Consider the following 121896-nt stretch of genomic DNA (forward strand, 5'->3'; position numbering starts at 1 on the left):
TAAACTTTCTGGATTATTTAAATATGGCGGTGTAATTAAATAAATCAAAAATGTTTGTTCACAACTTACGCGCCGCCAAGTAAACTCACCACACTCCTCTCGTCGGCTCTCGCGATACTACAGCATCACGTGCTCCCTACCCAGCGTCCAGAGCGTCAGAGGCAAATTTCTAATGAACTCCTGCCATTCTGCAGAAACTATGTCTTAGAAAACAACACAGGTTTTTCGACTTTGGCTAAAAACGACAATCATTATTAAAAGACCACTGGGAACACTTTGAAAATAGATCAAAAGAAGATCAGAGTGGAACTTTAAACAATAAAGACACCCTAACAAATTGCCCCAGTGATCTTGTTTATTATTTTGGACTTTCCCTATTGAGGTTGTGAAGTTTATCAACATTTTATTTTGTTGGAATGTGGGGTGTATACAGAGAGGTCTGGGTAGACGCAGGCGGACAGCAACCGTGTTGACCACTTTAGAGATGGGGAAGGGTCCAACAAACCGCAGTGCCAGTTTCCTGTTCTCCATACGAAGGGGCAGATTAGTCGTGGAGACTTTTGGCCCACCCAATAGGAAGGAGCAGGAACTCTTCGTCTGTTGGCAGTGGTGCGGTAGGTCTCCACTGTCTGTAGGACAGTCTGCTGGGCCCAGCGCCAGGCATGCTGACATCTCTGAATTGAAGCACGGGCTGAAGGTATGGACACCTCCCCCTCCTGGGAGGCAAACAGAGGAGGCCAGTACCCAAACAACAGCTGTAAAGAGGACAGCCCTCTGGCAGACGAAGGGAGGGCTTTATGGGCATACTCAGCCCAGACCAGGTTAGGACCATGAAGTCGGCTCACAGACACAGAGGAAGCGGAAACTGGTCTCTAACTGCTGGTCGAGCCATTCGGATTGGCTATGTAAGCCGAAGGACAGACTTACAGAGACCCGAAGCAAACGACAGTCCTCTGCCCAGAACCTGGATGTAAATTGGGGCCCCCAGTCTGAGATGGTATCTCTGGGAATGCCATGGATAGGATTGATGCTACTGAAAGCTGTGGGGAGTCTGGGGAGGGCCATTGAATGAAAAAACTGGTCCACCACATCAGGATTACCGTCTTCCCTTCAGATGGCTGAAGCTCCGTGACAAAATCCAGGGAGATGTGAGACCAGGGCCTTCTCGGAAACAAGGGTGAAGGCCCGGGTGTAGCAACCCAGCAGGAGGAGATGTTGATGCTATGACCTAAGCACATTCTGGGCAACCAGACACAGATTTGTTGATGTCCTCTCTCATGTTTGGCCACCAAAAGCATTGTCTGGTTTATAACCAGGATGGCAAAATATGCGAGAAGTATGGAACCAGAATCAGAATCAGAATCACTTTATTTGCCAAGTACAGCGCATGTACAGAGAATTTGTCTTCAGTTACTTGTGCTCTCGTGCAAACTAGCATGGTATAGAAAGTGTCAGGGGTAAGACAAACAAAAGGATAAATAATAAAAAGAAGGTAGATATGAGGTAGCTGTATGAATAAATAAACATAACTAAAAAAATATATCAAATAAAATAAAAAAGTCAAAAATGCAGCAGCAGTAGTTCCAGTTTGGCAGTTTCTGTGGTTGTTCAGTGTCCTTGAGTGGTCCGGAGTCAGGAGATCATAAGAGTGACAGCTCGGGGGAAGTAGCTGTCTTTGTGGCGAGTGGTTTTGGTGCGCATTGCCGCCCTGACGGGAGGAGGCTGAAAAGGCAGTGACCAGGATGCGAGGGGTCTTTTACGATCCTACCAGCCCGCGTCCTGGCTCTGGATCGGTACAGGTCCTGAATGGGGGGAAGGCTGGAACCAATAATCCTCTCAGCAGATCTAATGATTAAGCACTTAAATTATTTTTTTTTCCCAGACACTGGGTTTGTTTTGTGTAAAACCTACCGACATGTTTCGGCGGAATGCCTTCCGCCTTCGTCAGGGTCGTCATCAGATGGTGGCGTATGACGTCTTTAAAAACAGCTGATTTGTGACTGAGGCGGAGTCACCTGTCAAACTTTGACAAGTGACTCCGCCCCTTGATGTCCGTCTTTCTCTGGAGGATGTTGCTCCAGGTGTGAGAGAGCAGGAAAGCCCCTTCATCCCGGTTCATGGAAGTGTGGGCTCGTTTTCTGATCTCCACCGCCTCCATGATCCATCTGCGGTGTCTGTTGTCTTCGGTGCGGAGGACTTTGGCCTTTTCCCAGTCCATGATATGGTTTTCTTGTTTGCAGTGATCCGTTATGGCTGATTTCATGTTTTCTTGAACTGCCTGTTGTCGTCTGGCTCTTGTTAGTATTTTGTTTGTTTCCTTTTCGCATTCTTTTTGATGTTCTGTTTTTCTTGTGATGAAGGAGCGTCCTGTTTCTCCGATGTATGTTTTATTGCAGGTGTGACATGGGATTTCATAAATGACATTGCATTTTTTATTTTGTTCAATCTTATCTTTTGGGTGAACCAGTTGCCTGAGTTTTTTATACGGTTTCACTGGGGTGCTTATGTGATGCTTTTTCATGGCTCTTTGGATGCGTTCTGTGATTCCCCTGATGTATGGCAAGGCGGAAGGCGGAAGGCGGAAGGCGGAAGGCGGAAGGCATTCCGCCGAAACATGTCGGTAGGTTTTACACAAAACAAACCCAGTGTCTGGAAAAAAAAATAATTTAAGTGCTTAATAGAACTTATAGACACAATGAACTTCATTGAATCAGATCTAATGATTCTCTGAAGTCTGTTCCTGTCAGGTCTGGTAGCTGAACCAAACCAGACAGTGATGGATGTGGTCAGGACAGACTGGATTATTGCCGTGTAGAAGATGGTCAGCAGCTCCTGAGGCAGGTTGAACTTCTTGAGTTGACGCAGGAAGTACAACCTCTGCTGAGCCTTTTTCCGGACCAAGTCAATGTGAGCGGTCCCCTTAAGGTTCCGTGAGATGGTGGACCCCAGGAACCTGTGTGAGTCTGTTGAGGGGACAGTGCTGTTGAGAATTGTGAGTGGGGGTTGGGGGTGGTAGGGGGTGGTAGGGGGTGGTAGGGGGGTTCCTCCTGAAGTCCACTTTCATCTCGACTGTTTTACGTTGGTTCACCTCCAGGTGGTTCTGGCTGCTCCAGAGGACTAGCCGCTCCACTTCTCCTCTATATGCAGTCTCATCACCGTCCCGGATGAGCCCAATGACTGTGGTGTCGTCTGCAAACTTCAAGAGTTTCACAGAGGGGGTTCCTGATCTGCAGTCGTTTGTGCAGAGCAGGGGTCGGGAACCTTTTTGGCCGACAGAGCCATAAACGCCACATATTTTTAAATGTAATTCCAAAAGAGCCATACAAAAATGTAGTGTCCCTTTCCCAACTGAGGCACGGAGACTTAGCCTCTTTCAAGGTTCTTTATTCTGGTTACTGCAGACCACAACAAACGCCGAACAATTAGTTTAGCAACTCCTGAATCTCTCCCGCCGAGACAACAGCGCTTCTCCCAACTATATAATCCCCCCTCCCGCTCCAGCCCTCCCATTTCCCTTATTCGGCCCATAGCTGAACCCCATTGGTCCAAATTACCTAACAACAGGCTGAGCGACAGAACTGAGGGCCAATCAGATCTCTGCTTGATGCGTTTAGTGAACTCCAGAACTTATAACGCGGTCCAACAGCCAAGTTAAACTCAGTCCGCGACAATATGTTTAAAACTAAATATACAAATGAATGTGTGCATTTGATGTAATTTCAACATTTTTAAAGTACAATAAACATGTGGATTCTATTAAATAACATTGTTATGCTGTTGCTAATAAATGATGAGTATTTCTCGTGGTAGTTTTGCTGATTGTCTAGTCTGGTTGATAGGTGGTGAGTTTCTGCTTCACGCAGGCGTTGAGACTTTAAACGTGATCGTAGGTCTGAATGTTCTGTAGATGTGAGACAGACTGATCACATGCAGATACGGAGCCAAACACACTCACACGCTGCAGTGAGTGACGGGCAGCGGGTTTTTACAATCCCTGCGCGATTCACCTGCTGGCCGTGCCCACAACCCCCACCCCCACCCCACCCTCTGGTTTCTCCCTCACACATCCCGTCCCCGCTACTGCGCGCTCTTTCTCAGAGACGGGAACGCGCAGTTTTAGGCACGGCAATTCACAGGTTTCCGGCTGGTACAAACTCTGTGAAATAATAGATAATAGTAAACTGATAGTTTTCTTTCCAAGCACCGCTACTACTACGCGCCTCTGGCATCGCATCGCGTCCGAGAAGGACTGGTCTAATGAAAAAAAAAGTATAATTAAAGATTTGTCTGCGAGCCACATGTGACCATCAAAAGAGCCATATATGGCTCGCAAGCCATAGGTTCCCGACCCCTGGTGTAGAGGGAGAAGAGCAGAGGGGAGAGAACACACCCCTGGGGGGCGCCAGTGTTCAGGATCCGGGTGCTGGATGTGAAGCGTCCCAGTTTCACCTGCTGCCTCCTGTCGGTGAGGAAACTGGTGATCCACTGACAGGTGGGGAGAGGCACGGCAAGCTGGGACAGCTTGTGGTGGAGGAGCTCTGGGACGATGGTGTTAAATGCAGAGCTAAAGTCCACAAATAGAACCCGTGCGTACGTGTCTGCAGAGTCGAGGTGGTGCAGGATGTAGTGGATGTAGTGTCATCCCCTGACCTGTTTGCTCTGTAGGCAAACTGCAGGGGGTCTAGCAGAGGATCTGTAATGACCTTCAGGTGGTTCAGCACCAGTCGGATTGCAGTACTCTGTCTCTGAGATCTTGAACATACAGACGTTCTGTGGTGCAGGCTGCGGGGATTAAGAATCTTGATTTGCAGACTGTACCTCTTGTTCAATTTCAGTTTTGACCATAACTAGTCGAGCAGATATATATAAGATGAATTCTGGAGACGCCTCCCTCGATGGACAGTCCTCCTTTTGGGACAGCGCATCAGCCTTCGCGTTTTGTGAACCTGGTCGGTCTATAGGACCAAGTTAATCCAGTTGGAGCAGTTTAGGTATCTTGTGGGTCTTGTTCACGACTCATCCAGACAGAGCTTGGAGAATCGCCGGTCAGTCATCTGGTCCAGATTCCTCCTGGATGCCTCCCTGGGGAGGTGTTCCGGGTATGTCCCACTGGGTGGAGGACCCAGTACAAGCTGGAGATACTACGTCTTTCGGCTGTCCGAAAGAAGGGGTACCCCCAGAGGAGCTGGAGGGAGTGGCCAGGGAAAGAGAAGTCTGGGCAATTTTGCTTAGACTGCTGCCTCTGTGACCCCATCGGAAGAGCGGAAGAAGATGGATAGATGAATGGATGGATGGACGGATGCACAGACGGATTAATGAACTTAAATAAAATAAAAAAGACCTTTAGTACAGATTAAAACTCCTTCTTGGGATTTCAATCTATCGCCTTGCTAACTCCTCAGGCATCACTTGGAAGCTGCTTTGGAAAAAATGTCAGTTTAAAGTTTGTAGATTTTGGATGGTGTTAGCGTGGCGAGCTTGCAAAAGTGGCGTTCCTTTCTCACTTGCACTTTTTTTTCTCCAATAATTGTGAAAATTTGAAATAAGAATTCCTGGCTCAAGCTGCTCAACGAACAATATAACAAAAAACCTCTGTTGCCAAGGAAGTCCAAAAGTCTCCTTTTTCCGATTCTTCTAAAAACTTCATAGACCTGTTCACCACCCCAGGTGGCCAAAATGTAAAAAAGTTGCTAAGGAGATAAAAAAACCAAAAAAGCTGCCATTTTGAAAAAAGTTATTTTTTCATGAATTTGTCATGTGCAGCTTTGACAAGGCTGGCAGAAGCAGGAAGGAGATAGAAGGGGCGGATGCAGGCGCACAGCCTGTGAGGGGAGGTAAGATAGGGGTAATGGGGGAGCAGTGAGGGTGTGCAGCGCCTGCGCCTACAACGCCTAAAGCTGTAATTCTTTCTTTCTTTGCAGAGCATTGTCACCTGCATGATGGAGCCTAGTTCGACAAAGCAGGAACAACCAAATCATTTGAGGATTTTTTAAAATGTAGTCTGTCAGGTGAGACCCAGCTGGAGCTCACACACATCAGCTCAGCACAGCTGTGGTGCTTAAAGACAGTTAAGTCCTTCTGTGCTGAATGTTAACTGCAGCCGCTCAACAGGAGACATCACCTCGGCCTTCAGCCTTCAGCAGTTTTTTCATCGCAGTTACAGAGGCTTCATTCAGGATTATTCACCCACCCCTTTCTCTACAGCTTAAAGAGAGTATTCAGCACATTTTTATTCACTTACAAAACTATGTATTAAGAACTCCACCACAACCCCCCCCCCCCCCCCTCCACACACACACACACACAAAAGTGCTGTTGAATGCAGTTTTAAGTTGCAGTTTTAAGTTGCCATAACCAGTGATCAATTCAATAAAATGTTAAGCTTTTCTGTTTTTCGTCCTCTAGAACAGTGTTTCCCAACCCTGTCCTGGGGCACACTGTCCAACCCTGCTCAAACACACCTGCCTTTGATGACTGTCATTATCAGGCTTCTGCGGAGCCTGATGATGAGCCGAATCAGATGAGCAGCAGGACAACATGGAAAACATACAGGAGAGTGTGGCCCGAGGAGCAGGGTTGGGAAACACTGCTCTACAGCAGTGATGTTTTGGACTTTCAACTCCCTCCAAGATTTTCTGTGGGGTTGAGATCTGGACATAGATTAAGCCACTCCAGGGCCATAAGATGGTTCTTACGAAGTCACTCCTCAGTTGGCTGGGCCATGTGTTTGGGGTCATTCACTAGTTCTCCTCGTGTGGTTCTGGAATTTTTGCTCACCATTCTTGTGATCAATTTGGGACTTTAAGCAGCTGCTTAGACCGCAAAGTTGATGGCTAAACGCTTAAAAGCGAATATAAAACAAACAATAAAACGTATTTATAAAGTTTCTTCTAGGAGAAAAGAATAAGTGAGAAAACTGAAGAAGAGCCCTCGACTTCAAAGGAACATTAAGCTGCTGTTTACAGCCAAAACCACGAGTCTTCCTCCAAATATGGATTTATTGAGACTGCTGTTCTCACGTACCAAAAGCAAATAACGAAACAATAACTCACAAAACAATTAACTAACAATACGAAAAAATCAACTCACAGCACAACACTTTATCTCAAAACGGAAGTATACCTGCAACGGAAGTTGCTCTGCCTTTATTCTTACAGTTCCTCTGGGCTAAAACATTGTTAACCCTTGTGCTATCCAAGGCACTTTGACATTGGGAGTTGGGTCATCTAGACCCCACAAGACAATGCACTGAACCTTTTTTCATCAATGATTTGTGATCTTTACTGGTGTCCGTGGATTACATGAAATCCTCTTCACCTTTATCCACCTTTGTCATGGTAGGGAGAACATGTCACTGTAAGGGTGGGGCCATAGGATAGCTCTAGGGTTAATCATGTCTCCATTCAGGGTCCATAAGATCATTCAAAAAATCTCCCGGTGCCCGCAGCTTCTCCTGCTCTGTCTTAGTTGTCTTGTTGTGAATTATTGGTTTGTGTTGTGAGTTGTTGTTTTGTGAGTTATTGTTTTGTGAGTTATTGTTTTGTGAGTTATTGTTTCATGTTGAGTTGTTGTTTTGTGTTGTGACTTAATATTTTAGTGTTATGAATTATTTTTTTTAATGTTGTGACGGATTGTAGTGTGCTATTTTGTGCTGTGTTGCAAATCTAAATTGCTGTAGTATGTCCCTTCTGGGCCACCGTACATAACACCTTAAAAGTTGGATGCAGCTAAACTTGGCCTCCGGTGGTTAGTTTCCACTTTGACATCTACATCGCAAAGTCTACGTTTAAAACCGCCGCAAACATTTGACAGAGAATGAAGATTCAATCAAATACAGTTTCTGATTCATGGAAACTTGTTAAAAGGACAGTTATGACTTTTCCTACAGCAAGGGAGAATTAGGCAGGCATTTGTTAAGGAACATAAGCACATAAATGTTCCTCAGTGTCAAGAAAAATACACAATGAATCAGGATTTATGTAAAAACAAAATACGAACAATCTTTTTGCTCTGAAAGATGATCTGAGACTGGGTTGAGTTGTCAGTGGTTTTCTATGAAAACAAACGGCAATGTTGGGTTGAAAAATCTGAAACTGGTGTGACTTGGGGACATTTCAAAACAGAACATGACCAAAACCATAACATAACACAAGCGGCCGTGGTGCAGCAGTAGGGCCCAAGATTGCAGGCTCGATTCCCGCCTTGCCAGCCCTTTGCGGAAGTGTCTTTGGTTAAGACACTGGACCCCACCTTGCCTCTGGTGGAGGGTTGGTGCCAGTGTTCAGCAGTGGAGCTACCATCCGTGTGAATGTGCATGTAAATGGGTGTGAATGGGACTGTGACTGGTAAGCAATTTGGGCCTTCCAGGAAGGTAGAAAAATCAGTGCCATTTACAATTTAACATAACTGACGAAAAACCAAATCAAAGCTCACAATCCTCACATAACGAACACCTTATCAGGCTTTATTCCTTACATAATAGATAATAACTGTGGCATTGTGGGCTTGTTTGCATTAGTTCTGTAAAGAACTACAAAGTCGCACATTGATGATGTCACAGCAGCAACACGTTGCGTGCCATGTGTGTTGTCTTACTTATCTTCAAGTAAGCAAAAAGAGGCACAATAGCTGTGTTATTCAGACTTTTTATTGAACAGTCTCTTTCTATCTCTCCTCAGCTTCCTAGCTGCGCGCAGTGCACTAGAACGTGACCACTAGCCTGGCATGCTGGGTCATCCGACATTCTGGGTAATGCAGTTTCTATATATGTCAAGTTTTTCGGTCCCCTTCAGCTCTTGTCCGACTTGATGGACCTTGTTTTCCAAAGGACATGGAATCAACTCAATCACTCATCTACTTTGCCTTGCTTTTCTGTTTATTTTGGCAGGCAGTTGTCCAATAGATGATGAACATGATGGGTTGAAAACCTTTAACCCTTGTGCCATCTTAGATGACCCCACCCTTACATTGACGTGTTCTCCCTACCATGACAAAGGTGGATAAAGGTGGAAAGATTTCATGTAATCCATGGACACCAGTGAAGATCACAAATCATTGATGAAAAAAGGTTCAGCCCACTGTCTAGTGGGTCTAGATGACCCAACTCCCAATGGTAAAGTGCCTAGGACGGCACAAGGGTTACAGACATAAATCCGTATTTCAATTAAATATTTCAATAAACTTAACATGTCAAACACATATCAAAATGTTCTTACATTTAAATTGCAACCAATAACCAGCAATAAACATAAAATATGTACTTAATTTAGAATCCAGGATTCTTTATTGTCATTTCACCACAGGGGATAAAACGAAATTTGTGTCTCTGGTCCCGGGCCAGCCATTTACAGTGAGATTAAGACAGGAAGTATGAGACATATCAATGTGATATATTACGATTCCTCTTGAGTGTTCCACAGAAGATAATATTATTGTCTTTGATATTACAGTATTGGACAGTTCCCAAGTTCATTGCACAGTCCTATGATTGCTGCACCGAAATTTAGCACAGAAGATAATGTATCACATAGCACTGCTTTTTCAAGTTGTCTGTGAGAGGGGGGGGTGTTACAATGATCTTCCAGAGTTCCACAGTGTTACTGCTTCTGGTAAGAAACTGTTCCTCAGTCCTGTGGTCCTCTTTATGCTCTGCAGCCTCCTACCTGAGGGGGAGCAGGGAGAACAGTGGGTGTGAGTGGGCTCTTTCAGGATGTGGGAGTCTCGTTTCCTGCATCTGGTCTAGTAGATCTCAGTGGTGGTCTGCAGGCTTCAACCCACAGCCCTACAACCGGCATTAGTCCATCCCGGTTGTGTCTTTGGTGCAAGCTTTTCTCTGTGATGAATGAGAGGATAACCCTGTGGTATATCTGGCCCGGGTGGAGACATTCGCAATTGCTGAGATGGTGAACATGACAATATAAACTAACTTAAATACACAATATCTTTGTCCTTTTAAAGAAAAACAATTTTTTCTTTAGACAAAGTCAAGTTAGTAAAGCTTTCAACATAACCTGTAAACAGTTTCTTAAGAACCTTTTCAAACAAATAAAAAAGATTTTCATGAACTTCTAGCAAGTCTCAATCAGCCTCTTTGGTTGCTGACCATGTCTCTTAGGTATTGGTAGTCACAGTTCTTTGAAACGAAGGTAAGTGTCTTCACTCCAATATCACATTTGCCTTTATTTAGTTTAAGATTCACTTCTCTTATCTTGTCTAACACTTGTCTCAGTCTTTTGTCATGTTCTTCTCCAGTTGCTCTCCAGACTATAATGTCATCCATCATGGTCTCTACTCCTGGTTTATGTCCGAAGATCATGTGCATGGTCTTGTGATAGACTTCGGGTGCAGATCGGATTCCATATGGTAGGCGAAGAAACCTGTAATTGTCCTCTGGCATGATGACTGTACAGAGTTTTGAGCTCTCTTTGTCTAGTTTGCAGTCTCAAATGTGGCAAAAGGTTGAAAAGTTCAAAGGGGCCCAAATACCTTCGCAACACACTGTGATTTCCTAAAACACTTAACTCCAGCAAACTGTGCCATGATTTCTTCTTTCATTGTCAACTTGAAATGTTGTCTTTGTTTAAGCCTCTTGGGTCTAGGCACTTTCTGAGAGCACAATCATATCTTTGCCCTTAAATTAATAAATAGTGTCTCTCTACTTTATAGATAGTTCTGTGGCCCTCCTCCACCCTGTTCTCCAACTGGAGCGATGCTTTGGAATGGTCTGGTCTCTAACCACCATCAACATCTGGGCTCTGAGGTTTCTACATCTATGGGCTGCGTTCAGTCATTTCATGAAACATGTCAGCAGCCCAGAGCCTAACTGACAAAGACTATAGAGTTATTGCTTATTAAAATGCTTTGTCCAACTCTTTGTCATGTAAGCATGTCCTTGAGTGGAAAAGTATACTTTGTTCTCTCCAGGCGGGAGGAATGCTCCTCTCCGAAGTGTAGAAGTTTAAGTATTTGGGGTCTTGTTCATGAGTAAGGGAAGATCAGAGCGTTAGATCATAAGGCGAATTGGTGAAGTGTCCACTGTAAAGCAGCTGCTGTACCAGTCCGTTGGTAGAGGTCAATTTACCGGTCAATCTTTGTTTCAATACTAACCTATGGTCATGAGCTTTTGGCGATGACCCAACGAACGAAGTCCCGATACAAGCAATTAAAATTACTTTCTTCTGTAAAACTGCTGCTCCTCTACAGCACATAGAACTCACTGAAGAGAATACGTCTCTCGGCTGACCAGGAAACGCCTCAGGATCCCCTCAGAGGAGCTGGCGGAAGTGGCCGGGGAAAGGGAAGTCTCTGGACATTTATTGTTTAGAATGCTGTCCCCGTGACCCGATGGATGAATGGATGGATAGATGGTTGGATGGATGGTTGGATGGATGGATAAATTGATGGATGGTTGGATGGATGGATGGATGGATGGATGGATGGATGGATGGATGGATGGATGGATGGATGGATGGTTGGATGGATGGATGGATGAATGGTTGGAGGATGGATGGATGGATGGATGGTTGGATGGATGGATGGATGGTTGGATGGATGGATGGTTGGATGGATGGATGGATGGTTGGATGGATGGATGGTTGGATGGATGGATCGACATGTGATCACTGCCAGGTACATATGTAACCCTTGTGCTATCCTAGTCACTTTAACATTGGGAGTTGGGTCATCATGCGGCTGGGTAGCTCGGTTGGTAAAGTGAGAGGCTACAATCCAGGAATCCAGGGTTCAATTCCCAGAGGGGGATAAACAATGGTAGCAATGAACATCACCCAGTGAGGGTCCTTAGGCAAGACCCTTAACGCTGCTGCCTCCCAAGCGCAGTTAGGCTGAAGCTCACCGCTCCCCCAGGGGATGGGTCAAAATGCGGAGAAGAATTTCAATAAAGTATCAATTATTATTATTATCTAGACCCACTAGATAGTGCGCTGAATCTTATTTCTTCAATGATTTGCGATCTTCACTGGTGTCTATGGATTACATGAAATCTTTCCACCTTTATCCACCTTTGTCATGGTAGGGAGAACACGTCAACGTAAGGGTGGGGTCATCTAAGATAGCACAAGGGTTAAAGATAGATTTTAAAAGAGAGATGCAGACTAGATGAATATGTGATAGAGTAAGGAACCTCTGTGTGATTCTGGATGCAGATCTGAGCTTTGACCAACATGTGAACCAAGTAACTAAATCTGCATTTTACCATCTGAGGAATATTGCCAGAGTGAGACCATTTCTCTCAAGAGCCAGTGCTGAAATCTGAATTCATGCTTTTATTACATCAAGATTAGATTACTGTAATGCCCTCCTTTCTGGGGTAAAAAAAACCACTCTTATCACATGTAGCCAGAACTCTGCTGCTCACCTTTTAACGAGAACCAGGAAGAGGGAGCACATTACACCGATCTTAAAATCTCTGGACTGGCTCCCTGTCAGCTTCAGGATTGATTTTAAGATTCTTTTAATAGTTTACAAGAGAGTTCATGGTCTTAGTCCTTCTTTTGAATCAGATTTTCTTTTAACTTATGAACCTCCCAGAGCCCTTAGATCCTCAGGCGTGGGCCTGCTGAAGGTCCCCAGGGTCAGGACAAAAAACCACGGCGAGGCCTCATTTAGAAACTACGGGCCTCGTCTGTGGAACAGCCTACCTGAGGATGTCAGGGCCTCATCCACTGTCGAGGTTTTGAAAAGAAATTAAAGACTTATCTATTTAATTCAGCTTTTAATTAGATCTCCTATTGGGGATCTAAAAATTTTCACTGTTATATTTTATGATATTTTACTACATTTTTATTTGTTTAATGTGTGTTTTTTATTATTATTATTGTTATTATTACTATTTATTTATTTTTTGTCTTAACATTTTATCTTATTCTTTTTATATTTCAGGTGTTTTAGACTTTTATGCATTAACTTATTTTAATTTTTTACATTTTAGCTGTTTTTATATTTTCACTTTTCTATTTATCACTTTTTTTTTGTTCGTTTATGTCTATGCTGACACCCAGGCCAACATGAGGACAGAGCAGATGGCACCTTCTTGCTTCTGTCTTATTAATGTTTTTTTTTTCTTCTTAAGTAATTTCTCTTTTACTTGTGCTTGTTTTATGTATTTTATTATGAGGGGCTTATTTATTTATTTTTTGCATTGGTGTTTTTGCATCCTTGTTTGTTTTTATGAACAGCACCTTGAGCTGTTTTCTTTACATGAAAGGTGCTATAGAAATAAAATTAATTTGAAATTTGAATTTGAATAATAAAATTGCGCACAAAACTAGGATTTATAAAGATAAAAATTAAAAAGTCAAACAAAAGAAAATATTGAGTATATAAATATTATATAAACTTGCGCTATAAAAATTGAAACTGAAATAATAAAGTAGAACTTTTTTCTTAACATAATAACACAATAACAGGTGGTGAGAATGAGTCTTCCCTTCTCCAAACTAGATTTTAGGGGGTTTGGTGTTCACTAACAGTTGGAACCTTTCATATGATTTCCACAGTAAACACATTTGACAAAAATGGCAAAAAGTTTCCATGGTCAGAACAGCCATCAATACACAGAAATGTTGGTATTTTCTAAAACAGACCTTAACGTACAAAGTAAAACTTCATGAAAACTAGAAAGTTCTCTAAATGAAAATTTTCTTTTCTCCTCAGACAGCTTTGTTTTCAGCCGTCTTCCCCCTCCACCTTCTTCTGCGTCTCAGCTCCACAGCCTTGAGTTCAGGGTCGACTGATTTAATTAGTCATTATTCTATTTTTCCTCCGATGGCAAACCGTGCAGGTGCCCGACCTCGTCTAATTGAGCGCTCTTTTGTGTAATGACTGTCTTTGTGAGTGCAGGGGAGAGGAACAAGAGCTTCCCTCTCTGTCCTCTGGAACGAAGGTGAGCAAAGCTCAAAAACAAGCTGTTGTTCTTACAAACATTGAACGAGGAGCACTTTGCATTTGGGCGTCTGCTGTGGTTGCTTCCCTTGTTTACGTGACGAGCTGGAAAACAGGATGTATTTCTGTGTTCGTCTGCAATGGATGAAACTTTTCTACACACAAAGAGTACGTCGAGGCGGCTTTGTTCTTTTGACTAATTAAATCTCAAGTAATTACTGCGGTGATGAGGATGTCAGGAAAAACAGATGAAGAGGGATTCAGGAGCAACATTAGTCCAAATTGATCCAAGGAACATTTGTCACACACTTAGTGGCATTTGCTAATAGGTAGAAACTTGCTATGACCATAATTAAGGCTGATTTGATAAGCTTTCTTCTATTTTTCTCAGCTTTCTAAAAAAGGCACGCAACAGGCAACAGAAGGAGCAGGAGCTCAAAAGTAATGGGAGCAGTCACCATAGTTCTTGTTGCTATGCAACTCGCTAATTAGACCTAGATGGCTAAAGAAACAAAGGGGAATGGGTTGTTAAAAATACAAATGGATGACAGAGAGAGAAGAAGTTGTTGGTGTTAATGGACACGTTGATTAGCTGTGGTGAGGTTATCATCAGATTTAGCTGAATCTCTGCCATGTTTGACCAATGTTTTCTGTTTCTTTTAAAATACTCAGTTCTCCTCGGGATCTTTGCAGAACTTTCTAAGAAGAACCAAAATAACCAGAAAGAAATAAAGCACAGCTGAAGTCATATTGGATCATATTGGATCAAAGTCATATTGGAGGTGATATTGTCATGGTGGCCTGTCAGACTCCTCCCCCTCCAGCTCTGCTGCTCATTCATCTCAGCTGTGACTACTCAACTCATCAAGCCACCTGCTACAAAAGGAGACCCAGCTTCATCATTCTTCGCCAGTCCGTTAACCCTGATGGTTTTCACATCATGCCAAGCGTGTCACCTGAACCTTACCACCTCGAGCAGCAGAAGTCACAGCTCTCCTTTGCTGACGCCACCTGTGAATGTGAGCCACAGTCTCTGTGCTCATCTAGATCTCCAGCCACGCCACGCATCAAGCCACAACTCTCCTCAAGATCTCCAGCCACGCCACGCACCAACAACTCAAGCCACGAACTCTGTCTGGTCCCTCAATCTTGGAGTTCCACACGAACGGTACCAGAGTCTTCAATCAAGAGCCGCAGCCACGTTACCCACAGCCTCGCCAGGAACCAACAAGAACTCTAATAAACTTCTTACTTACCTCTCACCTATCTGTCTCAGCCTCTGGGTTTCAGCATCTGGGTCCGCCCCGTGTACTAGTCATGACTGATTTGACAGAATTGAGTTTTATAAAAGCTGAATAGGGACAAAGAAAAATATGTCAGACAAAAGTTTGTTTGGATGATGGGGTGTGTGTAGCTGGTTTACATTTTTAAAGATGATTAAAAAATCCTAATGCTGGCCTTACATGTTAAGAGGCCCTTGACAGTATCCCAAAGGTCAGCCAGTTGTGTAAAAGCTTAACCCCTAAGAACAGTTTCAGGATGGACTTCCTGATCCTGTTTCCATTTGGCTTGTCTGTTCTCCTGAACTTGGCTGTGGTCCTCATGCCTGACTCGTCTGTGCCGCTGTTCCTGACCTTCCAACAAGCTCACTCCTGATTGCCGACAGTAGTTTTAGCAGTTGCGATAGAAATGTTGACTCAGACCGACTTTGACCAATCACTGTTGCCTGGCTCCAAATGTCACTGTCCATTTTGAAGAAAGGTGGCGACTGAATTGGTTTCATTTTGCTGGAGACAGAGGTAAAGCATTTTCTAAAGGTGATGTCACACTTGGTTGTGTCCATATCTATATACGGTCTATGGTTTGAACCATTGACAGTATATAGAGAACTGGACTGAGTGACCCCTCCCCCTCACATTCTAAACAAGAAGTACCAAAAAGCCAAAATCTCATAGACTACAATAAATAAATAAGCAGCTATGACTCAATCATTCTACTTGTCAAAATTACCATTCATGCTCTAATAGCTGTTTAGCATGTTTTTGTTGATCCTCATTTTTTTTTAAAAAATTTGTAGCGCAAATAATTCAAATTGTAAACTGATGCCTTAAAGGTGAGTGGCGTCTCGTTGAACGTGGGAGGCGTTTGACATATTCTCCTGATCCTGCCGTCAGTGGAAGGGGTGTGACTTTTTAACATACAAACTCCTGATTGAAGAGAGTGGTTGCCATAGAAATGTAGACTCAAACTGGCATGAAGAATTCATTCATTTTCTAATCCATTTGTTCCCTTTCAGGGGTCACGGGGCTGCCGGAGCCTATACTGGCCACTTGCAGGCGAAGGCAGGGGACACCCTGGACAGGTCGCCAGTCTGTCGCAGGGCCCCAATCTCACACCCAAGGACAATTTAGAGTAGCCTACGAAGCATATTTTTGGACGGTGTGAGACAAGAGCGTTAACCACTGAGCCAGCGTGTAGCCCTTACATGAACCAATCATGGCTTATTTGCCGACATACATATAATGGAAAAATGGCAACTGAATTGACTTCATTAGGTTGAAACCAGAACCAAGTTTTTTTCATTGGGTCCAGTTCTCTGATACAGTCCATGGTTTGAACCCTCTTTAATGTAAATCCACACTGCATCACCTAGACCAGAGGTGGGCAAACTTCAGCCAGGGGGCCAGATCCGGCCCGCCTACATGTTTGGTTGGCCTGGTGAACAAAATCTGTCACGGTGCCTCCGGCTGCTACCTCCCCCCTCCCTGCTCCTTCATTGGAACCAGCTGGCCTTCATCATCTCATCACCTGGCAGACCTTCTTAAGGAGATCCATCCCAGCATACTACGCCAGTCCGTTAGTAAATCCAAGCCTTGTACTTACTCTTTGTCTCATGCCTTCAGGTCATCTCTCCACTCGCCTCGTTCCTGTCTCGCCGTCCTCGGCGTCTCCACTCACGCCAAGCAGTTCTCGCCGTCCTCGGCGCTCTCCACCTCGTCGCCGGCTGTCAACGCCGTCCTTGGCGCTCCACCTCGTCGCTGGCTGTCTACGCCGACCTCGGCGCTCCCCATTGTCCCAGGCTGCTCACACCGTCCTCAGTGCTCAACCTCGCTCCCAGCCGTTTCCTGCATCCATGACTTCCACCCCTTCTCTGATTAAACCTCCTGACTATACCTCGTCTCCTGAGCTTCTTCCGGGTTTCAGCATCTGGGTCTTCCTAGTAGTCCGATCATGACAATATCAGAGATGCATGATTGTTTTTTATTTTCAATCTGACCACGCGATTGAGAACCACATGCACTACTGTGCACTACAAATAATTTGACCTTTGTTTAGGTGCAGAAAATTATTGAGCATCCATGTGGTGTTCGATTGTGATGAAAGATTTGTTTTTCATTTTTCCGATCAAACACCACATGAATGCAGCATTTCTCTAAGCTTGCGTGTAAAAAGAGGTACATAAAATGGTGCAAATGGCTCTACAATGAGAACAAAAGCCCCAGTTTTAAAGTAAAAGACGCCAAAATGTTCTGCTTTAAAATATATAATTTCAATCAAAATTGAAGCATGTTTTCATCAACCTGAACTGTTGGGAGAACTGTAGAGTTCTACAAAAACCTTGGGCCCGTGGCAGAGCTACTAATCCTTTGCATTTGCAGCAAACTCTGAACACCCCCTGACCAATTTCCATTTACAAAACCCCCCATTCCTCTGATGGGTTCCACTGCATATTAACATGATAATAAAAGCCACGGGGGTAAATTACTTTACTCTGCGTGCATAAAGCCTTTGTCACTTGTCTGGAATCCACAGTTTTCTAAAATGATTTCAAAGCCCCAAATGATTTCAAAATCCTATAAGGAGAGAGTTTGTGATTACACATAATCCAAATCCAAAACGCTGCAGCTAGAATTCTGAACAGAGATGGTAGAAGACATTACATTTGACCAACTTTACATTATTTTTGTCCACTTGCTAGGATCACAATTAAATTCATATTTTGTAGAATGGTCCAGCTCCCTCATATCTCTTTCTGTTTTGCATATGAAACCCTTTGTTTTTTAGTTTGCAGTAGTGATGCATTTCTCTGCTACAGAGCCACCGTAGCTCATCAAGTTCATCAACTGTCTAAAGGCCCGTACACACCGGGACGAATATTCGCCAGGCGTTATTCGCCAGCGTTTTTCGCCACGTTTTTTGTGTTCACACCCAGGCGATTTTCGCTGACGATGAGTGGAGTGAACATGCAATTTCATTCCCTGACATTAGATGGCGCTTAATGTAAAACAGAAATACTCCTGTACACAAGGTGGCGCTGCGCAACTTTACGCTTCTTAAAGTCGCTTTTCACTCAGAAGAAGAGAGCAAGTTTTTACACGCTTGTCAGAATCAAACAAAGAAAACATGAATATTTCAAGCACCAGTAGCTCCAACTGGTGCTTGGTTCGGGGATGTTTTAGAATGTCCGTCATTATTGCTTCGCGGCTGTGTAGACGCTACTTGGCGTCTATCTTCTTCGCTGGTATGTGTGCTCAGCAAGGCAGTTTTGTGTTTGAGCGCCCCCAAGTTGTGTTTTACTGTAACTTCAGAAGCTCCAGACACGTGAGCAAAAGCGCCGTTCTCATTGGTCGAGTAGATTTCGACGCGACGCGTCGAAAAAAAAAAACGAACCCGAGGCGTTTTTTTTTTTTGACGCTTTAACGCCTGGCGTTTTTTCGCGTCGGTGTGCACACTCTCATTGGGGCCCTTTGTTTAGTCACGAGGCGTTAAACGTCGGCGAAAATCGCCGGCGAAATTCGTCCCGGTGTGAACAGGCCTTAAGGTTAAAATCCCAGCCAAAATATTTATCACGTCCTTCGGCAAGACACTTAACCCCACATACTTAACCTGGCTGTGGTGCAGAGGTAGAGCGGTCAACCTCTACCTTGCCTGCCCATGTGACAAAGTGTCCTTGGGCACGACACTGAACCACACATTGCTCCTGGTGGTTACAGGTTAGCGCCATCAGTGTGTAAATGTGTGTGCGCGGGTGAATGGGACTGTGACTGTAAAGCCCTTTGGGCCTTAATTAAGGTAGAAAAGCGCTATTTAAGAACACGCCATTTATCATTTTCCACATTGCTCTAAAGATAATCATGATAAATGCCAGCAAGTCCTCTTACTTAAAAGTATCTGCTAAATTACAACAGTGTTCTGCTTGTTCCAAAGTAGAATGGAAAACAGTTTGGTGGTTCAGTTGAAGTGGCGGACCCCGTGTCTGCAAGGAAATCCTTATCGATCAACCTTAACCCTTGTGCTATCTTAGATGAGCCCACCCTTACATTGACGTGTTATTCCCACCATGACAAAGGTGGATAAAGGTGGAAAGATTTCATGTAATCCATGGACACCAGTGAAGATCACAAATCATTGAAGAAAAAAGGTTCAGAGCACTGTCTAGCGGGTCTAGATGACCCAACTTCCAATGTTAAAGTGCCTAGGATAGCACAAGGGTTACAGGTAAAGTTGGCCTAAGTGCTCCTGAGATGTCTCTGTTTATGCTGTCATACACATCCAGTGGCCACCTTATTAGGTACACCTGTCGAACTGCTCTTTTACCCTAACCCCAATCAGCCTATCACAGGGCAGCAACTCAATGCATGAAGTCATGGAGACATGGTCAAGACCATTAGTTGCAGTTCAAAGCGAGCTTCAGAGTGGGGAAGAAAGGTGATTGAGAGGATTTTTAATGTAGCATGGTTGTTGGTGCCGGACAGACTGCTTTGAGTATTTCAGAAGGTGCTCATCTACTGGGATTTTCACCCACAACCATCTCTAGGGTGTACAGAGAAAGGTCCAAAAAAGGAAAAAATATCCAGTGAGCAGCAGTTTTGAGTGCAGAAATGCCTTGTTGAGGTCAGAGAACAGAATAGAATAGAATAGAATAGAATAGAATAGAATAGAATAGAATAGAATAGAATAGAATAGAAGAGGTCTTTAATAATCCCTAAAGAAATTTAAAAATGGCCATCTGCTGACACTCATACAACACACACACACACATCAATAACAATAGAAATAGTAAAAAAAATAGAAATAGATTAAAAAGGTTAATAGATTAATAATTTAAAGAAATTCATTTTGTAAAAAAAAAACAATAATAAAAGAAATTGCTTCTAAGATGCCCTGCCAGAGAGTTGTATTGCCTGATGGGACGAGGAACAAAAGATTGCTTTAGTCTTTCTGTGGAGCAGCGCTGGGACAGCTCAGTCTGTTGCTGAATGTTTTCCTCCTACTGGTGATGGCCTCATGTAGGGGATGTGAGGGATTTCTCATGCCTCTCCTGTCAGCTAAGAACAGGAAACTGAGACCACAATTCACACACAGAACTAGACAACAGAAGATTGTTGTCTGAGAAATGTTGTGTGGCCTGATGAGTCTCATTTCTGCTGCCACATTTGGATGTTAGGGTCAGAATTTGGCATCAACAACATGAGAGCATGGATCCATCCTGCCTTTTATCAACGGTTCAGACTGCTGGTGGTGGTGGTGTCATGGTGTGGGGGATATGTTCTTGGCAAATTTTGGGCCCCTTAGTACCAATTGAGCATGGTTCCAACACCACAGCCTGAGTATTGTTGCTGACCATGTCTATCCCTTTCTGACCACAGTGTACCATCTTCTGATGGCTACTTCCAGCAGGACAAGGCGCCGTGTCATAAAGCTGGAATCATGTCAGACTAGTTTCTTGATCATTACAATGAGTTCACTGGACTCACCTTCTCCAGGGGATTTTTGCTGAAGAAGCTCATTCATCAAGTCATTACGGGAGGTGGCTCCTGTGGTATTTCAGCCTGTCCATCAGTGGAGGAGGAGCACAGGGGAAGATTCCCAAAGGAGGGCCTGGGCTCCGTCGTCCTTCCTCACCCCTCCTTTCCTTCTTCCTCCACCTCGCCATCCCCCCATCTCCCTACTTGTGGATGCTCCTTCTTCTCTGACAGCTCTCCTTCTGACTGCTGTGGTCCAGTCACTAGATCTGAACCCAATGGATCCCCTTTAGGGTTGGGATGGAACGGGAGACTGGCATCATGGATATTCAGCCGACAAATCTGCAGCAACTGTGTGATGCTATCATGTCAATATGGACCAAACTCTGTAAAGGAATGTTTCCAGTATACCTTGGTAACCCTTGTGCTATCCAAGGCATTTTAACATAGGGAGTTGGGTCATCTAGACCCACTAGAAAGTGCTCTGAACCTTTTTTCTTCAATGATTTGTGATCTTCACTGGTGTCCATGGATTACATGAAATCTTTCCACCTTTATCCACCTTTGTCATGGTAGGGAGAACACGTCAATGTAAGGGTGGGGTTATCTAAGATAGCACACGGGTTAAATTAATGCCACAAAGGATTAAGGTAGTTCTGAAGGTAAAACGGGTCCAATGCGGTACTAGCGAGGTGTACCTAATAAAGTTGTTGGTGAGTGTAGATACTTTGACTGCTGGAGGTAGATTTAGCATGCACTGAGTCTTTTTCCTCATCTTCCTCAATGTGCACTTGTGACAAAGCCACATAAATGTATCATGTTTTCTGTATTTTACACCCTATGAAGTGAAGAGGTCCTATGTTTTCCTTTTATTTTAGTGAATGTGTGTATTTTGGGTATTTGTGTACCGGGGATGCCGCTGACGTCACTCCTCACAGCTGATGCGATCAGCTGGGGTGCGTTAACACACGGCATGGCTTCTGGGTTAATAAGGGACAGACAAGGTGGGCTAAAAGCCTAAGGAGAGTTCAAACTCTGACAAGACGGAAAGGGAGACTAAGAGGGCCCTTCCAACAGCAAGCACGCACGGAATACCCCGGAAACCGACCATCGGGAGTCACAGAGGAGGATCTGACGCGGACCTTTCCAACTTCTGCCGCGGGGATTATTATTAATTTCTTTTCTGTCTGCGTGGCACCGTTTCATCGGTAGCCCAGCTGGTGAAAATAGGTTCAATGGTGGAGAAGGACTGTTCAGGAGCTAAAGAGTACTGGCAGAAGGTGCATGCTGGTGCTGATAGACCACCCAAAAGACAAACTGACCGGAAAATGATGCCAAAGGGAGCAATAGGGGTCACAGTGGGAAAACAGAACCCACAGAAAGGTCGTGAGCCTAAACTTTTAATGATCCCAATCAAAGTGAAAGTTGAGGCTGTAGTGGACACTGGGAGCACGTTTACATTGATGAGGAATGGTTTATGGTGAGAATTAGCTCAGAACGAAGAAAGCATTCAACCTGCTGAAAGACAATGGTTTGTCATGGCGGATGGAACAGTGCATCAAGCCCTTGGTAAAAAGACCATTTGTTTGGAAGGACAAGTGGGACAGTGGCCATTGTCTGTCCATATAATGGAAGATGTACACCTTGCCTTTCCTTTAATCCTGGGTTTGGATTTTCTTTCAAGATCCGGAGCCATTCTCAACTTGGCTAAGAATTCATACGGCTTAAGATCTGACCAAGGTTATGTGTATCACGAGTTCGGTTCGCCAATGCAGGTGCAGTCCAGAGATCATTACTCAGCCAACCCCTCTTTGCCATCAGTTCAGCTTTATTATGCCGTTCAGCCCAGAAAACTTCCTCCGTGTTGGGCTGCCACCACCACGCTGGACCCTGTGACCTGTGACACAGATTTTCCTGAGTTGCTTGGAACCCTGATTGATGATTGGCCTACAGTCACATCAGGGGTTTTAGGGAAGACCAATGTGGAAAAACACACTATTTTCTTAAAGGATGATGTACCAGTCAGAAGTAGAGCTTACAGAATTTCTCCTTTGAAGAAGAAAGTGATCGAGGAACATGTAGAAAAAATGCTGCAAGAAAACATCATAGAGCCATCGCAGTCGGCCTGGTCATCTCCTGTAGTCCTAGTGAACAAGCCTGATGGATCCTACCGGTTTTGTGTGGATTACAGGAAGATCAATGCCAAGACCCTGCCTGACGCATATCCTATGCCACTTGTTCATGACATCTTGGAGTTACTGGAAGGCGCCTCCTGGTTTAGCTCCTAAAGGCCTGTTCACACCGGGACGAATTTTTAACGCCTCGTGACTAAACAAAGGGCACCAATGAGAGTGTGCACACCGACGCGAAAAAACGCCACACGACAAAGCGTCAAAAAAAAAAAACGCCTCGGGTTCGTTTTTTTTTTTCGACGCGTCGCGTCGAAATCTATTCGACCAATGAGAATGGCGCTTTTGCACACGTGTCTGGAGCTTCTGTAGTTACAGTAAAACACAACTTGGGGGCGCTCAAACACAAAACTGCCTTGCTGAGCACATATACCAGCGAAGAAGATAGACGCCAAGTAGCGTCAACACTGCCGCAAAGAAATAATGACGGACATTCTAAAATATCCCCTTACCAAGTACCAGTTGGAGCTACTGATGCTTGAAATATTCATGTTTTCTTTGTATTATTCTGACAAGCGCGTAAATACTTGCTCTCTTCTTCTGAGTGAAAAGCGACTTTAAGAATCGTAAAGTTGCGCAGCGCCACCTTGTGTACAGGAGTATTTCTGTTTACATTAAGCGCCATCTAATGTCAGGGAATGAAATTGCATGTTCGCTCGGCTCACCGTCAGCGAAAATCGCCTGGGTGTGAACACAAAAAACGTGGCGAAAAACACTGGCGAATAACGCCTGGCGAATATTCGTCCCGGTGTGTACGGGCCTTTAGACCTTCAGGCAGGTTATTGGCAGGTAGAGATGAACGAACGTAGTAAACCAGTCACTGCTTTTACAACACACCTGGGACTTTTCCAATTCAAATGCATGCCTTTCGGATTGGGAACGCAGCAGCAACATTTCAACGGTTGATGGAGAAAGTTTTAGGACAATTGAGAGGACGGATATGTTTTGTATACATTGACGACATCATTGTGTATTCAAAGACAAAAGCAGACCATCAGAAAGATTTGGCCACTGTATTTCAAAAGCTGCAGGCTGCCAATCTTAATTTGAATATGAAGAAGTGCCATTTTTTTAAAAGGCAGTTAAGGTTTCTGGGTCACCTTGTGTCAGAGAAAGGTGTGGAGATTGACCCAGACAAGACCCAAGCAGTAAGCAATTTCCCTGCTCCCAAAGACCTAAAATCCCTCCAACGATTCTTAGGTTTAGTTGGATGGTACCACAAGTTCATACCCCACTTTGCACATATAGCCGCTCCTTTGCATAATTTTAAAAAAAAAGGGGTTGAGTGGAGATGGACTGAGGAATGCCAGGTCAGGATGGATATGTTGAAAAAAGCTTTAAAAAGCCCTCCTGTATTAATTCAACCTAACCCAGTGCTTCCTTTCCAAGTTCACACAGATGCTAGTGAGGTGGGTCTCGGAGCAGTTCTGACCCAAGAAACTGGAAAAGGTGAGGGAGTCATCGCTTATTCTTCCAGACTGCTTAATGGGCCAGAAAAGAACTATTCCACCACCGAGAAGGAGGGCTTGGCTGTAGTTTGGGCAGTGGAGAAATGGCGACACTACCTAGAAGGTCAGGAGTTTCTCATTTATACAGACCATGCAGCATTATCATGGGCATTCAATTGTCCAAAGTCATCTTCCCGGTTGACGCGCTGGACCTTACGTTTACAGCAGTTCAACTTTAAAGTGCTCTACAGGAAGGGATGTCTCAATCAGGTTCCTGACGCATTATCAAGGGTTTGGGAACCAGAGGTGGGAACCATGGGTTCTAACAACCTACCACAGACCTGTGAACATTATGAAAACAGGTCTGCTCCATGTTTAAAGATCACTAGGAAGAGTTCCACCGACTTACCAACAACCTTAGCAGAGATAGCCGAGGCCCAGGCCAAGGACTCAACAGTGAACGAGCTATGTCAGTCTCAGTTAGGGAACCCTCCTGCCGATCGTATCAGTTTTATTAAACATCAAGGGGTCGTGTATCGTCGGGTTCCTCTGAGAGACCAAGGAACAAAATTCCAGTTAGTGGTTCCTAAGTTGCTAATCTCAGATTTCCTGAAATATTTCCACGATAACCCTCTAGGAGGACATCTGGGACAACTAAAAACATTGTTGCGGGTCTTGGAGGTAGCCTGGTGGCCTAATGTGCGTAAAGATATATGGGATCATACAAAAAACTCTGAGGTGTGTCAAAGAACCAAAGCAGATAACCGAAAACCATCAGGTTTATTACAAAACACCTCTGTGTCTCTGCCGGGAGAGATGTTGGGAATTGATATCATGGGACCTTTCCCAAGGAGCAAGAAATCGAACACTGTTCTTGTAGTGGTCGTTGACTATTATACAAAATGGGTGGAAATGTTTCCCCTCAAAGATGGCAAAACACCCCGAGTTGTAAAAGTCCTACGGGAAGAAATATTTACTCATTGGGGGGTACCAAAATACTTGGTGTCGGACAGGGGTCCTCAATTTACCAGTCATCTGTTGAACGAACTCTGTAACAACTGGGGAGTCGTACAGAAATTAACCACCAGCTACCATCCTCAAACAAATCTGACAGAACGTTTCAACCGAACCATAAAGACCATGATTTCCTCCTTTATCAGCCAGCAACACAACACCTGGGACCAATGGATCCCTGAGTTCCGCTTTGCCATAAACACCGCTCAACAGGAAACAACAGGGAAAACCCCTGCAGAGTTAGCCTTAGGACGAAACATACTTGGCCCACTGCAGCGGTTAATTCACAAACCTCCATCACCTGAACAGTTGGGGTCGTACAACCTGGTAGAGCGGCAACGTAAAATGGCAGAGGAGGTCAAACGGAGAGTGGGGTTGCATCAGGCTAGACAAGCTAGGTACTATAACCAACGGAGGAAAGATGCGCACTTTCTCCCGGGTAACCTAGTCTGGGTCCGAACACATCCACTTTCCAAAGCCACTGATAAGTTCACAGCAAAGCTTGCGCCTAGATGGGAAGGGCCAGCAAAAGTACTACAAAGATTAGGGCCTGTTAATTACAGGGTTGGTTGGGGTGACCCACAGAAGGAAGATACCGTCCATGTGGTTAATTTAAAGACCTATCATGGGTTAAGTCCTTAGAAGCCTCCGGCTGGAGGGGGGGACTATGTGACAAAGCCACATAAATGTATCATGTTTTCTGTATTTTACACCCTATGAGGTGAAGAGGTCCTATGTTTTCCTTTTATTTTAGTGAATGTGTGTATTTTGGGTATTTGTGTACCGGGGATGCCGCTGACGTCACTCCTCACAGCTGATGCGATCAGCTGGGGTGCGTTAACACACGGCATGGCTTCTGGGTTAATAAGGGACAGACAAGGTGGGCTAAAAGCCTAAGGAGAGTTCAAACTCTGACAAGAAGGAAAGGGAGACTAAGAGGGCCCTTCCAACAGCAAGCACGCACGGAATACCCCGGAAACCGACCATCGGGAGTCACAGAGGAGGATCTGACGCGGACCTTTCCAACTTCTGCCGCGGGGATTATTATTAATTTCTTTTGGGGAAGGACGTGGCTGGAAAGTGACCATGAGAAAAATGAGACTCCCTGACGTTAACCTGAAGGACGGGGTGAGATCATTTCAGTTTTTCTGTTTCTTTTGACTTTGGGAGGAATTGTTTACGTTGGAGCGCTTACGCGCACACAGGTGGGAGTCGCTAGACGGACAATAGGGAATCATCGTAAACGCGTGCACGGACCTATAATGTAATCGGGAGCGCGATTCATGGAGTGTGACTGGGTTCAATGAAATTATGATGGTTAAAGAACAAATCTTGATTTAATTGGTTGTTCATTTGTTCATTTGTGTTCCATAGTCAACCCACGACAATAATCTTAAGACTCTAAATGAACTGTAGAGTGTTACACACTGTTCCACTGTCATGCCTCTTTATTATTTAAACATTTACATGTCTTTGTTGTCTCACTTCTTTGTCAAACTGCCGAAGTTCCTGTGTTTTTACGTTTTTCTTTTTTGTTTTCTCTGACCCCAACCTGTAAGAGCAACCTTAGATAATCACCCTGACTGAATGTGGTTCTATTGTTTGAAACATGAAAGTCATTTAAAGGATCATCAATGTATTGATGATTTCTGGTCTCCTGGGTTTTGGATCCCTCACCACTGATTTTGTGTCTTCCCCTCGTCAGTCACACGGCGGTTTAGGTTGATGATCATCCACAGCTGTCTTCATTTCAGTTATTTACTTTCTGTGCATTTTAGTATCTGTTTTTCAGACCATCTGCTTTGTCACCTTTTTTGCTCTTCTTTACATCATATTTTATGAGTACATTTATTATAATACATACGTTTCTATCACAAGACTCGTCTTCTGCATTTTGGGTCTGCTAGTTCTAAACGGTCCATTTTCTTGTTAGTCTTTTGCTTTATGCCACAATGGCATTAAATATCTGGTTTTGGAGTCTTGGCTGGGATTAAGGCATGTTTTCTTTTGAGAGGCAGCTACCTATGGTGCAGTGCAGGTTCTTTATATTTGTGTCATTAGGAATGTGATACACATACACATTCAAACAAACCTGTGATCGGATGGTGTTCCTTGTTACCTGCAATGCTCCTCTCCAAGGGCACACAGGTCTGATTTGAAAGCGCGCATTGAAAGCAAAATCTCTCCGATGATGAAAGAAATGCAATGGGGAGAAGCTACAGCTTGCTCTCCGGTAAACAGAAAAGAGGAATCGGCTCCTTAGGGAGCGGTAGAATAAAAAATGTTTGTTGCTCCTCATGTCACCTGCGACTGGTTAACTTCTTCAGTGCTTCCTTCCTGAGTGCATTGATCTAAATTTTGTGCAAACAGAAATCAGCGAAGACACAACAGCTCCTCTCCCTGAACTTGACATGTATTTTTATTAAAGTAAGCAGCTGTTCGATAGTGCTAAGGAGAACAGGGGATTGACTCTGGCGTAATTATACAAACCTCTGCATGAATTTGGCCCTTATGGAGACTGAACACTTAACCCGGTCTAAATGCACAAGGGCAGCTCAATAATATTTATTTATTTCCCTGACTTGAATAGCAGCCAGCCTTCTCCCAAACAGGACAGGCACGTTCAGTCTATTTCCTTTGAAATAATCACAGGAGCGTTACACTTCAGAACCTTCAGAGGGTGGGATCTCACAGAGGAGATGCACATATGGAAAGCACTGGAGAAATTCACTCTGTTTCCCAGGTTTCAAGTGCAGAATGAACTGATGCCTAAAAAGCTGCACAAAGCATTTCCCTGCAAGTTTTAAAACTGAGGATAAAGAGTACATTACTAATCAAAATGTTAAAGTTAAATCATTCAGTAACTGTACTTCAATTCTTCCTCCTTGAAATCTATCACTGCTCACCCAAGAAGCTTCATCGGTCTAATATGTTATTTTTCAGTGGTTAAAGGCTGACATGAAGTAATGTTAAGCAGAGAAATTAACTCCAGAACAAAAACCAACAATAGGGCTTTTTTCAAGGAAAGATGTTTGACTTAGGAGACATATAAAGCACAGGGAACATCTTCTCCCAACAACTACAGCATTACAACAACAGACATCTCTACACATTCTGATTCAGTGTATGAATTCTGTCAGACCCTGCAGAGACATTGATGTGATTTTTCCGGTTCCAGGTTACAGCACGGACGCGTGTGGCTCACGGCAACTACACAACTGTCTTCAAGTGACTTAAAAGTTGATTTTCTCCAAAAAAAGAGTGCTGACCATGGCCCCATGATTTTTCCTAATGTAATTTTGCACATATTTTAACTTTGATACTTGAGCATTTATTGCTATGAAGATTTTTGAAACAGTGTTATGTCCATTTTACTGATATAGTATTATTTTTATCATATAAATGACTTTTATAAGTGACATAATCTGCATATATTTTGAATAACTGATCTGAAGTTGCCATGTTGATTTCTAAAATAATTACTTTTACATGATAATTAAGTAATTCATCTTTGTCATGTGCTATATTGATACTTCAGGATTCTTAATTCTGTCTGATAAAAGCCAGGAACTGAATAATGACAAATCATGTAATAAAATGGTTACAGTATAACGGGGTGGGATTATATAAATTTGCTTCCTTCCACTCCCTTTCAAGCAATATTTATTAATATGTCTAATTATCCTCAGTTTGATAGGTCATTGTATGAATGTATAACTGATGATAATTGTTTTTGTGTGTTATTCTTATTTGATTGCTTGAAATAAACCATTTCAAATAAAAAAAAATCAAAATGTGCTTTTGTTTTCTGTTCTTTTCCATTGTGCTGCTGGATTCACTCCTTTCCTCTCTTGTTTGAATTACTACCAGTGGTATTCAGTGAAAAAAACAGTATGAAGTTCATCTGAAGGGTTTTGGTGTCACAAAGGCATTCCACGTCTTCCTGGAGTGCATTTCCATGGTAACTGATGGTGCAAACCCTCCTTCATTGCAAGCTGCATGTGAAAATGCAGCCTAGAAATCAACCAGTTCTCCAAGTAAATCAAATGAAACACTGTGTGTGTGTGTGAGAGAGAGAGTGTGAGTGTGTGTGTATTGTGTCTTTGATTTTAAGTTTTTAACCTCGAGACAAATAAAATTGCTGTTCTGTAGCAATCATTAGCCCAAAATTCAAGAGCCTTTTATAGAATAAATTTGAAAATAAATCAAATTTAACATGTAATACTTCTATTTCTCTTTTTTATTGAGCTAAATAGTATAATCTGGTTAAGTAAATAATAATAAAACCAGGAAAAACAACTAAATATCATCATTTAACCCGTGTGCTATCTTAGATGACCCCACCTTTACATTGACGTGTTCTCCCTACCATGACAAAGGTGGATAAAGGTGGAAAGATTTCATGTAATCCATGGACACCAGTGAGGTTCACAAATCATTGAATAAAAAAGGTTCAGTGCACTGTCTAGTGGGTCTAGATGACCCAACTCCCAACGTTAAAGTGCCTAGGATAGCACAAGGGTTACTCCTTGTGCTATCTTAGATGACCCCACCCTTATATTGACGTGTTATGCCTGACATGACAAAGGTGGATAAAGGTGAAAAGATTTTATGTAATCCATGGACACCAGTGAGGTTCACAAATCATTGAATAAAAAAGGTTCAGTGCACTGTCTAGTGGGTCTAGATGACCCAACTCCCAATTTTAAAGTACCTAGGATAGCACAAGGGATGAGAGAGCAAAAGAAGTGACCGTTATGGCAGCATACCCATCCACACCCACAACAAAATGGCGGTTCATGTTTCTGTGCTTTGCTTCTGTTGGTTATTCATTTTGTTCTTATTTGGACTAACTTTTTTTGTTTTTTTTCTTTTCCACTCAGAGACTAAGTTTTGTGTTTATTCTTAAATGTTTTTTAGTTTCCCCTAATCTTTCTCGGGTGGTCTGATCAGACACTATATACAGTGACTTGCAAAAGTATTCACCCCCTTGACATTTATGTTTCATTTTATATTTTGTTTAATTTACATTACTTTGTGGAATTTTGTTTTCAAATTGACATAAAAGGTTTTATTTCTAGTTATTTATTTCTAGTGTCAGGAAAGACTAATTTTATTGACTATGAGGGATTTATTACAGCAACAAAAGGGACAAACATCCAAGGTGAATACTTTTGCAAGGCACCATAGGGTTCCCCCGTCGTGTCTCTTTAGTTAGTTTATTTCTGTTACTTGATTTGTTCAATTGGTTAGGTTAAAGTTAAGTTTGTTGCCGGAGTAAATTCTGGTTCTGTTTATCTCTTTTCGGGCCCAGTTTGTAAATGATCTACATTTTTGAGAAAAATGAAACTTTCATTTTTTGATTATTTTTCTGTTGTCCTATTTGGCTGCTCGAACTCTTACAGTGACCATCAACCTCCTTTGTAGAATTTAGCAATGAAATGATGAATCAAAGCTTATAGTTGTATCTGCATGAAGAACTAGGAGGGTGGTTCACTCAGCCGAGCAGATCATCAGAACCACCCTCCCAGGCCCAGAGGACATCTACTCGGAGCGGTGTGAAGCAAGAGCTCTCAAACGATCAGGGACAGAACTCACCCCAGCCACAGTCGGTTCAACCTGCTGACTCCAGGAAGACGTTACCGCTCCCTGAGGGGCCACATGGAGAGGAGGAGGAGCTTCTTTCCTCAGAACTGGTTATGTATATATTTGTGTATTTATTTGTTTATTTATTTACTAAGTTGGTCATTTCATTGTTTAAATTCATTAAATCTTGGAGTGTAACAAAAAAGCATTTCACTGCTGCATTGCAATGTAATTCAGGCATGTGACAAATAAAATTAGATTGAATAAATGATTATTTGTCATTTTTAGTCTAATTTACCATATTTTCCCAGCACAGATTGGTAAGTGCTGGGAAAATAAAAAGAATAGAACCATATTCCCTGAACCACAGACTTAATTAAATAAAAAAATATTATTATTTTAATTGACTAAATTATCTGTAAAACTCTGTTTTTTAAAGACCCACTCTGATAAAAATTGTGTTTTGCATGTTTTTTTTTTCATGTTCTTGTGGCATTTTCTTGTTGAAAATTAAGCTTTTGAATGCATTTCTGCATATTTCTTGATCGAAATTGTTGTGAATTAGGAGCAGACAAAAAGTCTTTGGAAGAAGTTCATAGTAGTGACGTAGAAGCTAAAATCGGCGGGGCACAAGCACCCTGCTCAGCTTTAACTCTTGTGCTATCCTATGGGGCCAAGATAACTATTGAAATGTTCTCCCTACCATGACAAAGGTGGATAAAGGTGGAAAGATTTTATGTAATCCATGGATACCAGTGAGGTTCACAAATCATTGAAGAAAAAAGGTTCAGAGCACTGTCTAGTGGGTCTAGATGACCCATATCCCAATGTTATAGTGCCTAGGATAGCACAAGGGTTAATCTGATGCATCCACCTGCAGACAAATAGATCAATGAACGTCTTTGTTTTCCTCGTCTGAGCTGGAATCTGGATCTAAAGTGCACAGATGGATAGCTCCAATAATGTTTGCCGTTTTAGTTGTGATGTTCGATTCGGGGTATGAGGGTGTGTAAGTCAGCGTGAGAGCGTGTGTAAACAGATGGATGATGGGAAAGGGATGTGGGCTTACTCCATATCAACGGTCCTGCCCACAACTCAGACGTGAATTTTTTATGAACTCTTGCCACTCTGTAGATACTATGTCCTAGAAAATGACACAGGTTTTTGGATTTTGGCTAAAAGAAGTCATGCTTTGACTCTCTGCCTGAATTTTACCTAAAGATTTTCAGCTCTCACTTAGATTTTATTTGTAAACCTTCATGAAAACCTAAACCCCTTCATCAGACAAATTTGGCTTTTTATTTTGATGATAACCGATTAACTGATGGGGAGATCCAGCTCTCAGGATCTTTGGCAGCACAAAAGCCACAATTCAGTGCCGTTACTGTCTTTGGGACACCGGAGCCGGCACACTTGGCTGCTCTTTTGACTGCCCCATTGACATGTAAATGTACTCCTGCTATAAGGCATCAGCACAGAGCAGAGAGAGGAGAAAAAAATGACTCAATTGAAATGTCAATAGTAATTTTTGGCATGCAGGGGACATCTAAGAGTCAAGGGCTGCCTCCCGGGAGAAATGTAAAAATGGAGGAGAGTGATGGGAGTAGGTAGAATGCTGAAGGAGGGTGGTGTGTGTGTGCAGGGGATGGAGATTGTAAAAAGGATGGAAGATGTAATAGAGGGGGCAGATAAAGTGGAAGTGAGAGTGATGGAGTGGGGGGGTAACAGTAGTCAGAAGGAGAGCTGTCAGAGAAGAAGGAGCATCCACAAGTAGGGAGATGGGGGGATGGTGAGGTGGAGGAAGAAGGAAAGGAGGGGTGAGGAAGGACAACGGAGCCCAGGCCCTCCTTTGGGAATCTTCCCCTGTGCTCCTCCTCCACTGATGGACAGGCTGAAATACCACAGGAGCCACCTCCCGTAATGACTTGATGAATGAGCTTCTCCAGCAAAAATCCCCTGCTGTACCCCACCACCCCCTCCACGGCAGCCTCTCTCCATGCTCTGACACACCAGGAAACGAGCAGCCTCTCGGTTTGAAACGAGCATATTTGATGGCCTGCACCTTTACGCCTGCTACCCCAGCAAACCCCACACCTGTATTTATGACTAATCTATATTGTTTTGCAACAATGTTATTGACAGGGAAAGTAACTGAGTGGTGCTTGCTCTTGTCCGATTTGATCTCTCCAACAGTTCAGCAGCAGCAACAACAACTTGTTCTTTGCAGAACAAAGTCATTAATTCTGGATTTTCTAATCAATATCTCTATAGCTCTGTCTTGTTTTCCAAATCAATGATGAAGCTTTTATTGTATCTGTCCTCTGTGTCCCCTCAAGTACGTTTCCACTCACACAACGTGGAAAAAAAGGAATAAAAGTCTTGAATAAGTGAAATGTGTTCCAGAAATCCACACGAGGCTCCCATCTGCAAGATTCAGAAATCACAGTTCAGCAACACTTTAGGTAGGAATGACAATAATATATGACTTCAGTTTTTGTCTGGGATGTTCAACTGCAGGCCTCAAGGGTTGCCGAGTTGTGTTATGTTGATAGAAAATTCAGAATCCAGGAAATAAGCACATCGATGGACAGAATGAACAGCAGAAACCAGCAGGACAGAGACTCACGACTTTAGGTTTAACACCCAACACAACAAGAAGACAAAAATACAATTTAAGCTTGAAGGGATCAAAATATTTTTTTTGTATTGCTGTCAGTGTTTCCAAGAGAGGGAATGTCTAAACTGCTGTTTACTAGAATACCCACTGAACATCTTCACAGAAAACGTTACTGAAACAAGAAAGTTCATGAACCTCTATCATCTACAGCAGATGATAGAGGTTGCTGGAGCCTATCCCAGCTACTGTAGTGAAGCCATTTATTAAAATACGGTACAGACCAACAGTTTGGACACACCTTCACATTCGAAGAGTTTTCTTTATTTTCATGATTTTGAAAATTGTAGATTCACACTGAAGGCATCAAAACTGTGAATTGACACTTGTGGAATTATATACATAACAAAAAAGTGTGATACAACTGAAAATATGTCATATTCTAGGATCTTTAAAGTAGCCACCTTTTGATTTGATTACTGCTTTGCACACTCTTGGCATTCTCTTGATGAGCTTCAAGAGGTAGTCACCTGAAATGTTTTTCACTTCACAGGTGTGCTCTGTCTGTTAGAATGAACGAGGCTGGACCCAGAAGCAGGACAGAGACAGGAGATGGATGAGTTAAGAGGGTTTTATTTAGTCCCAGTGGTGTTGGAGGGTTCTGGCATGGATGGTTCATAGCTTGGACGGATGACTGAAGAAGAGATGAGCTTGACTTGATGTTCGGATGAACTGCGATGGGTGAGGAAGGGTGAAGGTAGAGCTGGTGGTAATCCCTGAAGAGGCAGAAATAAAGGCGGATTTGATTTCTGAAAATACGAGGCACTTAGCATGAAAACTAGACTTAAGACTTGGCTTAAGGATTCAGTACTCAACCGCATAAAGCAGACGGACTGACGTCGCCTGAAGGGTGGTGGTTCCTTATGAAGGCTGCAGGCTGATTAGAAGATGGGTGGCAGGTGCGAGGATGAACCCAGGATCCTAACACTGTCAGGTTTAATAAGTGTGAGTTCTTCCATCCATCCATCCATCTTCCTCCGCTTATCCGGGACCGGGTCGCGGGGGCAGCAGACTGAGCAGAGATGCCCAGACTTCCCTCACCCCAGCCACTTCCTCCAGCTCCTCTGGGGGAACCCCGAGGCATTCCCAGGCCAGCCGAGAGACATAGTCTCTCCAACGTGTCCTGGGTCTTCCCCGGGGCCTCCGCCCAGTGGGACATGCCCGGAACACCTCTCCAGGGAGGCGTCCAGGGGGCATCCGGACTAGATGCCCGAGCCACCTCAGCTGGCTCCTTTCGATGTGGAGGAGAAACGGTTCTACTCCGAGCTCCCTGCGGGTGACCGAGCTTCTCACCCTATCCCTAAGGGAGCACCCAGCCACCCTACGGAGGAAGCTCATTTCAGCCGCTTGTATTCGGGACCTCGTTCTTTCGGTCATGACCCATAGCTCATGACCATAGGTGAGTATTGGAACGTAGATCGACCGGTAAATTGAGAGCTTTGCTTTTCGGCTCAGCTCTCTCTTCACCACGACGGACCGATAGAGCGACCGCATAACTACGGACGCCGCTCCGATCCGCCTGTCAATCTCACGCTCCGATCTTCCCTCACTCGTGAACAAGACCCCAAGGTATTTAAACTCCTCCACCTGGGGCAAGGACACTCCACCGACCGAGAGATGGCAAACTACCTTTCTCCGGTCAAGGACCATGGCCTCAGATTTAGCGGTGCTGACCCTCATCCCAGCCGCTTCACACTCGGCCGCAAACCGCCCCAATGCACGCTGGAGATCCCGGTTCGATGAAGCCAACAGGACAACATCATCTGCAAAAAGCAGAGAGGAAATCCTATGGTCCCCAAACCAGATCCCTTCTGGCCCCTGGCTGCGCCTAGAAATTCTGTCCATAAAAACTATGAACAGAACCGGTGATAAAGGGCAGCCCTGCCGGAGTCCAACGTGGACCGGGAACAGGTCTGACTTACTGGGTCTTAGAAGATGGGTGGCAGGTGCGAGGATGAACCCAGGATCCTAACACTGTCAGGTTTAATAAGTGTGAGTTCTTACCTTATAAATGGGGTTGGGACCATGAGTTGTGTTGTGCAGAAGTCAGGTGGATACACAGCTGATAGTCCTACTGAATAGACTATTAGAATTGGTATTATGGCAAGAAAAAAGCAGCTAAGTGCAGAAAAACAATTGGCCATCATTACTTTAAGAAATTAAGGTCAGTCAGTCCGAAAAATTGGGAAAACTTTGAAAGTGTCCCCAAGTGCAGTCACAAAAACCATCAAGCATTACAAAGAAACTGGCTCACATGCGGCCCCAGGAAAGGAACATCAAGAGTCCCCCTTGCTGCGGAGGATATGTTCATCCGAGTCACCAGCCTCAGAAATGTTGGGTTTACAGCAGCTCAGATTAGACAGCAGGTCAATGGCACACAGAGTTCTAACAGCAAACACATCTCCACAACAACTGTTAAAAAGAGACTGTGTGAATCAGGCTTTTTCAGGTTCATGGTAGAATATCTACTAGGAAACCACTGCTAAAGAAAGACAACAAGCAGAAGAAACTTGTTTGGGCTAAAGAACAAAAGGAATGGACATTAGACCAGTGGAAATCTGTGCTTTGGTCTGATGAGACTAAATTTTAGATTTTTGGTTCCAACCACCAGAAAAGGTGAACGATTGGACTCTACATGTCTGGTTCCCACCGTGAAGCATGGAGGAGGAGGTGTGATGGTGTGTGGGTGCTTTGTTGGTGTCACAGTTGGGGATTTATTCAAAATTGAAGGCATATTGAACCAGCTTGGCTACCACAGCACCTTGCAGCGGCATGCTATTCCATCCGGTTTGCATTTAGTTGATCCATCATTTATTTTTCAACAGGACAATGACCCAAACACACCTCCGGGCTGTGTCAGGGGCTACTTGACCAAGAAGGAGAGTGATGGGGTGCTGCACCAGATGACCTGGCCTCCACAGTCACCAGACCTGAACCCAATCAAGATGGTTTGGGGTGAGCTGGACCACAGAGTGAATGCAAAAGGGTCAACAGGTGCTAAGCATCTCTAGGAACTCCTTCAAGAGTGTTAAAAGACCATTTCAGGTGACTACCTCTTGAAGCTCATCAAGAGAATGCCAAGAGTGTGCAAAGCAGTAATCAAAGCAAAAGGTGGCTACTTTGAAGAAACTAGAATATGACACATTTTTTTGTTATGTATTTATTTCCACATGTGTTAATTCATAGTTTTGATGCCTCTAGCGTGAATCTACAATTTTCATAGTCGTGAAAATAAAGGAAACTCTTTGAATAAGAAGGTCTGCAGAAAACGGTTGATCTGCTTGGACACAGCACTCTGTGTATAGCCAGCAGCCTTAGCTAGGAACCTTTGTGGCTTACCCAAACTATGGAGGAGATCGATGAAGGTCTTTTGGCTAGTTGTCAAGTCTGAACTCTTCCCCGTACTGAACCCAACTGAGACAATTGAACCAGACCAATTCATGAGATCTGAGAAACCAGGTGCTATGAGTTTTGTAGGTGATCAGTTGGTGAAACCCTTTTTAGGACATTCATGTCATAAAAAAATTGGGGAGATTTCTCCACGGTTTTCTAATTTTCTAAAATCCTGTTGTTGTGGGTTTTATGGGCTGGAACACCAATGTGTGTAAGAAAGAAACAAAATAAAAAAAATACATGAAATTAATTACTGATGGGCCCCAAACCTACATTCTATGAAAGTTTAATTTTCTCAATTCACGTTTGCATGCCGAAAAGTTTTGGGCACCCCTGGTTTAGGTTCATAGCACACTTTCTCAAATTTTATGCTTACGTTTAGTTTTGATGACTTCTCTTCAACCTGCAAAGGTTCTCATTAATAATAATCCTGAAACAGAACACACACAACAACATTGATTCAAACCACCCTTTACAGCACAAACTAGGACTTTACAACTATCAGGACAAGATCAGGACTTTACAACACAGAGCCCAGGTGGTGCCCAACAGCTCTGACGGAAAGAAGAAGGAGGTGCAACATATCCATCAAGCCCTCCGAACCTGTGGATATCCCAACTGGGCTTTCACCAGATTCCAACATACAAGAAAACAAGACAGTAAGGAACAAGAGCCAAACGGGAACAGTATTTCAATTCCTTAGATCTCAGGCCTATCTGAAAAACTAAAAAGGATTTTCAGACAACATAACATCCCAGTTCATCTCAAACCAGTTAATACTCTCAGACAAAAACTGGTTCATCCAAAGGACAAAATTCCCAGCCACAAACAGAGTAATATTGTGTACTCTATCTACTGCAAAGAAAACTGCAATGGACAATATATAGGAGAAACCAAATAACCTCTACACAAACGGCTTTACCAACATTGCAGAGCCAACTCAAGTGGACCTGAGTTGCAGTGCACCTCCCCTGAAGGCCACAAACCACTCGTTTGAGGACAGTGAAGTCCGAATTCTAGCCAGAGAGAAAGGATGGTTTAAGCGAGGAGTGAAAGAAGCCATTTTTGTCAAGAAGGATAAACCTTCTCTTAATAAGAATGGTGGTCTCAAGTTTAGTCTTCCATCCATCTACAGCAGTGCTCTTAAACCAAAACAAACCCAACCAGTTCCACCTGGGTCGTCAGCAGCTGAAAGAGATGACCAGTTTGGGGAGGGAGTCACTGGCTCCCCAACCCCCAGCTGAGGACAAAGGACTCTTAAAGACCAGAAACCATGTAGGCTAAGTTGACAATACTATTCAGTTTCAGGTCGGACTCCTCCCCCATGAGTGGATATATACCAGCTCTTTTAGCAGATAATTCAGAATTGACAAAGCCTTTTGGATAAGAGGTGAAACGTCTTCAACTTTAAAAAACTACGTCCAGATGACAACCCCTAAACCTACTGCTAGATGGAATCAACCTGGATGAATGAGAGTCTTCATCGACAAACACAACAACACTTAACTTTCACACCTGGAAAAACAGATAAAAATCTAAATTTGCGCAGAAGTACATTAAAAATTAGTTTTTGATTCTAGAGTAAAGAGATGTGGAGTGCACAATTTCGAAACTACAGATTTAATTTTAGTCATCTAAAAATAATCAATTCTTCCAGGGGAGCAGCAGCTTCCTCTGAGGCTTTAATCCAAATACCTTCAGGCAAACACACAAGCCTTGGGGTCATCAATCTCTGACAGAGGGCAGGGCAATTTCCAGGGCAGGACATACTGGGTCAAATAACATGCTCATAATATTGAAGCTGATCGTCTGTGTGAAGCAGCTGGAACTGAGGCTGCTCAAGAAGACACGGGAAATAAAGAGAGGAATGAAAAAGAAAACCAGAGCAAGTCTGCAAGAGTGCAGCTATTATGGGGGAGTAAGAGAAAAATATCTCAATGAAGGGAAAAATGTAAAGGAAAAGGTGAACAGAAGAGCGTATGTATGAACGCAGGCATTGTGTTATCTCCTTGTGAAGCAGATGTACTTTATCTGCCTGGAAGCAGGAGGCTGCCTTCACAAAAGCCTCTTTTCACTCATGAAACTTCAGTCCTCACAGAGCTCTTCTTGCCAGTTTGGCCTTTTGGAGATTAACCTGAAACAGATCTTATGCTCACACAAGTGTTGGGGCATCTCAGTGAAAGGGATACCTTTCCGTCAGAAAAATGTTAGCTTCATTGTAGTTTCATTTGCAGCGCATTACTGTGGGTAGTTGTTGGGTACAGTTGCGGGTAAAAAACAACAAAATGACATTTTAAAGCATGGGTGACATGCTCTGTCAGGCCATCGATTGGCTTGTCCTCCTTCATTACTGCTGTATTAGGTATTGCACACTTTGCCAGAGTTGTGACAGCCTCAAACGCGTTCAGCTTGAGCGGCTTCGATCCTCTATAAAAGGCCACAGCATGCTGAGGAGTGCCGTGTTGGGTCAAGATGAGTTACCAATCAAGGACATGGTCGTAATGTTCCCAGGGCTCTGGAGTTACGATCCAGTTACAGAGTCGTGGTTGTGGATCTTCAACTCTCCTGACTCCTCATAGCTTCACCTCATCACTCAGGGTAACCTGCTTTTTTTGTGCAAAGACACAGTCAAATTTATCTACAAAGTATTACCTGCACCACTGGTCATAGTACAAACAAGTAAAATTATTTGCACACAAAAAACATTGAACCAAATCTATGGGATGTCACTTTGCCTATTTTTGTATGTTTATCTTTAAAAAAGAGCACATTATTTTGATCTTAACTGGCTTTTTAAAATAATAAGAATAAAACACATCAGTATGACACCTCTCAAAAACCCCAGGGACTGAGTTATGAACACAGGCCATTTTTTGCCCATGTCTGGCCAACAAATTCTGTTTAAGTTTGGGTAAACTTAACCCTATTAGCAACGTATAAAAAGTAGTTACAAAAATAGTTCCAATTTTTACTTTTGTGCATCTCCTTTACATACAGAGACATTCGAGGATAAACCACAAACCTTTGGAGGACATTACCTGTCAGCTGGTCTGGAACACCTCAAGGAGCAGCTGAGAAAAGAAGCTGAGCTGTTGGAAGTCTCCTCACTGGAAATAGTGAGGACACTGCAGCTTGGATAAGAACCATAGTGTTTGTGCTAAAAGAAACAGAGATGGACAGATTTTAGTAGATAATCTTTTTTTAATTGAGTTACTTTTACTTTTTAAATTTCACGGTAAGTCCATAAATATTTGAACATGTTTATGGATTTCTAATCTGATATGGACCATCAAAGGAACTGGTTTTAGAACTATAATGGAGACTGTTTACAATTAAAAGATCCACAAAAGAAGTCACAGCATATGGTTTCAACCCAAGTAAAGTGTCTATAACCACGTACATTTTATTCACAGATGCTGTCATGGTGAAAAGAGGAGGAAGTGCTTGGTAAATAAAAAAAGTTTATTTGTCCCGAAGGAAGGTGCTGAAATCTGGAACTAGTGAGGATGGTAGTCACTGCTGTTCAAAAAAATGAAAAAAATCCTTGAGGGTGGTCAGGCTAGAAGATTAGGGAGTCATGTGGTGAAAATGTAGTCAAGGCCAGAGTAAATCTTTTAAAATATGTGGAATCAACACTATTGGATGTTGGCTGACAAACTGGCTGGTAAGGACTAGTAAAAACCTGCCAGGGTGAGTGTAAATGCAGGTGTATCAGGAGTCAGTAATCCTGTGGACCTGTGGAGAAGAGACAGATACCAACAGGAAACAGCCAGAAGACAGCAATTGCACAGATAACCTGAAGGGATGATAGAGGAACCAATAACGTCCATACTCTCCTTCCAAAGACTACAACAATGGACCAAAACCAACCATGAAAGTACAGATGGTTTTAGACAAACGTAATTTATGGTCCTGAAAAAAGAGGTGAATGTTTTATTGACAGACAATTGGGATCTACAGTTTTTGAACGTGGAGCCGCATGCTGCTGAAGTGGTTAGTGGTTAGCTCTCGCCTCTCAGCGAGAAGGCCCTGATTTGAATGCCAGCTGGAACCTTTCTGTGTGGAGCTTGCATGGTCTCCCTGTGGACATGTGGGTATTCTCCGGCTTCCTCCCACAGTCCAAAAACATGCTTCATAGGTTAATTGGTGACTCTAAATTGCCCTTAGATGTGCATGTGTGAGTGTGCAGTCCTGCAACAGGTTGGTGACCCATTCATGATATTAATAATTATAATACATTACCTTTATAAGGCGCCTTTCTGAGCACTCCACCTTCACCCAACAGTAGCTGGGATAGGCTCCAGCGACCCTGTGACTCCAAAAGGGATTCAGTGGATTATAAAAGTGAATGGATGAATTGTTGGATTTGAGTCTGCCCTAAAACAAAAGGGGGTGAATGTGACTCTGGAAGAACAGAAATAGGAAGCCAGTCAGCTTAAAATGATCTAACAGTTAAACATCGTTTTAATCTTTAGGCCTAATATGTTGCAAACCTCTGTCAGTGTCTCTTACAATGAAGTCATAACAACAGAGACATGTTGTTCACTGAAACCAGACATTGCACTTTTAAGCACGCTGCAGAGTAAAAGGACTCTTGATTGCAGAACGCCAGAAAGCTCTGTGATAGAACATACTGGGGTGGAACTTTCACGGCCTCCCAGAATCAGTGTGGAGACTGAGAAACCGTTACAGAGGGGATCAATAGTCTCCTTTCATGCCATCATTTCTAGCGAAAGCATTGCCTCAACCGACTAGTGACACTGCCAAATTGGGCTACATGCTTACTTGTATGCACTGATCCCTGGCTGACCCCAATGTTGTGTCAGAGAGCATCCAAGGCTGCAAATGATTCCTGAGCAGACAGCACAGTGCCTGTTACATAATACATGATTACAGACAACATGGAAGGCTGCGCTGTGATTAATCAGCTGTAAGAAAAAAGCGTCTTCTGGCTGTGCTGACCAGCTTTCTCTTCCTCCTCTTCCTGCCCCTGAGAGTAGTACTTGATCAACCAAGTAACCTTTTGCGTGAGTGCACTCCAAAGGCCGTTCAGCAGAGAATGGCTGCAATAGAGGGCAGGCGGTGCATCAGTTTGAAAGCCCATTCCCTTCCATGACTCCCCCTTTGCTCTGCTGGAGCCTGCCACCAGAAAACCTCAAAAACCCAAGAAAGCAATGCTGAACATGCACTCTTACTGCACAATGCAGTGTCTTATCAAAGGTTCCAAAAATGGGGTGAATTCAAAAAGACTTTTTTTTTTCCTGAGCCGCTGAAAGAACTCTTCCACCTACAGTGTAGTTGAATGGGGAAGATCACTGGTGCTGACTACATCACAGAGGAGAACAATAGCCACCATACATGCACAATACTTCTATACTAATTTTTTTTGCAGATGATGCTGGCTTCTCAAAAAAAGTACACCCTGGTCACCTGTTGCTTGTTTGGTCATTTTTCAAATCTATGCTAACTGCCCTTCAAGTTCTCTCATTTTAGTGAGCCAGCGAAGGCTACTGTTGACCGCGCGAACCGAGAAATATTGAAGCGATTCTGTAGCATAATTAAAAATAAAAGTCAAAACCAGAAATGCTTTTTCATTTTCTTCTTCAACACTGCTTATTCTGTCACTTAATTAAAATGATAATAAAAAATGGTATTTGACATTTGGCCAATCGCACACCTGCACTTGGCTACACCATCCCCAGTAACAAGATGTCCGACATAGCTCACTTTACGACGGAAAAGATAGTGCTTGTTCTGCATAAGTTTAAGCATTGGCCTAGCCTCTCCAGCATCTCTGACACATCTTTTCCCAGGACAATGAAATTATCTCATCCAGGTAAATAAGGCAAGTTTCCCACTACAAGCCTGCCCGGATGCAGCTGACTGGCCGTCTACCGGCAAGCCAGCTGCGGAATGGGATATTGTAGTTTAAGGTTGAATAGGAATAATAATATTTAAGACTTGTCTTTTATTAACATACTCGTTAGCCAGCCAGAAGCGACACGACACGGGGAGGAGTGTGTGATGCTGAATACGCGCAGGGGCAGAGGGGAACTCTGCCTGCCCTGTGAGTATGGGAAAGCGTAGCCACACTCCTCGGGATGGCCCAAGGCAACCGTGGTCGCTTCTGGTGCTGGCAGATGTGTTTGTCTTCAGGTCCTGGTGCGTGTGACCGGAGGACTTCCCTGGTCATGGAGAGAGGACATCATGGGCCAAGTCTGGCGGGTGGAGGACGTCACCTGGGTTCCAGATCTGCTGTCTCCCAAAGCTGCTTTTGTTGGATGTCCCCCAGACTTTTAGTATTGCTCTTTAGTAGTTTTTACCCTGTTTCTGCATTTTATTGTATTTTATAGTTTTTAACCCTTGTGCTATCTTAGATGACCCCACCCTTACATTGATGTGTTATTCCTACCATGAAAAAGGTGGATAAAGGTGGAAAGATTTCATGTAATACATGGACACCATTGAGGTTCACAAATCATTGAAGAAAAAAGGTTCAGAGCACTGTCTAGTGGGTCTAGATGACCCAACTCCCAACATTAAAGTTCCTAGGATAGCACAAGGGTTAAACATCTCAATGGCCAGCCAGGTTTTAGGATTAATAAATTGTTGTTGTGGCCAAAAATACCCGGTTCTTTTTTTGGTGGCATGTGTGCTCTCACCCAGATCATCCCTCTATCCTGCAATAATTCAATTTCCTCTTTTCATTCCATCTCCAAACTTCTTACTGCACACCCCTTTAACATATTTCTCTGTCTGTTTTGTGCCTGCACAAACGTCCTTCTTTGGCACAGTTTGTTCACACCACTGGGGGCGTGGAAAATGACAGGAAACTGTTTTGGTGTGCAGATCCAAAGGGATTGGAATGAGGAGTTGCAACAGCCGGTGAAGTTGTAAACTGTGACTGAGGATAACATTCAGTGTGTTGCACTTCACAACATTCCCCGGTAGATGCGCAGTAATTTTGATTGATGTCTTCTGCAAATGGGTTAGTGCGTGAAAACTTAAGTTGAGAAGTTTCACGTAGTGGCGATTGAGTCACTCTCTGCCTGAATCCAAGGGAATCGAACGTGTTAACATGTTCTCTGCCCTTTTCATTAGCACCTGCATTCTCCATTCCAGAGTTATATTATCTCTCATCAATTAATGTCAATGCCATGAAGGGGTTTGAAAGGTTTGTTGCTCATCCCCTTGCGCATCCCTTTCTGCCAGGTATTCACCGGGGGCAGCCATTACACTTTTAAACTGTGCCACGGATTTAACTGCAGGGAGCCTCACCACTGCTGCTTGGATGCTCCCGCTGCCCGAAGCCCTGTTTCTTTGTGGTCGCCAGTATGAACCTTTCCTGCTTCAGCTTCTCGGGCGAGGCCGTCCTCTTGGTTAAACCCTTCGGTATCTTCGGTTCAGCAGCAGCAAAAGGAACAGACCCAGACACTACGTGTCTTTCGCAGAAGGTTGGTCTCCATCTTTTATTTTCCCCATCTTTTCTTAGTAAATGTCTTTTTTCTCCCTCACACACCTGCCGCCCGTTCTTACCCCAAGAACAAGAAATTTATGAAAAAATACAAAATTGTGCACAAATCAATACTTTGTGCACTATTTAAAATAAAACTTATGAATACAACATTGAGTTTTATGTTTGACATGTCTGTTTTGAATAATATTTTTCTTTGAACGCGACTCTTGCTTGTCTTGAATAAGAAATATTCCCCCTGTCAACAAACTGTGAAATATACGTCAAGGGGTCACAGGAATATAATGTATGTATACGAGTCATGAAACATCGATTCAGCTGAGTGAGCATGTGCATTATTATTAAACTAAAGCTGAATTAAACTTTTTAGAATGGTATCGATCACCTTGCAGGAAAATTAACTTGATACCATAGCTCTGCTAAATGAAAAAGAAGATATTAACAGCCATGTCCTGCAACATTTTTTTGTAGTGAGGCCACAACAGCTGATCGAATAAGCAATGCAACAGACCCGGAAGTGGTGGGAAAGAGAGCAGCAGACATCCCTCTTATTAGGTGCAAAAAAAGTCCATGTTTGTTAAAATAAATAGAAGAGAATAAGACAATGACGAAACAAAATAAGAAAACCCTGATCAGACAGCGGAGGGATCCCCGCTTCTCTGCTGTCACCGCTCTCCCATCTGCCTGCTGGCCAACGGTAGCTGGCGGCGGCGGCGGGCAGCGACAGGGAAGCTGGCTAGTTTATTTCTGGTACCGGGCATGCCCGCTCGCTCCAGTCCCTAGACAAGTCCAGGTTTACCCCACCTTCGCCCAACAGTAGCCGGGACAGGCTCTGACAGTATCGTGACCCCGAAAGGGATTTAGGTAGTTAAGAAAACGGATGGAAAAAAGACAAAATCAGAAAGTCGACTCAGAGCTAAAGTAGGTTAACTGGTGGCTGACCGTAGTGATAGTTACAAAGAAAGAAAATTTAAAAAAAATTCTGATCCTACTTACATTTTATTTGATCTTTTATTTGCTGCAGCAAAGGGCAGCTGCCAGTTATTAGCCTACCTTAGCTTTGAGTTAGATACGCTGTTTTGTTTCATTATCCAATTATTATCAACCAATTTTGACCGACATGCACCTTTTCTTTACACCTAATGAGTAGAGTGGCATGTCTGCTTCAGCTTTCTGGGCTGTTTTTCACCACTTCTGGGTCTGAAACGATCCTCTGGTGCATTGTTTACACGATGAGCTGTTGACTCCCGGCACCGAAAAAATGTGACTGTAGATCGTTGTTGTCATGGTGGCCTCTGTCAGTGCTCCTCCCCCTCCCCTCTCTCTGTGCACCTGAAGATTGGAACCAGCTGTGGACACTCTGCTCATCATCTCACCGCCTTCATAAGGAGATCCAGCCCAGCATTCATCGCCAGTCCGTTGCCTACCTTGGTGCATGTCTGAGTATCAAGTCTTGCTCTGATTCATGTTCTGGCCTTTCACTTACCTTGCTTATCGATCCGCCTCCAGGTTCCCAAATCCACGAGTGTCCACCTGGGAGATCTTCGTCACGCTCCGCTCCGGTCTCGCCTCAAGTCACGTCTCGCTCCGCGCTCGCCACGGGTCCCAAGACATCAGGCAGTGCACGGTGATCCTCTCCACACGTCTCGCTCCGCTCCAGCAAGGCCACGCTCTCAGCCGAGCTGTCAAGACGCTCCGAGCTGCTGCTACGCCGACTCACCCCCAGAGCTCTAAGCTAGCAAGGAGTAACAAACACCCTGAACTGTTTATTTCCTGCTTGGAAATTAAACACTCTTTGTTTATCGCTACTCGCCTGAGTTTCCTTCCGGGTTTTCAGCGTCTGGGTCTGCTTCATCAAAACTTACCATGACAGTTGTATTATTATCTGTTTATTTAATTTTCAATAGAGCCATCATAATTTAATTTCCCCGCTATGGAATCACTAACATTATAAGAAGTTCCATTTTATTTTAGTTGATTTAATTTGGTTTATTGATTTATTTCAAGCATTGTAGTCAAATGAATAAAAACTTTACACAGATTTATAAAACTCATTACTGAAATGAGGAAATGCATAGATTAAAAAAACAGAAAAAAGAACAAAAAAAGACACTTAAATCACATTTGCTTAATTAAATATAGTGGTCATTAACTAAAGTCAAGTAAAGTTTAATTTAATGCTTGGAAAGGAAAAAGCGAGCTTATATCGTTTATTTTATTGTTTTACATAATTTTTGCAATCTGGTACTGATCCGATAGATTCTTTTCAAGTAACAAATTCCAGTGCCTAGTAATGATTGTTTATCTTCAGAAAACATTCATTCAGGATTTCAGTAGACAGTAACGGTAATAATCATTGATTATCATTAGAACACATTATCACATTAAACCAGTAATAATTGCTACACATTGCAGATCAAGTAAAGAAAAACAATAGCTTATTGAGTGCAATTAAAACTTTCAGTAATCATCAGTTGCACATTACACAATGTTATATTCATTGGTTGTAATTATTTGATTATTTCACCACAATCAAGTTCACACATGTATTTGGAATTATTCAAACACTTGTTGATCCTTAATTCCTCTTATCTTCAATATCCTCAAATATCTTTATACATTTTCTTGAATATTTGGATATTTGAACATTTGTTTGAGCTCATTACTTATCCCGTTCCAAAGTTTAGTGCCACACACCGACACATAAAAACTTTTCTTTGTGGTTCTTATCAAATTGATCTTGAAGTTCCTGCATCCCCTAAGTCTGTAGCCTCCTTCATTATCTAAGAACTGTTTTTGAATATTGAGTGGTAACAATTTCCCACTGGCTCTGTATAGAAGTTGTGTGGTGTAAAAATCAACAAAGTCATATAGTTTTAAAAGTCTGGATTGATAAAATAAATTGTTTATATGATCAAGACAGCCGGCTTTATGTACAATTCTGATGGATCATTTCTGAATTAAAAAGAGAGGATGAAGTGAACTCTTGTAATTATTCCCCCAAATTTCTATACAGTAGGTGAAATGTGGTAGTATTAAGGAGCAGTACAATAAATGTCTACTGTTGTATCCTAATATATGTTTATTTATGATAGAAATTCTTTTTGAGACTTTAGTTTGTATGTGTCTGATGTGAGGCTTCCAACTTTGTTTGTCATCGATAACAACCCCTTAGAATTTGATTTCTGTAGCACTTTCAATTGAGACATTATTTATTTTTATTGAGAGCTTGGTGTTGGCGTAGTTACCAAAAAACATCACTTTGGTTTTATCTAGGTTTAAAGATAATTTGTTGTAATCCATCTAGTGTTTTTTTTGTTTAACTCTGTGTTTATCACATTGATAAGTTCCCAATGATTGTCTGTAAAATATATTTGTGTCATCAGCTAATAATATGAGTTTCATAAGCTTCTAAACATTGAATATATAATTTTAAATATTGAATAGCAGCGAGCCCAGAATGGATCCTTTTGGGACACCATAACTTATCTCAATGGTTTCTGATGTAAAATCTTGACAAATTTTTTTCTTCTAACCCAAGTTAGCGCTATTCCTCTTATCCCATCCACTTCCAGTTTGTCACGTAAGATGTCATGACTGAAAGTGTCAAATGATTTTTTTAAGTCAATGAAAATTCCAGCTGCATATTTCTTTTTGTCCAGAGCATTTGTGATTTCCAGCACAGCATCAATGATAGCCAATGATTCAATGTCAATGTTTTCTCTAAAACCATATTGGTTTTTATTTATGTTGTTATGTTTATCAATAAATGTGACTAATTTATCATTGAATGTTTTTTCTAAAATTCTTGAGAATTGTGGGATAAGAGAAACAGGTCCATAGTTTATAAATTGGTGTTTGTCTCCACTCTTATGGATAAGAATCACTTTTGCTAGTTTTGTTGGTTTGGGAATCTCCCTGTTCGTAATGATAAGTTACATATGTATGTTAGAGGCTTAGAGATACTATAAATTACCTTTTTCACCACTGTCACATCTGGATCCTCACAATCTTTTGAGTTTTTCTCTTGAATGTATTTATAATTGATATCAGCTCATTTTCATTTACATCAGAGAGAAGGATTGAGTGTTGGATCCTTTCGACGGGTGGATTAATGTCTTTGCTGGTTTTGCATTTTGGAATTTCTGCTGCCAACTCTGGACCCACGTTTACAAAATAGTTATTGAGGCTGTTTGCTACTTTATTGATATTATAGCTTTTTCCCTTTTCATCTGTAAAGTAATCTGGGTATGTTCGCTTTTTGTCCCTTTTTTAATGATGTTATGTAATATTTCCCAAACTCGCTTCATGTTGTTGTTATTTTCATTCAGTAGATTATTGAAGTACACTTTTACTGTGCCGTATTATTTCAGACATAACTTATATCTTTGTTCGCTTTTTCTTGTCCTCTGAATTTTTTATAAAGGTTATTTTTCTTTTTACAAGCATTTTGTAGACCTGTAATTAACTAAGGGTATTTGGCAAATTTGTTCTTGAATTTAGAAATTGGACAGTTCTTATTGTAAAGTGAGCTAAATATTTCTAAAAAAAAAACATGTATAAGCGATGTCCACATCTTTCTCTCTGTACAGTCTTAGTTTTGTCTGGATAAGTCATTATTAAGAGAATTACCGGTAATAGTTTTTTCGTTTCTCAACCTTTTGTAGACTGGTTCTTTTATAATTTTCTTTGTCTTCACATTGATGTCAAACAGTGCAAAAATTGGTAAATGATCAATTATGTCACATATCATTAGTCTACTCATATGAGTGTATTCTATATTATTTGTACTGGTAAATATGTTATCAATAAGAGTAGCACTTTGAGAAGTGATTCTGTTGAGTCTTGTTATGGTTGGATATAAACTCATTGCATACATTCTGCTGATAAAGTCGTCGGGGGCTTTATGTTTGCTGGGGTTTATCAGATCGTTATTGAAATCTCCACAGATGTATAATATTTTGTTATTTCGAGAGGTAAACATCTTTTCCATCCAGTCACTGAAGACTTCTAAGCTTGAACCTGGTGACCAATATACACAGCTTATAATGACATTTTTCCCTGAATCGTTACATTTGTCAATTGTAAGACATTCCAGGATTCCATCAACTGCAACTGACAATTTATCAATTACTGTAAACTTAGTATTTTTTTCACATATATTGCAACACCTCCACCTTTTTTGTTTACTCAGTTCACATAGTTGAGTTCATAGTTTTCCAATTCAAAGTCAGCGTCCTTGTTGCTGCTGAACCAAGTTTGAGATATGGTTATGATATCAAAGGAATGTTCCATATTCTGTAGATAGTTTCATAACTAAACTTCAAAATGCATTTGCAAATTTGAACAATCAATGTTTCGGGACTCGATGTATATGCCTGTGACCCTGTGGCGTATTTTGACAGAGTTTAACAGGGCAAATTTCCTTTTCAAGACAAAGAAAAGTCCTGTTCAAAACTAAGACAAATCATATTCAGAACAATCATTTTAAACGTAAAACGATTTGTTATTCATATTTTTCTGCAGATTTGTGCACAAGCTATTAATTGTACGAATTAGTCTTTATTAATACTTTCTTTTTGACAGATTCCACATCCCCACAACACTGTTCTGTGAGTTCTGTAGGCCTTTGGCAGATTTCATTGAAACTGACAACATTGGCCAGCTGAAATATGATTGGATGAAAACTACTATAATGTACAACACTGTCATTAGTTGAACCGAGTGAAATAAGACAAAAAGACAATAGACTATAAAGAATAACTTTTGTGGGTTTAAAAAAAAAATAAAGTACGGTTATTCAATTACTTATTAGTGAAAAAAAAGAACTTTTCAACGTAAATTTAGGCCACCATAGGAGGCCTTAAAGGCCCTGATGGCCTACCCTGCTCAGATGGTTGAACGTTTGGTCTTACCCTCTCAAGCTGCAGGCGTTATGCCTCTGACTGGACTCCACTAGAGGTGGAGCAAAGCAATCCCTCAAAGCAGAACAAGATCTTTTAAGTCACAGAATTAGGCATAGAAGATACCAAAAGTAGCGGGTATGCCACCAAGTGGAAATACATTAAATTTAAGTTGAGCCAGACGGATTATGGAAATGCTCCATAACCCATGAAGAAACGCTACAAAACTACAAAAACATAACACCAAGCTCAGATGGTTTTTCTGGTTGTGCTTTACTTGCCTTTCGTGTTGCTCTTGGATTTATTACATCTACAAGCTGTGAATGTTGCTCGTTTAGCTCCTCTGTGCCATGACTCAAAGCTGGTGCTTGACTTTGTCCCTGAACTCAGTGAAGCAAACATCTAAACAGAACAAATGTCCACCCTGAACTCTGCATGACACCTGAATCTCCTCAGGCCAGTGTCATTCTTTAATGGCGTGGTTTTCAATCTCCATTTAGGAAAGCTGCTATTTTAAATCATCTGCCCCTAAAAGACATAACCGTCTCTTGCTGATTTACTTCTGTCTGTCTTTTAAGAACCTCATTTTGAACCCCCTCCCCCTCTTTGGCCCACTCTCTGTCCGTACGCGACCATCCAGCAGGCTAACAAGGTCGGGCAGGGTTTTAGTTCGTGACCCTTGCTCTGATGGACAGCAGTGATGGGATCCACCTTTGACCCTGAATGCCACAAGACCTTGAGTTAAATGAAGATCCTGCAGACGAACTCACAAAAGGGAAGTGGGGATGCGGAAAAGTGGGACATGAACAGATGACAAAAGCTCTTTTCTCACTTCTCATCTGCAAACCTGATAAAGCAAACAAAGCTTTGGGAGGGAAAACAGTTTGCTGAGTGAAATGATCACAATCCTGCTGCACTTCCAAACAAACAAATGAATAGGATCAAAGTTCTTGAGCTTTTATTGGTTTCAAGAAACAGTTAAGAGCAGAAAATTCTACAAATAAATTAGGACATCATAAAAATGTCTGAAACCCTGTAAAAATGTCCTTAACGAAATGAGAGAATATTACTACTTTCACAAATTAACTTAAACCTAAGTTTCACATTTCTGGCTAGCTGCTCTTGACCAAACTTTGGCAGACGTTCCTTAAAGGAGCTTCAAATATTTAGGAGAAAAACAAACATCTGCTTAACTCAGTGCAGCATTGTCCCACTGGTCACTGCAAGCTTTATTACCATAACCCTGTATTCTACCTTTCAATCTGTCTCTGTTTCTGAGCATTTCCCACCAGGAACCAACAAATCTAACACTATCCATACTAGAATGAGAGTGTTGAATTCATTTGCTGATGTAAAAAAAAAATCACAGAAATTCTTAGTTACTGTCCAATGTGGGATAAATAATTTTACATTTTTCTGGGTCCTCCTGTTTTTTTTATGAATATAAGAGATAATTTGGTTTCTGATTCTGACTTTGCCTCTAAATTCCACCTATTTCAATCCAGACTGGATTCAGATCCAGACTGGATCCAGACTGTGAGATGTTCTGGACAGTTCCAGTCAACGGAGAACCTCCACCATAGAACGTGAAGTGTTTACTGCTACCATGGCGGTAACAGATCACAGTGATGAACAGGAGCAGTGAAGAATATGGAGACTGTTTATATCATGATAGAAGGTGGAGGAGGAAGCTTACTGATGAAGAAAAAAAACGGTTTATTTGTGATTGATTTGGTGTTCTGTTCAAACATCAGTTGTTTCCGAATTCCTGTGATGTCATATGGGTCAAAAACAATGGTAGTGAGCATGGAGTTCGAATTGCTTTTAAAATCCAGGGAACTACAGTCTTGCACTATATAGTGTTTTAGTAGTTAGGGATTATGGAGGGAATTCAGACATAGCCACTGTTCCAAGCTTTGATCAAAGCAGGGAGATCACATTACCATTACGTCACCAGCTGTTCTGACTTGTTGCAGTTGTCATGCACTGTAGATTTAAACTCAATGAAAGAGTAGACTTGAAAATGTTCAATGTTCCATTTTACAAAATTAAAATATTTGCAGCGGGGGATTCTTATTTAAAGGGTCTATGTCATGCTTTTCTTAAGCTTTTCAGACGAAACTATGTATAAACAGTACAGACCAAAAGTTTGGACACACCTTCTCATTAAAAGAGTTTTCTTTATTTTCATGACTATATGCCACATGACTTATATACATAACAAAAAAGTTTGAAACAACTGAAAATATGTCATATTGTAGGTTCTTCAGAGTAGCAACCTTTTGATTTGATGGCTGCTGTGCACACTCTTTTCATAGTCGTGAAAATAAAGAAAGCTCTTTGAATGAGAAGGTGTGTCCAAACCTTTGGTCTGTACTGTATATATATATTTGCTTTTCTGTGAAAACAGTTCCTCAGTTTTCCACATTCTTCTCTATTTTGTGTTTCATATTGTGATAGTGTGAAGTCTATCAAAATGAATCCAAGCTGTCAATAAAACACATATTAGGTTGGGATTGTAACGTTTTTTTGCACATTAGCATTAGAGTGTACCAGGGGTTGGGAGCAAAGCCCATTGTATTGTTGGGCTATCAAGAACGAGGAATGCATCCTGTACATGTTTGTCCTGGAAAGGCCCAGCTTCCTGAATCACTGTTCATTTGATGACCTTGGGAATACGAGTTCACAGGGTTAAAACCCATATTTTTGATCCTTTGTTACCACATTTACATTTTCTTCAGCTCCTATCACTTATAAAAACTGACTGTTGATTTTTGCTTCAGCATTATGACTTCCCCCTGATGTCTCAGGTACTTTTGTTCAATGACTCCACATTCAGAAATACAGATTAGACACATGCACATAGACTACCAGGCTCTGCTTTATATTTTGCTTCAAATGAGAGACTAAAGAGGGGTAGAAAAACATGCTACCCACAAAATATTGAACATGTATATATATTTTAAAAAAGATTCATCACGCAGTGCATCTGAAAGCTATGAAGGAATGCAAAAATTTAGGTTTTTGTTTGTTGAAAATACGACTTTTAAATGTTTAGGTTAGTTGATGCAGATATTGTTGCAGTGAACAGAAATGACCTGCAATTGTTTAGGGAAAGAAAACAATGGCCTCCACAAGCTTGCTTTTGTTGAGTGAACCACAGGGGCCCTCTGCTGGTCTCTTCTTGTAATTGCAAACAGAAAACGTCAATTTTCTGCGATGGTTTGTCTGTAACAAGCAACTGGGTGATTTAACATCAGTGGAATAATCTTCAAATGTTTTCATTAAAAATATTTCCAGTTGCCTGGGAATTTGTGTTTCCTTTAGTGTATTGTGTTGCACACAATACTAGGGTTCTTCATTGATGTGAAAGTAACGTCTTGGACTTATTGGAGATAAAATATTTAAATATGTTAAACTTGGAACATATTGTATTTTTTTATTATATAATTAAAAAGGAGGCCACAGCTGAAAACCTTTCAGTTAGGTCTTATATTGGTGACTTCATGATTCTGGTACACTTTCAGAAGTTTTGTTAAGCCTTAGTCACAACTACCAGGAACCCTTACAGGTGGATACGGGCTTCTGTGGGCAAAAAATGTGCAAACTTGTATGGGTCACACAGGTGGGCTTCATGAAGTACCAGGGTCATGCACAGCTTGGTGGACCTATAGAGTGAAAATGTTCATGCACATTTGCACATTGTGGCAAAAACCTCAACAACATGCAAGGATAAGTAAGGGTGGAGCAGGTGAGATGCAAGCCCAGCGTATGGGATTTTTATTTTTTAACACCACACGAAGCCCATTACTGTCGTTTGAACAAGTGCATGTTCATTGTGTGTAGCCTGTTTGTTCGAATTTTGAAATTAGCCAGAGCATCATTTGTGTGGTCATTCTACGGTCATCCTACGGGCAATTACATATCACCTGCACACTATGTGCGTGCAGTATTTGCCCATGGTCAGTAAGAAGCCAGTACGCACAGCTTACTAATTACTAGAATGCGTAACGATCACAGGATGTGCAAAAGACAACGGGAGCTCAGCAGAAAGAAAGAGTCAGGATGGCGGCAAAAACACAAATTCACAAATTCCGGGGATTCTGGGGCTCCAACAGTGTTTGGCGCTTTATTAATAATTATCATCCACTTTAAAAAGCCCAGTTGGATGGGTACTGTCTCAAAATATACACAAATAAAACAGAAGCGTCACAACCCGAGCACTACAATCATATAAAAAAAACGAGGTACAGCACGGTTTCAGGCCCAGTCCCGTGGCTGTGAGGCAAAAACTGATGACCTCATCAATAAAGGACACCTGAAAGTCCCAAAAGAGCTACTGCTACCCCCCTGACTGTTACAAGTGTCTCCATAATAACTTCATTCTGCCTGATTTTCTCGGTTTTTGTCCAACTCCAACATTCTTCATGATATAATTACAAAAGAGGCAACATAAAATAGATCTCTACCGTTTCTTGGACTGGGCTTTAAATGTCACTAAATGTGCAACCTACTGTCAGCTTACCAATTAAAGATAAACAGGGGAAGCTTCTCACAACAGAAGCAGAACAAGATGCCCGCTGGGCTGAACATTTTCAGGAAGTTTTGAACAGAGATCCACCAACAGAAGGAGCAGATATTCCAGAAGGAAAGACAGACCTAGACATCAACACAGACCCACCAACAAAGGAGGAAATTGTCTCAGTTATCAAGTCACTGAAAAGCAATAAAGCACCAGGTCACGACAATTTGAATGCTGAACTGTTCAAGACGGACACAGAAACAGCATCAAAAATATTGCAACCTTTTTTCAAAACCGTTTGGATATCAGCAAGCATACCAGAAGAATGGACTAAAGGTGTAATCATCAAAATTCCAAAGAAGGGCACACTCAGCGAATGTAACAACTGGCGTGGTATCACCCTTCTGTCCATCCCCAGCAAGATTATGGCCAAGATAATCATCAATAGGTTATCGGAAGCTGTGAATGCAATACTTAGGAAGGAACAAGCCGGTTTTAGAAAAGGGAGAAGATGCACGGAACAGATTTTTGCTCTGAGAAACATAATAGAACAAAGTGCTGAATGGCAGCAGCAGCTCTTCGTTAACTTTATAGACTTTGAAAAAGCATTTGACAGTGTGCACAGAGACAGCTTGTGGCGAATCTTGAGGGCTTATGGAGTACCGACCCACATGATAAAACTGATAAGAAGCTTCTATAACAACTATAGATGCTGTGTGGGAGGAAGTGACATCTGGTTTGAAGTGAAAACTGGAGTCCGTCAAGGATGTGTGATGTCAGCTCTCCTCTTCAACGTAGTGATAGACTGGGTGATGAGGCGCACGACTGAAGCAGGACCAACTGGCATCAGATGGACACTCTTCTCCACCCTCGAGGATCTCGACTTTGCTGACGATCTGGCACTGATCTCTCATATTCACCGACATATGCAAGACAAGACTGACCGGCTAAGCCGATTTGGATCCCAGGTTGGTCTTAAAATCAACCAAAGCAAGTCAGCGATTTTGACCTTGAATACTACGTCACAGCCCCCCATCAAGGTCAATGATCAGAATTTACCATTTACTGAAAGCTTTACTTACTTGGGTAGCATCATCACATCAGAAGGTGGAAGTAATAAGGACATACAGAACAGGATTAATAAAGCCAGGGTTGCATTCATAAGCATGAACAATATTTGGAAGACATCACAGTACAGCACTAAGACAAAACTGAAGCTCTACAGCAGCTGTGTTCTGTCAGTATTACTGTATGGAGCAGAGTGCTGGAGAATGACACAGCAGGACTTGACCAAACTTTCGACCTTCCACACCAAAAATTTAAGGAGGATATTAAGAATTTTCTGGCCCCAAAAGATCTCCAATGAAGATCTATTCCTCCGCAGCAATCAAGAAGACATGTCATCAATTATCCTCAAAAGACGCTGGACATGGATAGGACATGTACTCAGGAGTGAAAACCACACAATAATAAAGACAGCACTACATTGGACACCAGATGGAAAAAGAAAAAAAGGACGGCCGAAGATCACCTGGCGCCGAACAGTAGAAACCGAGCTGAAGGAATTTGGACACACCTTGGGAACCATCATCACCCTGGCCCGCGACCGTCAGAAGTGGAAAGATTTCGTTGCTGCCCTAAGCGTCTCAAGGCGTAAAAGGCAGTAAGAAGAGAAGAAATGTGCAACCATGAACAAATTCTGTTACTACACAATCAGCCAGGGCCCATTTGCCATGTGGGGTTGAAAGGTTTTGCGTGTTTGATGTGTGTTTTCTGAGTTGGAGAGTCATATTTCTGAGCACCACATAAACACAGCGTTTCTCTAAGTGCATTTTTCCTTGAGTAACATCAACCAATTGGAGCTGTTGGCACTAAAAATCAGGACAAAAGCCACAGTTTTGAAATAAAAATTCCATTATTGTACATTAAAAACTGACTGTTTTAAAATATAAATTTGAGTCAAAGTCAAAATGAAAGCATGTTTCTGTCCAGATTCTGTTATTTTATTTCTTTTATGAAGTGGATTCCCAAAACTCTGCATCATAATCCGGCCCTTCTGTCAAATTTTAGAATCCTTTGTGGCCCACAAGTGAAAAAGTTTGTCCACCTCTGTTTTAGACTAATAAGAAACAGGTGTGGGGTTCTCTACATCAGGGCACAGGGATACCCCAATATTTTTCCATCGTTGCTTCCAGCAACTGGAGCCCTGTCCTCTTGTTTGCTGTCCCTGGGCCCCGACTTGGCCCAGGGACCAGTCCCGGGAGGCCGGTCCTGGCCTCTTCCCCCTTTCGGTCTTGGTGGGGCTGATGGGCGGGCTGGTGGAGGTGCTGGGCTGGCATGGTCGCTTCTGGGGCTCAGGACCACCCGGGAGTGGCATTCCTTTCATTTGGGCGCTGGTGTACGTTTTCGTGTGATTGGGGCTTGGGTCTGGGCCTGGGACTCCTGGGGGGAGGGGGAGGTTCCTGCATGGCTGAGGCCATCCCCTGCACGCTCTCTGTTCCCAGGGTACGCTTGTGGGTGGTTGCTCCTGGGCATCTGTCTGTCGGGGGGGGGGGGTGTCCTGGGTGCCTGCCGGGCCAGACAGCTGCTCTGTCTGCTGTGGCTCTGGGGGGCTCTGATCATTGATACCTACTCTCACACCGAAGCATTCAATGTGATCAAGTAGATATCAGGAAACACAGTGATTCAGTTTACATGCTCATTTCTTCTGGTTAAACATGGGCATAGGGGATGTTTTATTTGTTTATTTGTTGGAGGTGGGTGTCAATGTTTGTGTGCACGAGGAGTGACGTGTGGCAGAAAGTCTTCCATAGGAACAAGATATGCTTCAGACCTGTAAACAGTTGTGTGGATGCCGTGTGATGGTACGTGTATGTGTGTGTATGAGCACCCATCCCATGACCTTGTATTATCATAACCCCCCACCCCTGTCCTGTCCGAGGGGCTAAAACTCAATAAAGTTACAAAAGGAGTTTATATGAACACATTTGAAGAGTAACAAATAATGCTGATTGTAAAAGCAAAACCTGTCCATCACAACTTCAAGGCACTTAGCTGCAATATGTGTGTTCATTTGCTGGACAGGTCAAACAAGAAGAAAAAGAATGGTTATTCTGACTAATATAGAGACAGAGTAGCTGCAAATTTCTCATTAGAAAACTATGGGGTCCTTCCTATTTGGAGCGCAAGGGGGGACAGACCAGTCCTGTTCCAAGGCATTCTAGCCGAATGTTTTACCAGTATGACAAATTCTCATACTGGAACCGGACTGACATTTTCACTTTTCTTTTATTTTGAAAAGTCTACGACGGAAGTAGTCCGTTGACTCCAGCTGTACCCGGAAGTTTGGCTACGTGCCTTCACTGAAGGATGGACTGGAATGAAGACGAAAACGTAACTGTTTATTTAATTGTTTTTTTTTTCGCGTGGAAAGAAACCCGGTTATTTGGAGTGATTCCGAATAAAAATGATCGTTTCGTTGCTGTGAACAGTGTTCGCATTAACAGCCTGGTGGTTTAGTAAGCTCGTGTGGTTAAGCGGAAAAACCTGTAGACGGCTGGTTAGGGTCTACTGGTCGCTACTGTCAGTCTTGCTGGAAAGAAAAATTTAAATTTCTGACATGAAATGGAAGTAACTCGTGAGCCGCGGCGCCTCACCTCCGCCACGTCGTAGAAAAATGGTTCGGCTCGTCGTCAGGTTTGGTTTTGATGCTTTGACAGCTGGGGCTGTTCAGCCGTTTCCGCCCGCGCTTCCGCCGCCTGTGATGGTGTCATTGCAGTCCTCTCCTGAGGAGGTTTACCTGCTTATTTTACCGTCATTGTTTGGCGTTTGCAGAACGCTGGCTAGCTCGTAGGCTGTTCGGATCCATCTTTATTATCATGTGGACAGAAACAGAACTCCAGCGAGTTAAGACGTCTTCCTGTGAGACCAACTCCAATGAGAATGGTGGTTTCTAACACGTTCTTGAGGCATTTTTCTGATGATGGAGAACATGTTAAGTTGGGGGTATGACTGAGGGGCTGTAATTAGTTAGTTGGTGTAAACAGAGAGCTCTTAGCAATGGGGAAGGGGGCGGGGTTTCTTTGCTCCAACAGTCCCACCAACAGCTCAGAGGTAAATTTCCAATTAACTACTTACCTCAGGGAAAAGTAGAAAATGACAGGTTTTTGGATAAAATGGCATAAACATGGTAGAGCACCGGTAATGTATTTAAAGGCTAAAAAATGTTTAGATTGGGACCTCAAACTTTCTTGCTACCGTTATCAATCAAGCAGGGTGTTGGTCCCGGAGCAGAGCTGGGCAGCCCAGACAAACCTGTTCTTTTATCTAAGATAGTGGCCTTTACTCCACTTTCCAGCCCAAAACCAGAGGCCCATCGCCATAAAAACCCAAGTACTTCTGCAGGAACTATTTCAGTTCAGAAAAAAGCAACTTCTCCTGACTCGGAGTCTCCTCAGTGAATCAGCAGTTTGCAATAACTGCATGCATTTGTTTCTGTCACAGGGGCACAGCCACATGCATGACAGCTGTCACCACGGCCACGATGGCCACACTCACAGCCACGGGCCGAGAGCAGCAGCGTTTGCCGGGATGGGTAACCTGTACACGCCAGCCTATGGGCACCCGGACAAAAGCATGGATCAGATGATGGATGTTGTTCAGCAGCCGAAAAAACGGTCACACATGGACGACAGCAGCAGCTGGGACATCGTGAAAGCAACACAGTGAGTGTTCAGACTGCAGCTCTAGCTAAGATGGCTAAGATCACACTCCTGCTTTATTCAGGATCAACGTAAAGTGAAGGAAAACCAGACTGTACATTTGAAAAATGCTCATTTTATATTTGAAAGTAAAAAATTGAAAATGTTAAAACAAAACAGAAAAAAAGGATATTTGAAAACAGTTTTAAACTCAAAAGTAGTCCTGTAAATTTTACATAAATATTGAAAATTACAAAAAAAATTTGAATAGGAAGTGTCTGTGAAAAACCAGCATATGTTGATTTTCACCAGATTGGCAAATATAGACCACAATACATTGCGTTTGAACAATTTTGCCAAAAAAAGTTATTAAAATGTATTTTTTAAAATAAACTCGTAATTTTCATATTTTTTTTAAATAAAATTTTCAAGTTTACAGCATGCTCTTTTGAGTTTAATGTGTTTTCAATTGTTTTCTTGAATTCATCTTAAGCTGGCCCTGATTTGACCCCTCACATTTATTTCCTCTGTGGTGATCTGGCTGCCCAGTAGACCTTTTCTTAGCTCCACTTAAATAATAGACATTATTGTAAAACTTTTTTGGGAATTCTGGGTTTTTTTTCCAGAAAGGATAGACTCATCAGAAATGTTCTAACTCAATAAAAGTGCCTTTGTTTTTTAGATTGAACTTGGGGGTCTGCCTCAGAAGACTGTTGAGTGGGGACACAGTCTCACATTTGTGAATAGTCTTGAACAAATTTCCTTTTGTTAGTGTAGTGTTTTTATTAGTGTATTCTGCTCGTTGTAAATGCTTGTTTTGTCCCTTTACTTACATTTATTCTAAGGTTTATATGTGAAACAGCGGAAAAGTAGTTGACACCATTTTTATTTTTCATATCACTCCCACAATAAAGCTCACAAAGTACCAGCTAATTTTCTTTTCTATCATAATGTTTGTTCTTATAAGGGCTTGATCTTTCCAGGTTTGGGATTCTTGAGCGCTGTAAGGAACTGGTGGAAGCAGGATATGACATCAGGCAGCCGGACAAGGAAAACGTCACCCTTCTGCACTGGGCAGCTATCAACAACCGCACCGAGTTGGTCAAGTAAGAGCTGCTGCTACTCTTTTTTTCTCTCTCTGTAAGCGCTCATTCCATTGTCTTTGCTATTTTATTGTTGGGATTTAAGGCTTTTATGCCAAATACATGCTTGTTTTTAAGCATCAGAACGTGCACAGGACTATTCTCCATCCTTTCTCAGGATTTTATGACTGTTTACTGAACACAATTCTTTATCCAGTGTGTTTTGGAAATCCATAAATGTCTAGAAATGTTGGATATGAATTGGGGATAAAAATCTTGTATCAAGGGCTGTCGATCATTAATTAGGTGGTGATCCGATTCGATTCACAAATTAGGATCAGCAATTCACAGAATAAACCACAATTCTTATTATTTACGGTATCTTCCACACTATAGATGAATAGTATTTTCAAAATTATGTCATATATGAAGCACACTGAACTATAAGGTGCATTAAAGGGCCTATATCTTAATTTTCTTTTATAGTAAACAGTATCCATGTATATGATAATATATTACCTTTGGCACAAAGGAACAAGTTTTTAATGAAAATTAGGTATTTTCCTGAGTTCTTTTCCTATCAGGAAGTAAAACGACTCGATCACTGAGGCTCCGCCTTTCGCTCATTGTGGGTGCCGGCCATTTCATGAAGAGTCGGCCTCGACAGCGTGTCTGCGTTTCTCCCACAAAAACAAACATCCAAACTTTTGCAAAGATGGACGTACATATTGTGCATTTCAAAGGAAAGCCTTTAGCCGATCACCGCTAGCTCCGTGGAGAAAGTAAGTGTCTGTGTTCACCTGGGGGCGGAGCTGCCAGCGCAGAGTTTTCCTGGAAGGGGCGGTTCCTCACTTATGACATCACAATGTGAGAACTCAGACGTTTTTGTGCAGTAGGAGCGGCTGTTGCTCAGAGAGCAGGTTTTTAGAGAATAACTCAGAAATACATGAATGGATCAAAATACCGCTTTGGGGTTGTTTATAGTGAGGAATGAAGATTATAAAACACTTAAAAAGCTCAAAAAAGTAGATGCATGATATAAGCCCTCTAAATGAGACAAAAGAGTCAGAGGTAAGTCTGTCAATCCGTCAGACTTTATCAACTGCGATCACATTAATTCTAGAACTCGTTTGTTACACTTTAGCCACATTAGCTTATTATATACATATAGTGTATTTAAATTGTTGACTACATTAAAGACAAAATAGTTTTTTCAGAACTTATTTCAATAAACTTCAGTCTATTTTTTCATCTACAATAAACACTTGATACTTTTACTTTGATAGTGAGACCCTTCACTGACACTTTACTTTGAAGGTTTGATTACTTCTGGTTACAATAGCACATTCGGTTTGTTTCATTTATAGACTTAGAATTCAACATTTTTCTGCTGTGCATTTTTTTTCCAGACAGAAATCAGAGAATTGCATCATAAATTCAACTGCTAACATTGTCTATTTAGAAAAAAGAAAAGTTCACAACCGTCTCCAGCATAATGCCTTTATTCAGAGTGTTGTGCACACTGACCTCTCTGTTTCTCCTAGATACTATATTTCCAAAGGGGCCATCATTGATCAGCTCGGTGGAGATCTCAACTCGACTCCCCTTCACTGGGCCATAAGGTGCGGCTCCCAGCATTTCAGATGGCCAGTCAGGGTTTTGTTGACTTAAACGAGCTGGCTCCTTTTATGACCCCTCCCCTCCCAGGCAGGGCCACCTCCCCATGGTGATCCAGCTGATGAGATATGGAGCAGATCCTTCAATCTCAGATGGAGAAGGTTACCGTGGTCTCCACCTGGCCATCCTCTTCCAGCACATGGCTGTAGCTGCTTACCTTATGGCTAAGGGACAGGTCAGCTTCCTGGTGGTTCTACAGAGATGTTGGAATGAACTGATTCTAATTCTATTGTGTTCTGTGGTGCTGATTCTGGATCAGGAGGTGGATGGGCCTGACTGTAATGGACAGACTCCGCTGATGTTGGCAGCCCAGAAGATTATTGGGTCAGTGCCTCACAGAGAGGCTTCTAACATTAAGAAGTGTTGGATTTAATCAGAACATTTCCTGTGTTGAGTTTCAGTTTTGCTAAAAAATAATGAACAAAAATGTTTAGGTGAAACTTTAAAATGTATTGAAAGAAGACTGTTTTTGTCCTCCCTAGGCCAGAACCCACAAACTTTCTCATCAAGAACAACGCCTCAGTGAGTGCTGTGGACAAGGTGAACAGGAACACGCCCCTGCATTGCGCAGTTCTGGCGGGAAATGTGGATGCTGCCCACGTGCTGCTGGAGGCTGGAGCAAGTGTGGAGGCAGAAAACATAAAAGTACGACGCCAACGACACATCTGTAAAGCTGGAACATTAGAGTGATGGGGGACTGCAGCTCTGTAGACAGAACTGAGAGTGTAGTTGTCATTTCTGCTGGATGTAAAACTGCAGCTTCTGGTCAGGTTGTGCTCGGGCGCTCAGTGTGCGTCCGTGTTTGATACCGTTGGGTTATTTGGATTCTTTTACATCTCAGTGCTTTTTCTCCTTCTGTGAACTGCATCAGAAGTAACGTCTGTTGTCTGTTGTTTAGGGTCACACGCCCATTGACCTGGCCCACCAAGTGCACAGCCCGCTGCTGATCCACATACTCAACCATGTCAAACAGGAGAGGATCCGCTCCAATTCCCGCTGTGCGCGGATCGTCAACAGATATAGGGTATGTCCGCCTTTGGGAGCTCAGAGCCCCACAAACCAAATTCTGAGCACATTTTTCAGCGGTTGTTTTCGTCCTCAGGCTTTTCTTCACCTCTTGTACTGCATCGCTGTGTTTGGAAGCGTTGGCGCCATCTTTGATTTGAACTCAGAGTCATGGTTACTCAAAGCAATCCTGTTGGCCTGTGTCATCGGCGTAAGCCAGCTGATCTCAAGGTGTGAAAACCGACTCCCTGCTTTCTCTGTATAGACTATTAACAGCTTATCTTCAAAGCACCTGGTTATCCATAACAAACTGTGTTTGTGCCAAACAGGACTTTCCAGAGTTCCAACTTTCAGTCTCTGCTACCAGCTTCAGCTCTGATGGCTTCAGTTTTCTGGATGCTCGTCACCTGGTGCCTCTGGTTTCTGCCAGATATCCTTTCGAGTTTGTAGGTGATGCTTTAATCCAAGATGTTGAATTTCAGTCCATGAGGGCTGCTGTCCTGCTGGTTCTTCAGGATCCCCATCTTATCTGTTGTGACATCACAACGGCTCATTATTCAAGCCAAGCGTCTAAAAGGAGAAATACTCAGACATGCAAAAATGAAAATTTTTATTACATTTGTTCCCTTTCATAAGCAAAATGCCACACATATACACACACACAACCTCAAAAGAACATGATTTACATTGGAGGGAGACTTTAACTTTTCAAAAGTGTCTGCTGGTAAGGTTAGTGATGAGTTCCAGTTCTTGGAGCATTTCAGAAGAAACTTTTTTAATCACCTGTCACAAAAGTCATCAAATCAGACATTACACTCTTCATAAATATGATGAACATAATCTATAGTGGATTATGCATTTATTGTGAATTATAACTTTTTGCTTCAGAATTATAAAACAATAAAAATGTTTATTCCCATCATGAATGTCAAAAACGACATCAGCTACATTCAATATAGGAAATATTTTAAATGAAATATTTTTTTTCTTAAATACTGCAGAAACATATTTTTTTAAGCCATTTTAGCTTGTTAGAAATATTTCATGCAAAACATTTCTTTTGACTATGAACTACAAAAACAACATGTTATGTGAAGCATTGTTAGCTAGTTTCAATGTAAAACATGGTATCTAAAATATTTATTTCTACAATGAACTACAGGAACTATGTTTTTATAAAATAATTTTAGTTGGTTTCAATAGAAGTAATATTTGTTAAAAATGTGAATTTATTTCTTCTCTGAACTGCAAGAACTACAAGTTTTTAAACCATATTTAGCTAGTCTCAGTCAAGTGGTTATACAGGTTTGAGTGAGTGCCATGCAAATTACCTATGCAAAGTTGGACGCCATATTGGAAGGGGAAGATGGCTTCTCACTGCTGTACTCCACAAAACAAAGATGAGACCTTTCACCAGTCAGTGATTACTGTCGGCTAATAAAGGAGAACTTGTAGAAAACATTTTAGGAAGATCTGAGTTGGTTTCCTCTCAGAATAGTGAACGTTTAGGCTGACCTTGCAGTGATGATGGTGATGTCTACACATTAACCAAGCTTATTCAATGGTAGTATTAGACCTGGAACTATTTCCATTTTCTGGCGGGACCACCAATCTTTTTTTGTTTTTTGGAGGATGACCTCAGTATTTGTATGTGTGTTCGCCCTCAGATCAGACCAGATGACCCGCTGAATTTATAGATATTACCCTGACGGGTGCGTTTCCACTGCGGCAGTGCGTCTAGATTGGCTCAGCAAGCCCTGGCCGGCGCTTGCTCTAGGCAAGGCAAGTTTATTTGTATAGCACAATTCGTACACAAAGTAATTCAAGGTGCTTCACAAAACAGAAAAATGCATTAAAATCACAATACATCATAGAAATAATCAACATAAAATTTACTTTAAAAGAAAAGGAAGAAAAAAAAAGATTTAAAAAGAAAGGAAGGAAAGAAAGGTGCAGATAGGACCTTTCAGTCATATACACGGCTAAACAGAAATGTTTTAAGTCTAGATTTGAACATGAACACAGAAGAGGCCTGTCTTACGCCTTCAGGGAGGCTGTTCCAGATTTTAGCTGCAGAATATTGAAACGCTGATTCCCCTTGTTTAGTTCTGACTCTGGGCATCAACAGGAGGCCGGCCCCTGAGGTCCTCAGAGTACGAGATGGTTCATATGGCACTAACATGTCAGAGATGTACTTTGGTGCTCGGCCATGGAGAGACTTGTACACAAGCAGAGCTGCTTTGAAGTCTATTCTTTGAGGTACAGGGAGCCAGTGCAAAGACCTGAGCACAGGACTAATGTGATCATACTTCCTGGTTTTGGTCAGGACTCTAGCAGCAGCATTCTGGATGTACTGAAGCTGTTTTACAGCTCGTTTGGAGAGGCCGGTGAGCAGGCCGTTACGGTAGTCTAACCTACTGGAGACAAATGCATGGATAAGTATCTCCAGGTCTCGCTTTGAGATTATGTTTTTGATTTTGGCAATGTTTTTCAGGTGGTAAAATGCCGCTGATGTTACTGACTTGATATGGCTGTTAAAGTTTAGGTCAGAGTCCATGATTACCCCTAGATTTCTGACTTGATTTGAGGGTTTGAGAGACAGAGAATGAAGGTAGCTGCTGACAATTTCTCTTTGTTTCTGTGGGCCAAAAACAATAACTTCGGTCTTGTCTGAGTTTAGCTGGAGAAAGTTGTTCTGCATCCACGCGCTGATCTGTTGGAGGCAGTGGTTGAGAGAATCCACCGGCCCATATTCACCTGTTGTCAGTGACACATAGATCTGAGTATCATCTGCATAGTTGTGATAAGATATGTTATTACTGCGTATTAACTGCCCTAGTGGCAGCATGTAGAGGTTGAACAGAAGGGGTCCCAGGATCGATCCCTGGGGCACACCACAATTCAAGCCCATGTAGTCTGAGACACAACTCCCAATTTCAACAAAATACTTCCTGTCTTCCAGATAAGACTTGAGCCAACTTAGGGCAGATCCAGAGATGCCAACCCAGTCTTGGAGTCTGTGCAAAAGGATCCCATGATCAACAGTATCAAAGGCAGCGCTCAGGTCTAGCAGGATTAAGACAGAGACTTTTCCATCATCAGTGTTCAGGCGGATGTCATTGGTTACCTTGATAAGAGCAGTTTCTGTGCTATGATGGGGTCTAAAACCTGACTGGAAAACATCAAACGAATTGTTTAATAAGAGAAAGTCAGTGAGCTGTTGGTAGACAACTTTTTCAAGGACTTTTCCTAAAAATGGCAGATTAGAGATAGGTCTGTAATTATTCAGTACAGTGGGATCAAGACCGTTTTTCTTCAGGAGAGGTTTAATGACTGAGGTTTTTAAGGCCTCTGGAAATATTCCAGATTGAAGAGACATGTTAACTATTTGAGTAATTGATGGCAACACACTGTTCAGGACAGACTTTAGAAATCTAGTGGGTAACACATCAAGGCAGCATGTAGACGAGCTCAGACGGGTGATGGTCTCTTGGACAGTTTGGTCAGTGACAGGTACAAAGTGAGTCAGCTTAGAGTGAGTAGGTGGCCGTTCGATAGTTATATGTGTTGTGGAGTTGATGGCTTTTTTAATGCCCTGAACCTTGTCATTGAAAAATACAGCAAACTCATTACATTTAGGTGTACAAACCAATTCTATTGGTAGCTGGGTTGGAGGGTTAGTTAATCTGTTAACTGTTGTGAACAGGATACGAGAGTTGCTGCTGCAACTTCCAATTATTTCAGAGAAGTACCTTTCCCTTGTTCTGCATAATATCTGGTTATAAGCGTACAACTCCGCCTTATATATTCCATAATGAACCTGGAGTTTTGACTTGCGCCACTTTCTACAGCGCCCCCACCTGATAACGTGGAGTGACGTGTTCACTGCGATCTCTCTCCCGTCACCGGGATGGATGGGGCCCGGCGCGACTGTCGCTCTGCCCTAGGAGGGGCTGGCCCACATACAACAGGCCTAGTTTGTGTAAATCGTAGTCTGTGTGTAGATTTGAATATAATCACGGGATTTTATTGTGTTTCCTATATAATGACATGTTCATTTATAGAAAAGTTTGAAATGTCAATCATCTGTTGAATTTTATGATTATTTTACTGTATCAGCTAAGATGTGTCTCTGTTTACTGCCTTTTTTAATATAGCATCAATCTTTGCATACGTTGGATAATGCTAACAGGCTGGCATAGTCTATGTAATTCATTGGCCTCAGTGAAAAAGGAATTAAAAATTAAAAAAAAAATTCTACCATGAGCTACAAAGACAGGTTTTAGCTAATTTTTAGCTTGGAAATATTCAAAATAAATGAAAATAATAATAATAATCAATTTTATTTATTTGGCGCTTTTCTCGGAACTCAAGGTCAACGTATGTAATAGTCACAGTAAAACAATAGCACAGCAGTAAAGTGTACAGTAAAATATGCACTTGTAAAAAAATAGGCCAAATTATTTCTATTTAGAAACTTTTTTACAACATTCAAATATGATAAATATTTTATATTAAAGTCCTTAAGTTCCTACCATGAAGTGCAGAAACTTGTATTTGTTTTTCCAGGGTTTTTAGCTAGTTTCAATGGATCCGTTCCTCTCTCCTTAACCTCACCCTGTCACATGGGCTGAGCAGCACAGTTCAGATTCTGTTCACTCTGAGTGCCACTGCACTGCTTTACTACTACATCCGGACCTGCAGGACAGACCCTGGTTTCATCAGAACAACAGAAGAGAAGAAGAAAATGGTGGGAAGCCAGTAAAGACCTGCAGGCCGGCGTAACCTCCGACCTCTTAACTGTGACGGCTGTGTGACCCAGTCGTGTTCTGTGTTCCAGAATGTGGTGGTGTTGGCCGAAGCTGGCTTTTTGGATCCAAGGGTATTCTGCACCTCTTGTATGGTGAGACTGACGGTGCAAAACTCATTTTTAATGAAAAAGAAAGCAGCCACTGGTTGTTGACGTGGTTGTGGTGTTTGCAGGTGAGAAAGCCACTGAGGGCTAACCACTGCTTCAGCTGTGACGCCTGTGTGGCAAAGCAGGACCACCACTCTGCCTGGCTTAACACCTGCATCGGTATGACACACAAGCACTTTCTATTTTTACAAGACCTGATCAAATGCAGCAAGTCCATTTTTACCCTTTAACTCTGAAGAGCTAAATGATTAATGTTATCACAAGGGTTTGTAGTTATGACGGGAAGCGTTTTGTGTTCTTGAAGGTGCAAGGAACCACCATTTCTTCATCCTGTTTCTGCTCTCGCTGGTGTTGACGGGGTGTTGGATGCTGTTCGGCTGCGTCTCCTGTGAGTGGCTGCACAGCAGCGTAACCCAATCAGAGGCTTTTATTTGTGTTTTTTTCTTGTTTTGTTTTTCTAACGTGCTCCATGTCTTTAGACTGGTCCACTCATTGTTCACTGCACTATGAGGATCAGGGCCTGTGGAGCGCGGCCTCAGCTCTGTTCGGCTGCTCTCCTTGGGTCCTCGCCATCTTCCTGCTCTCTCTTTATCACACCTGCTGGTCTACCTTGGTCTTGATGATCCAACTCTATCAGGTAATTCCCAAATATCATGTGATTGGGAAATAGCAGAAAAGTAGAGTCAGTGTTGCTTTATTGGATGGTTGGATCCAAACATGTCAAATGAGTCATTTGGTTCTTTTTTCTGCAACATTTGATGCTCTGTGATTGTTTGTTTTGGGTTTTTTGTGCAGATCGCCTTCCTGGGGATAACTTCAGCAGAAATTCCAACTTTAAGGTTCCAACAAAGGAAATTCAGACCCTCTGCCTCTTTGAAACAAAATCCTTTCAAGTAAGTCAATTGTTGTGAATTTTCTGTTCCCACCTGTTCCATTGGTGTGGGAGGGTTTTCCAACCTCGCTGCTCCGCCCCTTTCATAGTTACTAGAAACTGTTTTTTTTCCAAGAAAGCTGAGTTTAACAGGATAAAAGACACCAAAACAGAAGATAGCTGGTTCAAAGCTGGTCCATCTAAAAGCAGGACTTCATCTCGTTTAAAGTTCCAATCCTCCCTGGATCTATTTTCAAAGTGGTCTTTTTATCACAATTATTCCGTTCTTAGTAAAACATTTTAAATGTTTTGAAGGTTCTAGTTTCTGCAGAGCAGGAGGAGTTCATTATACATTGACCTCTGAGTTATGGGTGGGACTGTTTCCCATCATCCCTTTGTTTACACTCTCTCCTGTTAGCTTACAGCCACTCACATCCCCAAGGTAACATTAGCAGAGCAAAAAAAGGCAAGCAACATTGGAGCTATCAAGATGTACAGTTTAGATTCAGATTAGTCCAGATTCCAGCTCAGACCAGGACACAAAGACCTTCATGGATCTGTTCGTCTGACAGTGGATAAATCAGAATGGAGCAGGGCAGGGAGATTGTGGCCTGCTGACTATAGTTTGTTCATAACAACTACTAGCTTTTTTCATCAGCTCCTGATTTACAACAATTTTTATAAAGAAATACTCAAACATAAATTTAATCTCAAATTTCTTTATTTGTTCTCCATCATGAGAAACATGCTACAAAAACATGTTAAAACCACCAAAAACACATTGGAATGGGTCTTTAATTCATGTAGTGTAATGTTAGTGTAACTGCAGTGAAAGCTTTCTGTCAGTTGTTTGAATCCTGGTTCAAAGACGTCCTGTGTTCTCCTCTCTTCGTCCTCTTACAGCATGGGTGTGGTGCAGAACCTGGTGTCGTTCTTTCAGCTGCGCTGTTGTGGATTCTGCAAGCCAGTTGTTACGGACTGGACGCAGCAGCAGCACCCGCCGCAGTGTGACCAGTTTTTGTTCGATCAAGGCAACATGGTCTGACCTCCTCCCCCCTATCCCTCAGGGTCAGACTCTGGTTCTGGACCAAAAGCACAGAATGTATTTATTCTTGTACGTGTTGGTTCCTCTCAAAGGGAGGCTGTGGTACTGTGGGAACACAAACCAACATGTGGACTCTGTCATTCAGCTGATCTCTGTACAGACTGCTGCTGCTGCCTTATACTTGACCGAAGTGAGGAAAGGGAACATCAGATCCATGGCAACGTGGATGAATAACCATTAAAGTCCTAAGCTGTAATTGAAAGGATGTGCTGTTTATATATTACAGAAAATCTAAAGCCTATTTTTATCATCCGTTCTGACATTTAAAAACAATCTTTGTATGTGTACGATGGTTTTATCACTTTTGTAAGAGTTGCATGTGTTTATTAACAACCACTATGATGGTTCAATAAAGCAACTTTGTGCCTGTTTTTGGATCAGCCTCTGCCTGGAGTAACTCATCAGCAAATCGTTGCCTTCTAGCTCCTCCCTTTAGGGGGCGACACAGTAACTCATCTACTTACAGCATGTCTGTCGTCCTCGTCAACACTGACCACCCTCAAGTCCTTAAATGTATTTATTTATTTGAACTTGTCCTGTCCCACACCTGAGCAAACAGATCCGAGCTGAAGGCCTCTTGTGTTGGACAGATGTTTAACAGGAGGTTATGAATCTTCACACGTGAAGTTCATATTTGTATACAGTGATCCCTCGCTATAATGCGGTTTGTTTTTCACGGTTTCGCTACTTCACGGATTTGCATCGTGCATTGTGTTCTGTATTCTGATTGGCTAAAAAGTCACTCAGCTTCTTCTCTACCTGTGCATCAATAATGTTGCAGTTTAATATGTACACATAAGTAAATCAGCTTGCCAAATTTACAACATGATGTACGTGCAAATCATCTTGCAATTTCGAGTTTCTCTAAAACCCATAGAAAAAAGAGCAACAACTGCCTATCACTATGTTCTTCCCCCGAACAAACACACCTGCACCGCTGGCTTTAAAAGAAGAAAACACTGCAGAGCGGAGTCAGGATGCAGCGGCTCAGTCTGAATAGCAGTGAAATACACCTGAGTCACTATTTGTCCAACTGTACTTTGTATTTTTGTTTCATAATCATTTTAAATTTTCTCCCGTTTAATCCAATACTCGGGTCGCGGTGGGCGGGGCTAATCTTCGCGATTTGAAGCCTTCTGTTCACATTGATGATTAAAATTATCATTTGACAGTACAGTACAGAAGTTATTTGTTGAAAAAAAGTTTCTAAAGTACTTTTATTTGTGAAACAAATGCTTGAGCCTGTAAAATGGTTTGTTCTTTCTTTTCAATGTATAATAGAGTATTTAATTGTATAATAATTGTAAAAAAAAAAATACAGGTTTCTACTTCACGGATTTTACCTATCACGGGTCCTTTTTGGAACGTAATCCCCGCGAAAAACAAGGGTTTACTGTAAACCCTTTTTGCATTTGAGGCTAAGCTTTCTTTATAATTATATTTATATACATTCCTTGTTGGACAGAAAGAAGATAAAGGGAGAAAGTTGGATGTTACAGATAGAGGGGGGGTCGTTAATACAGAGTCACAACATAAGAGTGTCATAAGTATATGGGGGGTGCCCCCACCCCCAGATGCAGGCCGGGACCACTCCTCTGGCTGTGGCTTTATTTGTTTTTTTTTTTTCTGTTTTGTGTATCTTGTTTGTATCAGAGTGGGACCTCTGTGTTTTTGTGGATCGTTGTGTGTGTGTGTGTGTCTGTTTGATTATTTTCAGGTGTGGGGCTGAGAAGGTGTGGCTTCCATTGGACCCAAGCTGATGGAGGCAGCCTTTGAAAGCACTAGGTAGACCTCCAACCTGCGAAAAGGTGACTTTCTGCAACCTGCCGCCACTGCAGCTTGGTGCTCTACGCCACCTGCTTTGTAGTTTGTGTTGGACGATTGCACAGTTTTAGTCTTTTGTTCGTAGTTACGGTATGTTTAAGTGAGGCTTTAGGGGTGAACTGCCTTTTACTTTCACATCTGTTCTCTCCTGTTTGTTAGTAGGGACTTTAGTGTTTTGTCATTGATTTCCCTTTTCTTTCATTCACAGGTTCAGATTTATTTTTCTTGAATGTATTAGTAGACATGCTTTGTGAGTGTATGACACTTTTTTCCCAACACTGCTATGCTTTTAACAAATTTAGCTCTGACTTTCTTCATTTGTGGCTTCCAGCTTATGGTCCATAATTACTCCAAGGAACTTAGTTTCAGTCACTCTTTAACCACATGAATATTGATGGCAACTTTTACTTCCAGATTTGCAGGAACGTGGCAACTTTCAAAAATCATGAATTAGTTTTAACACTGAGTGAGAGTTTATTTATGTCAAACAATTGTTTTAGTTTCCCTAATTAAAACTATTTACTAGTTTTACAACTTTCCTGAGATTCTCCCCTGTACATACTATAATTGTGTCGTCGGCATATAAAAAGTAATTAAGTGTATTTGACACCATGTGTATGTCATTTAGATATAGGATGAACAGTTTTAGACCTAATATTGACCCTTGTGGTACTCCAGTTGTCCAGTTGTTTTCCAGTTGTACAAACTGTTGCCTGTTTTTAATCCTACTGTTGAACTAAATTAGTACCAGTTCTTGTTTTCCATATCTTTGCAATTTGTTTTAATAAAATGTTATGATCAATAGTGTCATATTACTGGGAATTTCTGATTTGAAGACCAGAAATAAAATAAAAAAAACTCTGGGGAAAAAAGTATTTTGTTAACATTGAGGAAGCCAGAAAAGCGCTATACAAGTTCACAGCATTTACCATTATTCATTCTGAAATGCTCAATGTATACTTTTAAATTTAAGTGTTATGGGGAAAAAAATAACACAGTTTTCTTATTTTAATCACAGAAGAGTAGCCCTTAAGTGGCCCTTAAGTCTCTGAAGGTCGAGTACCCACAGGTTCACAACGGCTTAGGAAGTGCTTGTAATTTAGCCAATTACAATCAAGAAATCATAGCTCTTAGAATTTACGTATCATTGAGTTTAGGACAGGAGCCTGCAGACAGGTAGAAATTTGAATGTGGGGCCACATTTGGCCAGACTTCAAGACGTGCCTTCTCTAGACGTATTTACTGGTAGCTCCAACCTCAGCATCCTTTTATCAACATAATCACTGTTCCTCCTCTGCATTTATCTCCAGAACATCTGCCGTGATCTGTTCCTTTTGATGGATTCATTCCTGATCCATCCAACATCTTCACCTCTGCTACATCCAGCATCTATCTCCTGTCTCTGCATTAGAGTCTCTAAACTAGGGCTGCTCATTCCTGGTCCTCGAGGTCTACCACCCTGACTGTTCTCCAGATCTCCAAGCCCTGCTAGCTGCTGATTAGCTCAATCAGATATCTCCAGATTCTGATTGAATGAACACACCTGGTCCAGGTAATCAGCAGCCCTGCTCTAGACCAACAACATGGTCGCTATCACCACAATCTTCTACACCTCTCCTTTTGTCCTTGGTGACACTCTTTTTGAGAAACCTTCCTCCACCTGTTTCATCCTCTTTATCTCTTCCCTACACCCTGTTGCTCTGGATTGTAGACCCTAAGTCCTTAAAGTCCTCCACCTTCTTCTCATCTGTTCCCTGTAACCTTCCTGTTCCGCTTGAGTTCCTCTCATTTACTTACAGACTGTTCTGCTGCCGCTGACCTTCATTCTTTTCTTTTCCAGAGCAAACCTCCACCTCTCTAGATGTTCCTCCACCCGTTTCCTTCTCTCACTACAGATCACAATGTCATCTGCAAACATCATGATCTGCATTAATTGTGGTTCTAATTGAAACCCCTCTGTCACACACTACACCTGTTCTACAGCTCTCATACATGTCCTGCACAAATACAGTTCCTTCTCTTCGAATGAAACATACATACGGATGCCCTCATCCTAGCTTCCACTACTCTTCCCCATAACTTCATGGTATTACCCATCAGCCTCACTCCTCGGCACGTCTGCCTTTTTCTTAAAATGGAACCAGAACTCTTCTCCTCCATTCCTTCTCATTGTCTCACTCTCCGAGATCTTGTTGAACATTCCAGCCAGAAGGTCAACTGCCACTCCCCCTAAACACCTCCATACCGTCACAGGTAAGTTGTCAACACAAACAGCCTTTCCACTCTTCATTCTCTTCAATCTCTTCCTCACTTTATCCTGGTTGATCTTTGGTGCTTCCTGTTCTATAATGTCCACCTCTTCTCCTTTTTTTATGGTATTCTTCTGATTCATCAACTATCTGATCGGAAGTTTGTAGGTTTGGCTCCTGCCTTGCCTGCCCATGTGTTGAAGTGTCCTTGAGCAGGACACTGAACCATACGTTTTCTCCGGCGGTTATAGGTTCGTGCCGGTGTTCAGCAATGGAGCAGCCATCAGTATGTTTATGTGTGTGTGAATGTGACTGTAAAGCCCTTTGGACCTTTGAAAAGTGCTATATACGTCTACGCCATTTAACATTTTACCATTTGTCCTTGATCCCCCTGACCTGCTGCACATCCTTCCATTTCTGTTACTCTGCCTCACCTGTACAGATTATTCCCTTCCTCCTTTGTGTCAGAACTGCAAGTTTTAACACGGCCTTTGTTAGTGTATTTTTTCACCTTCACCTTCAACTTGTGCTGCATCTTCTCTGCTACTGTCTTCGGTCCTCTCAGTGTCCCACTTTTTCTGAGCAAACCTTTTCCTCTTAACACCCAACCCCTGAACTTCTTCATTCCACCCCCACATCTCCTTATCTGCTTTCCGCATTCCAGATGACACACTGACCACCTTCCTCCCAGTCTCCCTGATGTTTTTAGCTACTTAGTTTCAGCTTAATGATTTATAGAGTTTGGCTTTGGATGGCTGTTACATTTTGTTGTTCACTTATTGCTATAATATCTGTAATTGATTTTCACACATGACCCCAGATTAAAGGAAGACTGAACCGATTGTAGCAAGCATCTTTAATGATGTAATCCATTGTGCTGCTACTAGCTGGGACAACATGCAACAAACATATTCCACCCACTCTGGACTCTAAAAAAGATCTCAGTTTGCATTTGAAACTTTTTTTTTCATTCATTGAATCCACTTAGAGACATTTCTGTCTTGAATGCTCTTTGTCTGGTGTAGCGATCATTAGCTGGTGTTAAAGTGAAGGACGTGCCTCCACAAAGACGGCAGTCCTACGGGGTTCACTCTCGTTCTTCCAACATGGCAGCGTTTCCTAATCCAAAGCCTTTTGGACCAAAGTTTTTTGCGTAACAAACTGAAAAGGAAATAAGATCAGACGGCTCCTTGAGTTCCAGGCAGCGTTTCTTCAGACCAACAAATGGATGTTCTCTACGAACCTTTGCAGTACAGCTCTCCATCCTTGTCAGTCACTGTGGTCGACTCCAGGCTTTTGCCACAGAGAGCGCAGCGGAAGCAGGTTTTATGCCACGCCTGTACACAGAAAGTTATGGCAACGCAAGTTGGATTGTTTGATTTTTCATCTGACAAGTACCATTTCAAGACCCACTCCGATCATATTTTTTTCCTTCAAAAGAGTGCCCAATGGCATTTTAATTATTATTTTTTAGCAAAAATCAAGAAACCTGTCTTGTTTTCTACGACATAATTTCTGCAGAGCAGCAGTCGATCAGAAATTCACCTCTGAGTCGTGGGTGGGACTGTTGGCGCCAAGTAAGCCTGCCCCCACTTCCCATTGTCTATCTGTTAACACTCTCTCCCGCTAGCTTACAGCCCCCTCACACCCCCGCCTTAACATTAACCGCTGCAGCAAAAATGGTAAGTAATATCAGAGCTATCCAGCAGTACAGTTTTAGCCAGATTTCAGCTCAGACGAGGAAAACAATGACGTTCATGGATCTATTTGTCTGGAAGTAGATGAATCAGAATGAAGCAGAGCAGGGAAACTGTGGCACACTAAGTGGATTTTATACATCACAAATACACTCTTTTTCAAAAGAATTTAAACGTTTTTCCACATCTGCTTCTGTTTTACAACAGTTTTATGTGTAAAGAAATACTCTTAGCTCTTAAGCTTACTGGTAATTTTATTTATAAATGTCCATCTTATGAAAAAATGCCACAAGAAGTTGTTAAAAACACAATTTTTTTCTAAGTGGGTAAAAAAAGGTTTTTCAAACCAGTGCAGAAAACCAAATTCGTTCATTTGTGAGACATTTCTGCCTCTCCTTCTTCAGAGGTAATTTTTACACTTTTTTTTTTTTTACCTCTCATCGTTTAATAACTCTATTTTTCTTTAGCTTTACAGGTCCAAAAAGACTAGTTTAGGTAATGAAATCCCACAATTTAAAGCAATCACATACAAGTACAACAATTTACAAATGGCTTACTGTATGCATATTCCAGAAAATAAAAAATCTAACTTAACTCTACACATCTGACTGATGGATTTTTCTGCTTTCACAACCTGGAAAATATTTTAAACTTCACTACATTGAAAACTGAAACACTGTCAAATCATCAAATCTATACTCTTTGATCATCATCAAAGAGTATTTATTTTATTTTGATATCAAGTATCAAACAGTTTTCCTACTGTCACTGGAGAGAAATGTGCAGGAGTATCAGACAGTCTGGTCTCAAAGTCCAAGAGCTGAAATACTCCAAACCGGAGATAGATGGAGCCATTTGGTCACGAGAAGTGGCCCACACAGCTGGCTGAGGCCAGGGATGCCTTTAACATACCGTACTTGTCTACGTTTCTTTGTTTTCCAACCCTCTGAGAAAATCCTCTGGGGTCCACGTTCAAAGAGCTCCACCAGAACAGCAGAAAACTATATTTAAAAACACTTTAATTCTAATTAGCTGATACTTCCCTATGTTCAAAATTTACACTTTTATCTGCCAGATCTGCCAAAATTCTCAGCATATGAAAAAAAAGGATTTGCTGACTTTGTCATGTTTTTTATTTGCTGTTTTACATTAATTCAAAGTAAAGTAGGGTTTTCATTTGCATCAAATAATTCTTTGGTCAGAAATGATCTCTTTGAGCATTGTGGGTTTCGTCAACAGAGAAGTTTGGATCACATGTGTCGGCTTCCAGCCACTAAAACTGTCTGGTCATCTTAAACGAGTGTGTGTTTGTGTGAGCGTGTGTGTGTGCAGGAAAAAAGATTTAGGATTGGAATTCCTGAAAATCTGTACCAGATTATGAAAAATTATGTGTGTCTGATAAATAAGACTTGGAACAAGATTAATTTCACAGAGTGTGCTAATGACTTTTGTATATGTTTTGGTTGCATTCAGCAGTTGAGAATTTTCTCTACGTGTTTGTTCCAAAACCTTTTGGTTTGGAGGAGGAACATGAAAGCTGCTGGAATCAATAACTGTTAGCTCTGGGGATTGTTGTAAATGCACATAAAAATACTGATAGACCGAAAACATCCGGAGTCAGAGGGAGTGTTTACCTTTCCTGCTCCCATCACCTTCTCTGCTGCGTAGACAGCTTTGGAGCAGCGGGGGCAGTGGTCTGATCCCCCAAGCTTCTGTGAAAGCTTATTGGTGCTGGGGTTGGAAGAGACCGGACGGGGCTTAGATCTAGACAAAAATGGTGGGCCCAGTTAGGTTTTAAAGAACGAACATGTGACTCTGCATCTTTGGTTACAATTGCAAAACATGAAACGGATCAGCTAAAGTTCAGATGTCCCGTTTGAAGCTTTGTCTGTATACGAGAACTGGAGTGAGGATGACGTCACCCAGCTCCAACCAGAGGAAGTCAATTCAGTCGCCATTTTTTTCGATACAGACGCCACCATGAACCCAGACAACGTCAGAAAGCAGTGATTGGTCTGAGTCAGTCTAAATCATTATTTCTATGGTAACAACTCTCAGCAATTAGAAGGGAGCTTGTTGAAACACAAAACACATTGACACCTTTGACTTGACAGTAGGCTACATGAAATCTGTCAATCAAATGTTTTGAACGTTGGACATGGGGGCCTGCAGATACTTCATGCTTTATTGAGGCATCTGACTAGTCAGTTTATACCTTGAATAACTTGCCATAAAGGAAAATGTCATTTAAAAAATGAGGATCAAGAACATGTTAAAAAAAGGATCAGACCAACAATAGTTATGACCAATAGACTGACTGACAGCTGTTTAGTTTTTCTATAGAAGTCTATGGGATTTTGGCTTCTTGGAGCCAGCAGGTACTTCCTGTTTGGAACCCCAGGGGGGAGGGGTCACTCCGTCCAGTTCTCATCTACAGTCAATAGTTTGAAGTGTTTGCTGTCATGGTAACAGCCAAAGAAAAGGTTTGTAGAGCTCCTCCACCAAATGGTCTTTTTTTTTTGTTTATATCTACAGTAAAATATAAACAGGGCTCTGCAATCAACCTTCTTTACGTACTCTTGTGGCTGCAGGTCTTCTTCCGGTCCTGCAGGATCAGAGCTCAGAGCTCCTGCTCCTTGACCGTATCCATAGCCTTTTGGTCCATACTTCTTGCCATAACAAGTCTTGCAGTAAATCTCTGAGTCATGGGCTGCAACGGTGGTACTGTCCAGCCCTTTTCTGCAACTCACTGCATGAAAGTAACATGAATAGTCCCTCATGAAACCTGGCACAGAGGAATCACTCCATTACCCTGAGTGAGGAATGCCATGAAGGGGGTAATGGAAGTTAAATAAAGCTGACAGCCAGCTGCTTTTATCATGGAACAGCAACACATGATGTCTTGTGTTGCTATTTGTAGAAAGAGAGAGGAGTGTGAGGTAAATGCTGGAGAAAAGATGACCACTTAGCCGATGGATGAGCTTATCGAAAAGGTCTTTTAGAGTTTCCACTGGAACAACATGTCAGTCGGTTATCCAGTTACCTAACAAGCCAGAATGTTAATGTCTCTGCACAAGCAAGTGTTCAATTAATACAGAGATTTAGCAAAAGCTTGGTTGCAGAAGGTTTAAAAACCCGCAGGAGGAATTTACAGCGTTGCTAAAAGGATTTTTTTTTTGAATATTCAAGGTGACTACGTCTTCCTGAGGTCAAAGGTCAATGAAACTTTGGTTGTGGTTGGAGATTGAAGCTAGTGATATGTGTGTGAAATTTTCTGAAGATTGCTTAAACAAAAGTTTTTTCCCTATATTGCAGGAAAATGTGAAAATCACAAAATTTGACACTTTGCCACAAAATGGCCGCCAAACCGTAGGTCCCGTGTCCATCCCTTAATAATTTTAAAACCTCCTTTGGATCTCCCCAACACGTCTGCTGGGAGATAATGAATGGGGTCAAAGAATTTTTGACCCCATTTTTTACGGTTTCGCCCACAATTATGTCGTCATTTTTTCGTGTGTGTGTGTGTGTGAGGGGGTGGTTCACTTTTCCCAAAAATCATTTTCACTGGGTACTAGTTGCGTGCAAATTTTGGTGAGTTTTGGAATATGTGCTGGGGGTTACATTTTTGCTAAATCACACTGTAAGAAAGAAGAATTGTGAACACAAAGTGATATTGGACTCCTGCGGGACAGAACAATAATAATCAAGACATAAAATGCTAAACTGAAAGTGAGGGGAAAAAATTTAAAAACTCATAATAAACTAATTAAACACTTAAATAATTAAATGGACGGAAATTTTAGATGAGAGAAGCTCTAAAACAGTGTCCAGAATATTTCTAATTTTTCTCTTTGATCTGAGACAACAATGAACTTTGATCAAATCCTGGGGAAATATTTCTACCAGATGAGACACTGACAAGTGAAACCATTGCAACAAAGAACATTTTCTCACTGCAGATGAAGCAGGTTTTGTGGAAGCTCCTCCCATTGCACTGGATCTCCTCAGCATGGTACACAGTCTTCATACAGGCTGCACAGGAAGCTCCTCCTCCCCAGTTAGGCATCCCAAAGCAGCTTGAAACAAAGACAAACGATCGTATTAGTCTACAAACTCTTTTTAAATTCAGGAGTAGTTGTGCTTTGGGCGTCTTGACAGTTCTAAGCAGAGCAGTGACACACAAAAACCTTAAAAGATTTAGTGAGTGACATTATTTTTTCTGATTTCATGCCAAAAATATTCAGTTGAGCATAACAGGACTGGGATGAGAATAAGGAGCTCCAGGTTTGAGGCCATGGTTCTGAGCCTGAAGCAGTGGAGGCCCGCATGCTGGTGCAACATCTTGTGTCGGTTTGTCAAGCAAAAAATAGTGTGATGAAGAAAAAGTCCCTGAAGGGGGCGCCACATTGAATCCTCTGCCTAAATCTAATCCTCTCCTCTGCATTGTCCTCGTTTACACCAACCACCCCCATGTCCTCCTGTTCTCTACATCCATGAACCTCCTCTTTGGTCTTCCTCTCTGTGCTCAGCATCCTTTTCCCAACATCACCATTGTCCCTCCTCTCAACGTGTCCAAACCATCTCTATCTGAGACATAGAGGGTCGTAGGGAGGTACGGCTGCATCTGAAAGGGAGTGCGGGTGTGTCATACACCCACCTCAAGGGAAGTCATAAAAATGTATTGTCCGATTGTGTGTGTGTGGTAGGCGTATCGTGAAGTTTCATAAGGATAATGTAAATTGCACCAAAGTTAAGGCCCGTACACACCGGGACGAATATTCGCCAGGCGTTATTCGCCAGCGTTTTTCGCCACGTTTTTTGTGTTCACACCCAGGCGATTTTCGCTGACGGTGAGCCGAGCGAACATGCAATTTCATTCCCTGACATTAGATGGCGCTTAATGTAAACAGAAATACTCCTGTACACAAGGTGGCGCTGCGCAACTTTACGATTCTTAAAGTCGCTTTTCACTCAGAAGAAGAGAGCAAGTATTTACGCGCTTGTCAGAATAATACAAAGAAAACATGAATATTTCAAGCACCAGTAGCTCCAACTGGTACTTGGTAAGGGGATATTTAAGAATATCCGTCATTATTTCTTTGCGGCAGTGTAGACGCTACTTGGCGTCTATCTTCTTCGCTGGTATGTGTGCTCAGCAAGGCAGTTTTGTGTTTGAGCGCCCCCAAGTTGTGTTTTACTGTAACTTCAGAAGCTCCAGACACGTGTGCAAAAGCGCCATTCTCATTGGTCGAATAGATTTCGACGCGTCGAAAAAAAAAAACGAACCCGAGGCGTTTTTTTTTTTGACGCTTTGGCGCGTGGCGTTTTTTCCCGTCGGTGTGCACACTCTCATTGGTGCCCTTTGTTAGTCACGAGGCGTTAAACGTCGGCGAAAATCGCCGGCGAAATTCGTCCCGGTGTGAACAGGCCTTTAGGGTGATGCTGTTGTACGATGTCCTTACGCCAAACTCTAATCATTAGTAAGGTGGGAGTACCTGGACCCCTACCGACTCATGCAAATGCTGCAGGCACGGGGTGTGCAGATAATACCTAACGGCCCATAGGAAGCCAGTGGAATGCTTACAAACCACACTTTGTCTAATTTCCTCAATTCTACAATTTAGGCTGCATGCACTTCTCACGTGGACAGCACTAATGTGCTCCTCGTGGGCCGAGCAGGATTTGGATGGTTCAACTAATGAAAAATCGTACATGCCTGCATCTCACCTACTTCCCCCTTCCTTGCTGGAAGGGGGAAGTGAAATGTCACCTATATCATGCCCGTAGAAAAAAACCATGCTGACCGAGTAGTCCAAGTGGTCAACAATCTTAAAATTTTGTGCAGGGCACCTGCATGCCCCGCACAGGTTCACCCATTTTTCGCTGGCAGACAGCCTGTATCCACCCGTAAGGGCAGTCGTGACTAAAGTCAGAGAGCTCCAAAAGAACTGCTCAGTCAGCTCCCACCCTCACCTGGCTGAACTCAGGTCACTGAGGACCTGAGTTCAGCCAGAAACCAGGAATTTTCTGTCTTAACAATACAGGGAGAAAAAAATACTGAGCGAAGGAGAAATGGGCCATTCTGAAGTCATCCCTAAAAGCTGTAACCGCCTTAAATACGTAACTGAGGGAAGATGTTTCTAAGTTGCTGCCATCAATCTGCTTTGTTTCTCCGTCATTGTTTTTCTGACTTTTCACATTTTTTAATTATTTATTCCCTAATCATTAAAAGTGTTTTTAGTCTTAGTTTTTTAAAATATATTCTGTATGTTTTACTTTGGCCCTGAGACAGACTGGGGACTTGTTCAGGATGTACCCTGCTTCGCCAACAGTAGCAGGGATAGGTTCCAGCAACCCCATGGTATTAAGCAGGTTAGACAAATGGATGGATTGATGCTTTAGTTTAGACTTAACAAAAGTAGTCAAAAGGAGATCATAACTAATTATTCTCTAAGTAAAAAAAACTGCTTTCTTTAGTTCCGTGGTTTTATGTAATTTTCAAAATGTTTTTCCCATTTAAGCCACAATATTTATATTAAGTTTTGACGCATCATCAGTTATCCATAGACTTTTGTGAAACCTGAAAGAGCCACGTTGCTGAACTGAGGCTTCTCGTCTGGTTTTTGGGCTCTCACCTCCTATCAGAGGTATCTGACACGTCACAGGGCTGGAAAAGTGCATTTCAAAATAAAATCATCATTTTGACATCATACAATGAATGGTAAGTCAGCAAATCCTGTGGTTTTATCAGGGACAAAGATAGACCTCAACTGAAAATGAACTGTAATCTTGGTTTTTACATGAAGCAGAAAAGTCAAAAATCAGGAAATTGTTGTCATTATGAAGAGAAAACTTAAATTGAGCGTGCTATTTCCAATGGACTGCAATATGCTTCTAAAAGATAAGCTTGAAGAGAAAGAGACATGCGCCTTACCTGTAGTCTCTGTCAGAGTGCTTTGCTTATGACAGAGAGGTTTAAATACCGTCTTCACATCAGCAGCACTCTGGCAACGCCTTGATGAAACTATCCTCTCAAAATAACATGTGACGGAGAGGAGGCCCCCCTGACCCTTTATCCCTATCTGAATAAGGCTTGAACATCAGCCACTGGAGCATTTGTGCTGCATTCACTGACCCATGCTGGGAGCTCTGACTTGATAACTGTGGCTCAAAGGCCATCTGCCCTGAATGCCACAGTATCATGGTATAAACATAGACTGTGCTGCAAGCCTAAAGAAACACTGTTTTACAGGAATCAAAAACTGCTGCTGAGTTTGTGGAAAGTATTCTCCTCCAGGCATCCTCTTATTTACTGTTCTAGAACAGAAATGGTTTTGTTTTTGACTGTCACACCTGTGAGTCTACAAAACTTTTCTAGACTTTGTAGAGAAACGTTTTAAACTAAAAGTGAACTTTGCTTTTTTACGTTTTCCTATAAAAAACCTTCTTGTACACATCCAAATGATACATTGGGATAAAAAAGTGGAATTCAAAAATTTAGGGAGAAAAAAATTGAATTCTTAATGAGAAACATAGATTCAGCAAGTTATTTAACCTTAAAAGATAAGAGGTCTATAATGTTCATCATGGAAACACAACTATGAGAGACAGAATGTTTAAAACGAATCTAGGAAATCCCATTGAATGGATTTGAAAAGAAGTATTTGGTCAATACAAGTTCTTTTCAATACTTTGTATTGTTACCCTGGTTGTTAATGACAGAGGTCAAAGGTTTCCTGTAGGTCTTCACTGAGTTTATTCTGTAACTGCAATTTTGGTCCATTCCTCCATGCAGATCTTCTCTAGAGCTGTGATGTTTCGTGGCTGTTGCTGAGCAACACTGACGTTCACCTCCCTCTACAGGTTTTGAGTGTGAATGTGAATGTGTGACTTGCAACAGACTGACTACCTGTCTGTAGTTTACCTCGCTTTCACCCAACATTAACTGGAAAAGGCTCCAGCAGCCTGTGACCCGAAAGGGCTTCAGGGAATTTGGAAAATAGATGGATGGTCATTAAATTAACTGTCAATCTATAGAATACAGTGGACTTTTGTAGCAATAAAAAACAACAACTTTTAGACATTTTTAGAGTGAAACTGCAGCTTTGCTCATTGTGGCTACCTTATTGGTCTGTTTACACCCTTGACTGTATAAGGGAATTGGACTGAGTGACCCCTCCCCCCCGGCCTTCCAAACAGGAAGTACCTGCTGCCTCCAGGAAGCCAAAATCCCATAGAGGTCTATAGAGAAACAAACTGCTGTTACTCAGTCGTTCTATTGGTCAGAATAATTCTTGATCTGATACCTTTTCTTAACCTTGATCTTGATAATCCCTTTTTTTCCCTGTAGTGCAAGTTATTCAAATTATAAAGACCAATCAGATGTCTCAATAAATCTAGGCGGAGCCTGCTTGCCCCCCCGTCAAAACCTTTGACTGATAGATTTCTTGTAGCCCACTTTCAAGAAGTAGCTGTGTGACTTTCCAGCAAGCTCCCTCCTGATTGGTGAGAGTGGTTGCCATAGAAACAATGACTCAGACCAACCACTGTTTACTAACCTCTAGTGGCTCCAACACGGCGGTGCCGGCAGTAAAAAATGTCAACTGAATGGTCTTCATTTGGTTGGAGCCAGAAGGCATTTTTATGGATGACATCACACTCACTCATATACCCCTTTTGCTATTTTATGGGGTCCAGATGACCCCACCCTTACATTGACGTGTTCTCCCTACCATGACAAAGGTGGATAAAGGTGGAGAGGATTTCATGTAAACCGTGGAGACCAGTGAAGATCAAAAATCATTGAAGAAAAAAGGTTCAGCGCACTGTCTAGACTCTAGTGGGTCTAGATGACCCCATTCCCAATGTTAAAGTGCCTTTGATAGCACAAGGGATACAGGAAAATGGGTTAAAAGCATCTTCTTTCAATGGAAGAACTCAAAACATAAAAGGTTGGAAGAGGAGGTTTTAACCAATTTTTGTGGTACTTGAGAATTTCTTTAATCTTAGTTTGTTTCTATGGCAGTTATGCCTTCTGAAACATATATGGCCAACTACAGGCTCTTATTTTGACAACTTTTTCATTAACCAAGAAAATCCTGTTATTGGTAAACAGGTTCAGTACATCTCAGATTATAATTTTAATTCTTTTATATTTAAAAAATACAGCACTGTAGTAAAAAATACTTCAATGCAAAATAAAGAAGCGATTTGACATTTCTACAAAATCATTGACATTTATTTTGCATTTTACAAGACATTGAAACAAGGTCACCCATCATAAATTAAACCCATCAAAATGTCATATTTACCAACAGTTGACTTTTAGGATTGTGCAAGAAAAAAGTAACCAGAGTTTTTCAAACAGTGGTGTGATTTGATGTTAATATTCAACTTTTTGAAATGACTGAAGAGAAAATAAATCACAGTGTGGAGCCGTCACACCCACCAGAGGGATTCTAATATGATTCCCGGGAAACGTGAGCTTGGCGATAGTGTTCATGAGCATCCAAACATGTTATTTTGTCTTTTTTTACAATTTAGAGCTACAGTCCAAGCTGCAGTGACAGCCAAGAGGCCACCAAATGCTGAGAAGTGCTGGTGCCCCCTTCTCACAGAGAGCGCTCCTCAGGAATCCTCCGGATGGACGTCCAGCTTCCTCTGCGGGACGTAAATAGTCCGGGTTGCTGGCTGTCTGCTGCTGGTTACCATGGCAGCCAGAGGCGAGAGGGAAACCGGCGTGTGGAAGAAGCTGTGCTGGGGGAGGGCAGCTCCTTTCGGGGTGCTCATCAAAGGCTGGACAACAGACAGTGTTTGGTTAAATGCAGCCGCTTTAGTTTTATTTTTGCTTTTCCTAAAGAAATTCAGGCCAGAAATCGGGAGGACTATAAGTCTACAACTTATAGCAAAGTGGAGTAGACGGGCCTCCAGGTGTTTCTGACTCTTACCTGCTGCACACTGATCAGGGTCACAGGCTGCTGGATGGTCGCGGGGGATCCGGGCTTGATGAAGACCAGCCCCCGCTGCTGTAGCGTAGAGATGGGACTCAATACGGTGCTGGAGCGCTCTGGAGTCTGCTGGGTGGGCGTGGCATTTCCGGGACCGGAGATCAGGCCCAGGTTCTGCAGGGTGAAGTTCAGGATGGCGGGGCTGGGGCTGTGCAGACGGTGGGGGTGCTGCACGGTGTGGGGGGAAGCAGTGGGTTTGTGCAGACAAAGGCTGGTGGGCGTCGCCTCCTGGGCTTGAGGAGGTGTTGCAGCTGTTGGAGAAGCAGCAGGTTTGCGTCATTCCATGAGGGAAAAGAAATGGTACAACTATTACTGTAGTGTTGTGTTCACATCACAAACGATTTGTGCATCAAATCTGCGCCTGCCGCCGCCACCTGTCAAATTCACTGCTCGACTTCTGTCCAAAAATCTTTTCTGGAACTTGACGCTCTGGACGTGTGTGGGTGGAGCTACCACCAAAGGTTTTTAGCCTCGTCGCTACAAGGGGGCATCAATAACTACCTTTTTTTGAAGGCCCAAAGCGCTTCACACTCATCACAATCACACAAACACAATTTCAAATACTGATGCCAACCAATAACCACCAGGAGCAACGTGGGGTCCCAAGGACACTTTGCCATATGGGCGGGTGAGGCGGAAACCAAAGCGGCAATCTTCTGATCAAATGTATATTTATATTGCCTTCAATGCATGGAAGATGGATGATGTTGAGGGATCAGGTTTATTTATTTTATAGAGATTTCCTCAGTGTGGTAAGGTTCACAATCTGGGACCTCCGCCTGAATTACGGCCGCTTTCGGCGCTACTTCCATCTCTCTGTGACTCAGTTTGATGACTCGCATTTGAGGGAAAGAAAAACTTTTAGAGGATCTTTTTATAATTGTCTAGATACAAATAAGAAAACTATCAAAGTAGCTGAAAAGCAGCTTTTCAAATTGGCTTCACGCCGCAATGCAATACCATAAAGACACTTTTCTTTGCACCAGAATTAGCTGATTTCACTGATTGCCTCAATGGTTAAAGAGTTACGGTAGACAGAAGAATGTAAACACTGAAGCTAAAACTCCAATGTTAAAGGGTGAACACTGAAACAGGACACCCCTGAGGCCGGACTCATGTTCGGCGTGAACGTAGCTTTAGTGGATTTGCTCATTTTGGCCACTTTACCTCATTCGGATGTTGGACTGTTCCTCATGAGATGCAGTCAAAAACAAAACTAAGCTTCTTTTAAGAATTGATCACCTTTCAAAGCTTTTTGTCATTTCAAAAGACTAAAAATGTGTCATATTAGCAGTTTTCAGCAAAGAAACTGGACACTTTGTTGCAGGATTTAGAAACGTACCTGCAGTGGGAGTTTGATAGATGTAGGTTGGAGTTTGAGCCTTGCTGGTCTCTCCTCCACAGCCTTCCTTGTAGTTGAAGGACTGCTGGGAAATTGGAATCAAGTATCCTGCCGGGAGTAGTGTCTGAATGGGTGGAGTAGAAAGAGCATCCGATTTATAGAGACCCGTCCTTGAATTTGGATCTTCACGCATGTGTCTGTTGGTCACCTCAGTGTGGATTTGTCCGGAGATGAGGGGTACTGTTCGGACCGGCGTTGATCCAGCCTCGCTGTCAGAGTTGGTCGCCCTGTCGTCTTTGTCTAGGAGGTTCTCCAAGCTCTGATCTAGTGTTTGATTGGTTGAAGCCCCCCCGGGGGTGTTCAGAAACTCTGGGTCCAGGTGGAGGGCGCGAGGCGACGGACGACTGGTGAGGCAGCCGCCACGGCGGGACTTCAGGTGGGCCTGCAAGATGTTGCCTAGCTTTGTAGACGAGTCCTACAAAAGATTGACAGACAGTTGTGTGTTCACATATGTATGTGATCTAGATGCAAACATCGAGATAAATATGATGAACTACAACAGGACAGAAGTCATGCTGAGCGGTTTCTTTTACCTTACAGTTGGGGTCAGGTTTCTTGGCTTTTGAGGGGCTGCTGTCCGAAGCGGCGTCTGAAAACAGCCGTTTTAGGGAAGAGGGGCTCCCATCCGCCATGGCGGGAACTAGTGGGCTTTTAGATGCGTAACTATCAGGTGGGCTGTGGCCCGTTTTCTCCTCAAAGGTCATGGAGCGCACAGCTAGGCTGGTCGGCTGCGGCCTGGCCTGAGGATTGGGCCTGAGGGCGGAAGGGTGCACATAGACGGCGTAGGGTCCACTTCCATGTTGCTGAGGTAAGATGACGGGAATCAGCGGCGAGCACTGTGAGGGGATATATGTGAAGGAGCCAGCGGTCGGTCTGGTTAGAGGCGTGTGGGTGACTGGGTGGGCGCCGGCTTTAGGGTCCTGTGGTACTAAAGGAGGCGCCGTAGGTGGATCCGTGGAAGTGGGTGACCATAGCCTCTCAGCAGCTGCAGGTTGAATTTCTGCAGGTCTGGAACAGAAGTACAGACAGATATTTCACACATACGACATCATAAAGAAGCAACTGCTGGCAAACTCCTCATTTAACCCCAACTGCCGTAACTTTTCAACCGATCAGGCAGCTAAAGTAATTCTAGCAGGTTCTGAAGTGTGTGTGTGTGTGTGGGGGGGGGGGGGGGGGGGGGGGGGTGAAGTCAAGTCCGTACACATTCAAAATAAATCAGTCGATTCAGACGAGGAACCATATTGGTGCAAAGCAGATTTGCCAAGCTGCTTTTCTCAGCGTCAAAATCCGCAGATTCACATTAATCATGTGGCCGATGGACAAGATTTGGTAGCGCTAAAGCTTTTGTGCTGTTTAGGTGCCACTGGTGATAGCTCCGGTGTTCAAGACCCGCTCTAATGAAAATGCTGTTTTTGGTGTTTCTAACATGTTCTTGTGACCTTATTCTCATAATGGAGGTCATATATAATGAAAATTAAGCTTCAAACGGCATTTCTGAATATTCATTCAAACTGATGTTAATCAGGAGCAGACAAAATAAAAGCTGTTTGTATTTATGACAGAGTGTAAAAATAACGCTTGTGATCACAGTCTCTCTGCTCCGCTCCATTCTGATGCATCCACTTGCAGACAAATAAGCATCTTTGTTTTCCTCGTCTGAGCTGGAATCTGGATCATAACTGTACGGCTGGATACTCCAATACGGCTCACCATTTCCGCTGCACCGCTAATGTTAGGTGTGAGGGGCTGTAAGCTATAAGTGGGCTGGGTTTCTACATGTCAGCTGTCCCGTCCACAACACTGAATTTCTGATGAACTCCTGCCGCTCTGCAGAAATTATGTCCTAGAAAATGAAAGAGAAGCTCACTGCGAACACTAAATAAATACATCAAAAGATGATGTGGGGTTACCCTGCTTTGGATCTGTTCTCACCAAAGGCTGGATTTATTTGCTACTGTGAGGTGATAAATACACACAGATACACAAAACCAGGCCTGGTCATTCCTGGTCTTCCAGATCTACCACCCTGACTGTTTTCCAGATCTCCAAGTCCTACTAGCTGCGGATTAGTTCTAGATTAGAAAAAGGTTCTTAAATAAAAACTTGTTTTATTTTTCACCTGCAGGTAAACCAACAGATTTAATCAAGGAACTCAAACATGTGACGGTTAAAGCAACTTACATTGACTCCTGGGCCAGTTCAAGCTTACAGATAGCAGCAAGCTGAGCCATTTTATTAGGAACACCCGTGTTGGAACAGTCACCTGGAGGCAGAAGAACAGAAACAGAGTGTTATTATCAGAGCTTTTGCTGTTGGAGGCCTGAAAAACATCTGTACTTACTGAGGGCACATTTGACAGGACTGCTGGGGGCGGAGTTGATCTTGCGCCGGTCATCCTGGATTTTCTTGGCGAGCTTTATGAGGGAGGGGTGCCGGGTGAAGCTGCGCTTGGTGGCAGTGGATGAAAAGAGGTTTTTGGCACAGTTTTCCACGGAGGCGCAGGGCTGAAACACACTTTTCTTCCTGCCTTCTGCCATGGATTCTGAAACAGGAGACAAACATAACGTACAGGAGGTTACTTTTCAAGAAAAACTTTTCTTTGTAAATGTGAAACCAAGCGATGATCTAACATCGCGTACTTTGAATTTGCGGAAACTCTTCAGGGCCGACCCATTCAAAGGCTGGTTTCCTCCCCCGCTCTTCTGTCACGTGAACTTTTTCGATGAGCTTCAGGCTTCGCAGCACATTCGCTATATCGTACAGTCGCCGCACTTTTGCTGCAAACACATCATTATTAGGTTCTGTATTGTGTGGCCTTATGTCACACTAAAGGTTACAAATCAGACATTTTAACTGAGCAAATACGTGACTTAAATGTATACATCCACCCATCTCTCTCTCTACATATATTTTACCCTAGAGAGGAGTTTGAGGTCAAAGCTTCAGTGAAAACAGTCGACTTTTAAGGAACTCACTCTTAAACTTGTTCTTGTCCTGATCTGCTGAGTGGTCTTCTCCTATCAGGATCTTGGCCGCCACGTCCAGACTAACCACTCGAGGGTTTGACACCAGAAAGAGCATGACGAATTTCTGACTCATCACCCTCAGAGATTTGTCTTTTCTACTGTTTACAGAGGCTGGAAACAACCAAACAGAAGTCAGGAAATCAAGAGGCTGCTCAAACAGATCCTTAGAAGGAGAACGTTCTCCAAAGTTTTAAGGAGATGCAAAGTTTAGTTTGAAATATGATTTGAAAACATCTTAAATTCCCACTTCGCTCATCTTTTGATTTATTTTTAATGTGTTCCCAGTGGACTTTTACCTATGATTATGTCGTTTTTGGGCAAAAGCCACAATCCTGTTTCGTTTTCTAGGACATAGTTTCTGCAGAGCAGCAAGAGCTTATTGGAAATTTGTCTGCAATCTGTGGTTGGTCGCATTTCCCATCTTAGTTTAGTTTACATTTTCGGTAGCTAACTTTCAGCCCCTCACAACCCCAACCTAACATTAGCAGTGCAACAAAAATGGTGAGCATTATTGGAGCTATCCAGCCGTACAGTTTAGATCCAGATTTCAGCTCAGACGACTCAGAAGTGAATCTCTAATGAACTCCTGCTGCTCTGCAGAAACTATGCCCTAAAGAACGACACAGGTTTTTTGATTATGGCTAAAAACAGCTTAAAAGACCACTGGGAACGCTTTGAAAATAGATCAATGGATGATAAAAACATTTTTGACATCTATTCTTTCTATTGAGAGTTTTGAGGAGTTCAAAGTTGTCCCATCTCACCGGCTTTAAACTCAACTCCTGGAAGCTCTACGAAGTAAAGCTCTTTCTGTCCGTGCTCACAGTCCTCCACGGCAGCCGCCACCGCGTTCTCCTTCTCCTCGCCATCAGACTCAAACTCCTTTTCCAGGAGGCGCTGTCGGATCTGCTGCATCTGCTGGCCGTAGCGCTGCTCCTCGCCAACCTGTTTCAAAATGGCCAGCGTCTCCTCCAGCTTGGTCCGGCCGTGCCAGGAGTAACGGTTCTTTGCAGAACGGCTCACCATATGAAGGCTTTCCAACACGTTCATGATGTCATAGATGCGTCTGCGCTCTACATCTGCAGGAAAAGGAAACCAAACATGCTCAAAAAGCTAAAACATTTTCACATTTTGAATGTAGTTCATCGTTATGAATCAAAATGCGTACTCAGTTCGGTGGCCACATCATCCAGGCAGATGTCATTGAGGGCTGATTTGGGGTAATCTGGGTACCGGGCCAGAAATTTACGGCACAGCAATCCAAGACTTTTATCTTTTCTACTGATCATTTTCTCTGATTCTTCTCCGTTTTCAGAGTCCTGCCACAAAAAGACAGATGAGTACAAATCTTCACCGTGAACATTGTAACTGTAAGGGGTCAAAGCAAAACTGCATACCAGCGTCGGGTCAAGAGCGTCGCGATCCTCAGGGTCCAAACACAGCTCTTTCTCTCTGTTCCTGATCTCTGGACTTGCAGCACTGATGAGTATTTTCAGGTTGGAAGTTGGAGTCCAGGGATCAACAGAACCTGCTTCTATCCCCTTCTTAGGTGTGGAAAGGGGACCCATTGTTCTCCAGCTGTCAGGTCCTTAAGAAGACTGCACAAGAGTCACATCATTTCTATTAGTGTAGTGAAAAATACAAAAAGAAATCTGCAGACATTGCTATTAACAATGTTTTCAATTTAAGCCCATCAGAATAATAAAAAAAAAATTATTCATCCCACAAACAGGAAACGACCTTGTTACTATTGAAAAAAGCGTACAGACACACAAAGACAAAAATGTGAGGTACAACTGGATTTTCTTCATCTGCTTGTATTGATTTTAAAACAACTTTATATTATTGTAAAATAGATTAACTTAAATCTAATACTTCACTCACAAGGTTACACCAGAGTAGCCTCCATGTAACACTTAAAATTGGCACTTGAAACAGTCTATTTTATTAAAGTAAAATTCAAATAATAATATCAATTTAACACTACTCGTTGTGTTACAATAGTAACAGAAAACCTTTATAAAAACATATCCAAATACCAGTTTAATATTGGCGGTAAGTGACGCAAGCTCCGTCGAATCAGCGGGGCTAACGGACGAGAGAGTCCCGCCCTTTTTGTGCCAAGCAGCCAATGAAAGAGCGGCACGAGCCGGCGCAGAGGAAGTGGAGGGTGTCCCGCGCAGGTAAACTGTTTTTGAAATCCTTGGCGCGGAACAACCTTGTGGTGAAAAAACAGCGATTTCCCTCGTGTTTTGACGCATTTGATGAAGCAGTAATTCCACCAATAACCAAATACGGCGGGATTTTAAACGACACAGGCTTCAAACTTACTACTACTTCAAACTTTAGATTTGGTCACGAAGGGCGCTCACCGAATATCTTAACGAAACAGAGAACCGGTCAGTCCGGTCCCACTACACTACAACCGCTGTACCCCGAAGAAATAATAACTTTAGAAAAAAAACACTAAGCTACAACTGGTGGCGCGATCCGCCTAACTAGGTGGCGGTATTATTAACACGCTGCCACCCCAAATTCCTACAGTTCATGCTAGATGTAAGAACAAGCTCTAAACGTTTACAGGACAAACGTAATCCAACTTACTCAAGAAGCCCACGACGTCTCTTTCTCAAAGGCTTCCCATTCCCGCTGGAAATCCTGCGCATCCACTGGTGGACGTTATGTGGTTAAAGTAAATGTTCTCAAGAACTGATTGTCTCCGAACAGAGCAGATACGTGTTTGTAAGTAAGTCCTAGTAAGCTTTCTGTACTCCTCTTTGCTATCAAAGGGCGGCCCGCTGATCAACTTGGCTGGAGTTTTGAAAAACTTTACCCGGCAGTAGGACTGACCACTCACATTCGATTCGACCCGCCTAATCTGAACATGCGCACACACGTCACTCAAAGGGGTGGGGCGTAAACAAAGTTTCTCAGTAGTTCCTTCAAGTGCTTGTAGAAAACAAGCTAGCTAAAGTTTCCACAAAAGCGTCTCTTAAATGAGATGTTTCATTTTAAAAGGGCAAACCCTCCTTTTAAATTTAAACGTTTAAATAAATAAATAAAAATAAATAAACCACTCATCTTAAAGAAACAATCACCGCCTGTAGATAAAACTTGCTTTGATTTTCCATAAACTGCAAATAGGAATCACTTTACCCATGTGCCTTCATGGCCTTACAGCTAACCTTTGCCAAATATCTCTACTGTATCTGAACTGGACCAAGATGGGATCCCCCAATCTAAACTGGAGATTTAATTTTTGTGGTTAAAAACGGAGCCTTTAGCATTAAATCTATTTAAATTAAAAATAAACATGTCGTCTTCTTCAGTCTAACTCAAAATACATTATCATTTCCAAAGGGTAAATTCTGACATTTATTGTGTGCTACACTATTGATAAGATGTGTAATCTGTTTCTCACGACAGAACTGTTTGAACAGGACACGTTAACATCAAACAAACAAAAAAAAGTTGTTTTTTGGGTGGTGGGGGGATTTATAAACTGTAAAAAGACCTGTTAGGTGTTGTAGATCATTTATTGTTAGGACTTTAGGCTCTGTACTGTGTGTGTGTTCCCCCTCAAATACAATCATAATTATAATTTTTATAGTTACCTTGGGTTGACAGACATGTACATTTTATAACAATGTCGTTGCTGATAGATTTTTGCTAAGTTTAAAGACATAAAGAGGAAATTGTCACTATCAGTCAGATAAGAACATAATTTTTAGTCAGTTTTGATGTTTATGGATTTATTGGAAGTTTTCTCATATACATATACATAGTAGTTCCAGGAACTGAGGAAAAAAAGAAACAGAAAAAATTAATTTGAACTACAATTCAAAACCTTACCTAAACAAGCAAGTATACCACACATGCTCAAAATACTGCCTTCTACTCACATCTTTATTAAAATAAAGTATTTTTCGGCCAGGGGTCTGTAAAATTTAACACTTAGAGAGCCGTTCAGGTCAATTTCTCACAGCCACAACCCAGTTGGGTTTATCAAATTTCTCCAAAAAAAGTTTTTCCGCTTGGAAGAGGAGCTTTTTGAGGTGTCGCGGAACTGACATACTTCACACTTAAAACTGCAATGGAAACATTTTGTTTTCTAATGAAATGAGCCATGTGACCAACAACTCTGCATAGGTAGCCAGTTAGCATCCATTTGCCTAACCCGGTGGGGTCGCTGGCTTGCCGGAGACTGTCCCAGCATCCTCGGGCGTCATTGAGAAGCAGTTGGGGGGGGGGGAGGTTGCTGTTAGAAGTTTTAGATTTTCAACAGCTTCTGCTGACACTCACACATTTTTTTATTAGAATGTCATGAAAATTCAATGCATAAACTCTTGGCCAGAGAGAAAATGATATACTATAGGATATGACTTCATTAGGAATGTGGGTGTTGTTAGAAATAACATCTGTTGAAAAGGAAATACAAAAGTTTACTTTTGCAGACTCTTGTGAAACTCAATCTGTTCAAAATACCCAGGCGACCAAAACATAAAATTGTTGCTATGGAGATAAAACTAACACAAAAGCCGCCATTTTGAAATAAGTGGATTTTACATCAACTTGTCACAACATGCAACTCTGACAAGCCTGACAGAGACATAAGAGGGGAGTCTCTGAGGCTTCCAATTGGCATGCCTTAGTTATGCACACCAGCGTGTTGACAGTTGTTGACCAATGGCCATTCATCATCAATGGCGCCGCCATGTTGTATTGACTGTTATTGAAACTGGATTAATTAAGAAATGTGTTTTTCGGAGACAGTTAATGTATTGCAATGTTAGCTCTTTTAGCCACGTTAGCATAATTTGCCAGGTTAATCCATAAAAGACGATCCGATTTATAATGCAGTGCACCTTAAGTAGAAATTCTGGTCGTATTTACTGACCTTCAAGTGATTTCCCATTATACACAGTGCTCAAAAATCTGTCAAAATGTTCAACTTTGGTAAACTACAACCACAGTGCTTGATGGATTGCTGGAGCATTATGGGTACTGTAGTCAGGAGCCTGTCGGAGTGACACTGTCCTACCGTTTGTGAATGAATTGAATAAAGTTTGACTTATCTGACTGTTTTTTGCTTGATGACCCATCTCGTCTAAAATACCTTATTTCTTAAAAGGAAAATAATTTTTCTCTTCAACCAAAGAGCCACAAAGGAGGGGTAAAAGAGCCACATTTGGCTTCAGAGCCTCAGGTTGCAGGTCTAGTCTTATTCATTTAATTAATCAATAAACTGAAAAACTTAAGCAAACTGCATAGAAAGCACTGGAAAGACATATAGAGACGTGTGGCACTTTCCCTAACATAAAGGATGATATGTCTTATTTCATGTAGATTTTGTATTATTTTGACAGTCAGAAGAAAAATTATTTTAAATTAATTAAACGTAACAATCAATTTTAGTTGAACAGCTTTCCTTTTCAAGTTATGTCGATAAGATTATTTTAAGTTGAGATGTAGTCCTTGTTAAAAAAAATCTACACAGCATTTTGAGCACACAATACAAAAAGCAAACTCAAAAATATAAAACATGTAAAAAAAATTTTTTCTTTATATGGAGGAGTTCAATTTATCAATATGAAGATTTTACATTTTAATTTTCTCGTAGAGCCAATAACACTTGTTTACTTCAATATTTATAAACTGCACATAGTTCTGTGCAGGGTCAGGGTTGCATATTAATTGTTATGTGCTGCAGTATCATTTAGGAGTGCTCCTTCATCTCCCAAAATTCACATGGAAACAAAAAGTGGGGCTAAAAAGCAACGTAAGTGCACCTACAGCATGTGCCGTCTATATTTCCTCAAAGGAATCTGTGTCCATAGACTTTTCAGGAATTTGATTTGATTGGTTTATTTCAAGCAATAAAATTAAAGGAATACTACTATAAAAAGAGTACAAAGCACAGATACATAAAAACCCACTCACCTGGATTAGAAAATAAAGAAAAGTTAAAGATGTTGCAAGAGGATCCCATCTTCTTAACTGTGCAATTCCTCATCGCATTTGCAGATATGTAAATATTTCACACTCAAGGCTCATTAGATTAATTAAATATAATAACTATTGATTAAAGTAAAGTAAAGTTTGATTTGTTGCTTGAAAGGAAAGGAGAAGAAGATAATTTATATAATCCTCCCTATTGTGTTCTTGTTTTTATATATGTTTAACATGGTTGCCATGATTCAGTCCTGATCAGATCAAGTGCAGATTATTTATCAAGAAACAAATTGGAGTGCTTATTGGATATCCCTAGAAAACCTTTGTTTTAGCTAACGCTAGTATGAATCATACTTCATGTATCCAAACAGATAGTTTTTGTTTGCACATCGCACAAACTGCCTCTTCTTTGGGCTTAACGCTCTCTGCAGATCTTTTTATGTTTTTTTTTATGGCGCTAGATGGCGCGAAAGCCTCGTTTACTGATGGTCACCATGGAAACCGACAGGCGCTTTCCAGGGATGCTGCACTCAGAAACGAGCATAACTTTAAGAACGTCGTGACGTCATGTCCTAGCTGTAAAAGAGCATAGGTGCGACCCTGACGGTGCCTTCAAATCCCAATCGGAAATCATACCACGTATGTGGAAATGTCCAATACAGTGCGGTTTGCAGGATGCTAAATCAGACATGGAGATATCATCTTTGCATGACAATCGAATGACAGCCGGAAATTAGGTCAGATTTATTTCCATATTTAGTTGTTATTGTTTATCAAAATAAACAGTTAAGCTAGAGTAGAAGTAACAATTCAGATAACTTTGTGATAGCTTAAGTTACAGGGTCACAGACTGCTTCTTCCGAAGTACTGAAATGCTTTGGAAAAGCAAGCTAAAGCTTAACATGACAGGAAACATACCTTGATATGAACATTATGACGCGTGATGCACGTGTTTGAGCGTGTGTGATTGTGTGTGTGTGCGCGCGCACGCGTGTTGGTGGGGCTCATTCCTGACAGCACCTGAACGCATCGCTGGCTCCTTGGCTTGCAGACGGAGGAGCGGACTGCGTTACGCACGAGCCAGGGAGCGTCTTCTGTAGAGCGGCTGAGCTGCGCAGCGGATGCTGGGCGTTCGTTTGAAGCGCAGAAACTCGTCTGAATGCCCACTTTCTCGGGTTTGTTGTCGCGGAGCATTTCCACGAGTCCACTGACATCCGGGAGAGGCAGCCGGTCCGACAGGTACATCCAATTAGCCTTCACACATTCTCTTGCAGGGATGCTGCAGTAAAACCTTTGGACGCTCTTTGCTCACTGTAACCCTTCAAACAATGCTTCTTTTCTGCTGCCAAGTGACGGTTTAGTGCTTTAAATTGATGTAACAGCATGAAAAACGCTGAAGCAGGAGCAAAGTGGGGTTTTCTGCATGCTGTTTTACCTTCAAAAAGTCAACACCTGCACTAATTAACTTGCATGGTCTTGGAGCAGGGTATGCTCACGCACATCTGTAAACTTGTGTTTTATTGTGAAATTCTTGAAAATCGGAAAAACTTTCACATATTGATGCCAGTGATGTCGTTCAAGAAGTAGGATGGACACACACGGACATCACAGGATCTTATTCTCTTTTGTCTTTGATGATTGTAACTTTCAGCCAATGAAAATCCAAGTTTCTGAAAATTGAATTTTTTAAGCCTACATAAAAAAGACTCATTCTTAAAGGCCTATTTATTTTGTTTCTTTGCTTATGACCCATAGACAGTTCAAGTCTCCTCCAGGAAGAGAACCGAGATGACTTCTTGTTTGCGTAACGCTGAGTGTTCACTGCAGCTGTGAGCTTTTGGAGAGAATACCTGCTGGCAAATCTCTGGTTCACATCCGTTGCCCCGATGCTTGCTTTAGGACTGCCTTCTTGCACCAGAAACCCCAAAGAGAGACCATCAGAACACAGTATGACTGAGGCTCAGCATGACTCTGAGGCTGGAGCCCTCCAAAGACTGAGCATCATCATATTTCTTCTGGAGCAAAGTTGATGGGCAGACAGCTGCTCCAGCTCTGGAAAGACATTTATGTGAAGGAGACTGAAGTGCTTTGAGGTGGTGTTTCCTTCTTTGAAAGGCTGAATGTTGAACTTTTGAAGAGCTTATGGGAAGATGGCGACAGGAGCAGAGGGAAGTCCACATCAGCACCAGAGGAGGAAAGCTTTGCTGCACGGATTGGAGGACCAGAAAAGGGTGAGTTAGGGGCCGAGTGCCCCATGAGTTTGTTTGCTAGGTTTTGGTCAATGAATGCACTGAGGTTCAACAGGGAAAATAACCGGATACCATTGTGCACTACAGTTTCAGTACATTAAAATGTCCTATAGAAGTGGATGGATGCCAATAATGTTGTTCAAAAAGCAAGATGGACACAAACTGACGTCAAACACGCCTTTTCTTTTTAAAGAGTATAACTTTCAGACAATGAAAACAGCTATCTGAGAATTACTTTATTAAAAAATAAAAAAGTGATGGGTAGCAAAAAAAATAATAATGCATAAACCTCTGCAGAAATGTGGCATGGAGCCAGTCGGTGTGTTGTTATGGAAAACCAGGATCCTGTTTTAGGGAAGAGGCTGAACACAGCCTGAGCTGAAAAGAAAAAACAAAGTTCAGCCAATTACAATAGCAATCTAAAGTTTTAGTTCACATATTATTATGGTTATAAACATCTTAGCTTATTGTGTGCACAAAAAAAGTAGAAAATCAAAGAGAAAACATGTTTTGTGGTTTAGGTTTTGGTACTGGAGGTCTTGAAGCTCTTGCTTCTGCAGCAGTTGCCACCTCTGTGAGTCTTCCTCTATTTCTGGATGTAAGTCAGATTAAAGACCCAGTCTGATCATCTTCTGGAGCTATTTTGAAAGTGTTCCCAGTGGTCTTTTAATGATGATTATGTCCTTTTTAGCCAAAATCTAAAAACCAGTGTTGTTTTCTAGGACATAGTTTCTGCAGAGTGGCATGAGTTTAGTAGAAATTCACCTCTGAGTTGTGGACGGGACTGTTGGCATGGAGTGACCCTCTTCCCGTCGCCAGTAATTGAGAGGTCTGTTTTCACTCTCTCCTGCTAGCTTACAGCCCCTCACACCCAAACCTAACATTACTGGAGCATAAAAAATGGCGAGCAATATTGAAGCTATCCAGCTGTACAGTTTTGAGACAGAGTTCAGCTCAGATGAGGAAAACAAAGACGTACAAGGATCTGTTTATCTACAAGTGGATGCATCAGAATGGAGTGGAACAGGGAACTTGTGGTCAGCGTATTTTCTATGTCACAAATAATCTCTCTTTTAAACTGCATTTTTTCATCTGCTCCCTCAAACCATTGAAACAAAGAAATACCCACAAATTTACTTTAAAGCTTTATTTTCTATGTCCTCATCATTAAAAAATGCCACAAGAACATGTTAAAAACAACATTTTTATTAGAGTAAGTTAGAATGTCAGGAGGGGATGTGGAGCAGCATAATCTCTACAGTGCATTGAGTATAAAGAAGATAAAGAAGGTTTAACATCAGTTCCACGCAACTGATGTACTGACTTTCACAAAAATCACTGAAACATCAACATATCAATAATTTTCTACACTGACTGCAATGTGTGAGTGCTGTCAGTGGCTGTCAACAGACCTTTAGTTCTGACTGGTGTGGGAAAAAAGTGGTTCTTGTTCAAGGATTTTACTGCTGAAATTAAAGATTTTGTGGAGCGTGTTACAGTAAATAATACAGAATGTTGTAAACCAGTCTATTACAATGAATGTCAATAAAAATGAATTAATGAAGCATCCATAGGAACCAGGCAGAAGTGGCTGGTGAATCTGGAGTTTGCTGAGTGTCTGAGAAACGAGATGTTGGCAAAACTGCACTCACTGTTGGATTGGTTGTGGGATTAGTATTCCGGATTGAACCAAGGAATCTATATGACTCCAGTTGTTCTTTTACACAGTTGTGTGCTGTTCTTTTCTAAAATCATTCACAAGATCTTTGGTTTTGGATGTATTCAGCTTGAAGTCCAGGGAGTTTAGTTTATCCAAAAGGGTCCACCTCTGCATGTTACTGCCCTAAAGGGTAGGTGGTGTGTCATTGGAGTTTCTGATGTAGGTGATCCCGGGCCTCCTCCACTCATTGCTGTATAGTGTGCACTGTAAATGAGCTTATGTGCACGGGTACTTAGAAGGTCACTGATGCTGTGACTGGTCTGTTAAAAAGATGATGTAGGCGTGCATTTAAAGTATTCACTCCATAGGAGAACTGGACAAAAAATCCCTTCCCCTGACGTTCCAAACAGGAAGTACCTACTGGCTCCAAGAAGCCAAAATCCTATAGACTTTAATGGTGAAATAAACCACTGTTACTCAGTCATTCTATTGGTCAGAATAACCATTCTTGCTCTGATAACGTTTTTTTAACACATTCTTGCTAACTCTAAATTATTTTTTCATTTATTTAAATTTTAATTTTTTTGTGTTGCAAGCTATTCAATTCACATCTGAATGCTATTTGGCAACACACTTCACCTCTTTCAGCAGCTCTACAGCAAAACAATAACATCTCACAAGATCCATCTTGTGTTAAATGTTTACTCATTGTAAGCCCCACGGTTGTTGTTTTGTGTTAAAGCAAAATGTAAGTAAACAAAGAGGAAATTCAGATGCAGTACTGTAGACTGTCAGAAAGAAGGAAATAAAGCATCTTAAGACATTCAAGCACTCTCCTTCAACCTGTGATGCTGTTTTTTTTGTCATACTTAAATGTTTATGGAAAAATGTGGCAATGTTTTTAAAACTACCTGTTCAAGCATCGTTTAAGCACCTGAACCGTTTTAAACACACCCCCAACACACTTTTGCTGCTCTCGCTCCCTCTTGCACGCGCGCTCACCCCTCCTTCCGCTGCAGCTCCCTCCTCCTTCTTACACACGCGCGCGGTTTCAGCACATATACATCCTCAATCTACAACACAGTGTGGCGACCTGGGGATTAGCCCCGTCCTAAGCCCCTAAGACTCACGGGAAGTGGGGAATCGTGGGTGTAAAGTTCCTCCCCATGACTGAGGGGGCTGTGAGCAGAATCGACGTCCATGCTGTTTGGCTGTTTGTGGGTGTGTTCAAATAAAAAGGCTTAAATGCTGTGCACTTCACCCTCTCTGAGACTGTAGTCGTATTTTGTAAGGTGCAGGATATTCAGTGATTAACTAATTGAGTTGTTACAATATGTGGCATGCGGCCTGTAGATAGGTGTGACTTGTGTATGTAAAAATATGTCTTATCCTTTATAAATTAGGGGGGTGCGGCTTGTACCCAGGTGTGCTCTATAGCCCGGAAAATATGGTACAGGTTCAGCTACATTTCAAATTTTTGAAAATAATTACCAATATTTTCTCAGCCATGGTATTTTTTTTATTATTTTCTAATTTTTTTAACTTATTTTTTTTATTGTCATGCAATATATTTTGTTGTGCACAGTCATTCGTGGGCAAGGCAGGGGAAATCCTGGACAGGTCGCCAGTCTGTCGCAGGGCCACAATCACACATGCATGCACACTTATCTTCACACCTAGGGACAATTTATAGGAACCAATTCACCAAGCATGTTTTTGGACAGTGGGAGGAAGCTGGAGAAAACTCACACATACACTGGGAGAAAATGCGAACTCCACACAGAAATGTCCCCCATTGGTGTTTTGTTTCAGGTCTGAACTGGGGCCTTCTTGGTGTGAGGCAAGAGTGCTAACCACTGTGCCACTGTGCAGCCCATTCAAAGTCATATTCTTTAAAAAAAAATAGTGAACTATTGTCTCTGGCACTATCTTGGAATACATGGTGATAAATATCGTATCTTGACCTGTACTGTGATACATATCTTATCGCTAGAGTCTTGCCAATACACACCCCTAGTTGAATGACAGATTTTATGCTTTATCAAGTGGTAGGGGTGTGGCGGGTGTGGACTTTCAAAAAGATCACTCCAGATTGGTGAGAGTGGTTGCCATAGAAATGTCGACTAATACTGATTCAAACAAATAACTGCTTACTGATGTCGTCTGGCTCCAACATGGTGACGTCCGTATCGTGAAAAAATGCTGACTAAACTGACTTCATTTTGTCAGAGCCATAAGTAAACAATTTTTCTATGGGTTACATCTCACTATGTCCAGTCAATTGTTTAAGTGTTTTACATCAGACATGTCGCCAGCGACACTTAAATAACACACGCTCTTTGACATACTGTAAATCGTGTAAAGGTTTCGGTGATCAACGTAAATCAGCTGATTTGGACACAGAAGAAAGACTTTGCTAATATAGTGTTGCATAACGAGACAAAGCTACTTTTGTCCGAAACAGAATCAGCTGATTTATATTGTTTTTGTAAACTCTTCACTCGTGTAAAGCATTGCTCATCAGCACAAGGTTGCCTCTCTCAGCTTCAGAATCTGCCGGAATTATGTAAATTGTGTAAACTGAAGGAAAGTTGTGGAAGTTGAAAGAATGTTAGCATTGGAGCTAAAACTCAGGCGTTAAGTAATTAAACCATCTGGAGAAATGGTGTACTGTGGAAGTCCACTAACAGCAGTTGGATGAGAGAACAGAGCTTCTAAAGATTTGTGGATGGTCTCTGCATTTGTGGGTCAGCATAAAGTAGAGGACAAGTGTCTCAAAGTTGATATGAGACACTTTTTTTCGTACATCCATCACTCTCCCCCTACCCTTTGTTGGCAGTGATGGTAGGGGGGCAGTGTCGTTCAAGGAATCTAAGGCTACGTTCACACTGCAGGGCCTAATGCTCAATTCCGATTTTTTTTGAAAAAAATCTGATCTTTTTGCAAGGCCGTTCGCATTTCCAATTAAATGCGAATTTTTGTGATCTCCTGTGTGTCCGTGAAATGACCCAGAAGTGACCCGCATGCGCTGAAGAGTACCTAACGGTGAACGACGTCACTCGTTGTATGCGGAAGTAGCTAACGTTAACAATGGATGTCAACAACAGTGTTGTCAACAGCGGAGCTCTTTTTGCATTAATAGATTTATTTTCACAAAGGAGTCAGCACAATTACAATCTTCTCATTTTGAGAAGGCACTGGAGCCGGGATCATCTGTACCCACTGTTGTGGAATGGGGATGTGTAATTGTTGTTGTTGTTGTAATTGTGTGTGTGTGTGTGTGTAAGAGACAGGAGAGCGCGTGCAGCGAGGTAGAGAATGAGGGGGGCAGTGTGGGCGCACATTCATGCAGTGTGTTAGGGAGGAAGGAGAACTGTAATAAAAGGTTTCCCCCAGAATAAATGCTATGGACTCTTTATTAACCCATTATGGAGAATCTAAGGGTCCAAACGGGGAAGTGAATCCCGAAGGAGGATCCGCCTTCGATCCCCCGCGCTTCTGACCACGGTCGGAAAAGGGGGGGAAAAAAAGGTAATAGTGGGGAAGGTTCAACACCATGCTTGGCCATTTCGCTGGAATTGTTTTTTTAAATCACCCGGTTGGGATAAGAGCCCTGGAGTTTGGCCTGAATAGAGCTGTCACCCCAAATATGAATCAAATCGGGGACCTCGCTTCCCTTCCACTGACTGATTTCAGCAGCATCGTCCGCCATGGTTGATGTTTTTGTTCTCGTTCCCGCCTACTTCAACGCAGAATTATGAAGTTTGTAGTGTCTCAATAATGTACGGGTGGGATTCATGTGGCCTGGCCGGTCAGACGGCGGTCGCATTTCAAAAGATCGGATACGTATCAGATTCAGGACCACATACCCAAGTGGCCTTGGTCACATTTGTAAAGATCGGATCTGTGTCAGACTGTCATGAAAAGATCAGATACAGGTCGCATAGGGGCAAAAAAATCGGAATTGGGTCATTTCAGCCTGGTGTGTGAACGTAGCCTAAATGTCAGGTTTGTCTAACTGAAGTACCAGCTACCCAAACTCGTAGGGTAGCTAACCACAATTCCCTTACAGGTGCATAAATCCCCCTGTTCCTTTAGCTGAGGTGCCATTACTAATGCTTAAAGAAAGTTGAATTGAGGATTTCTTCATTTCGTCAGTAATTGATACTAATATTGACTCAGAAATGGGTATGGGGGCAAACCTTTTCCCCCCCACCTAGTTCCACCCTGCCTGCACGCCCTTTTTACAATCCTCCACAGGCGCAGACAACCCAAAAACCCACAGCACCCGTGTGGATCAAAGTAAAGCATGACCAAATGTTTTTTGTTTCAGAATGCAAAAGAGACAAATAAATAGGCAATGAATTGAATGGTGTTGAATTGGAAATCATATTGCGAATTGATTTTAAGTCAAAACGGAATAGATTGAGCTGCTTGGCAGTGATCCCCAGGCCTGGTGGCGGGACCTCCAGCTGGTTCATCAAACTAGGACTAACACCGTCTCCTCCATTGCAATTATCCCTGTTACCTGTGCATTTCCCCCCAGTTTTTTCTATTCAGCTCCATTAATATGCTTGAAAACATTAGTCTGTGATGGGCCAGTTTTATCATTCATTTCCTCTCATGTTTGACCCTCCTTGTGCAGACTGATTGACCAACTGTCAAAGTCCTCCCATGCTTATGTGCCCCCCGATCTAAACTGAAAGCCACTAGAAGCCCTTTTAAGGTCCCTTGCAGTTGATATAAGTTCAGGGACCACTGTCCTGCTCACTTTTAAACCCCTCATCATTGCATTTTCTAATTTAAAAGACCGGATTCAGGTAATTAGCAGCAGATGGAGAGGGGTATCTTGAAAACAAGCAGGACAGTAGCACTCAAGGTCTAGAGGTGAACCTTCCTGGTTTAAATAGCAAAAAAAAAAAAATATTTTTTTTTCACACAAAAAAATACGAACAGTGAATATTCTCATTTGAGCCGCACTACAATGAAGCCTGTTCACGGCTGTGATTTCAAACAATTACCAGACAACCTTTGCAAAACAAAGTAACTGCTGCTTCTGTGTAAAGCATTTGGAATGCTAATCAAAACGGAGTGAAAAAAATGACATTGGAAGCGCTTTGGGCCTTCGAAAGAGGGTAGAAAGCGCTATATAAGTATACGCCATTTACCATTTATGTAGATGGAAAAAGGCAAAAACACAAAGATTTTTTGAAGTTTGCTTCAGCTCCAAACATGCTAGACAGCAGAGAAGGCTGATTCTTGTTTGTTTTTTTGGCTTTTTGATTCTGTCCATGTGAATTATTGATTTGATCAGGTGTGTTCAATTAGTCTCTTGGGAACATGTAGAACATGAATATTAAATTATGCGACTGAAGTCCCAGCTGCTGCTTTTCCTGGATAGTTGAGGAAAGCTGAAGCTATAGTTTTCCATCTGTTGAGATTCTGCATGGAGTTCTAAAATTCCTGCATGTTTGGTTTTTGCATTATGGTTACATTATGGTCGACCCAATTTCCCAAGCTGGGATTAATAAAGTATCTTTTTTGTCTTATCTTATCATTACCCAAGAATCTGACTATAAGGATATTTATTATGTAACCTTGCTCAGCTTGTGAGTCCTAACATATTAAGATTTCATGAAAAGCTTCGATTGCAGCTGCAAGAATGAAGCAGATAATGATGCTTTAACTCTCCACGGATTGTTGTGTTTACCTACACCGATAATGAACATCAAACATCTTCAATCATTTCGGACCAAAAAAGTAGGATTGTTGCATTTGTCAAATTCCTTCTGGTTTCATGTGGTAAGATTCAGTGTCCATGCTGAGTACCTGTGAAGTCCTGCAGTGAAGTGGATTTGGTTCTTTTCGTGGGTTTTCTGTGGCACGTCTTCTGCTACATGTATTAACATTAAATGAGTAGCAATGACAGATCTATGAAGAAAAGCATAGCATCCTTCAGAGATGGAACGCATCGCTGAGAATCTAGGTTTTGTATTTGTTAAATTTATTTGTACTTTCAAGCAAGGTTAACTTTAGTAATTGTTAGTCATTTTTTCGCAGTTACAAAAGAATACAAAAGTATAATTTTTTTCTACGGATTCAGATCCGGATCAGCCTAATGTGAATGGAAACCAGATTGTTTCCAGTTCTAAGCTTGAAAGTAAACTTTAAGCTTAAAGTTTAGACATTGTTAACCTTAAGAAAATTTAGTAAATTCAAAAGAATAAAAACTAAAAGTCCCTCATCTTTTGATGAGGGTCAAAAAAACGAAAAACAAAAACACTATTCTCATTGGAGTGAGTCTTAAGAGTTTGAAGAAATACTGAAAATAAAAAAAATTTAAAAAAACGAAAACTGTTAGCAAATGAAAAATAAAGATGATTTGTAAAAACTGCTGTTTTAAATTTTCTATTTTTGTTTGGGCCAGTTTTTGTTTTTCACTTTCTGTCCTCAATCTACAGAAAATAGGGATTATGTTGACCTCATTTCAGCTCAAGAACGGCGTCCGGTGCTGCTGGATTTTCCCTCCTCTTCTGGACAAGAGGACCTGGTTGCAGACAACAACATGGCGCCCTGATATCATTAGACGGAACCGGAAGTTCACGTCTTGCCCCCCCCTGACCATTTCAGTTGGAAAATACAATTTTTTGGGGTCCAAAAACACTCATTTAACAACAAGCAACAATTCAAAGCGGCTTTTCACAGACATGCATATAAAGTGTTGCATACCGGTGCAAAGCCGCAACGGAAAAGTTACGGTTGAGAATCTAAGCCCTGGAGCGGAAGCTTTGCTGTAAAAGAGTTAAATTTTTTGAAAGGAATAAAACAATTTCCAATTTTGCACCCTTTTTTAACCCATGTCATACACTGAACAGTTTATACACATGAACATTTTTAAAAAAAGGTGCTATAATTCTGAAATCCTGCAGAATTTCTGTTTCCAGCTATTGATGCCAGGGCACCATTTTTGACAGTTATATTTGATTAAATTACAGCTGTTGTAATTGAACTTGATCAAATCTGCAGAGAAACAAATAACTACAAACTTCATTTAAACTCCTAAAAATAGAATAATGAAAATTGAAACTGCTTTTCTCTGCCTAAAATGTTGGCTTAAATCTCAAAGTGCAGCTTCAGTCCATATTTCACCATTGATTTAGCTCAAATCTCTCTCGAACTTGTGTTTTTTTCAAGACTATTTGCTACTAATGGATGTGATGGCTGAAACAAGCAATCTTTTCCATTGAAGACATTGGTGAAACATCTCCCATGAAACAGATAAAACCAGTCTGGTTGACTGCTTTTTTTCACCCTTAACATTAGCGGTTTCACTCCAGCAAACTCATAATGAACTCATAGATAGACATTTCTTCCTGAAGGTGGACTTAATCATGAACCTGGGCTCTCAGGCTTCTGCCTGTGTTGTCTTCCAGCCTGGATAGAGTCCCTGGAGAAATCACAACAGCAGTGATGCAGTGGTTATGGAAGCTCCTGCCATTCACAGCAAGTCCTACAAATCACATCAAATAATTATTGCATCTTTTAGCATCTTTTTTTCAGCATTTTTTGTGTGTTGGAATAGCAAAGTGCATGCAGACTAAAAGAGGGAGCTGTTTCCAAATGTCCTGAGTAGATCAGTTTCAAAATAAGAGACTATAATAAATCACAAGCCTAGATGCAGGTAGGGTCATTTTTTATCATTTGAAAATGATTAAGAACTAAGACAATAAAAATACATACAATACTATTTCATTCATAACAGAACATCAATAAAATATGTTTCTTCTGAGAAATGTTCAACTTTTCATTTACTGAATTAGCTTTTTCCAATTTTGAAGTGAGATTATATTATCTGTGCTGTTCAGCATCTTGAAAGACACTTTTGCTGTTTTTCCTTTTTTCCTTTTTTAAAAACCAAAATACAAAGAGGGATGATAATTTATTGTCGACAGCATTTATTCAGTGTGTAGCAAGCTCCCAGTTCTGCTGTTGTCTGGATCAACTACGTTGTGTTGACGAAGGAGAAGCTGCTGGAGACATCGGGTTTCCTTTTTGAAGAACAGCCTGTGTGTTTGCAGTGTGGCGATGAATGATTAACATTAAAGCAAACTTGCTGGCTGGCTTTTTGATTCACAGAAATTGAGTCTTTCAGTTCAGGTGCTAGAAATCAGCAGAGAGGAGAAGGAATTAGGGCAAAGTGATGGCCGTCAGTTTCTGACAAGAAGCGAAGGCCATCGTAAGCTTCTCTTACAAATTGGACAGCTGCAGAGGAAAGGTGGAGGGGCTAATTTTTGTGGAGGACTGTGTTTGTCCATTCATGCAGCACTGACGAGCCGTGGGGCTTAGGGGTTTGGACTTTAGGGGGAAGGGAAGGAGAGGGTGGAGGTGGGACCGGCATGAAACTTGTAGTGTTGGGGGTTGTAAGGATGCTGCTCGCTGGAGATGCTGGTCGGGCCTCCATAGCCATCTGGTCATCACCCTCTCCCTCCACCCTGAAGGATGGCAAAGGACAGGTGGCACAGACGTGTGGGACCGCCGAGGCTTGGGCTATAGGGGTTGTTAATGGTTTATTATTTTACATTGTAAGCTGTACCTTAGATGCTTGATTTCTTATTTTGGATATAACATTAAAAAAAAGCTATTGAAACCTACAGGAAAAAATAGTGAAATGACGTTTCAACTTGAACATGTATGCTCAAAGACTCTGAGCACCAGTGCCTCAGCCAGCAGGGTGCCAGATTGTCACGTTGCCCCGGCCTGCACAGGGTTGTAATCCATATCCAGGAGGTCAGTGGGCAGGATCTGGTTCAGTCTGGTTCAGGGGAGGTAGCCAGCTGATGAACAGGTGCTGCAGTCCACTCCTGCTGTGGTGGGATTTCCTCTCAACAAGCGCATACAGCCAAAAACCCCCTTTTTCCTGCAGTTTGTTAGTGTAGCAGGTGGAAATGGATTACGAACAGCCTTTATGAATGAAGAACTCTGATGTCTGTGATTTATGAAAATATTCTATTTAAAGACCCACTCTGATGAAAATTGCACTTTTTTTTGTTTTTAACATGTTCTTGAGGCATTTTTCTGATGATAAAGGACACATAAGGTAAATTAAGCTGAAATTTACATTTCTAAGGTTTTTCTTCATTTATATCGCTGTGAATCAGGAGCAGATAAGGAAATGATGTTTGAAAAAGCTGTACTTGTTAATGTGCAAACTACAATCCGGCCATAAGCTCTCTGCTCTGCTCCATACCGATGCCTCCAGTTGCAGACCATTATTGTCTTTTTTTCTGTCCAAGCTGGCATCTGGATCAAGACTACTGCTGGGCAGCTCTAGTATTGCTCGCCATTTTTGTTGCACCAGTATTGTTAGGTTGGGAAGAGCTTTAAGCTAGTGGGGGAGCGTGTAAACAGAGAGCTCTCCGCAAGAGAAAGGGGAGAGGGAGGCAGGGTTGCCCCACACGAACAGTCTCACCCACAACTCAGAGGTGAATTTGTAATGAACTACTGCTGCTCTGCAGAAACTATGTTCTAGACAACATCACGTTTCTTTATTTTGGCTAAAACTGGAATAATCAACATTAAAAGACCGCTGGGAACACCTTGAAAATTGGCCATAAAGGATTAAATCAGAATTTAGTGTTGTTTCCTTTTGTTGTAGGTCCATCTGACCAGTTCAGTTCAGGGTGAGGGTGTAACTTGGCTCTACAGTGACTGTGGGTCCACTTCAGTCTTTGTTCTAAACAGACAATGGGGCTGTTATCTTGAGTCTGCAGAGCATCATTTTAAAGAGGTTGTCCCGGCTCCTGCTGCCCTCTCTCCTTCCTCCTGAAAAATACATTTGGAATTCAATTTTACACACCAGGAGTTTTCCAAGTGATAAGGAGGGTTAAGGGGAAAGAGGTGCTGTTTTTTCATCTGAAGCCCTGGTTGTGGAACTGGATGGTCTCCTTGTTGCTTTGAGGAGGTTTCCCTCAGCCCTGCCCACTTTACATCCTTCTAACCTCAGCCTGAGTGGAAATCTGCAAATTAGAATAGAGATGAAAACAGTTACATTTGGACTGAAAGCTCCAAACAAAGAAAAGGGGGAGGGGGAAGGTGAAGGCAAGCTTTCCAGGCAGTAACTATCAGAATCGGTGTTCTTTGGTAACATTTAATTTGCCTTTCAAATATTTACTTGATTGTTTTTAAATGGTGGCGCAGTGGTTAGCGCTCTTGCCTCACAGCAAGAAGGCCCCCGGTTCAAGTCCCGGCTGGGGGACATGAAAAACACAACATCGATGGGGGACCTTTCTGTGTGGAGTTTGCATGTTCTCCCCGTGCATGCGTAGGTTTTCTCCGGGATCTCCGGGTTCCTCCCACCGTCCAAAAACATGCTTCATAGGTTGATTGGCAACTCTAAATTGTCCATAGGTGTGAGTGTGATAGTGAATGGATGTGTGATTGAGGATATTCCACCCTGCGACAGACTGGCGACCAGTCCAGGGTATCCCTTGCCTACGCCCAAGTGGCCGGGATAGGCTCCGGCAACCCCGTGACCCCGAAAGGGAATAAACGGTTAAGAAGAAATGAATGAATGAATGTTTTTAAACTTACTTTTGCTCATATGATATTTAGGATAAAATTTAAACGAAGACAGTATTTAAATGACCCTTTTTTTACCCTAATCTCAGCATTAGATAAGCTGATTAACATTGATCGCGTAAACCATCAAAGAGTTACAGTAGGTCAAAGACCGTGTTCTTTAAGTATTGCCCACAACATCTCTGGTGTTAAAGGGTTAAACCTTCAAGGAATTTGTTTTTTTTAGGAACGCAACCTGGATATCCAAAGGCAGAGTTCACAACTTTACTGAAATCTTTACAAATGTCAGTAGTTGAATGATAAGTGCCAAATCCAACAATAATTTATAATTCGTTACCTCCAAGAGCCCCATGTTGCCTTTCCTGACATTACCGTTACTTTTTGGAGCTTTCCAAGGTTTACTGGTTGGTAAAAGAAAACTGATGCTCAGCCAGGCTACGGCCACATAGATAAGAGGCAATCAACGTTTTTCTCTTCAGTTTCTAATTTGTGCTTTTATTACAGTAGATAATAGAAAGGAAAGAAAAAACAGAACAAACCTATTTTGTTGTACAAAGTAAATGGACCATATAATTAGGATTTTTCTTTGGAGTCTGCAGTATATCAGAAGAACATATTTAAGAGGTCAAAGCAATCAGGAATCAGGATTTTTGTTTTTGAGGAGAATGCAAGATGTCCAAAAAAAGTGACAGATGGGTTAAAAAAAGTGCAACTGAACAGTCCAGTCCGACTTTGGCAGGATAGTATTACCCTCAAACTACCTGTACCCAGCTTTATGAACGGATGCTTTGCTGCTACGTCTATGGATGATGATATAATAACATCAGTCTAAAAATACAGTTTTACACACACGTACATCTTTTTAAAGTTTTCCGAAAGTGATTGAATAGTTTTGATTAAAAAGGCATAAGAGACACAAAAATAATGGCAAAAAAAATGTAGATTTTGATTTAAAACAAAGGATAATTAGAGATTTAATTAATAATTTCCAGAACAAAAGAATTACTGCAGTGTTGTGCAGCTCTCAGCCGATAGAAACATAGGTGTTTCCGGCCATTGAAGCCATTCTCAAATAGATTTCTACCTAAAGATTTTTTTTCTCTACAGTAGTCTGTCGCAGAGGTTAGTCTGGGACACAGAATGTAAAAAGTGGAGTCAGGCTTCAGTGTCGGATCAGAACGTCTTTAAGAAATGGGTTTATCAGCTTATGAGACACACACAGCCCTCCAACATTACCATGAGGTTTTCTCCCTAATCCACAAATATCCCTTCCCATGACAACCTCCTTGCAGGTTTCACTAACATGCATAATCAATACGGCCTCTCTGCCATTATTGATCCAGGAATGGTTTATGCACAGCTGCTGAGACCAAACTCTGGCTTTCTGCTTGGAATCAAGAAAAGGACACCTGATCACCCACAGCTGGCTCTCCACCAGTTTCAGCATGCGGCAAACACACACGCTCATTAAGAAAAGTTGCTCACATCAAAGGGCAAAGAAGAACATGAGCTCATGTTGAAACATGAATTAAGTGAGGTCAATTACTTTGTTTCAATACTTAATAATAATAAGGATTCATCTATATTTGAAATTTAGTTCTTGCTTCAGTCAGGTAATCCAATTTATCAAGCTAAGCTGTCTTTGGTTCATAGCTTGATTTATTTTAAACCACTTTTTTGCTCAAAAAGATATTTGTCTATTAAAAATTGTTTTACAAAAAAATATTAATGTAATACCATTGACTGTACATGAGAACTGGACCGAGTGAGTGTGATGTCAACAGAAGCCGTCCTGTTGGAGCCGGACCTCATCAGTATGCAGGGATTTGGCTTCCTGGGACCAGCGGGTCATTCGGCCAAGTTTTTAAATGTAGTCAATGTGTAATTCTAAAATAAATGTAGGTTTCTTTTTCGTTTCTTATCTAAAAACGTTCACACTGTCAAATTACCTTAACTGATGTTGGGCCACTGGAAAACTAAAGTGATTTCCATGAATTCTTCATGTTTTACCAGCCTGTCTGCTCCGTGCAGTCTGCACTTCCACTAGAAAATGCTAGCTGTGATTTCTTTCTTATGGCTTCAGGTTTTGAGCTCTCGCCTGGTAGTAAATGTTCTTCTGAGCTTCTGAAGGCAGCTTAGCCCATAATGGAAGCACAATGTGATTCACTTACTCTAAGCTTCATATTTCCCACTTGTTAAGTAAATATTCTCATCAATCAGAAGCACTCAGCGTAACCAAACAACATTACAACATGATGCTGCCAAAGCATAATAAATAGCTACATAAACCAATGAAAACAGAAACGAACATCTAGATATATGCTGAGATGATGCCTGATGTTCTGATGGAACATTAAACAGTTGGAATTAATTCGTCATTAGCTGTGGTTACATGGGCAAAAGTAATCGGAATAACTGGCAGATCAGAATAAAACTACGCTGTTCAGAATACTCTGCCCCACGTGGATTTGTGTTACCAGTCGTGTCCAGACAAAATAAAGGCTGATGTTATTCCCACATATTAATGTGCAGTCAAGATGCAGATTAATGACCGCATGGATTTTAAGTAAATCCAAAGCTAAATATTGTTAGCATGTATTTGTCTAATCCTAACCCTTCTTCTTTCATGTCCGTACCGCCAAGAATAAAGCACTGGCCGCACAGATATAAAAAATTATGATCGAACAGGCACTTAATAATAATCATAACAATAGTAAAAGAACATATAGAAGTTTATATCGCTCTAGGCTCTAGGTTTGTTTACAACGGAGCTCACTATTTCTTCTTCTGCAGCCTTTTCCAGTATTTTAGACAGTTTTGCGCGTGTCCAAATTCTTTGTTTCGATCTAAGGGTGGCGTATGTAAATGTTTGTTAAAATCGGATAAAGTTTTCTGGACCCATGTACACAGTTCAATTCTAATACAATTTTTGATCTGATCAAAGATATTTTGCACATGTAACCACATCTAATTGTACATCATTGACACAGGACAATGATTAGGTCATATTTACTTTTTAGTGCAGAAAATTCTATATCAGCACTTAAAGCCTTAACCACATTCCCCCCTCATGAGTGCGTTTTTTTTTCTGAGCCCGTGGAGGGTCGTAGCATCTTAAGGGGTGTGTCTTGCGGTTCCCTTGAGCCTCATACAGCCACCTAAAGGAACATCATGAAAACAGAACGTACCATTGTCTTGTGTGTGTTAACTGTATTCTAAAGTGTTTGTAAGGTTAATGTGACATGCACTAATGAGGTATGGATAATGTTTACTCTCCACTCTAGTTGGCAGAGCATTTTTCATCCAGGCTATAAGCAGCAGGTAGGTTGTAAAAATCCAGATCCCAGCCCTTGAGGCGTGGAGTCCGACGTTCCTTCTCTACAGGCTCATCAAGCGGGCTACAGCCTTGATATGAGGCCTGCAAAATAAATCGAATATCGCAAAAGACGGCGAAAATTGCAATAAATGGTTACCTTAAATGTGCTAAAACAATCTTAGGACAGCTTGAAGTATTAAATTAATCAAATAAATCCATTTCAACATATCACGATTTGGATGGACGCCTTCACGTTGTTGACCAATTGGATGCAGCCCTTGTATGTTAGATGCTGGCCTCTTATGTAGATGAGGGTCATTTGGAGTATAATTTTTAAACTGTTGCAGTGAAATGTAAGTTATGTCTTTGGTTGTTTTGCTATTTGTTCATATACCGCAAATCATACCGTCATTGCAATATTGATCACTAATATCGCATATCGCGAGTTTTCTTCATATCGTGCAGCCCTACATGATATTGTTTGCGGGTCACCAGCGTGCCCTTACAGATTTTCCCATTTTTCCCCCGCAGCCAGCCCGTTTTCATCCATAAGGGCAGTCGTTGGTACCTTTTTTTTATTTTCACATCATCTATTCCATTTGGCCTTCCAGATATTTCTTTTGCAGACAGGAAAGTCACTAAGCTCATCTGAAATAAATTCATTTAATTATACATTTTGTACACTGTATCAAACACTGTCGATTTCATGGATTTGCTATTATTTAATCTGTCTGTAACAACTTAATCGTCTGTGAAAATAAGCTCTGAGGAAAGATTTTCATCTAAAGACGCCATCATCCTTTCAAGTATCCAGTACTTGGTGCTTGTTGCAGCTTTATTGGATTTCTTTTCTTCCCCGATCTCTTGGGTCAACCTAATGGGTTTGACCTCGCACCAGGCTGCTGAGCCATTATCAGATTCTGCAATGGTTTGGTGGTTCCCGTCATTTCTGACAGACACGGCAGCTGGCTGACCCAACATGCGGCTCAAGGGCGCTACAGTAATGTAATCTCAAGTGGAAAGGGAGGGCTGTAACTGATTTGGACTGGGGAAACTGGAAAAACAAACACCAGTATGTAATATTTCCCAGAACATCGATATCGTAAAACACTTGAAAACGACTAAACTACTGACCTTCCAAACTGATCTTATAATTCAAGATGACTTTCCCTAATTTCCTAACAGTGATCACAGTCAATACAGAACAAATAAAGGTATAGATCAATACCCATCACAGCTCCTCTGATCAATTATTTATTCAGGAAGTGGGAGAAGCTTAGACTCTCTGTCTACTTTGCGTTCTTGACTCATTTTTTTCCTTTGGTCTGTCTGTACCCACACAGAGAGCAGCAGTTGGATGCAATGAGATGCAGTTAAACATTATACTGAATTAAAGAATATTGAGTTGTGCAGTTGATTTAAACACTTTATTTACAAATTTTAAATATCTTTTGTATATTAGTGTAGATTTTTTTAAGCCAAGCAAAAGTCTTTGAAAGCTTGACTGGATTTATTTCATATTGATTTGCTCTTCTTAAGGGTGACAGTCATCAAAGAGATTTAGAAATCAATGTTTAGAAGCACATACAAGCATGAGGTGCTGAGAAAGTCAGCCATGAGTTCCAATGTTTCATTTTTATAACGATACCATCGTCCATCGTGATGGCTGACTGACCTCACGATGGAGAGACACCATCGTGATGCCACGCCCCCCCCCACGCTGTGAGTCGACACCATAAGCCGCGTTTACATGTGCAAAATATCTTGATCGGATCAATGGTCGAATTAGAATTCAACCGTGTACATGGGTCCAGAAAACGTTTTCGGATTATAACAAACGTTCACATGGGTCACACTTTCAGTCAGAATAAATTCGCACATGCGCAGTAGTGTTTGAAAAACCGGAAGAGGAAATGAGTGCGCAGAGTGGCTACATACATAGATATCTGGCTGCTCGTGCTTTTATTAATGTTATGGTTACTGTATTATGAAGCGCCTGTTCGCTCATCATTTTAATTTTAATCCGTGTGGTCAGTGCTTTTTCTGATAAAGAACAGAGCCGGAAGAAGCCAGGGCTAGGAGTGGGCTAACACGGGCTAACAACATTTAGCCTTTGATGTACATAAAATCCATGTGGGAAATGCCGCATCTTGACTGCAAATATGTGGGAATAACACCAGCCTTTATTTTGTCGGGACACGACTGGAAACACAAATCCACGTGATTGTTTGAACAGTTTCTAAGGACTGAGCAACATTTCTGCTTTGAAAAGCTCACATACCGCCCCAAAGCCACTGTGTGAGGTGGGGGTCCAAGCTCTGCTAGGACACACACTTTTACCAGGAGACCCAGCTCTCCTGAGTTCGGTAGCTCGTTCACCTAGAGATGCGGGACGGATGGCAGTCCGAAGCCTCCCACACATAGCGCACACGTAACAAAGCATTCTCCCTTTCCCTCAAACACAAAGCTGTGAGTCCGTCTACTCTGCTCAGAGACACGGTTGCTCGGTCCACCGGTCCACTTGACTAATCAAGTACAGCAGCGGACTACTTCTTTTCTATTTTTTTTTTTTTTTTTTTAAAGTCACTTTGCCCAATTATACTGGATCATTGCGGATGGGTCATTATTTGGGAAATAAAATAAAGTAAAAAAGTAAAATAACGAATAAAAATTATATAATAACGAAAAATTAAAAAAAAAATTTTTTACCTTCTCCTGATTCACAACAACATGATTAGAGAAATGCTCAGAAATGCAATTTTAAGATAACTCTCCCCAAAGTAAAGATTCTTAACTGATCAAAAAACCCAAACGTAAGAGTGTCCGCCCTGAGACTGGGAGGTTGATGGTTCAAATCCACTGTCGAGTCAAACCAAAGACTCTTAAAAATGGGACCTCCATGCCTCTATGCTGGACAACCCCCAGCAGAGGGGGGGTCTCAGTATAATGATACAATCTAGTGATTTATCCATCCAATACTTTTTCTACAGTAATCTATTTCACAATCTCTTTTTTTATCCGACTTATATTGTTAATAAAAACAGACCGAGGCTGAGTATGTGGCTGACTGTTTTGTTTGACTCAGACAGCAATAAATAATGTGAAACATAAGGATCTGTTAAATTCTGCCATATAATGCTCCTCTGATATATAATTTGGTGTGAGGCATTCGCTAACCTTGGGTACTTCAAAATTGGCCAATTTTTATTCTTTTTGTCTCCTTCTTTCCAGTTGGCTCCCAGGAGTATGTTCTTCAGATGTGCTGCACTGATTGGCTGTTTTCAGTCTTTAATCTATGCTCCTTTATTTGCCTTGCTGCTTGGTTTTTAATGGTTTTTTGTCATGCTGCTTTTGTCTGCAGAGTGAAACCGAATCCAATCAAAGTACATGTGATGACGGCATGTTTGCTTTTCCGTGAAAGGGTAAAAGGATTACTCTGGGTTTTTAGTAGAAGATAATAACACCTTTATCTGTGTTTTTCTGTTCAAGGCTGTTTGAGTTGTCGGGTTTAGGAGCCTAATTTATTGCTTACCCAGTGAGATTTTCCTTCCAGCTGTTTCGGTTGTTGCCGGGCGATTGTTAACAGTTTAACACCACCAGCCTTTGCCTGCTCGCTGAACTGTAGCTCTGGCATAAGGGTGCAGGTGGGGGGTGGGGGTGCTGATGCAGGCTGATGGATGTAAAGAGAAAGTGAGGTTTTTTGCTAAAGAGACACCCTGTAGCTGCAGTGATAAGAGGGGCCCACGCAGTCTGGGACTGTGGAAGGGAAGCGGAGGAACTTTGATGCAGAGTAATGCAGCAGATGAAAGGCACATGAACAAACACACAGACATGTAAAAGCTGCACACGTGGAGACATCTGTAAAAATGTCTGCTACATACAGACTGTAGACTGAGCGTAGCAGCAACTGGGAATTTAGATTCTTTACATCAAACATGCAGCACTCTGGTTGGAACTTTCTGGGTCCTGAATATTTGAAGCTAACTATGGCATCATGCTTAATACAGTCATAATCTATTTATTCTTTTCCCATTTGTTATTACTTTGTTGAAGCACTCGCAGGTGCTGAAAAACAAAGAATTACTTTCATGTAAAAGCATGAAAAGAGATGAGCCAATAGATGTTAATGTTATGTCTGGGAGGATTCTGTCATTCAGGTCATTTCATGGCAGGATTCTGATCTTCAGAACAGCTGGACTTGAAAAAGTTCATCTAGAAAAAAAAGGTCTGCCACCCCTTAACAGGAAAAAATCCCTTTTTGCCTTTTTTTACTGATTAAAACCTAGTAGGAGCTGCAAGGTCTCATTTTACTCTTTATGAAAATTTGATGCTTTGCTTTTACATTGTTGCTTTTCTAATAACTATAAATTATATTTATTTTTTGGCTCGAATACAAACAGACATATAGCATTTTCTCAAAATGTGACTGTTTTTTTACTTTTGTTATTTTACTCATATGACTTCTGCTTAAAATAAAAGATTTCCTGTGCCAAACAGGATCATTCCAGTGCAACTAATTCATTCATATGACACAAAAGACCTAAATGGGATTTTCTCTTGTTATTCTCTATAAGTCTACTTCAGCCAGCCATCATCCTTTTTCTTACTCACTACTGCTCTTAACCTAAACTCAAAGATCCCTTCGTTGATTATTGATCCACTAGAAAAAGTATATAAAGAACAAAAGATATGTGCTTTAAACTAACCCTAACCCTAACCTTTTTTTTAACCAAAGTTTAGCCTAGTATTTGAAATCTGTGGATACTGAAGGAAGTATTGAGCAAGTAAGGACTCTTGAGGTCACCAGGGATATAAAAAGTTCATCCAACTTCTATGTGCAGCCATAAATATATACATTAATTAATTAACATTTTATCAATTCTAATGCTTTATCAATTAAAAAAAAATTACTAATATTTTATTTTTCTTCAGCCAGGGAGTCACTATGGAGGGGTATACATGTGGACCTGGAACCTCAGGTTGCAGACCCCTGATCCAGAGTTGCAGAAGAACATTAAATAGTGTCTTTTACAGAGTGCATAAAGATAATCATGAACAATAAAGTATCCTGCGTAAATCTCACATCTGGATGTGTGGTGAGTCATCAGTTATATTTCATAGTTTCAATAAAAAGGAGCGGGTCTGTGGGTGTTCCTTCAGTCAGGGTGCAGCCTGATGTCTCCAATTAGAGATGTTTGAATCTGAGAGCTTTACTATTGCTTTTATATAAACATAATTGGTATCATCCATTCTGTTCATCATCACTAAGACTAGTGATGTGACGCAGGTCTACCCAGAACGTGGCAGAGCTGCAGCGTTCCTGCAGACTGTTTCGCAGCATTCTCATGCCATCCTGTTGTTTTTTAATGACCAGGTTTGTTTTGCATCATTTCAATTTTTGTAAACTGCCAAAATGCAAAGAATCTGTTTGAGCATGTTGATTCAGACAACAACAAGCACTAGTGACAAAGCTGTCAGTCGTGTAAGGCCACACCTACCGGCAGTTGAGCTTTGGTTGTTTTTGAGTCGTGCTGCGGCTTAGATGTTCACACAACGATGGGTTGTACATTTGTGTGTGTAGGAAGAGGGAAGAAGGGGGTGTCAATGGAGAAAAAGTCATTCATCATAACATGCTCTGGAACCCTCCAGAGGTCAGCTTGCCTTTCAAGCATTCTCTAATGAAGAAGGCAGCTGAGCCAATCAAGAGAGTTGTTCCGCTGAAGCGACCAATCAAGCTGCTGTGGTTCATGTGCAGAATTGATGAGAGGAGTAGATCCTGTAGAAGGATTAGAATCAATAACCAGAGCTAAGAGACACACAGGTCTGTGGAAACACAATAAACCCCCCTCAACCTGATCTCACTGTTGGAAAAAGGCTGATGAAAATCCTCACCATAGAATCTGAAAAATAGTCCCATTAAAATACAGTGTGAAAAGCCATGTTTGTGCAGTGATGGAAATGGGACAAAGCATGAATACATGTGGAATGCGATATTTGACTAGAGTCATGCAAAATGTTCCTTTCTGAAAATACGCTAGTATGCTGGAAACTTCTTCCCCTACCAAATGACAAAATACAAAATACAGTATATACAGTACATACTGCAAAATGGGAAAATGTTGTTAAATTTTTAAGGTGGTCTTATAAAACACTGGAGCAATTATTTAATTTTCTTTCAATCAACAATTTGTTAATAATTTCAGAAATTTGGTGTATTGAAAAAGAACTATATTATAGATCCTTTTTCTGAATAATAAGTCAGCAGTGCTTAAAGCGGCCCCGTCCGTCACAATGTCCTGTCTTCTGTCAGCTGCCCTCCTCTGTCGTCCTGTCAGCTGTCACATCCTGATAAAATTCCTTGTAACAGTAGTGAACTTCTGACATGTGACTCAGTCCCACATGATTGTCAAAATAAGCCAATTCAGTGGAACTCAAAGAACGTGGCTTTGAAACAAACAGGGGCTTGCCTCAAATTTCCTTGATTGTGTCATTTTTTTAAAACACCAATGCATTGACTCCTAGTCCACTAAAGGGCCTCTAAACTTTAGTCACATGCACCCGTATGTTTTTTTTTGTTGTCTGGGCCCATGGAGAGTGCATGTGGTAAGTGTATTGTGAAGCATTTGTAAAGATGATGGAAGTTACACGCACTTCCTCATGTCCAATTTCCTCATTTGGAACAGTCAGACTGCAGGTAAGCAGCACTCTTCTGTCTCTTGATCACTTGAACAGCACTAACGGGGTCCTTGCCCAACAGGTGCGCAGGGTTCAGAGGTGTTGTAAAAACGAAAACTCCATATGGCGTGCCTAGGTCTCACCTGTTGTACCCTTGGGTTTTGTGTATGTTTACTACAATCTGTCACCCGCAGCGTGCCCGTAGAAAAATGTGCATGAACATTTCACTCTATGGGTTCACTGAGCGGCCTATGAGCTTGATATTTGCACGGGCAACCTGCGTGCCCCATACAGGTTTGCCCATTTTTGCCCACGTAAGGACAGTTGTGGATAAGGCTTTATTTACCGTCCAAATAAGCATCATGAGATATATTATTAAAAGCTATGGCAGTCGTGGAAAAAATAAAACCCAGACAAAACTTCTTGTCAGTCCTTATCCATGTTGGTAAACAAATCTTACTAAAAAAGCTCAAGAGTATTTCTATTTTCTTTTTTTTTTAACCATAGTTTAGCTACAGCAATTTATTGTTGGAGCACAAAATGTGCCGCTCATCTAATTTTTTGCATAATCTCAACCCTCCCCCCTCAAGAAAAGCTCTTCACCACATATTGGCCCTGCAGGAATTTGCAGAAATCACCAATGAAGAGCTCCGGTTGGAGTCATTATAGGTGCTTTGCTTTGCAAGCATCCATGAGCTTCCCTGATGAAGTTAGTCCACATCAGCTGCAAAAATTTGATTCATGAGTGGATGATGCTGTATGGTACAAAATCAAGGTGTGTGCTGTGGTCAACTGGAGGATTTCACACCACAGCAGCGATTGTGTTTATATTTGGCTCTTCATGTGCATATCTTTACTGTATGGGCAGTTCTTCCTCCTGCCTGCCCATCCATCATTTCATTATTGCTGTCCCAGTGGAATTTGTCCTCCTCACCTTCCTCCCTTCATGGATTCTTCTGCCTCCACTCCCATGCTTCCATTCTTGTTCCAATTTCCCCTTTTTCTGCTTATTCCTTATTCCTTTATCCAACTGCTTCTGCTTTGTCTCT

The 121896-nt window shown here is 41.8% G+C and overlaps 3 protein-coding genes and 1 long non-coding RNA gene across 6 annotated transcripts; 2 read left to right on the top strand and 2 right to left on the bottom strand.

Moving 5' to 3' along the window:
• The first annotated feature begins 58139 nt into the window (after window positions 1–58139).
• zdhhc13 (zinc finger DHHC-type containing 13) lies at window positions 58140–70586 on the top strand. Of its 2 annotated transcripts, none has more exons than XM_004066838.4 (17): window positions 58140–58244; window positions 59355–59575; window positions 60535–60657; window positions 62178–62255; window positions 62341–62485; window positions 62570–62634; window positions 62793–62955; window positions 63209–63334; window positions 63413–63546; window positions 63645–63745; window positions 67941–68065; window positions 68156–68218; window positions 68299–68392; window positions 68538–68621; window positions 68713–68870; window positions 69029–69126; window positions 70008–70586. In XM_004066838.4, exons 1-17 carry the CDS (start codon window positions 58221–58223, stop codon window positions 70147–70149), a joined length of 1944 nt encoding a protein of 647 aa, XP_004066886.1. In that variant the 5' UTR covers window positions 58140–58220; the 3' UTR covers window positions 70150–70586. The 2 variants fall into 2 exon arrangements, with proteins under 2 accessions (XP_004066886.1, XP_023808039.1); XM_023952271.1 differs by lacking the exon at window positions 58140–58244 and adding an exon at window positions 59154–59266.
• Window positions 70587–75119: 4533 nt separating this feature from the next.
• On the bottom strand, window positions 75120–83028 carry csrp3 (cysteine and glycine rich protein 3). Its single transcript, XM_004066820.3, has 6 exons — window positions 82914–83028; window positions 79934–80055; window positions 78557–78728; window positions 77614–77743; window positions 75526–75619; window positions 75120–75443 (listed from the first exon to the last, which is right to left on the bottom strand). Exons 2-6 carry the CDS (start codon window positions 80043–80045, stop codon window positions 75370–75372), a joined length of 582 nt encoding a protein of 193 aa, XP_004066868.1. The 5' UTR covers window positions 80046–80055; window positions 82914–83028; the 3' UTR covers window positions 75120–75369.
• Window positions 83029–85188: 2160 nt separating this feature from the next.
• e2f8 (E2F transcription factor 8) lies at window positions 85189–93292 on the bottom strand. 2 transcript variants are annotated; one of them, XM_011487365.1, is made up of 13 exons: window positions 93022–93292; window positions 91815–92015; window positions 91586–91736; window positions 91182–91496; window positions 90367–90528; window positions 90031–90168; window positions 89733–89933; window positions 89573–89654; window positions 87922–88396; window positions 87537–87803; window positions 87329–87452; window positions 85927–86237; window positions 85189–85774 (listed from the first exon to the last, which is right to left on the bottom strand). In XM_011487365.1, the coding sequence occupies exons 2-13, from the start codon at window positions 91983–91985 to the stop codon at window positions 85607–85609; spliced, it is 2565 nt and encodes an 854-aa protein (XP_011485667.1). In that variant the 5' UTR covers window positions 91986–92015; window positions 93022–93292; the 3' UTR covers window positions 85189–85606. The 2 variants fall into 2 exon arrangements, with proteins under 2 accessions (XP_011485667.1, XP_020567421.1); XM_020711762.2 differs by lacking the exon at window positions 93022–93292 and adding an exon at window positions 92457–92545.
• Window positions 92544–119254, top strand: LOC110017121. Its single transcript, XR_002292430.2, has 4 exons — window positions 92544–92600; window positions 97421–97608; window positions 98125–98600; window positions 119105–119254. It is a non-coding gene; the product is annotated as an uncharacterized LOC110017121 (long non-coding RNA).
• Window positions 119255–121896: the final 2642 nt, after the last annotated feature.

The sequence above is a fragment of the Oryzias latipes genome, chromosome 3 (assembly GCF_002234675.1).
Source record: "Oryzias latipes chromosome 3, ASM223467v1".
Classification (NCBI taxonomy): domain Eukaryota; kingdom Metazoa; phylum Chordata; class Actinopteri; order Beloniformes; family Adrianichthyidae; genus Oryzias; species Oryzias latipes.

Excerpts from the sequence above, each read along its gene's own strand:
- zdhhc13 (XM_004066838.4), top strand. The coding sequence starts at position 58,221 with ATGGACTGGAATGAAGACGAAAAC. Across the intron at positions 68,219-68,298 it reads TATTCTGCACCTCTTGTATG|GTGAGAAAGCCACTGAGGGC; the intron begins GTGAGACTGACG and ends TGGTGTTTGCAG. Across the intron at positions 68,393-68,537 it reads CTGGCTTAACACCTGCATCG|GTGCAAGGAACCACCATTTC; the intron begins GTATGACACACA and ends GTGTTCTTGAAG.
- csrp3 (XM_004066820.3), bottom strand. The coding sequence starts at position 80,045 with ATGCCTAACTGGGGAGGAGGAGCTTCCTGTGCAGCCTGTATGAAGACT. Across the intron at positions 75,620-77,613 it reads AGGTGATGGGAGCAGGAAAG|GCGTGGCATAAAACCTGCTT; the intron begins GTAAACACTCCC and ends TTCTGTGTACAG. Across the intron at positions 75,444-75,525 it reads TGGAGAGCTGTACTGCAAAG|TTTGTTACGCAAAAAACTTT; the intron begins GTTCGTAGAGAA and ends TTTCCTTTTCAG.
- e2f8 (XM_011487365.1), bottom strand. The coding sequence starts at position 91,985 with ATGGGTCCCCTTTCCACACCTAAGAAGGGGATAGAAGCAGGTTCTGTT. Across the intron at positions 86,238-87,328 it reads CTATCAAACTCCCACTGCAG|CTGCAACACCTCCTCAAGCC; the intron begins GTACGTTTCTAA and ends CTTCTCCAACAG. Across the intron at positions 85,775-85,926 it reads CCCTGATCAGTGTGCAGCAG|CCTTTGATGAGCACCCCGAA; the intron begins GTAAGAGTCAGA and ends TCTGTTGTCCAG.